Source organism: Monodelphis domestica, chromosome 5 (genome assembly GCF_027887165.1).
Source record: "Monodelphis domestica isolate mMonDom1 chromosome 5, mMonDom1.pri, whole genome shotgun sequence".
Taxonomy (NCBI): Eukaryota; Metazoa; Chordata; class Mammalia; order Didelphimorphia; family Didelphidae; genus Monodelphis; species Monodelphis domestica.
In genome coordinates this window covers 133,346,721-133,490,899 of record NC_077231.1, presented here as the reverse complement: position 1 = coordinate 133,490,899, position 144,179 = coordinate 133,346,721, and the positions used below count along the sequence as shown (strand labels likewise).

Sequence of the window (144,179 nt, the reverse complement as noted above, 5' to 3'; positions counted from 1 at the left end):
TAAATAAAGATTTTCCATTAAAAAAATAAAAAATGAAAATTCCAATTAGAATACCTAGGGAGGGGGAACTTTATTAAAAGAAAAAACCCACCAGAGTCACTAGCTGAAATGAATTAACCCTGCTAAACCCTGAATCTTCTCAAATTCAAAGTTCCCTCCTAGTTGCAGAATTGGTCCTTATATAGACCAATTCAGTGCTGAGAAGTGGGGGGGAGTGGGGAAATCGTGGCCCCTCCCTAGCATGGGATTGGTCCAATACAAGACCAATCCCACTCCAGGAAGTAGGGGGGAGGGACCCTTGGGGGGAATTCATTTCCCCTGCCACAATATTTTAAAACCCATAGAGGATCAGTGACATTGCATAGTGATGACAACATGCTTTGAGTTGGATTTAAGTGAGGCAGAGTTGAATAAAGTCATTAGCCTCATTCTTTCTTCCAGATTCACCAAAGTCCAGTGGTAAGACAAAAGTCAGAACAACTGTCGATGGCCCTAGGATATAGGGAATGACCTTTGCCCAGTAAGTTAAGAGTGAACATACTCAGGAAGAATTGAGTCATATCAATCTTGATATTCTTGTGATAAGTGAAATCAGAATAAAGAAAGAAAGTTCTGATAAATGGAATCAAAGTAAATAGAGGACTTGGTTTTTATTGTGTATCCAAAGAAAAGATTCATTTCATAGGTTATTTTAAAATCACTTTTTGCAATGCTTCTGATTAGTATGTGCAAAAAGACCATGGTGAAAATAATTGTAGCTTATGCCCCCAACATCTGTTGCCAAGGATGAAAGACAGGAAAATTCTATGAAGAATTTGATTAGACTATCCATATTAAATGAATACATCTTAATATTTGATGACTTTGATGCAAATGTAAGAATAAGCAAGAACAGCAAAAAATATTTTGGAAAATGCAGTTCAGGGTAAGACTGAAGAGTAAAAGTAGCCAAGGATTAAGAAATTACCAGGAAGCTTATTGTCTATTTATCATGAGTACTTTTTTGAAAGAATTAGAAACGCCAAACAGAGTGAACATCTAATAACATTTAAAAAGTGAATCCTATTTTATATTGGTTATATTTTACATTTTAAAAGAAAGAAAATGACTCACTCATACATGAGTCATTCCTGAAATAAATGTCTGTGGTCAGTAAAGTCCTGGGTTCAAATCTGAACTAAGACATTTCCTTGCTGTGTGACCCTGGGCAAGTCACTAAACCCTTATTGCCTAACCCTTACCACTCTTCTGCCTTGTAACCAATATACAACATTGATTCTAAAACAGAAGGTAAGGGTTTGGGAAAAAATTCAGTTTAAGTGCCACCTCCTACATTAGATCTTTCCTTATCATTTTAGCTACTAGTATGTCCCATATTCCTAAATTATTCTGCATTTACCTTGTATTTGCTTTTTCTTTTCTTTTATCTACTTAAATGTGAGTATGCTATATTGTTACCCCTAAATAGAATGTAAGCTTCTTGAGGGCAGGGCCTATGCCATTTTTTAAAACTGATCTATTTTTTATCTAAATTGTATCTAAAATTTAGAGCAATGCTTGGCTCATAGTAAGTACTTAATAATTGTTTATTAATAGATCAATAAAAGATGAAGTGAGACAAGTTTACTATCCAAAGTTATAAGTCCTCATACAACAATGGTTACCACACAATCCTCACACATCTAGAAAAGTTATTCCATGAGAGAGGAAGAAACAACAGAAATATGTATTCTTGAAAAGTCAAGTGATTTAATATGTTAGACATTTGGCTCATAACTATGTTTCCAAGTAGGTTAAATAAAATAGCTAAAAGAATCTTTCCAAAGGATTGGGAATTATTGACTTTTCGCTGGCCCAAGCAATCTTAGATAATTTCATTCAACGGCATACTTCACAACAGAACCAAACTTCTGATCTAGAAGCAACTGCTCTTTTTAAATCATTAATACCATTCTAAAATCAAGTCAATACTTGACCAAATGCCACTGTAATTTCCTCCAAATCAAGGGAACATGCTGAGTAAGGAGACAGCTAGTCACTTTCCCCTGAACTGAAGTAACTTGCTGAGTCGACACAATGACAGTTATAATCCCAGAAGTCAGAATAAAAAGAAATAGGAGTAAACAAAAGATTCTACCTACCAGCCAAGAAAGACTCACACTAAAGAATAAGTTGTCCTGAAAACTAGGTATAATCCTGTAGGTTTGGGGGGAAATGGACATGTAGTGGGGGGAAAATATTTTATATATTACTGATGAAAAAATAAAAACATTGCTAAGTAGAAGCTTTGAAGTGAAAATACAGGTGTCAGGAGAACCTAAGAAGAAGAGAAAACTGAGGCAAACAGGGTTAAGTGACTTACTCAAGGTCACATAGCTAATAAGTTTCTGAGGTTGGATTTGAACTCAGGAAAATGTCTTCCTTATTCCAGGCTCAGCACTCTATCCACTGTGCCACTTAGCTGTCCCTGAAATATATTTATTTGATCAAATGAAAGGGATAAACAATGATGAAAGGTTTATACTTCAAAAGGGAGAGAAGAAAGTATCTCTTCAAAATCCTAATATCTTCAGGAAATAAATAAGATAACAATGTCTGGAGCTGGCTTTGTTCTGCTATGACTGTCTTAAGAAAGGAAAGAAAATTTCCCATTACATTATAGTCCTCTGGAATCTTATCTTGCAAGATCAGGTCAGCCTCATCAATAGCCTCTGTCCTTGGGACTCGCTGATTGGAGCAGGGAGCAGAGTTCCTTCCAGAATCTCCATTTAAGGATGGTGCCCAAGCCAATCATCTCTTCATTCTCTACCTTTTGTTCTCCTTTCTATGCCAAATCTTGTCTTTGTCTACCTCTATTAGACTGTAAACTACTAGAGGGCAGGAACTATCTTTCCTTTATATCCCCAGTTTAGCAGTGTCTGACATATAGGAGGCAGTGGATGAATTTTTACTGACTGAAAAAAAAATGCAATTGGGAGAAAAGTGAGGAAGAAGGGGTGAAACTTGCAATTTCTTACAAATGAGAGGCATAAGAAGAATAGACAAACATGGAAGAAGTAGAAGAAGGAATGGGCATCCCATGAGTCTCACACAATAGAATTGGTCAAAGAAGTGTTGAATACATACATACAAAAAAGAGTTTGGTGTAGAAATACGTAACACTCAGCAAAGAAGCAGGTGGAGACAGCAAGAGGGAAGAAGCATATTTTAGACAAGCTTAAGCAGGGAAGGAATAGTCACAAACAAAACACACTTCAGTTTCAGAAGGTCCATTGTAAGTGGGGGACTGAAAGAAAAGAAACCAAAATTCAGAACTAGTCATGAGGATTCTAGGCAAGAAAAGAGGAAGGACTATGGCATAGAAGAAATTTGCTTCAAATTAAAAATCACTAACCCTTTGCTGAAGCATTATCACTTCTAGGTCTGTATCCAAAGAGGTCAATGAAAAAGGAAAAGGTCTTATATGTGGACAAATATTTTTAACAGCCCTTTTTTGTGAGGGCAAAGAATTGGAACATGAAGGGACACCCATCAACTGGGGAATGGTTGAACAAGTTGTGGTTTATGATGATGATAGAATGATATTGTGCTATAAAATGGGGAGCAGAATGGTTTCAGAAATATTTGAGAAGACTTATATGATCACCCAAAGTGAAGTGAGAAGAACCAGGAGAACATTCTGCACAGTGATAGTAATGTTATATAGCTTATCAGCTATGGATGGGCTTCACTATTTCCAGCAATACAATGATTTAAGGGAATTCCAAAAGACTTATGATAAAAAATGTTATTCACCTCCAGATAAATAATTGATGGAGTCTAAATATAGATCAAACTATACTTTGTGCCCTTCTTTATTTTTCTTGTTTGGGATTTTTGCGTGTTTGGTTGGTTTGGGTCTGTGTTCTCTTTCAAAACTTGGCTAATATGGAAATATGCTTTGCACAACTGCATATATATAATATATAAAAGTTTTGTCTTCTCAAGGAGGAAGGGAGAGAAGGAATTTAGAACTTAAAAATTATAAAAATAAAGCTTTAAATTGTTTTGCATATAATTGAGAAAAATAATATTAAAATATTTTTAAAATAAAGATCATTAATAAATAGATCAAATCCCTACACCTTCACCACATTGTTTTTTGTATAAAACTGAATAGTCCATCTCTCACTATCTGGGAGTCTACATTTGTTAAAATTTTATTGTTCTTCCAATTGGAATTTTCCAATACCCTTAAGAGGATTTAGGGATATCTAAGCTCTCTACAAATGGTTCAAGCTCCTTCCAATGCTATTTCTTCAATTTTAGGGAGCAATTCCCCTGCACTCCAGTTCCATTTAGTCACCTAATAGTCATATTAGCTTTTACAAAGAAATTTTTACTTCAAAGGTATAATAACAATTACACAGACATACTCTCCCCAACAAGTGGGCTTAATCCTTGCCCTCCACCCTGATGTTTGCACCACCTCAGTATCTGGGGAGGGATTAGGCTTATAGATAAACTCAATTACTCTAAAGTCTAGTCCCAAATTCAAAGTCCAAAATACTTTTTGGGCTCCAGTCCCAGGTAGCCTGCCTTCTACAGACTCTTGGTCCAAAAGGGCCATGTCTCAAGCTCTGGGTCAGGTGAAGATCACCATTGAAACTAAAACTAAGAATTAAAAAACAAAACAGAACTAAAACAACACACCCAGGGCTATTTTTCAGAGCTAAAGTAAAAGAGGGAGAAAAGCAAAGGATTCCTTTATTTTTGTATTAATTTTAATATTAATATTTAATATTGATATTAATATTTAATTTAAATGTTCAAAAAAATTCCTCTCTCACCAGTTCAATTCATGGCACCTAGGCTATGGGTGAACTATGATCTTCACCCCCAGCAGCAGTAAAGGAATCAAAGGAAAGAGAAACTGTCTCAGTATGGCAATTTTTTAAAATACCCTGTTCTGGTTACACATGCATGGTAGAAAAGGAAGGAAACCAAAATGTTAGGCTATCCACTGCCCAAACAAAACTTCTTATATTTTTAAATAATGTATTGGAGGACAAAAAGAACAACAAATATCAGGGGATATGATGGGGGAAATATATAAATAATGATTATAACCATAAATGTGAACAGGAAGAACTCAAACATAAAATTGAAGAGGATAGAAGAATTCAATTTTATGTTATTTACAACAAACACACGCAATAGATTCATAGAAAGCTAAAATGTGGGACTAGAGATTTTATTATGCCTCAGATGAACTCAAAAAAGAAAGAGTAGTAACCATGACCTCAGATAAGGTAACAATAAAAAATAGATGTGGCTAAATAAGATGAACAGAGAAATTACAGCATTTCTCTGTGTATATATACAGTAAAATACAGTATACTCAGTCACAAAAGACAATGAATAATATAAATTCTTAATATATATGTACCAAATGTTATAATTTTTAAATACTTACAACTTGAAAAGTTGACCAAATTACCGAGATAAATGGTAAAACAATAATAACTGATGTCTTAATGTACCACTTTCAGACATAGACAAATGCAATAAAATGAGTAGCAAGAAATAAAGTAAGAAATGAACACAATTTTTAAAAAGCTAAATATACTAAATCTCTGACAATTTCTGCATAGGAATGCATGGGAATATGCATGTCTCAGTTAGGCATGACACCTTTACAAAAATTAGCCAGGAGCTAGTGTGAAAAAAATATTCATAGTAAAAAAATTTTTTTTCTTCAAATTAAAAGCAGAACATTACAACAATAAAATGAAAATCAGCATCCATAAGGACTTTTGAAGAAGGGATCCAAACATGGAGTTTAAATAATTTAATACTAAATGATTGATGGATCTAAGGACAAGTTAAAGGAATAAAAACATAAATTCACCAAAGAAAATAATGGTAATGATATGATATATGAAAGCTTTTAAGATGCCTCCAAAGGAATATTTTACAGAAATTTTATGACTCTGAAGACATTGTTCAACAAAAGAGATAAAAATCATCAATCAATCAAGGACATGCAACAAAAAAATAAAAATAAAAATACTCTCCCTAAATTCTGAAAACAAAATAGAGAGCAACCACCCCTTATATTTATAACTAGAATCTATTTTAAAAGGTAAAATAAAATAAGTTAGTTGTAATCTGATCTTACTAAAAGACAAAATGGATAACTAAGATATTAAAGAATGTATCATTAGTGAATAGTCAAAATATTGGCAATTTTGAGAGGAAGAAATCAGAGCTATCATTATCCACATTTTAAAATGTTCAATAAGAGAATAATAATTAGAGAAATATAAATTAATGTAACTTTGTGTTACTACTTTGTACCTATAGGATTGTGAAAGTTGGGGGTAACTAGGTTGCTTAGTGGATTGATAGTCAGGCCTAGAGACGGGAGGTCCTGGGTTCAAATCTGGCCTCAGACACTTCCCAGTTGTGTGACCCTGGGCAAGTCACTTAACCCCCATTGCCTAGCCCTTACCACTCTTCTACCTTGGAACCAATAAACAGTATTGATTCCAAGATGGAAGGTTTATAAAAAAAAAGATTGTGAAAGTTGACCAAAAAAGGGAAATTTTTAAATGCTGGAAAGACTATAGAAAAAGGGGAAAAAAAGGTACTTCAATGCATTGCCAGAAAATATGTGAAACAATCCAATTTGGGAAAACATTGAAGTATTCCCAAAAAGCTGTTAAATGGGAAAATCACTGTGCCAAAAGACATGACAAAAAGGTTGCATTCAGAGAAACTTGGGAAGACTTGTATGAAGTAATAAAAATTGAGGCAAGCAGAACAAAGAGAATAATACATATGTATATAATGTCATTAAGGAAAATAATTGTGAAAGATTCAAGAATTATAATTAGTATAATGACTCATGTCCCCCACCTCCTTATGTAGAGGTAACTAGACTAGAGGTAAGGATAAGACATATTTCCACACAGCCAATATGGCAATTTGTCTTGTTTGAATATGCTCAATTTTTTATATGTGAGGAGGGTATTTTTTTAATGGTAGAGAATTTAGAAAAAAGTAGAGAGGGGTTAGTGATAGTGATATTGCTCCCACCACCACCACCACCCCAAAAAAGAAAAGAAAAAATAGAATATCATTGAATTATTTTTAGTGCTAAAAAACAGAAGGAAGTTGTGAAGGAAGATACAGACAAGTGGAGCATATTTGAACTAATTTGTTGAATTTTTTTTATTCATTTAAAAATATAATATACCTCATCTAGATTCATGGTTTCACATATAATATTTTTCTATTCTTTTTTATGGAAATGTTTGTTGTCAAATTATGAATCACAATAAAGAATAAAAATTTAAAAATAAAACAAATTATAAACATCATCACTAAGTCCTCCTTTTGTTCAATTTTTGGAGTTACACTTTGAAGCTCATGGCCCAAAGTAGCTCTAAACTCAAATTCTTCTCTTAGAGCTATTACAATAATCAGTACTCTTTATGGTTCATTTTTGCTTTACTATGAATCTTTCAGGAAACTCAGACTATGGCTCATTTCTGGAGCTTATAGATGGAAAGTACCAAATGAGCTAGTTATGGAGCATAAAATAAACTTATTACACATGGCAAAACAAAATACAGTAGGCACTTGTACTAAGCCCACAGTCAAAACTTTCCTCATGATAGGCAGGTTCCCCTTTTCCCCAAGAATAGTTGCTCCTTACTTATCTCCTGCTTCTTTAGAGTAAACCCCCAGTGCACTGCCCCAAGTGGGGAAAAAAAACCAGAACTGCCAGAAGGTGGTCAAGAACTCTCTCCCCCTGATAAGCCTACATCCTCCTGCAATTTATACATTCGCTCCAGATTTAAACCCCTGCTCTAAGATTGAAATCTTCCCATATCCCTGCCCCAAAAGGAAAAGAATTCAGAATCCCCAGAGATTTGATTCCCCTCCCCTATAGTCATAGAATTTAGCAGACTCATAATACCAGTAAAGATCAGGGTCTGCTTGTTCCTCCCTATCATGATTTTGTACCTAATTGTTCTTCACTTTTCTCTTGGATTGAATCTAGAATTCCTTGATTTAATCTAGGATCTCCTCTTCTTGTAGGAATTTGTCACTGTGATGTTGTCACCTTATCTTGCTTGGCATCTAATGTCTTCTTTTTTTCTTTAAAAATTTTTTTATAATCAATAATATGCATATTTTATAATCAATAGTATATATTGGTTCCAAGGCAGAAGAGTAGTAAGGGCTAGGCAATACAGGTTAAATGACTTTCCTAGGGTCACACAGATGGGAAGTGTCTGAGGCCAAATTTGAACCTAGGACTTTCCATCTCTAGACCTGGTTCTCAATCCACTGAACTACCCAGCTGCTCCCCATCTGATGCCTTTTTATCTCTGTCACTGCTATCAGCTTCCTGTCCCTCAAGAAATTCATAATAATATAGCCTCTTGCCTAATCAATGCTGCCAGCCCTTTTGTTAGGACCAGAGTCTCATTCACTATGTTGATTAAACCTCCAATGTGGTTATGAAGAATTCCTGACTTACCCAACCAAACTGCAAGCCCCCAACATTCATGCCTGACTAGGTAAAAGTGATTCACTTCTATTCACATCTTCCCTACCCCAGGGCTCAGTCAGTGTGTCCATGTTATCAACATGCCAGGGCAAGCAAATCCTCTTGCATCAATGAAATATCATAGTACTATAGGAAATTATGATAGGAATGGTTTGAAAAAACCCAAGAAGACTGCATGAACTGAGGCAGAGTGAAACGAGTAGAACAAACAATTATTTACTCAGTAAACAACATTGTAAAGACAAGCAATTTTGAAAGACAAGCACTTTGATCAATGTGATTCCTGTTACTCACCTCTTGCCCAATGTCTGGATTTGTTTCGCTTGTTTATGCATATTTGTTACAAGTTTTATTATTAACAATGTTGACAGTTTGGATGAGAGAAATAAATGTGTACTAATTTTTTAAAGGGAAGGAAATCCTCATATCTCAAAGAAGCTTCAGGAACTATGCTGGATAGTAAAAGGGCAAAGTTGGTAGTGATTACAATTGAGAATTAATGATTTAGGTTCAAATCAACATTGCATTTATTTTTCATTGTATCTCTCTTGGAATGCTAGCAAATTATAAATATCTTTGCATCAAACATCTCATAAAAACCTGGCAACCAAAGTATATGACAAAGTGGCTAAGTAATATGAAAGAATAGTATTCAAAAGAAATAGAAACTTCCAAAAATCTAAAGAAAAAAGTTCCAGAAATATTAAAAAGATAAAATTAAATTAAAACAACTTAGAGTTTGACCTCTATCAAGTTAGAAAAATAATAAAAGTATGAGGAGTTGTAATATACTATTGGTAGGGATATGATTTAGTCTAACCATTATAGAAAATAATTTATAATTTTTCAGAAGTTACTCACATTTATATCCTGTGACCTAAAAATCTTGCTATTGGATAACTACTCAAGGATGTAAGGGGCAAAAGGGAAGTCCCTATGTTATATATGACAAAATATTCATAGCACTCTTCTTTATATTAAAAAAACTTTTTAAAGCAAGAACTCATTGATTGTGGAATTCTAGCTTCCATTTAAACATCTGAAAAGTAAATGTTGTGAGTCAACAAAGATTTTTTCATACAAAATGTAAGAATTCCATCATTCTCCAAGCAGAGTCAAAATGATATAATAAATTGGGAGGAAAACTTTTTAAAAAGAGGTGAGAAAAAGCAAAGTGAAAAGTATATTAACATGGTGATTTAATATTAATAATAATAAATTAGGAAATTATAATAGCAATGCGATTGAACTTAGCTGATCAATAACCAATAATCATTTCTCCTTGGCAAATGGCAAATGGGGGAGAATTTTTAGGTGGAACTTCATTTAAAAATCAAATATGTAAACATCAGATTTCTTTTCAAAGAAAAATGAGAAAGAGAAATTAGGAAAAGCAGAATCTGTGACCACACAAACCAGTAGGACTATTCCACAGGGTGGATTTAGGAGGAAAGAAGGGGTGGAGTTTATATAGTATGGGCCAGTCACTGTGCTAAATATTTTATATAGATCTCATTTAATCCCCACAGCCTTAGGAGGCAGGTGTTATTATTCTCTTCTTTATCCAGTTGAGGAAACTGAGACAGAGATTAAGTGATTTACCCAAAGCCATGTAGCCAGTAAGTGAGGCTACTTTTTAACTCAAGTCTTCCTGACTTGAAGCCCAGTTCTCTATCCACCAGGCTACCTCTCTGCCTTAAATGATCAAAGAAGTGTTAGATTTTGATTTACTGAATTCTCTTGTCCTCAAGATAACTGCTAACTACTCTATGAGAGTCACTATGAACAACACCAAGGCAACCTAATCACCTGAAAACATTCATGAACACCTAAAGATGCCTTACTTCTTCTCAGGAAATATCTTAAGCAACTAAGACAATCTAATTCATTAAATGGATTTTTCTCTTCTGTATTTGTGTCTAAAAGATGAAACAAGCAGAATAAAAATCTGAGATCAAAGGCCATATCCAAGAATAGAACCATATTAACTTCACTACCAATTTAGCTAGACAGAGTCAGCTACAGATCTAGTCCTAGAAAAAAGTTTTCAATATATTATCTAGAGTCACACACTAAGTAAGTAACGAGTGCCTTAATCATTTGGCAATACTTTTTGATGGCACTGTAAGCCTGGCTCAGGGTCTGACTATTTGTGGCCATTAATAATCCTTCAGTAATTTCTTTGAGAAGAGGGATATTGATCCTGGCACCCCAAGAAAACTTTAACTTGTGAATTTGTCACTTACTCAGCTCAGATTCTTCCAGAATGTGTCATTTTCCACAAGCAAAAGAAACCAAATGTCTAGGATGTATCAGAAACAGGAGAGTCTCTTTCCCTAAAGGATTTGAGGAAAATGGTAGGCAACAATCTTTCTGAGTGGTGTTGAATATAAATGGGAGAGAGTAGATTATTTCTCAAGGTTTCTAATAGTTTTATCCAATTCAATTCAGCAACATTGTTAATGCATCTACCTGAGGCACCATGTTAGGTAGTAAGGACATAAATCTTTAAAAGACATTTTCTGATCTCAGAGAGCTTACAAGCTAATAAGGGAGATGAGACAGGAACTATGTGAGGAGTACAATAATTTGTTTGCTGGGGGGAAGTAAGACAACTATTCAACAAAGGCTCCATTCAATTCCTTTCTTTGGATGTTCTTCTGAGGTGGTGTCCCTCTTGGACCACAATTTTTCACTGTCAGTCGAGAAACAAAATTTTAAAAATTCTTCTATAATTCTTGTATCACATAGAACAAGCTGTATTTTCCCCACAAAATCCTCTGCAATACATAGGGTGATCTCCTTGGAGGTCAGGACAAAAAAAAACATTTCCTCCAGTTCACTGCAATCCATAGGGTACTCCCAATTTTTTACAAAAGGTTCTCTGACAATGCATGAGGCATTACAAGTGCAGTTCTGAACTTGCCCAATGATAGGACTAGACGCCAGCTCAAAAAGAAAGAAAATAAAATCATAATGAGCCCAAACACATATGGAACTCCCAAAAGTAATTCAATTTTTGAAATTGATTGGAACCATCCCCTCAGATCCCAAATGAACCCCAATTTGTAACAATGGTTAGTTAGGAGTTGTTTGGTTTTACAAGCGAGCTAAGTACTCCATCTTGGATGGCCCCACATTCACATTCAAGGAGCCACTGTTTGCCATTTTCTGAGGGGAAGGGAAGAGCTCCTTCCATTTTTTTTTCTTTTAGTCATACTGTGAAGGAATCTAATCTTCTCCTACGATAATTTCTCACTTATAAAAATATGTCATTTCTCCCATTCTTCAAGGATTAAGGGATGTTGCCTCTTTTTTTTTTTTCAGAAGTCCCATGGCTCCAAGGGACTTGTGTAGATAGGCTTTAAGGACTTTATCTCTGCTGGAAAATACTTATCTCTAAGGGACTGCTACTAGTAGATAAAATTTTTTTCAGCTTTTTTGTTGTGTTGCTAGCATATGGTTATACAGAGTATGTTTTAATATTCATATACTAAGATGGATTTGTGATCTCATTAATTTGTATGTTGCCTCCAAAAATGCAGATCATAATCTATCCATGCTTTCCCAACCAATACTACTAATCTGTGGAATGCCAAAAGTCCACCATAGCAGGTATGAGCACCCTGCTTTCACCTACCATCAACCATTCCAGTGACCTCTGTGTGATATTGATTTTCAGCTGTTCAAATCAGGTTGAATTCTCTGTTTTGCAGCCATACAACTCTACTAGAATTTGGGTATTAAAAAGGTAAATGAACTTTTGTTTCAAGGAGTAGCTTAAGATTATTAAATTAGATTTACAGTTGCCTGGAAACCATCCAGACTGACTTCCTCATATTGAATTCTTGGCCTAAATCACTGTCTATTATTCTTTCAGGCCCATCAATATACTGATTGATAAGTTGATTAGGATGTCCATCCAAATGCATGTCATGATTTGAATAATAAGTATCCTTCAGCTACTTGGCCTTTCCTGTATGGGGAAGTCAAGCTCATCCACAAACAAGAAACTCTAGTGGACTTCATCATTCATAAGAAATCCCTCTTCAACTTGGACTCTGCATTGTATCTCTTCCATTCAATGGCAAGAACCTTTGGTGACCATACAGATATCTCACCGTTTATCTCTTATTTTGATAGTCAAAGAGTCAAAAAGTCAAATAGTCAAAGAAATGTATAGTCAAAGGACCATGGAAGAAAGTTATGTCTCTTGTCATAGTTTCCAATAAATCTCAAATAAATTTGACCTATATCTTATTGGAAGGTGGTTGTTTTTTTTTTTTTAAAGAGAGCTTTTAACATAATATTTTACTCTGCCAAATCAAATGCTTTAGCTAGTATTAGAACACTGATAAGCACAGTAGAATCTTGAATTCTCTATGTCGTTCAGTTAATTGTATGCGTGATGATAAAGATAAAGAGTATCACCTACAACAGCTACATGTTCTCTATTAATGCCTACATTATGGATGTTCTCAATGGGTAAGTAGGGGAGTCATAAAGATTTCCAATAGAGAGGCAGAGCCAAGATGGTAAAGAAAGTACACAGACCCACCTGAACTCTAAGTATGATATATTGCCTCAAAATGAACCCATAACCCACAAAAAAGATGGAGTGAAATAATTTTTCATATCAAAACAACTTAGAAGGCTGGTATGAAAGATCTATTGCAGCAAAGTAGATATGGAGCACAAAGCAGCACACCAAAGCAGACCCCACTGGGGCAACAGGCTTCAGGGGCAACTGAATAAGCAGCAAAGGCTTCTGGAGCTCTCAGCCACAAACAGTAACTGGGGATTGGTCAACTGTTCATAAGGTTACAGGGGTCCCTTTGCTGGCTCTGGGTGCAAGACTTTTGTCGCATTGCCTGTACACAGATCCAAGTCACAGTTCTGGGTAATAGTCTTATGGTGAGGAAGAGCACTTGTACACATTGACACTTACAGTCACAAGGAAATAGGGGAACCTGATCACAGTTCCAAGGAGTAAAAGAGTGCTTTGGGTCATTGAAAAAATGGAGCACAGACTGGGATAATATTAAATATACCTTTCCCTACATCATCCCATCTTGGAATAACTGAAAGCAGAGAGATCCTCAGAGCTAGCTCTGAAGTCAGCTGTGTGCAAAACATGAAGTTTGGAAAATTGCTCCCTTTTCCATAGTTATAGAAACCAACTTTAATAGTTTTTGAGAGAAAAAAGCTAGAAAATGAGCAAACAAAGTAACAAATGAAAAAGAAACAACATAGAAAGTTATTTTGGTGACAGAGAAGACCAAAACACAAACTCAGAAGAAGACAACAAAATCAATACTGCTACATTCTACACCTCTAAGAAAAATATGGATTGCTCTCAAGTCCAAAAACAATTAATAGAAGAACTCAAAAAGGATTTTTAAAATCAAGAAGAAAGATAGAAAGGAGAACTACAAAAAGAAATGAGTGAAACTGTGATACTAATTTAAAAATCAAGAAGAACGAATCAAAAATTTGGTAAAGGAAGCACAATAAATACTGAAGAAATTAATACCTTAAAGAATAGATTACGTCAGTTGGCAAAAGAGGCAAAAAAAAATCCAAAGAAGGGAACAACTTTTTAAAAAGCAGACTTGGGCAACTGGGAAAAAATATACAAAAATGCAATGAAGAAAAACATCTTAAAAGGTAGAATTGGCTATATGGAAAATGAGGTACAATTGCAATAAAACACTAGCACCAGAAGTATTTGGAGCATTGGCAAAGTTGGCCAGAAGTCCTCCCAGAAAAGGCCATTTATTTATCTCATATATTCCAGATGAAAATATGTATTGCCAGAAGCCTCAAGCTAGTTTACATGATCTAATCTGATTTGGGAGAAAACAAACAGAAGAGCAGGCAATGTTTTGAGGAGCATGGGCAACAAGAAATGAAGAGTCGGAGGACAAGGTAGCTGGGCTGGTCCTGCCAGCAGTCAGGCCACTGGGCAACAAGTGTTTAGGGCCAAAGGCCATCTCCAACAAGACCTCAGACAGACATGGATGAAAATGGAGTCACCTCTTCTGGAAAAACAGTTTGTATATGAAGAAGCAAAAGAAGAGGTCATATGTCAGTTCCCAGATCTACAAATTATTGACAAATAAGGTGTCAATGAAATCAGCTTATGACCCACAGGCATCTCTCAGATACATTAGTTTCCGGATTTCATTGAATCAAAAGAAGCAGATGAGATATCTATCATGCCAAGATATTCCTTGGAAGCAGAGGTCTGGTATCCAAGAGGATATAAGTTTTCTGAAGCCAAGATTATCAGCATGGAGAACTCCCTTACACGTATTCCAGAATTACAATGGAGTCAAATCCTCAATTATATCCTGTACTGGGCATGCTGAAGAAGTGTACTGAAGAGAATACTGATCATACCTTCAACTCATTACTCTGCAATCTTTACTGAAACACAAAGGACAGAGTTGACTAACACAGCAATGATGAACTATCGCTGGGAAGATGCCACATCATCATTTCCCCTCAGGTTGGAGGCCACCTACATCTTTGAAATGAGGAAGAAGCCTTCCCCATAAGAGAAAGGGTACCAAATACATATATATGGAAAAAGTAAAGATACCCTTGGATCATGAGACCTTGTTGATGATGGAGGAAGAGACTATAAGCTGACTGGCAGCACTAGGTGCCAAAGGTACCATTGTGAACCTGACATTTAGGACTGTTTTTCCTGAGTCTATTTGGATGGATTCAAGAATGACTTAAGAACCTTATAAGAGAATGATTCTATACTTTGACATTAAGCATTCCAAGGTGGATGTTGGCACAGGCATTCAGGTGTCTCTAATGATCCATGAAAGATGAGAGTCTAATTGGAGCCTTGGCAGAGAATCCTGTTAAATAGTAGCATTTTTGGAATATGTTTATTGTGAGACTATTGTTCCCTAAACAGATCACAGAATTGTGCATTTTCTTCATGCAAATTAAAATCTAATGTGATGGTTCCTAAAAAAAAGCACTCCTTAAAAATGACAATTGGGCAAATGGAAGCTAATGACTCCATGAGACATCAAGAAATGTAAGGGATAAATTTTATTGTTGGTCGGCAGGGATTTAAATTCTAAATCCCAATGAAATACTCAAGTCAGAATGGAATTTTATGGTGGTTTATTTACAATAGAAAGAAGAAATTAAGAGGAAAGAGAGAGGAAAAAGGGAAGAATAGCTGCCCCAGCCTGGTCTGGGTCTTCCCAGTGGCTTGTGACTCCAGAAAGCCAAGGGAATGGGAGTCCCAAGAGATGGGCCTTTCCAGAGACTGTTGCCTCTAGAAAAAACATGGAAAGGAGAGTCAGCCTTATCACTTACCATGTGATTGTCTAAGGGAAGCAGTCTCAGGTTTCACACTCAAGCACCTCCACAGTCAAATTCCACTGCCAGGTCCCTCTCACAGGAAGTGATGCAAAATATAAAGGTAGTTCTCTATGTCACTTCCTGTGTTTTACATATACCAATGGTGACTTAAACTTGGTTTTGGATGGACCAGGGGGTCAGTCAGTTGTTTCTGACTTGTCACTTGCTAGCACACATGGGTCATAGACCTTCCTTCCCCACACTTAATCTTTAAGTGGGGGTATATACATTCCTGGTTGCTAAAATGCTAAAGACTAAGCAGAGTGGAGTAAATCTAAAATTCACAGAAACAAACAAAGTAAAACAATGAAAAAATAGGAAAAAATGTGAAATTTCCCATGGGAAAAATAACTGACCTGAAAAATAGATTCAGGAGAGATGACCCTAAGAATCACCGGACTTCCTAAAAGCCATGATAAAAAAAAAAAAGAGTTTAGCCATCACCCTTCAAGAAATTATCAAGGAAAATTGCTCTGATACTCTAGAAGTAGAAGGTCAAATAGAAATGGAAAGAATCTACCAATCAAATACTGAAAGATACCAAAAGGATAATTCACCAGAATAATAAGGCCAAATTCCATAACTCTCAGGTCAAGGAGAAATTATTGAAATCAGCCAAAAAGCTAAAAAGAAGCAATTCAAATATTATGGGGCCACAGTCAGAATAACACAAGAAAAACATAAAGAAGTAAGCAGGAAAGAAAAATCAAAAGATACTCAATAAGGTTAAACTGTGTACATCCCTACATGGGGAGATGATTCTTGTAATGCCAAAGAACTTTATCATTATAAGGGCAGTTAGAAAGAGTATACATAGACAGAAGGCAAGAATGTGTAAATTGAATGTGATAAGATGATATAAAAAAACAAAATAAAATGAAAACATGAGAAAGAGTAATGCATTGGGAGGAGGGGGCAGGCAAAAATAGGACAGGGTAAATTATTACATATAAAAATGGCATGAAAGAGCATTTACAGTGGAGGGGAAGATGGAGGAGGTGGGGAAGAAAGCATGTGAACCTTACTCTCATCAGAATTGGCTCAATGAGGGAAAAACATGCACAACAAATTGGGTATAGAAAGTTATCTCACCCTATAGGAAAACTGGAAGGGAAGGGATAAGAGAAGGGGGTGGAACTGATAGAAAAGAGAGAAAACTGGGTGAGGTGGAGGCCATAAACTGAGCAAGGATAAATAGGATGGAGAGTAATACATGAAAGCCATAATGGTGTATTTTTATTTACAAATCTCTAATAATGAACTCATTTCCCAAATACATAGATAAATGAGCCAAATATATAAGAATACAAGCCTTTCCCCAATTAATAAATGGTCAAGGGATATAAACAGGCAGTTCTCAAAATAGTTTAGGCTTTCTATAGTCATTCAATAAATGCCTTAAATCTCTATTAATTAGAGAAATGCAAATTAAAACAACTCTGCAGTACCACTCTGTTATAAGTAAGAGAGCAGATGAGGTGGGTCTGCAGGGAGATACAGGGAAAAGATTCTAGAATGGGGGCGAGGGGAAGGGTGAGATAGTTAACTGAGGTTTGGGCTGGGAATGTTCTCTGGTTTGACCTAGAGGGACTGACTACTTTCCCTTGGTGGCTGTTTCTACCTTGTCTTTCCCATCCTACCTGCTTACCTCCTGGCTTGTTGTCATCTACTGAGCTTCTTGGTATGATCTTGAACCATCTGGGCCATCTGTCTGTAAGATTAGGTTTGGGGTCCTTCTGGATCCAGGACCTCTCCCTGGGCCCTGTCCTGCCAAACTGCCAAAACTCACTACCTCTATTACCATCAAAAAGGGGGGTTGTGGTTAGTGTAGGTTTATCTGTATTAGGGATTGGAATTTTTAGACAGATAGGTAAGGATCAGAGGAACTCAAATCTGTGAAGACTCTCAGTGATGAAACATTTAGATGGGGGGGGGGCGCGAGGTTTAGGTAGTTTTTATTAGCTTAGGGTTATCCAAATCCCCTTTTCACCTTTCCTTGTCATAATAAATCCAACATCCATCCCTGTTATATGGTGGTGTGTGTTTGTTATCTCAGGACAGATTCTGCCTGGGTCTGTTAGCCTGTCAATCCATAGTCAACCTACTGGCACTGGTTCTGTTGGCCTTCCCAAATCAGTTACATCTTCTGATACTGGCCCTATCTGAACCATCTAATCCCATCCCCTAAGCAACCCTTCCATTACAACTCCACACCTATCAGATTGGAGATTATGACAGAAAAGGAAAATGAGCCTGATAAAACTTGGAGGGGGTATGAGAAAACTGGAACACGTGTGCATTGTTGGGAGAGCTGTGAACTGATTCAATCATTCAAGAGAGCAGTTTGGACTTATACCTAAAGGGCTATAAAATAGTATATACCCTTTGACCCAGCAATACCATTTCTAGGTTTATATCTCAAAGACATAAAAAAGGGGGAAGCACCTATACATGTACATAAATATTTAAAGCAGCTCTTTTTAGGGGGCCAAATATTTGAAATATGAGGGGATACCCATCAATTGACAAATGACTAAGTTAAAGAGATGATTGTAATAGAATGCTCTTGTACTGTAAGAAATGACAAGAAAAAGCTCAGAAAAAAACTGGAAAGATACAAACTGACACAGAATGAAATAAGCAGAACCAGAATAACATTGTACAGTAACAGAAATACTTTATAATGAACAACTATGAATATTGGCTACCCTCATAAATATAATGACCTAAAACTATCCCAAAGGACTCATAATAAAAAAAATGCCATCTACTTCTAAAGAAAAAGAACTGAATCTGAATCCATCACAAAGCAAACTTTTTCACTTTCTTAATTTTTTCTTAACTTTTTGTTTGAATTTTCTTCCACAAAAGAATTAATATTGAAAAAAGATTTTACATGATTGCACTTGTAATATCTATATGAGATTGCTTACCACCTCAGCTGAGTTGGGAAAGAAAGAATTTGAGACTCAAAATACTTTTTTAAATGTTGGAAATTGTTTAATATGTAATTGGGGGAAAATAAGATCAAATTTAAAAAATAAATTCCGCAAAAAATATTTCAAATAGATGGTGTAAGGGGGGAAAGGGGTTATTTTTTAAAGAGTTGAACTGGATTATCTAAGACTGTGGTCACCAGGAATTTAATTTATTACAAAGAGATTTATTTACAATTTTTTTTTTACAAAATGTAGAAAGAGTGAAGTAAGAAAATCAGAGAAAGGATAGGATAAGATATCTAGCTTAAGCACTAAGTAATTTACTCCTCGCCCCTGGTTCAACCCAGGCAGGGAGAGTTAATCCTTAGGTCTTGGCAAAGCCGAGGACCTGGGGAAATCTCTCTCAAGAGGTAAGTCTCTCCTGAGGACAATTTTCTCAGAAAATCCAGCATTTAAGAGTCAGCTTTTCACTCACCATGTGTCAGTCCAAAGGAAAAGATTTTAGAACAAACAGCCTCACCAGGAAAAGGGTCTTGGGTCCAGCCTCCATTCCAAAGAATGCAGAATTGTCTCTAGTCTCCACTTCCAAAGAATGAAGAACTTCCTCTCACAGGAAGTGACAGCTCCTTTTAAAGATGCTTCTTTTGCATCACTTCGTATGTCTTCCCCTAATTTTACATCTACCAATCACAGTTGAAGATTTGCTTTAAGACTGCCCAGGGGCAGTTAGTTTAATTCTGATTTTTCACCCACTATTGAACATGTGGGTCACAGACCTCCCACTTAATGATTAAGTGAGATGTTTACACTTTTGGTGATTAAATCTAAAAACAGGCAGGGGTTATAATCAGGGGAGAGTTAATTTTAATCTTCACAATGAGAATAAATGAGGAGGTGATTTCTATATTCTCTAATGTTCCCATTCAATTGTTTCAAGTCTTTCTAACATAACTTCTCCAACAGTTTGCCCAATTGTCTTATATCTTTCTTTGGGTAGAAAATGTTTTTATAAAATTAATTTTTTTTAGTTATGACATAGGAGTACCTCTGGAATCTCCAAGCCATGAGAGCCAAGCTCTTGTTGGTCCTGTCCAACCAAAAAGTTTTCAACTGTAGACCTCAAAATGAAGATTATATATAATCTACATAATATCCTATCTAAGTTTGGAGAAGATTATCATCAAGGGGTGCCATGATGTATGTCTTTGGCTGTAGCAACTCATGATGACTGCTGTGGCATAGAGGGTGATAAGATTGGAAACAGTGGATGGATTATCAATAATAATGAAATTAGAAATCTTTGAAGAAATTATTTCTTGACTATTTAGAGCAAACCAAAGTATGTGAATTAAACCACAAAAAAATTCTGAGTCCAATTGTTTCCCACTTACACCATTCCTTTCTGCAAAAAAAATGGGCAGCTAAATGATGCCACAGATAGAGAGGACCAGAATGGGTTAGGGGCATAGAATCAAGAAGACCTCAGTTTGGATCTGAGACTGGAAGTGTAGACTTTAGCAAGCCACTTAACCTCTGTCCAGGTTCCACAAATGTAAAATAGGTACCAGAATTGTTGTGAAAATAAATGCTGATAATTGTAAATCACTAAGCACAGTGTCTGGCATTTAGTAGGTGCTTTGTGAATTTTAGCTATGATTATTATTATTATGAGACTCAAATGAGATAATATTTGCAAAGCACTTAACACAGTGTCTAGCACATAGAGGTGCTTAATAAAAGCTTGTTCCTGGTGTGTGTGTAGGTATGTGTATAAATTGTGGACATTGTGCTTATTTATGTGCACAATCATGGAATTCCATATACTTAACATGTATGCCATATATAATATAGTTACTAACTGTATATTCTATTGCTACATATGCTAGACCATCTGGATACAACACAATATCACAAAATTATGAATATAATTTATAGAGTATACAGTTATATATTGAATGTTAGATATAACTATTTTCTGAATATATATGTATCTGCCCAATTGATTTCATATTTCCTTTACTTAACAAATTACTTTCATTAACAAATCCAAAAATAAATCAAAGTTCACATCTCAATTTGGATTTTTAAAAATAAAAAGTAATATGAGAAAGTGACTACAATTTGTTTCTTCACTAAATTTTTCATGCCACGAAGCATTTAACACTAGTGCAGCTGTCAATACCCACTCATCTGCTATCGGGCAGCTTTTTCCTTTCATTCACTGTGACATTTTTGAAGTGGTGAAAAAAAAATACAGTTTAGAACAGCATATTTATCATTTCTTTTCCCTATTGCTGACCTTTTAAGCACTTAAAAAAACACTTTGAAATTACTTTATGCATACCAAACCCTTTAATTATTGCATGCAGATATTACACAATACTACTCTACTTTAGGGAATCACAAGCAAATTTAAGAGAAATTAAACTGTTCAGATAGGTTACCATTCACTTAAACAGCCAGATAATTATACATAAGATCATCCATTTAACAATAGCTACTAGCTATGGCAACCGTGTAGTGTGATTGTAGTTTATAATAATAGTCAGAGACAAAAAGTATTGCTTTAAAAAAACGGGGAAAGTTAGTAATGACATGGCTACAACTGCATTTTAGAGGAGCTGAATTCCAGTCATCATCCATGTCGAGCATTTATTTCTTCTTTCTTTTCAGCAAATCAAAGAGTTGTTATAGTTTAAAGATTCACTTACTTTAGGGTAACAGATGTTACTGGATTTTCCTGCAACATTAGGTAACAATGAAATGTATAACACTAGCCAACTGCTTCTTGGGGTACAATATCCCATGCTAACAGTATATACCAGTTTTCTATTTAAAGTCAATGTCCTTTCTAAATGTAGAAATAGCCGTGCTGCTACATCTGTTATAGAAAGGCTGGTAATTCTGGTTTTTCAGTCACTTTTTTCTTTGTCCTTGTCTCTTTAGATTCATTAAGATTCTTGGTTTTTCCTTACCCTTTTCATTCTGTAACATAATTCTTGATGTCTAAAAGATTATGATCAGGTTACCTGGGGTCCAGAGTTGATCTGGAATTATGTAGATGTAAGTTCCATCTTGGAGGCTTCTCAATAATCATTTATTTTGATTAATGATTAATGAATTCTTTTTATTTGTTTCATCCTCACCTAAGGTCTCCCCTGAGATAATAAGCATCATTTCTACCACTTTAGACCCAGAGTCTCTGATTTCCTTGCAAGCAACCCAGGTTACCAAATCATGAAATACAGAACTAGTCTCTTGTGCACAGCAAAGAACAGTGAAAGAATTCAGACCAAAGTCCATAGTCGAGAAAACTTCCTAAAGGGTCTGTAAAAGTCCTAACTATTATAGTGACAAAAAATGTATAACACCACCTGGGAGTTGCGTTCCCCTTCTCCCATCCATCCCTTCCTCGAGGTGTGAAAAGAATTTGAAAATACCAGAATGAACATACCTTTTTCATAGCTGCATGTTCCACTTGAGTGAACAAATACAGAGTAGAGCTCATTACTCTGACTCTTCACTGACTTCATTGCATTGGCTTAGTCTGGTAAATCCCCACTTCAGTCTAGAGACTCCTTTCAACTGCTCCAATGCGGTCCTTCTGTTTGGTGAACCACTAAGTACTTCCTAGGTGTCTCCACCACCCACGACCATGTCTACCTCCATCATTTCCAATCCAATTTTACAGTTCTTATAATGAGATGATTTGACAGGGACATTCTTTTTTATAATAGTAGCCTTTGTACTTTTTTTCCCCATTGTTACATGATTCATGTTTTCTCCCTTCCCTCATTCCTCCCCTCTCCAGGAGTTGACAAGTAATTCCATGGGGTTATACATACATGTATACATATATATGTTATCGCTCAAACCCATTTCCCTATTATTCATTTTTGTAAAAGAGCAATCCTTTAAAACCAAAAACCCCAAATCACATACCTGTATAAACAAGTGATAAATCACATTTTCTTCTGGATTTTTACTCCCACAGTTCTCTAGATGTGATAGCATTTTTTCTCAGAAGTCCCTAGGGATTGTCCTGACAGGAACATTCTTGCTGTTCCTCATACAAGACACTCTATTGCCAGTTATCCTGTCTGTGTATTGGTTTAGAATTCACTTCATTTCAGCCTTTAAGAATCTCATTTCCTTCAAAATTCGATCCAAGTGCCACCTTTTTCATAAGGCTTTTTCCTGACATGCCATGTCCTTCCTAAAAATTATGTTGGATATTTTTACACATGTTATAAATATCACATATATACTATATATATATTTGTGTGTATACATACACACACACACAAACATATTTTCTCCTTAAACAGAATAAGCTTCTTGAGGAAATGTTTCATTTTGGGTTTTGTATACCCAGTCTACCATAGTCCCTTTAGTATAGTCATAGTTGGTGCTTGATAAATCTTTGATGATTAGTTCATTGTTTGATTCACCAAGATTATGAAAAGGAAGGCTGGTAAAAGTTTCTAAGATCAATCTGCAACCATTTCTAGAAAGTAGCTTCATACAGGAAGGCTAGAAAGAAACACCAATAAGCTGGTCAGCTTTGGAAATTGCATGTTAAATTGATTATATATTTACAAAGAAAAGCAGGTTGCATACAATACACTTTGATGTGCAGTCCTCTTTCTCCAATATACTATGCATATATCCTTAGAGAAAAGCCTTGATAACCTTAAAAGCAACTTAAAACTACCAAGCCCCTGAGTTAACTTTTTCCAGACCAAAAGCAATTTCTAATTCTGTCAGTTTCAGGCCACCAGAGGTGTCAGTAAATCAGTGAAATCCATCAAATCATCACATTTTCCTTTGAACAGCAAGCATGCCAACTGAACCTGAGGGTCAGTGGTGAGACTCCAATTCAATTCAATTCAATTCAGAAAACATTTATTGAGCATCTGATATATGCAGAGCACCATGCTAGGAAGTGGGAAAGATACAAAATTAGAGAAGACAGTTCCTGCCGTCACAGAAAGTAGACTTTAATAGGGGATATGGCACGTACACAGGAACAATTTTAAGGATATGGTAGTCTGAGAACTTTTGGTTTCTCATATTTAGAGTCTCTCTGCCCAGCAGTCTGTCTGTTCTCTAGCAGCATTCACTCTCCCTGCTTGCTGCCTGTGTCTTGCCCTTGGTTCTGGAGCATGTCCTTCTTATATCTGTATTTTCCATGTCTGCAAGCTTCCAGGCCAAAAAAAAAAAGCTTCCCATTTTCCAGCTGATTTGTGTCTTCATGTCTCTGACCTCTGGGGTGGAATATCTTTGAGGACTATTTGAATAAAGTCATTTTTCCATTCTTATGAAGTAGATGAGCTTCACCCCACAAGCTTTTATTCTAGACCTGCAGTGCCCTGCAGTTGAGTGAGTTGCCCTGAAGCATGAACCCCAGGGTCTCAAATCGTGGCCTCCCTCTTCCTGCTATGGTCTGAAGACCATCATTCCCATATGAAGATAGCCTGGAGATGTCCTTCATCAGAAGCCCTCCTTCACCCTTTCAGAGTCCTTTCTTGGAAAGCTTAGTCCTAGCTCCAATGGGAGTGGCTGGAAGAACTGGTCTGAGAGGTGTGATTTAGAATGAAAAAGGACATTACATATAATCTTGTATGTGCAACGCTTTCATTTTGTAGGGAGAAAAAATGTCTGAGGTCATATACTTATTAGGTGGCAAAACTAGGACTAGATCCTAGGTCTCTGACCATAAATCCAGGGCTTTGAAGTTTTGTCCCCAAAATATGGGAGTTGATGGCGATAGGTAGGTCCTGATCTCAAAGTAAAGGAGGCTGACCTAGTAGCTTTCCTTTCATGTGTCTGAGTCCTCTTCCTGTAGTGTCTCCATTAAAACTCTTGTATCCCACTCTTTTGGCTCTCCCCTTAAACACACCAGCTAAAGGGGCCCATCAGTCTCAGCAATGACTAGCACATCTAATTCTTCTGTGAAATAAATCCTTTCAGTCCCAGTGGTGAGCCCTGATAAAGGAAAAAGAAAAGAAGAGGCAAGAAGGGAAGTCAAAGAAGTAAGACCAATAATATTTCTCATTTTCGACAGACGCTTGACAGCAAAGAATAGACATTTCAACTCTCACAGAATCATAGGTTTTTACAATTACCATTTCATGAAGAGAAAATGTAAGGTATTGCTGAGATCAATGAACTTATCCAGCAGCATGGCCCTAGCCTAAAATCTAGGTACAAAGCCCACATCTCAGAGCATCTTCTTTTTCACCTGAAATAGCCAAGAGATTTCTTTCTAATATGGAAATGTAGGTCATCTAAGAGCCTGAGGGGACAGCTAGATGGTGCAATGGATAGAGTACCAGGTCTGGAGTCAGGAAGATTCCTCTTCCTGAGTTCAAATCTGGCCTCAGACACTTACTAGCTGTGTGACCCTGGGAAAGTCACTTAACCCTGTTTGCCTCCATTCCTTATCTGTAAAATGAGCTGGAGAAAGAAATGGCAAAACACTCGGGTATCTTTACCAAGAAAACCCCAAGTGAAGTCACAAAGAATCAAACATGCCTAAAAAAATGACTGGGAAAGTACCTGAGACTCTCTGTGGCTGACTGCATCTAAAGACACTAAGTGATATGAAGTGGGACAAGGAGGAATGACTGAATTCAATCAAACTATTTCCTATAGTTGAATTAAATGTGGGGCTTTTAAGACAATTTACATGTGTGTAAATGTAAAAATTTTTGGTGAGGTTGTCTTTTCAGTGAGGCTATATGAAATCATTCAGGACATTCTGCGACATTAGACTTCTGTTTCAGTGCTATAAGATTTCCTTTTTGGCTGTGTCAAATTTTATCTGTATTAGATCACATCAATTTTGAAGCTGATTCTCTAGCCTATCCCCCACAGCATCTGTTCCAAACCTCCTCTTTCCTCAAGCTCTCTAACCATTGCCCACTGACTTTAAGCAAATGGCCTTACCTTCTATTTTACTGAAAAAACAGAGACAATCTGTCATGAACAACGATATCTCCCTCCCTTGAAACCTTAACAGAACTGTATGATAACCCATACTCTCTTTCACTGTGCCCTGCTCTGATAAAGAGCTAGCCTTCCTCATTGCCAAGATTATGCCCTCTACCTGAGCCCTTCTTGATCTTGTCCCCTTTTATTTGTTCCAGAGATAGATGATTGCATCCCTGCCTCTCACCCTGAGTTGTTCCCTTTCTACTGGCTCTTTTCAGACTGGCTACAAACATACCCAGATTAATTTGATGCATAGAATCTGTTACTTAACTCTAACATTGACTTGGGAAGTCATCCTGTAGGTTTCCTTTCTTACTGTCAAGCTCCAAGATGTAGTCTCATCTCCTCACTGCTCCTACTTCCTCACCATCCATTCCTCAAAGCCTTCCAATTTGGCTCCAGAAATAGGACACTATAATGAAACTGGAGGTTACCAACTCCAAGTCTCCAAGGTTACCAATTATTTCTTAACTACTCAATACAATGGCAATAAAAAATGACTTTACTCCTCTGCTGCTTTTGATGGCTCTCTCTTCCTTTGACTTAACTTACACTGCTCTCTCTTGCTTTTTGTTTTACTAGACTAGACGTTTTTCATTTTATTTGCTGATTTGTCCATCCCCTACTTCTTGAGTGTGGGTCTTCCTGAAGATTCTGTCCTCAATTAATGCCTTTTCTCATCTCTTTCTTGGCGATCCCATCAACTTCTACCTATTCAACTGGCATCTCTGATATAGTTGGTTTTGTGAATATAATACTGGACTTGGAGTTGGGAAGATTGAGTTTTAATCCTGACTCATATATTTCCTAGCTGTGTGACCTTGCCTGGACAAGACATTAGCCCTCTCTCAGTCTGCTTACTCCTTTGTAAAATGGGGATAATAATGGTATCCAACTTACAAGGTTGATGTGAGAAGCAAATAACATATAAGGTACTTTGCAAACTTTTAAGTGCTACATAAGTGCTAGATATTGCTCTGATCTCTATCCAGCTGATGTACAAATCTATATATCCATCCCTAAAAATCTCTTCAAAATACAATCCCACATTACCAACTGTCAATTAGACACCTCTACCTAAAAGTCCTAATAACATCTCAACTCAAAATGCCCAAGAGAGAACTTGTTTGTCTCTTGACCTAAACAAATACAAACTAGAAACTTCCCTAATTCTTTGAGGAAGTCATTATCCTCCCAATCACCCAGGTTTGTTTGTTTGTTTTTCTTCCTATATTCCTACTTGCCATTCAATTAGTTGCATTCAATTGTCATTTCTATCTCTACAACATTTCTTGTGTCCATATCCTTCTCTCCACTTACACAACCACAACTCTAGTTCAGTCCCATATCACCTTTCACTTGGATTGTTTTTACAGTCTTTTAATTGACCTCTCTTATTCTGATCTTTCACTCTTATAATCCATCCTCCACACAACTACTAAAAAAAATCCTAAAACATCATTGTGATCTCTCCTGCCAAAAAGTTTTAAGTGAGTTGCTATTGCTTCTTGAATAAGATACAGACTCTTCATCCTGGTGTAAAACTTTCCCTTCAACTTGTCTCTAATCTTTCTCTCTAATCTAATCTTTTCAGTTTTATGTCACTTTGTGATCTATGTGACCTAACCACCTCTGGGCATTTGGATAAATCATTCCCAAGTATATAATGGCATCCCTTCCTGTTACCTCCTCAGTTTTTTCAAGGACCAGCTCATAGGAACACCTCCTATTTGAAGTCTTCACTTAATCCCCCAAGAGGTTAGTGCCTTCCCCCCTTAAATTATCATTTATTATACTTTTCTGATTACATGTTAAGTCCTGTAGCAAGAGTTTGAGTGACAGTCTAGAATTCCCCAAGAACTGGTTGGGTCAAAGTTCTAAGCTGTTGAAGGAGAAGGTTTCCAACAGTCAGTCTGGAGCTGGATGTGAAGACTAATGCTGTGGTTCTGAGACTCCCCTGGAAAAAACCATCTATCAAGCAGCCTGCCTGTGAGGATCAACTAGAAGAGGTGGAGAGGAAATCTCCAGTCATCCTGGTAGACAGATTGACTGGGGAAGAGAATCTCTACCTTGTCTGGATCATCTAAGGACGACATAGCTGCTCCCTGACCCACCTAAGGACTCTAGGCGAGAATCTGGGCTCCCTGTTAGGACTTAACTTTAGTAACCCTAAATAATCTTTAGTTTAGTTTAGCTTAGAAAAGGATTAATATTAGAAATTAACTGTAGTGGGTTGGGGTAATTAGTCAGATGCAAACCCTTCCCCTTATCCTTCCTTATCTTTCCCTTATCTATTAATAAACTCAGTTATTTATATGTGATTTTCCTTTGTATAAATCCTTTCCACTTTCCTAAATTATTATAACAGTCCTCATGGTAGAATTGAGCTCTTTGATGTCAGGGATGCTTTCGTTCTCAACTTATGTCCCTGGGGCTTAACACAACTTTGTATACTTGTGTAATTTATTACCTAAAAACTACATTCCCCAACAAAACTACTATCCCCAGAAAAACTAGGATTCCCAGCGCCCTATATAGACAGGAGATAAATTCAGTGGAGTTCTACCTCTTGGCTCTTTTTCCTTCCTGTCACAGCTTTGGTAGAGCAGGCATTTTGAGCAGGTAGAAAAACTTAGTCATGTGGTTCTATTTTGTCAGAAAATAAAATTTATAAAAACAATACTTGACGTATTGAACATTAATTTAAATCCTACATGCTATAGGCACTTAATATTTGTTGGGCATGCTTACTTTCTTTCATTGAGGTTGATATGATATGATGGGTCTAGTAATATCTTTTTTATATCAATTTTAATGTCAAAAACAATTATAAAAGGATAAACACAAAAGATATATTATTCATACACAGAAAGATTACTTCATCAAAATGCAAACTCTATGATATATATACAAAAATATGTATATAATGTATTCATAATATCATATAAACATTAATTTATAAATATTAACAGATATATATGTGTTTATATTATCTCCACATTAATGTGTATAATTCAACAAGGTGATATAGTAGATAGAATGAAGAACTTGGTGTCAAAAGTCCTGAGTCAGTCAGTCAATAAACATTTATTAAGTGTCTACTATGGGCCAACCACTGTGCTAAGTACCAGGAATATACAAAAGAAAAAACAGTCTATTCTCTCAAAGAACTTACAGTCTACTGGGGGGAAATAATGTACAAAAGAGCTCCACCTCAGAAACTGTTGAATCAGGAAACCCCCTGGGCAGTGCTAGACAATGTTGGAAACTGCGATTGGCCCCTGTGAAGAGGAGCAGAGACAAGGAGTCACCATAAAAGCAAGCCCTGAATTCAGTCTGGGAGATAGTCCTTGAGAAGATAGTCTGAAGAGATTGTGTTCTGGAGATAGACTTCTAGCTAGGGAGGGTCTTCCAGAGAACTTGTTGGAGACTTCAGCTTGGATCTTGGACTTGGAACTCAGCTTCAACTTAGACTTTGACTCCTGGACTACTTCCTTGGGTGAGTGAGTGTTTCCTTTCCTAGTTTCCTAAGAGACTAGCTTCCATCTTAGAGGAGGCCAAGTGGTTACTCACCACCAGTCTTCCTGATTGATATAGGATAGATAACTGCTCTATCACCTTCACATTTCTCTTCTTTATTGTTTCCTCTCTATTTATACATACTTGTAAATTTCTGACTTGAGATATAATAAATATTGGCGACCACATAATTTCATAAAATTATTGTCCAGCCATTAATTTTGACTCTTACAACCCTCAAATCACAGGGGCAGAGGACACTAATAAGGTGAGTATCAAGGCTAATTCGGCCTTGCAGGATAATGATATTTCCAAATGATTATTTGAAATCCTGACTTTAGACACTTAATATCTGTGTGAGTCTGGGCAAATCACTTAATATGTCTATGTCTCCATTTCCTCATCTTAAAAAGGAGATAATAATAACACCTACTTCCTAGGATTATTGTTGTGAGGATCAAATATGTTAATACATGGAAAGCTTTTTGGAAATCTTAAAGTTATGGGCATGCTAAGTCTTGTTTCTATTGTGGTTGTTATACTATTTCTCCTCTAGGACTTGCACATATTTCTACGTTGAGGGAGAAAATAGGGGATTTTTTTCCCCTTCCATACTACTTCCTACCAGGTAGCTTCCATAATTATCAATATTGCTGTAGAATAGACCTAGATTTATTTAACTCAGCCTACATGGCTCTGACTATAAGTATGAAGCACAGACATGGGTATGCATAGCCTAAGTCCAGTTAGGACCTTCCCCATTAAGGTTCTTCCTCAGATGCCATGCAAATGTTTGTGGCTACTTCTTCTGTGGTAGTTAGTCGCACAATTGCATGATTTTTCCCATGCCCAGACCAAGCCCCAGCTGGGATTCCTTTGGTATCCTGTTTACAGTCCCACTCCACTTGCCCATCAATGCCTCTGTGTAGTCTCTGGCCAGCTTCTCTTGATCTCTGCTGGTTCTACAAAGGAGTGCAGAATCCTGTAATTTTCTTGCCATTTTTTCTTTTGAGTGTCTGGCAAATCCCCCTAAAGTTTTCCTGTCCTATTTTTGTGCCTAAAGTTTTCCTGTCCTATTTTCCCTGTATCCTTGAAATAATGTGCTTATAAACAGTATATTTTTAAAACAATGACAAAATTATTACAATTATCAAGAAGTCTTTTTTCTTAAAATTTTCAATTACTTCAGCCTTGAAGCAAGTTTGCCTCTGTTACCATAGTACTACCCTACCTTTTAATAAATAGATATATAGACATATATCTATAAATAGATATAACTATATATATATATATATATATATATATATCATTTGACAGGCAATATGAAATAGGGTATAGAATATTGGACATAGAATCAGAAAGATGTGGGTTCAAATCCCACTTTTGACATTTATCTGCTATGTGACTTGAAACTGGGGCAGCAAATTGCCAAACACTGCATGCACCCATGTTGGTGGAAACTTCCTACAAGTTCAAAAATAACAGGTCCTTGATATACTAACATAAAAAATGTTAAAGTTTTCAATATAACACATTTTATTTCCATATAGTATCTTAACATATAATACCCCATTTGTTTAAAAAAAAAAAAGGTACAGATATACTAGAATGCTGCATTAGAGTCAGAAAGTATTGAGTTCAAGTCCTACCTCTGGTTTGGAATATACTGTATTACACTGGGTAAATCATTTAACCTTTCTCTGCCCCTCAAGCAAATCTCTGCTAAATTACAGTTTGATCTACATGGATTGGAAGAGTTTCTGCCTTTGAATTTCCCTAAACCAATGAAATCAAGAGGTTAGGCTAGAAAAAAAAAAGTTACATTCAATCTTCAGGAAGGTGAAGCAGATACAACTATTTCACCCATTTTACAAATGAAAAAACTTGCCTCTGTACTAAGAGAGGATTTTGAATCTGTCTAGTCTGACTTCAACCCAGCATTGAATTCCTTGTATTAGGCTTGGCCATTCTGATACAAAGAGATTTCAAAAATGCAAATGGCACTGAAATTTCATTGCAGGTACTTCTTTGCACCCTGGATCTGAGTCAGCTCTTGCCTAGGTTTTCCTCACCTTAACTCAATCAATTTAAATCCTTTGCAATCAGAACAGTGAATGGAAGCAAGAATCATTCTGAATCCCTGATTAGAGGAAACAAAAAAGTTTGAACAACTCGAGCTACTGAAAGCAAAAAGAGTATTTAAATGGTGTTACCAGTGGACATGCCCCTCCTGGACCCCCTGCTTTGTTGTAGTAGAAGAACTTACGTATCTCAATGAAACTATGAGCTCTGCTCTGCAGGGCTACCCAACATGGACATGGTGGTCATAGTGGAGAACTCTGGCCAAAATAAATAACTAAGATGATCCAATGAATAAAGAAATGGCAAACCTTTACAGTATCTGCCAAGAAAACTTCATGGAAAAAATAGTCCAGGAGGATGTGAATAGTCTGACAAGACTGAATAATTAACAAAGCAGTCAATATTGGGCTATTCTGGCCAAGCCTTTTGGAACATTGCCAGAGAGAACAATTACACTCTTGGAGACCACTTTGGGGGAATGTCCCTTACTACAACTGAAGCATTAGCAAAGTAATTTGATGTAATCCTATCTTTCCTTTTAATGGTAAACTAGTGCATGTAAATATCTAGTGATGGGTCATTTCCACAAGCATATATGTTGATAACTGTGCTCTATGGTGTTTCAGCAATATCCTATTGAAAGTGGTTTGTCTGAGGAGCCAAAGATATATTGAGAATGGCATTGCTAATAGCATATCCCTACATGACATTTGTCTGGCTGATAGCTCAAGAGTTTTGGGGTTCCCTTAACCAAGTGGGTCCCCATCTCAGTGAGCATCTTTTTTTAAAATTAAGTTTATTTATTTAATTAATTGATCTATAATATTTTTTCTTGGTTACATGATTTATGTTCTTTCCCTCCCCTCCTCCCACCCCCCACCATAGCCAACAAGCAATTCCACTGAGTTTTACATGTGTCCTTGATCAAGAACTATTTCCATATTATTAATATTTGCACTAGGGTGATCATTTAGAGTCTACATCCCCAATCATATCCCCATTAATTCATGTAATCAAGCAGTTGTTTTTCTTCTGGGTTTCCACTCCCACAGTTCTTTCTCTGGATGTCTATAGAACTCTTTCTGATAAGTCCCTCAGAATTGACCTGGATTGTTGCATTGCTGCTAGTACAGAAGTCCATTACATTTGATTGTACCACAGTGTATCAATCTCTATGTACAATGTTCTCCTGGTTCTGCTCCTTTTGCTCTGCATCACTTCCTGGAGGTTGTTCCAGTCTCCACGGAATTCCTCCACTTTATTATTCCTTTTAGCACAATAGTATTCCATCACCAACGTATACCACAATTTGTTCAGCCATTCCCCAATTGAAGGGCATCCCCTCATTTTCCAATTTTTTGCCACCACAAAGAGCGCAGCTATGATTATTCTTATACAAGTCTTTTTCCTTATTATCTCTTTGGGGTACAAACCCAGCAGTGCTATGGCTGGATCAAAGGGCAGACAGTCTTTTATTGCCCTTTGGGCATAGTTCCAAATTGCCCTCCAGAATGGTTGGATCAATTCACAACTCCACCAGCAATGAATTAGTGTCCCAACTTTGCCACAACCCCTCCAGCATTCATTACTTTCCTTTGCTGTCATGTTAGCCAATCTGCTAGGTGTGAGGTGATACCTCAGAGTTGCTTTGATTTACATTTCTCTGATTATAAGAGATGTAGAGCACTTTTTCATGTGCTTATTAATAGTTTTGATTTCTTTAACTGAAAATTGCCTATTCATGTCCCTTGTCCATTTATCAATTGGAGAATGGCATCAGTGAACATCTTAAAGGAAATAAAGATTGGAAATAATAGAATGAACTTCACCAGAGGAATGCAACAAGGAAAGTAAGAAAAATGAAAACACGACAATTACGTTGGCCTTTCAAGAATGTCCAGAGAATGGGGGCAGCCAGGTAACTCAGTGGAATGAGGGGTCCTGGGTCCAAATCTGACCTCAGACACTTTCTAGCTGTGTGACCCTGGGAAAATCATTTAACCCCCATTGCCTAGCATTCACCACTCTTCTGCCTTGAAACCAACACATGGTATTGATTCTAAAATGGAATGTAAGGGTTTTTTAATTTTTTTAAAAAGAATATTTAGAGAATGAAAGACACAAAATACTCCTGAATTTACAAACAAAAAACAAGTCGAACTAGAGGGTCTAAAAGATGGTGTTCCTGGCAGGTCAATGCAACCAAAAAGCTGATCTCTAAAGGCCACACAAGAAAATATATTGTTTTAGCCACATCTATACAAATGTCTATGTATGTGGGGATAGGTGGGTAGGTGTATAGGAACAGAAAGAGCATATCCAAAAGCTTGAAAAATATTCATTGTCTAGAGTTTTCTGTGGCTAGTTTTAGACCATATGTCTTTAAAACATAGATGATTAATTATGTTTAAGTAAAGTGGAGGCATTACCTTAACATTTCTGATCTCAACTAGCTACTTAAAACTGAGTAAGTGGATAAATGCATTTCTCATTCAGCCTACAGGTATTTAGAGCAGCCAAAATATCTTCCCAAATGTGAAGTTGTCAAGAAAATATATTAATACTTCTAAATCAAGAACTAAAATAAAATCACTCAGAAATAAAGTTTAACATTCCATATTTTTGGCACTTAAAATACTCTTCTATTTGTGCTATCCTAACACAAGCATATGACTTGCAAAATGAAGTAGCCATAAATCAAACTACCCTAACACCCTCCTCATAGGCACTTGTCAAGAGAAATGAATACACTTGCACTAATACAGAAGTACATTTTATTTCATTTGGTACAAGTTTTAAATTTGCAGAATTCAAAGACATGACAAAAGAAGACATAAAACACATATCTCTTGACCAATCTTATTAATATGGCTCATTCCTTCACTCTGATAAGTTTTCTGGTCTGCATTTGTATTCTTGGACATGCTCATCCTTTTTCATCATTGGCAAACTTATTCTTTCCAAAGGGAAGGATTGTTAAGAAGCAAACAGATTATAACAATTCAATGCAATTCACCAAATATTTAATGAGTATGTTCCCTGCACTTATTATTGTACTAGGCACTTTGGGATCTGCATGGTCTCCTGTCCTCATGGAGCTTATAGTCTAGAAAGGAGATAATGTATATGCAAAAAAAAAATAATGCTTAATTACTCTATAAGAGAGGTATAAATGAAAAGGAAAACATTTTTATTGACTAAGAAGATGAAGGAAGACTTCACAGGAAAAGTGTTAGTTGAGTAGGGCTTGGAAGAACGTGAGGGAATGCAACAGGTTAAGATGGAGAGGATAGAAAGGGCATTGCAAGCATAGGAAACAGAAGAAGTAAAGGTTCAGAGTCAGGAAAGTTCAGTGACTATGGCAGGATGAATAGTAGTTCTGACAAGCTCGTGGAGAGTTATAGGTAGAGAGCATGAAATAAAACTAGAAAGAGAGGGGTATACTAAATGGTGGAAAGTGCCATAAAAATGTGTTTGAACTCCACTGGCAGACAACACAGAACCACTGATGGGTTTTTAACAGGAAAGAGACTTAATGATGTCGATGACTAAGGAAGATAGATTTGGCAGTGTGTGAAGGATGGATTAGATTGAAGTGGGAAGAGGGTAAAGTAGGAATCTCTGTTAGGAAAGTATTGCAATAAGCCAGAGGGTGGTCATGAAACCTTGTCCTATTGAATGATGTTGTACAAGATGTGGTAACCAACTGGATACAAGAAGTGATGGGAAAGGAAGAATACAAATAAATGTTGGCTGCCTTTGTGAGTAGTCAGTTTTGCTTCCTAAAAATGTCCAGTCAAAGATCTGGTGAACAATTTGCATGAATATAATGGGAGGGACTCCTTTGGGGTTGTTAGTAAAATTATATTGTCACTGACATCTCTTCCGAGTCTAAAATGTGATTCTGTGATATCCTCAAGGTTTTAAACATAGGAGACTGGGTAGACAGAAACAGTGATATAGCTAGGTGATATAGTGGATTAAGCACTGGGCCTGGAGTCAAAAAGACCTGAATTTAAATCTACCTTTAGATATTTGTTAGTCATGTGACCCTAAGCACACATAACTTCTTTTTGTCTCAGTTTCTTCATCTGCAAAATGTAGATAATAATTGACCTCTCAGGGTTGTTATAAAATGTTATAAAATTTGTAATGTATAATTGAAAATCTGTTACCCTAAAAAAACAACTACATTTCCCAGAAGCCCATTGACTTCCTGTCATTATCTACTTCCTATAGAAAGGGGATATTAGGCAGGGACATGGAAGATCCCATCTCTTTTCTTCTGGTCCCAAGCATGGTGGTAGTAAGGTGGGTGTTTGAACTGGCTGGTCAGCCATGGGCACATGGTCCTTATTTTGCATCTTCTTTATTCTTTGATTTCTAATGATCATTAATAAATCTCTTAAAATAGAATATTTTTATTATTGAGATTTAATTTTAACTTTTACATTGAAGACCTTAGCAAACTTTAAGGCACTATATAAATGCTATCATAGAAGTTATAACTGAAGCCACAGGAATAATATGATAAACTGTATGATTTCCCCCTTAATATTTCATTTGTTTTTACATGTGTTTTTGGAATGGGTGAAGGATTGGCAAGAAGGGAAAGTCAAACCCAAGTAAGGACCAGTAGCTATAGAGAACTAAATAGAAATGACTATGTCAACAAAAAGACAAAAGGGCATTAAGGCTATGGAGTAAGAGTACACTATACTTCTCATTCTAATTCCAATTAAAGTATTACCCAGAAGACAAAGGAAGGGAAGCATTCCTTTCCCAAAGGAAGTACTTAGGACCAGATTCATCCATCAGTCACAGAGGACACTGTGGCATATATATATATATATTTTTTTTTTCCCAAAAAGGGAGAAAATAATGTTGGTTAATTTACAAGACTCTTTTCCAAACTTTCCGTAACTCTTTAACATTCTTACCAAAGATCTCACTAATTTTCTATTGTCATTTGACTCTAGTATTAAAAATGAAAAGGAGAATGCACAAGAAAGAAAATTATTAAAAGCTATTTTGCCCAATCATATATCAATAAAACTAACAATTAAAATAAAATGGAAGAATACTACAAAGCTGTAAAGTGTATAGATTAACTAAAAAAATAGAGACTCTAATTCAATCTCAGAAAAAAAAAATCAAACATAACATCAATTCCTAAAGAAGGAAGTGGGAAGAGATAAAAACTGCTTTAAAAAATGGAAAATAATCTGGCTAAAAATAGATATAGACCAAAAACTCATGCTATATACCAAGAAAAGTTCCAAATGGATACATGACTTAGAAATAGTAAAAAGGTGACATCATAAATAAAGAAGAAGAGCAAGGAAGAAATGTCTATTATAGTCAAAGATCAGGGAAGAATGCATAGCCAAAGAAAGGATCAAGAGAATCAAAGAAGATAAAGTGAACAGTTTTGAATATATAAGTTTGAAATTTTTCTGCAAAAACAAAATTAATGCAATCACAACTAAGAAGGAAACCGCAGGAAAAAAAAAACCTTACAGGAAATTTTTCTGATAAAGGTCTATTATCCAGAATATTTAAGTAATTTAAACAAATATATTAAGACCAAAAGCCATTCTCTAATAGATAAATCATAAATGGATATAAATAAATACTTCTCAAAAGAAGAAAAGCAAGCTGTTGGCCATTTGGGGAAAAAATGACCCAAATGACTAATTATAAGATAAATACCCATTAAAATAACTCTGAATTTGAAAAGAGACAATATAAGAATTTTAAGACTCCATGAAAGTTATGATCAAAAAAGGAGTTTAAGCGCTCTTCTTCAAAAAATTATTGAAGAAAATTGCCCTAAAGTTTCAGAAACTAGAAGATAAAATAAAACTTGAAAGAATTTATTGATCACCATTGATAACATTTCCCAGTATGAAAACTCACAGCAACATCATAAATAAGTTTTATAACTCCTATATTAAAGAGAAAACACTACAAGCAAGAAAAAATAATAATTTAAATGCTGTGGAGATAAAATAATGATAACAAGATTTAGCAGCTTCTACATTAAAACAACAAAGGGCATGGAAAAGAGCAAAGGATCTCAGTTTACAACCAATAACCTACCAGCAAAGCTGAGTATACCAGAAAATAAATAGCCATTTAAAGAATTAAAACTTTCAAATATTCTTTAAGAAAAGCCCAGAAGCGAATGGAAAATTTGATATATAAGAACGTAAAGAAACATAAGAATATAACATGAAAGACAAATTATAAGAGATTTAATAGGGTCAAATGCTTACTTCTGTTATGGGAAAATGATATGTATAAACCTTAAGAATGATATCTTTGAGTGTTTGAAGGAGCATTTATAGATAGAAGTTTAAAAGTAAATTGAATATAATAAAATGAGTTTTTAAAAAATAAAATAAAATTGGATAGGGAGAAATAAATTGGAATAATATGGCACATATAAAAGAGCATGAAAGAAAGAAATGTTATAGTGAAGGGAAGGAGGGGAAGATGGGATGATAATATTAGCATCTTATTCTCATCTAATCTAAGTAAAAGAGGGAATAATTTGTACATTTAGAAGGGCAAAATTTTCTTAACTTATAAGGAGATAAAGGACAAAGATTTAAAAAAGGGAATCTTAGAAGGACATACAGATTAAGAAAAAACGGAGGCAACAGGATAAGACAAGGGAAAGAAATTATAGAAGTTATCTAGATTAACAAATAAGAGGGTAGGAGAGGGATAAGGGAAGGACTCATAGAAGAATAAATAGATTAAAAAGCAGGAAGGTAAAGGGAGGAGAAAAGGGAGGAAACCTTAGAAGGGTGGTAGAGGAAAATTCAGGTGGAACTGAAGAAAAGGTGGAGATTAGGGAGATAGTGATTAAAAGAAAATTATATTTCTGAGGATGTATGGGATAAAAAGAGAGACAAAGAAGGAAAAAGTGAAAAATGGAATGGAGGGAAATTCACTAATAATTATAACTTTAAATATGAGTGGGATGAATTTACCCATATAACTGAAACAGTAGAATGGATTAAAAACTAAAACCCAATAATATGTTGTTTACAAGAAACACATTAAAAAATAAGGGACACATAAATTAAAAACAGAGGGGTAGAGTAGAATATATTGTGCTTCAGCTGATAAAAAAAAAGCAATGGTAGAAATAATTATCTCAGATAATATTAAAGCTGAAATATATCTGATTAAAAGAGATAAGCAGGAACACTACATTAAGTAAAAAAGGTACCATAGATAATGAAGCATTGGCAATATTAAAAATATATGCACCAAATGTTATAGCATCCAAATTTTTCAAGGAAAAGCTAAAGAAGTTACAGGTGGAAGTAGATAATAAAACTGTAATAGTGAGAGATTTAAACCTCCTCTCAGAAGTGGATAAATATATAAAAAAAATAAGAAAGAGAATAAAGGTAAATAAAGATAAATAAAGACTTAGATAAACTAGATATAATAATTATATTCAGAGACTGATACACAATGCAGTGATCCAGAACAACTCAGAGAGATTTACAAGAAAGAACACTATCCATATTCAGAAGAAAAACTATGGGAGTAGAAACACAGAAGAAAAACAACTACTTGATTACATGGGTCAATGAGGATATGATTGGGGATGTAGACTCTAAATGATCACCCTACTACAAACATCAACAACATGGAAATAGGTTTTGATCAAGGACACATGTGAAACCCAGTGAAATTGCACATCAGCTACAGGAAGGGGTGGTGGGAGGAGAGGGAAAGAATATGATTCTTGTAACCAAGGGAAAATTGACTAAATTAACTAATTAAATAACATTTTCAAAAAGAAAAGAAAAGAAAAACCCAAAAAAAGTAGGCAACTAACATTTGGGGCATTGGGATGAGAGGAAAGCAGATCAAGCAAGAAATTATATAAAGGAGGGAAGAGCAAGCCAAGAGCAAGCCACACACCCCTACCCAACATCTGCAGTCTGAGGTTTGGGAAACCTATTCCCAAGTCAATATCCAGACCCTGAGACTCTGCATGAGCAAATAGAGGTAAAAGCCAACCCATATCCCTTAAAATTTTGAACTTATGGAGAAGTTCAGAACCCCGTCCCCACAGGAATGCTAGTCTGGGCTTGGGACAAGGACTTAATCCATACCTTGGGGTGGATGATAGTACTAAGTAGTATGTACTAGGTACTAATGTGTTTGCCTAAAGCTCAGGGCAGAGCTCCAAGACAGGACAATCAAGAGTGAGCCTGATTGGATGAAGAACACAGTGAGGCCAAAAACTTGAGTCTAAGCCTGCTGCTAGAATTTGATCAGCCCCTGACCTGATCAAGTTCAGAGTGAGATCAAAAGCTTACACACAAGCACGAGGCAAGTCCTTAAGCCATCAGCATCTCAAGGGTCAATTGAATCAGTATGGGAAGGGGGCTCTCAGAGCTCTCAGGCCTCAGACCATCACATCATTTCCCCAAGCCTACCTATAATTATATAGGAAAAATGAGCAAACAACAAAAAAAGCACCTAAATTTGAAGAATTTTTATGGAAACAAAGAACAAGGTACAAGCACAGAAGGGGACAGGGAAAGCAAAGGAAACACATGTAAAATAAAAAACAATATATGGATTGGACACAGATTCTGGAAAAGCTCAAAAAAAGGCTTCAAAAACCAATTGAAATAGGCAGAGGGAAAGTGGGGAAGAGAAATGAAAGGGATGCAAGAAGAAAGGATAGGGAAGCAAGGAGAAATGAAAGGGATGCAAGAAGAAATGTGCCAATTGAAAAAGGAGAACCAAAAACTGACAGAGGAATATCAGGCCTTAAAAATCAGAATTGACCATCTAGAAACCAATGATTTCATGAAAAAAATAAAAAAACAATAAAGCAGAATCAAAGGAATGGGGGAAAAAAACAGGAAAACAGGAAATATCTTATTGAAAAAATAACTGACCTAGAAAATAGATCTAGGAAAATGTGAGAATTATTTGACTACCTAAAAGCCATAATCAAGAAAAAAAAACCTTGAACATCGTTCAAGATGTTCAACAAGAATAAATTATCAAAGAAAACTGCCCTGACATTCTTGGACAAGAAAATAAAATTGAAATTGAAAGAATTCATAGTTCACCTCCAGAAATAAATCCTCAAATGACAACTTCCAATAATGTAATAGCTAAACTCAATAGCCACCAAGCCAAGGAGAAAATATTTCAAACAGTCAGAAAGAAACCATTCAAATACCATGGAGCTATGATCAGAATCACACAGGATCTAGTGGCTTCTATATTAAAGGATCAAAAGGCATGGTATATGATATTCAGGAAGGCAAAAGATTTGGGTTTACAACTCCAAGTCACCTACCCAGCAAAACTGAGTATATACTTTTAGGGGAAAAAATGGACATTCAATAAGATAGATTTCCAAGCATTCCTAAGGAATAAGCCAAACTAAAACAATAAATTCGAAGTCCAAAAATGAGACACAAGACAAGCCCCAAAAGGTAAATAAGTAAGAGAAAATTTAAGAGATTCATTGAGGTCAAAATATTTATATATCTACATAGAAAGTGGATTTCTATAATTCTCAAAAATTGCTCTTGGTACTAGAGAAGATAGAAAGGAATTTACTCAGAAAGAGGATGAAGTAAACTGATTATGATGACATGATGTATATGTAAATGTGATTATATGGAATAACATATGTATGATATGATGTGTATGCATATGAATATTGTGTAAAAAAATCAATCAAGGACTGAAAGTGTTGCACTGAGAGAAAAGGAAAGGGAGAGAAGGAATCGAGTAAATTATATAAAATAAAGAGGCATGAAAAATCATTATAGAGAGAGGAGGATAAGGGTGGTGAAGGGAAATCTTTAAACTTTACTCTCATCATAAATGGCTCAGAGAGGGTAAAACAAGTTTACTCATTGGGATCTAGAATTGTATCCTACCCCACAGAGAAGTAGAAGGGGACTAAGACAAGAGAAGAGGGAGGTAACTGGAGAGAGGAAGAAGTGGGGGGAGGTAATAAAAAAGCAAAACACTAGTGAGGAGATACAGAGAGAAAGGGAATAGAGCAGGATTTAAAGGGGATAATATGATGGAGGGCAATAGAAGTTAGTAATCATAATGCTGAATGTGAATGGGATGAACTCACCCATTAAACAGAAGCAGATCACAGAATGGATTAAAAACCAGAATCCTACTATATGTTGCTTACAAGAAACACATTTGAGGCAGGGTAACACACAGAGATTCAAGGTAAGAGGCTGGAGCATAATTTATTATGTATTATCTAAAGTAAAAAAAAAGCAGGGGTAGCAATCATGATACCAGACAAAGTAGAAATTGATCAGATTAAAAGAGATAAGGAAGAAAATTACATTCTGTTAAAGGGTATTATAAACAATAAAGTCATATTACTAAACATCTATGCACAAAACAGCATGGCATCTAGATTTCAAAAGGAGAAATTAAAGGAGCTTAAAGAGGAAATAGATAGTAAGATCATACTAGTGGGGACAACCTTCTCCTTTCAGAACTAGATAAATTGAATAAAAAAAAATAAGAAAGAAGTAAGGGAACTGAATTAAATGTTAGAAAAATTAGAGTTAATAGATATCTATAAAAAATTGAAGTGGGATAAAAAGGAATATACCTTCTCAGCAGTACATGGTACATATGCAATTGATAGATCATGTATTAGGGCATAGAAACATTGCAAACAAATGCAGAAAAGCAAAAGTAATAAATGCAACTTTTTCAGATCATGATGTGATAAAAATTATACTTAATAAGGGTCCACATAAAAGCAAATTTAAAATTATTTGGAAACTAAATGATCTAATTCTTCAAAACTGGAAAATAAATCATAGAAACAATTACAGACTTCATTAAAGAGAATCACGGAGGAAACAACATATCAAAATCTATGGGATACAGCCAAAGCAGTAGTCAGGGGAAAATTTCTATCTCTGAGTGCCTATAGCAACAAAATAGAGAGGAAGCAAATCAATGAATTAGGCCTGAAATTTAAAAAAAATAGAAAAAAGAACAAATTTACAATCCCCATATAAAAACTAAATTAGAAATCCTAGAAATGAAAGGAGAAATTAATAAAATTGAAAGTAAAAGAACTATTGAACTAATAAATAAGACCAGGAGCTGGTACTTTGAAAAAAAAAAACAGATAAAGTACTGGTAAATCTAATTTAAAAAAAGAAAGAAGAGAATCAAATTAATAGTATCAAAAATGTAAAGGGAAATCTCACTTCTAATGAATAATTAAGACAATTATTAAGATCTCCTATGACCAATTATATGGCAACAAATATGATCATCTAGGTGAAATGGATCAATATCTACAAAAATATAAAATGGCTAGATTAACAAAAGAGGATATAATACTTAAATAATCCCTTCTCAAAAAAGAAATTGAACAAATCATCAAGACTCTCCCCAAGAAAAAATCCCCAAGGCCTGATTGATTCACAAATGAATCCTATCAAACAACTAATCCCAATATTAAACAAACTATTTGACAAAATAAGCAAGAGAGTCTTACCAAATTCTTTTTATGACACAAATATGTGTTTTAAAAAAATAAAAAGAAAGATGGGAAGTGATGTACCCTCAAAGGGAGACTGGGACTTTTCAGTATAGAGAGAGGGAAGAGAGAGGAGAGTCCCCCTTCCACAAAGCAGTGTTCAGGGGAGACAGCAGATGTAATGGGTTAGCTCAGAGGGAGGAGAGGGGGGTTGAAGATTTTCCCCCTTCTGCCTTCCCTCCTTAGCTAAACCTGCTCTCCCCAATTTGCTCTTGTCCCTCTTGTCCCCCCTCCACTACTCGAGACCAAAACGGTCTCCCCTTGATCCATTCACTCACACTCATCTTGGGGAACAGATAACTTTAATGTCAACTCAATCAGGTAATACAAAAGGAAATAATGGGCAGAGAGGAATGAGAAAGGTAAAGTGGGGAAAGGGGGTCCCTGTCTCTATCTAAACCCTTTTCCTCCCTCCTTGAGTCTGGGGGAATCCAGGCCTTGGCAGCCTGAGCCCCCGAGAAAAAGTCAGGTTCACTCACCCCTGGGCAACAGGAGCTGAGGTAAAGTCTGCTCAGGTTTCTCTTCAGAAGGTCCATTCAATTTGGGAAGTGTTGGGGGGAAAGATTTCCAGTCACCAGCAGGAAAAATGGGTAACCCTCAGGAAAAAGTCTTTATCCACCTTCTCTCTTTGATGTCTCAAGACAGAGAGATCCTCACTGCTCTCCTCACCAGAGTCTTCTCTCCTCCATATCCCATTCCTGGGGCCCCTCCCCCATTGAGGTGATCAATTTTATATACTCTTCAGTCTGGCACTTTTTCTCTATTGCCAGCCTCTATCACAAATCCTCCATTTCCTGTTGTTCGCATGGTGCCACCCTGGCCCATGCCAGTTACTTATCTTCTATGTTGATTCTAATCTACCTATGCTACTTATTGTTCACATCTAACCTCCCCCCTCCCAAAATAACAAATCTTATCCTAATCTGTCTATTTGCTAAATCTAAGTTCCTATTTTATGCTAGGGTTGTGGGAAGAGGGTTAGGATTATATACCAACAAAAATTTTTACAATATAACAATTTCTTAATACAAAAGATATTCCTATTGCAATAAATATAAAATTTGAAACTTAAGTAAAATTGAACTATCCTATGCCTTACATAATGCTAATTCCAATGTAACAATTCATAACATTTATAGGTATATATATATTAACTTGTATCTAATGAAATCTGATTTATTCTGTCCCTATGTTACCTCTCTAGTTACAATATTCCCTTTTCCACCATAAACTACTCTGTCCCTGTCTATTAACGGTTAGTATTTTAACTCTCCTTTCCATCTATATTACTGGATTAGATCATTATTATGCTTTATATATATGTTTATACATGTCTTATATTTACACATTTACATATTTCATATGTTATATATATATATATATACCTTCTGGTACTAGAGATCTATTTACAAATATACAATTCATGGGTTGCCCTTATTTACGGCACAGTCCCTAATGTCAATGTGAAATTTGTTTGTATTCTAAATATATTGTGGTGGATACATATTTATTCCAATGTATATGTGGATGTACTTCCCTATATGCGAAGTTAATGTGATCGGCGATTAATCTCACGTGACCCATTTTCCCGAAGTTCATTTTCCATAATGTCTTTGATTCAAAATTCTTTCCATTTGTCCATGTGTCTTCCATCCTTTGGTGTTACTTGAAGTTTGTCACAGGTCCAGGTTGCCTTATCCTTTAAAGGAAACATACTTGCCTGTCATCTCACCTTGGAAGATGATTTCAGGTATTCAGAACAGCAGGATCATGTGTGTGTGTAACATTAATGTGTGTGTGCATGTAAGAGTGAATATTTTGATGCATGTGAGTGAAACTTTATATAGGATGTTTGTGCTATCTACATGAGTGCAAGTGAGATTTTTTTATGTAATGAATGTAGGTATCTTTCTTAATGTGTGATAATAAGGCAATTATTCTATTCCTATGTGGTTTATTGTAGAGGTTAATGATATTTTAGTCTAGGCTTGAGACTGAAATTTGTATATAGGTGTATTAGTTCTAAGGGATTCTAAATCCATCCAAATAAACTCCCAGATTCCGCAAGAAACCGCTTCTCCTGTGTTTCACAGGCTACACTAATCCTCCCTGATCTAACTAACCCAAATTTATACTATCTGTCTTGGACATTATTCTATTTTGGTTTCACTGTCTCTGTTCAGTGTCTCTATTTATGGTACCGGTTCCCAAACCAGGAAGACCAAAAACAGAGAAATCTTACTAGAAAAATAGGAACCTCATCAGTAGATAGAAACATAGAGGAATAATCATACTCATAATCATAGAACTAGAGACCTAACTCCTTAATAAACATAGATGAAAAAATCATAAATAAAATACTAGCAAAGAGACTACAGCAAGTCATCATAAGGACTATCCACTATGACCAGTAGGAATTATACCAGGAATGCAAGGTTGGTTTAATATTAGGAAAACCATTCACATAATTGACTATACCAATAACCAAACTAACAGAAGCCACATAATTATCTCAATAGATGAAGAAAAAGCCTTGAACAAAACACAATACCCATTCCTATTTAAAAACACTAGAAAATATAGGAATAGAAAGGCCTTTCCTCAAAAAAAATCAAGTGTTTATTTTAAACCATTAGCAGATATCATCTGCAATGGAGACAAGCTAGAAGCATTCCAAATAAGTTTAGGACTGAAGCAAAGATGCCCATTATCACCACTATTATTTAATATTGTACTAGAAATGCTAGAGGAAGCAATAGAGAAGAAAAAGAAATTGAAGGGATTAAAGTAGGCAGTGAGTAAACTAAACTGTCATTCTTTGTGGATGATGTGATGGTATACTTAGAGAACCCAAGAAAATTAACTTAGAAATGTTGCAGGATACAAAATAAATCCACAGAAATCATCAGCATTTCTATTTATTTCCCACAAAAATCAGCAGCAAGAATAAGAGAAACTCCATTCAAAATCACTCTAGGGGACTTCCGGGTAATCATGGCTGCAATCTAGATGCCACACGCTTCCTCTCCCTGGCACCGAACAAAATAGACTACATCAAAGGAGCATAAAAATCACCTTTGGAGGAACAGAAGGACTCCCCAGGACTCCCCAATACCCCACAGAGGCGAAGGTACGTGGGGTTTGAACATTTCCACACTATAATAAGAAGGAGGAAAAGCTTTCACAGAAACGTGAACTGAACCGCCCTCCCCCCCCCCAACCTCCCCCACCAAACCAGAGTGAGCTACCGGAGCTCTCACTGGGACAGCGAGTGGGGAACATCTCTGTCTGGGTGGGCACTCCAGGGTCCTTGGGATCTGGGAACTGTCAGGAAAAGACGTCTCAGGGCAGTTTCATGGGAGAATCCTGTACTGAGTACAGGGGGCCCAAGGAGCTGTACTCGGGGCGATTGCGCTAAGCATCTGGGCGGAGCTAAACACCAGAGGCAGACCTGCAGCCCTGATTATCTGAGAGGAGCTGAACACCTGGGCAGTTTGGCTGTGATCAGGGGCCCAGCGCTCTAAGAAACCTCAGAGGCTGGGAAAGAACTAGTCTGAGACAACCTAAATTCACAGAAAACCCGCCCATATTACCCAGACCCCAGACCAAAAAGGAAAGGGTAATAAAACCACCAAAGGGATGGCTCACACAGCCCAAAATCAAGCCTCCAGGAAGAAAGGGGAAAAGGTGACTATTGAAAACTTTTATGGTGGGAGTACCCAAGGAAAAGAAGAGAATGAGGATGAAATCCAAAAAAAATCAGAACATGCCTCCCAAAATGGAAACTCTGGAACAACAAGCTCTGGAAGATCTCAAACTGGAGCTTACCCAAAAGATGAAAACCTGGAAAGAAAAAATGGGAGAAAGAGATCAGCAGTCTGACAGATAAGACTGCTCAATTGGAAAAAGAGCTCGAAGCATCCAATAGAAGGGCAGACAAAGCTGAAAGCAAAACCAGTCCCTAACGACCAGAATTAAGTAACTCGAAGAAAGTGAGATCATAAAACATCAAGAATCAATAAAGCAAAGCCAAAAAATTAATGAATTAGAAGAAAACATAAAATATCTCACTGAAAAGGTCACAGACTTGGAAAACAGAGGAAGAAGACACAACCTCCGAATTATCGGTCTCCCAGAAAAACCAGAGATAAACAATAAACTTAATGTTATTCTACAGAAGATTATAAAAGAAAATTGCCCACACATTCTGGAGCAAGGGGGCAAAATAGAAATAGAAAGGGTTCATAGAACACCCTCTATACTAAATCCCCAAAAGACAACCCCTAGGAATGTAATTGCCAAATTCAAGAAAAAGAGAAAATCCTACAAGAAGCCAAGAAGAGGAGCTTCAGATATAGGGGGGCTCCCACAAGGATCACACATGACTTAGCGGCTAACACACTAAGAGACCGCAAAGCATGGAACACGATATTTAGAAAGGCAAGAGAGCTGAGTCTTGAACCAAGAATCAACTACCCAGCAAAACTGACTATATACTTCCAGGGGAAAGTATGGGCATTCAACAAAATAGAATATTTCCAAGCATTTGCTAAGAAAAGACCAGAACTTAGTGGAAATTTTGATATCCAAGCACAGAAAGCAAGAGAAACATGAAAAGGTAAATATGAAAGAAAGGGAAAAGGAGATGAATCTTATCTTTTTCTTTAAGTCAAGCTCTCTTCTATAAGGATTACATTTACATCAAATTATACATATTAATATGTGGGGGAAATGTTTTGTGTAACTCTCAAAAATTGTATGCATCATAAGAGTAGTTAGAAGAAACATGCATAGGGAAAGATTGGGGCATTAAGAAGATTTGAGGAAAGTGGGGGCAAAGAAAGGAAAAGGGAGGGGGGAACCATCAATAATGCTAAGATTTATTTCAAGAAATAGGGGGGGACGTAATAGAATAATCTTTCCCATATAAAGATACACATGGGAAGGGGAGGGGAAGAACTCTCATATTAGAAGGAGAGGAAGAGAACGTGAATTGGAATTACTTAAACCTTACTCTCAGTGAAATCACATCTGAGACGGAAGAACATCTAGATCCAGTGGGATCCTGAATTCTATCTTATCCAACAGGTCAAGAAAGGAAAATTAAGGAGGGGAGGGGGAAGGGAGTATAAAAAGGGAGGGAAGGAGAGGGGGGAGGGGAAGGGAGCATAAAAAGGGAGGGGCTAGAAAGGGAAGCATATCAAGGGAGGGGACTAGGGGGACTGACCTAAAGTAAATCACTGGTTCAAAAGGAGATAGCTAAAGAAGAAAGGTCAGAACTAGGGGAAGACATCAAAATGCCAGCGAATCCACAAATGACAATCATAACTTTGAACATGAATGGGATGAACTCACCCATAAAACATAGACAAATAGCAGATTGGATTAGAACCCAAAACCCTACCATTTGTTGTCTTCAAGAAACACATATGAGGCGGGTTGACACTCACAAGGTTAGAATTAAAGGTTGGAGTAAAACCTTTTGGGCCTCAACTGATAGAAAGAAGGCAGGAGTTGCAATCATGATATCTGACAAAGCCAAAGCAAAAATAGACCTGATCAAAAGGGATAGGGAAGGTAAATACATTCTGTTAAAAGGGAGGATAGACAATGAGGAAATATCACTAATCAACATGTATGCACTAAATGGTATAGCATCCAAATTTTTAATAGAGAAACTAGGAGAATTGAAGGAGGAAATAGACCATATTACCATAACCATATTAGTGGGAGACTTGAACCAACCACTATCAAATTTAGATAAATCAAACCAAAAAATAAACAAGAAAGAGGTAAAAGAGGTGAATGAAATCTTAGAAAAATTAGAGTTAATAGACATATGGAGAAAAATAAATAGGGACAAAAAGGAATACACCTTCTTTTCAGCACCACATGGCACATTCACAAAAATAGATTATACACTAGGTCACAGAAACATGGCACTCAAATGCAGAAAAGCAGAAATAATAAATGCAGCCTTTTCAGATCACAAGGCAATAAAAATATTGATCAGTAAGGGTACATGGAGAGCCAAATCAAAAATTAATTTGAAATTAAATAATATGATACTCCAAAATCGGTTAGTTAGAGAAGAAATCATAGAAACAATAATTTCGTTGAGGAAAATGGCAACAGTGAGACATCCTTTCAAACCTTATGGGATGCAGCCAAAGCAGTACTTAGAGGAAAATCCATATCCCCAAGTGCATATATTAACAAATTAGGGAGGACAGAGATCAAAGAATTGGAAATGCAAATCAAAAAACTTGAGAATGAACAAATTAAAAACCCCCAGAAGAAAACCAAACTAGAGATCCTAAAAATTAAGGGAGAAATTAATAAAATCGAAAGTGACAGAACTATTGAGCTAATAAACAAGACTAGAAGCTGGTACTTTGAAAAAACAGACAAAATAGACAAAGTACTGGTCAATCTAATTTAAAAAAGGAAAGAAGGCAAATTAACAGCATCAAGGATGAAAAGGGGGATCTCACCTCCAATGAAGAGGAAATTAAAGCAATCATTAAAAACTACTTTGCCCAAATATATGACAATAAATATACCAACCTAGGTGATATTGATAAATATTTACAAAAATATAAATTGCCTAGACTAACAGAAGAAGAAATAGATTTCTTAAATAATCCCATATCAGAAAAGGAAATCCAACAGGCCATCAAAGAACTTCCTAAGAAAAAATCCCAAGGGCCTGATGGATTCACCAGTGAATTCTATCAAATATTCAAAGAACAGCTAACTCCAATACTATACAAACTATTTGACATAATAAGCAAAGAGGGAGTTCTACCAAACTCCTTTTATGACACAAACATGGTACTAATTCCAAAGCCAGGCAGGCCAAAAACAGAGAAAGAAAATTATAGACCAATCTCCCTAATGAATATAGATGCAAAAATCCTAAATAGGATACTAGCAAAAGGACTCCAGCAAGTGATCAGAAGAATCATTCACCATGATCAAGTAGGATTCATAACAGGGATGCAGGGCTGCTTCAATATTAGGAAAACCATCCACATAATTGACCACATCAACAAGCAAACCAACAAAAATCACATGATTATTTCAATAGGTGCAGAAAAAGCCTTTGATAAAATACAACACCCATTCCTATTAAAAACACTGGAAAGCATAGGAATACAAGGGCCTTTCCTAAAATAATAAACAGTATATATCTAAAACCATCAACTAATATCATCTGCAATGGGGATAAACTAAATCATTCCCATTAAGATCAGGAGTGAAACAAGGATGCCCATTATCACCTCTATTATTTGACATTGTATTAGAAACACTAGCAGTAGCAATTAGAAAAGAAAAAGAAATTGAAGGCATTAAAATAGGCAAAGAGGAGACCAAATTATCACTCTTTGCACATGACATGATGGTCTACTTAAAGAATCCTAGAGATTCAACCAAAAAGCTAATCAAAATAATCAACAACTTTAGCAAAGTTGCAGGATACAAAATAAACCCACATAAGTCATCAGCATTTCTATATAATTCCAACACAGCTCATCAGCAAGAACTAGAAAGAGAAATCCCATTCAAAATTACCTTAGACAAAATAAAATACCTAGGAATCTATCTCCCGAGACAAACACAGGAACTATATGAACACAACTACAAAACCCTTTCCACACAACTAAAACTAGACTTGAACAATTGGAAAAACATTAACTGCTCATGGGTAGGATGAGCCAATATAATAAAAATGACCATCCTACCCAAACTTATCTATCTATTTAGTGCCATACCTATTGAACTACCAAAAAACTATTTTACTGAATTAGAGAAAGCCATAACAAAGTTCATTTGGAAGAACAAAGGATCAAGCATATCCAGGGAAATAATGAAAAAAAAATACAAAGGAAGGGGGCCTTGCAGTCCCAGATCTCAGACTATATTATAAAGCAGCATTCACCAAAACAATCTGGTACTGGCTAAGAGACAGAAAGGAGGATCAGTGGAATAGACTGGGGGCAAGCAACCTCAGCGAGACAGTCTATGACAAACCCAAAGATCCCAGCTTTTGGGACAAAAATCCACTATTTCATAAAAACTTCTGGGAAAATTAGAGGACAGAGTGGGAAAGATTAGGTTTAGATCAATACCTCACACCGTACACCAAGATAAATTCAAAATGGGTGAGTGACTTGAACATAAAGAAGGAAACTATAAGAAAATTAGGCGAACACAGAATAGCATACATTTCAGACCTTTGGGATGGGAAAGACTTCAAAACCAAGCAAGACTTAGAAAGAGTTACAAAATACAAAATAAATAATCTGGAATACATCAAATTAAAAAGATTTTGTACAAACAAAACCAATGTAACTAAAATCAGAAGGATAGCAACAAATGGGGAAACAATCTTCATAAAAACCTCTGACAAAGGTTTAATTACTCAAATTTACAAAGAACTAAATCAATTGTACAAAAAATCAAGCCATTCTCCAATTGATAAATGGGCAAGGGACATGAACAGGCAGTTCTCAGCCAAAGAAATCAAAACTATTAATAAGCACATGAAAAAGTGCTCTACATCTCTTATAATCAGAGAGATGCAAATCAAAACAATTCTGAGGTATCACCTCACACCTAGCAGATTGGCTAACATGACAGCTATGGAAAGTAATGAATGCTAGAGTGGATGTGGCAAAGTGGGGACACTAATTCATTGCTGGTGGATTTGTGAATTGATCCAGCCATTCTGGAGGTCAATTTGGAACTATGCCCAAAGGGCGCTATAAGACTGTCTGCCCTTTGATCCAGTCATAGCACTGCTGGGTTTGTACCCCAAAGAGATAATAAGGAAAAAGACTTGTACAAGAATATTCATAGCTGCACTCTTTGTGGTGGCCAAAAATTGGAAAACGAGGGGATGCCCATCAATTGGGGTATGGCTGGACAAATTGTGGTATATGTTGGTGATGGAATACTATTGTGCTCAAAGGAATAATAAAGTGGAGGAATTCCATGGAGACTGGAACAACCTCCAGGAAGTGATGCAGAGCAAAAGGAGCAGAACCAGGAAAACATTGTACACAGAGACTGATACACTGTGGTACAATCAAAGGTAATGGACTTCTCCATTAGTGGCAATGCAATGTCCCTGAACAATCTGCAGGGATCTAAAAAATACTATCCACAAGCAGAGGATAAACTGTGGGAGTAAAAACACCGATGAAAAGCAACTGCTTGACTACAGGGGTTGAGGGGATATGACTGAGGAGAGACTCTAAATGAACACTCTAATGCAAATACCAACAACAGGGAAATGGGTTCAAATCAAGAGCACATGTGGTAACCAGTGGAATCGTGGGTCGGCTATGGGAGAGAGAAAGGTGGTGGGAGGGGGGGCGGGGAGGAAAAGAAAATGATCTTTGTTTCCAGTGAATAATGTTTGGAAATGACCAAATAAAATAATGTTTAAAATAAAAAAATAAAATAAAATAAATAAAAGAAGGTTTTCCTGAAAAAAAAAATCACTCTAGGTAATATAAAATATTTGGGAATCTATCTGCCAAGACAAATTCAGGAATTATATGAACATAACTACAAAACATTTTTCACACAAATAAAAAACTAGATCTAAACAATTGGAAAAGCATTAATTGTTCATAGGTAGGACAAGCTAATATTATAAAAATGACACTCCTACCTAAGTTAATTTACTTATTGTGCTATGCCTATCAAACTACCAAAAAACTTTTTACAAAAGATCAAGAATATCAAGGGAACTAATGAAAAAAAATGTGAAGGATAGAAGCCTAGCAGTACCAGATCTTAAACTATACTATAAAGAGGTGATCATCAAAACAATATGATACTAGCTAAGAAATAGAAGGGTGGATCAGTGGAATAGATTTGGGGTGAATGACCTCAGCAAGACAGTGTACATACAATAAACCCAAAGATCCCAGCCTTTCAGACAGAGATTAGGTTTAGATCAGCATCTTACACTCTATACTGAGATAAATTCAGAATGGATAAATGATTTAAATATAAAAAGGGAAATTATATGTAAATTTGGTAAACATAGAAAGTATACCGGTCAGATCTATGGGACAGGAAAGAATTTAAGATCAAAGCAAGAGATAGAGAACATTACAAAATGTAAAATGAATAATTTTGATTACATTCAATTAAAAAAGTTTTGTATAAAACAAAACCAATACAACTAAAATTAGAAGGGAAGTGTAATAAGGGAAGAAGAGAAATGGGTTGCAATAAGTGAGAGACTCTGCAAGAAGAGAGAAGGCCACATGTCAGGAAGGAAGTGACAAGAGGTTCTGAAACTCAGAGGAAGGATAAAGAGGGAACACCAAGGGTTACTCAGGGGCTCTTGGACTTCCTATCTCTTGAGCTGAGGAGTTTTTGAATTCCTGTCCCCTGGAACTGAATAGACTTACCTCTGTTGTCCTGACTGAAGACCCCTGTTCCTTAATACTTCCTCTGTAATACCTTGTTTTTCCAGAATAAATCCTTGTTCCTATTTTTCAACAACTTGTCTGGGAGATTGAATAGCGCACTGCCTCCCAGTGAGGCAAGCTCACAGGCCTATTTCACTGAGAGGTACTAAGGACTTCAATAACCTTAGTATCTCATTAACATCATCAAAACCATTCCTTTTAGCATCATTATTTCAGAAGTAATAAATTGGGGGAAAATCTTTATAATGAAAACCTCTAACAAAGGTCTAATTTCTCAAATTTATCAGGAGCTAAGTCAGTTGTACAAAAAAAAAATTGAGCTATTCCCCAATTGACAAATGGTCAAGGGGCATGAATAGACAGTTTTCAGATAATAAAGAAATAAAAACTATCAATAAGCACATGAAAAAGTGTTTTAAATCTCTCATAATTAGAAAAATGCAAATCAAAACAATACTCAGGTACCACCTCACACCTAGCATATTGGCCAATATAGGCCAATAAAGAAAAATAATAAATGTTGGAGGGGTTGTGGCAGAAATGCATTGCTGATGTAGTTGTGAATTGATCCAAACATTCTGGAAAACAATTTGGAACTATACCCAAAGGGCTTTTAAGAATGCATACCCTTTGAACCAGCAATACCACTATTAAGTTTGTACCCTAAAGAGATAATAAAGAAAGATGTTTGTATAAAAACATTTATAGCTGTGCTCTTTGTGATGGCAAAAAATTGGAAAATGAGGGGATGGAAAATTGGGGAATGGCTGAACAAATTGTGGTATATGATCGTTATGGAATACTATTGTGCTGTAAGGAATGATGAATTGGAAGATTTCTATATGAACTGGAAGAACCTCCAGGAATTGATGCAGAGTGAAATGAGCAGAACCAAGAGAACATTATACACAGAAAATGAAACATTGTGGAACAACCCAAGGTAATGGACTTTGCTAAAACAAGATAATCCCAAGGGATTTATGAGAAAGAACTGTGGAAGTAGAAACACAGAAGAAAAAGAAGTGACATATCATTTGTTTATATGGATATATGACTGGGCGTTTGTTTTAAAATATTGCTCTATTGCAAAAATGAATAATATGGAAATAGATATAAGTGATAACACTTGTATAAGCCAGTGGAAGTATTTATTGGATCCAGGATGGGGGAGGGTAAAGGAGAGGAAAAGAAAATGAAATATGTAAACATGGAAAAGTATTTTTAAAATTTTTTTAAAATTTTTTAAGAAAAAAATAAATCAAGTTTAGGGTTTTCTTTGTGAGTACAAACCTAGTCTGGGTAGTCTAGATTCTTCCCAGAATTTAGGGGATCTGTGATGTTAGTTGTATCTTATCAAGATGAGGGCAGGGAAAGCACTGAAACAAATATTCTTGCTTGGGTTTCTTCTAGAGACACAATACAGAATATTTATACAGGAAAAATCATACATTTTTGAGCTAATGATAGCATTAGATGTTATATACCCTAAAACCAAAGGCAATAGTTTTCACATGTGTGAAAAAATATTTATGGCTACACTTTTTTTGTAATAATGAGACAAGAGAAAAACAAACTTAAGGCCCTCTGGTAGAGAAATCGATAAACAAAATGTTTGATAATATAATGAAAAAGTATTGTGTCATAAAGAATGACCAAGGTAAAATAAATTTGAGATAACTTGGAAAGATTTTTATGAACCAATATAGGGAAAAGAAAGCAAAACCAGAAAAATGTTTGATGCAATGACCACAACAATGTAGTGGTAGTCTCTCAGTGACCGAGAATGACAATACAACAATGTAAAGGAAAATAATATCATTAGGCATAAAAACTCTGATCAGTGCTGAGACTGATGGCTGAGTGCTTAGACTCAGTCTCCCATAAGAGAGGTGGTGGACCAAAGGTGTGGAATGAGGGATATGTTAAAAGACATTGGTAATATTTTTCTTTGATTTGCTGAATTATACTTCTTCCTTACAAAGGGAGAGTTTTGATGAAGTAATAGAAATGTAAAAAAAAAGTATCAACAAGGAAATTTTTATACTAAAAATAAAAGTAGTTAGAGTTTCTTGAACAATCAGCATGACCACGTGAGGGAGAAAAGAAATTGTGGATGAGAATTCCATTTGTTTGCCCCAAGAGCAACTGCTAGTTTTGTTCAAATACAGTTCACACTGTTCTGTTGGTCTTGTCCTCTTTCCAGTCCACTCCACAGCTTCAATGAAAGGCTTTGCAAAGGGATTTCACTTCCTCACCTTGAAGCACTCTGTGCTCTGCTCCTTGCCTCACAGTAACAAAAGCAAAGATGATCTTGGGGCAGCTTATTTGTCATCCATTTCTGTAGTAACCTAGATAATCTGAGAAGTCTCTCCAAGGACAAAGAAAATGGAAACTTGAGGGAAAATATATTCAGGCACACATCTGGCTCACTGAAGTGTAACCATGAATCAGAATTGCCATGGAGATGGAGATGGAGATGCTTCTTATCTTTTAAAACTCCAAAGGTCAGAGTCACCACTCCCTTCAACAGATTCCACTAATAAAGGAATCATCAATATTCCCTAGGCAATAAGGCAATAAGGCAAAGAGAAACCTCCCACTCTTTTGTGGCTAAGCTTTTGGGAGAAGGCTCCTCTCAATTATGTAGTATCTAGAATATCCCCTCTCTCCAAGGAACTTCCTTCACATATCACAAATCTCCTGAAAGCTATTCCTCCCTATTGTCCTTAGAAGGTAGCCACTATCTTAGAAAAGCTGATGAGCTATATACAGGAACCAGCCCTCCCATTACCCATCCATTAGTCTGTGCCCTTTTGAGCTTGCCCATGGAGACTCTGAGAAGTGACTGGTTGCTGTTACTATTAACAGCATAAATGATTATTGTGCATTGATCAACTGTGAATGACTTAGCTATTCTCAGTCATACAAGGATCCAAAACAACTCTGAAGGACTTATGATAAAAAATGTTATCCACCTCCAGAGAAAGAACTGATGGCATCTGAAATGGCATATAAATGCAGACTGCAGCATATTTTCTTGTTCTTTATTTTCTTTTGCAACATAGCTAATAGGGAATGTTTTGCATGACTACACATGTATAATCTATATCAATTTTTTTTGCCATCTTGAGGGAGAGAGGAGAAAGGGAGAGGATTTGGAACTTACAATTGAAAAACAAATGTTAAAACATTTTGTTTAGATGTATTTGAAAAAATAAAATAAAAACATTTTAAAACAATGTAATTATGTCAATTAACAAGTATTTATTAAGCTTTTGCCAGATCAGAGAGACTGTGACCAAGTGTGGTGGTTATTGGACCTGGCTTAGTGAAATTCCCCTAACTGACCTTTTGAGATAATAATAAGAAGAAAGAAAGCAAGAAAGAAAGGAAGGAGGGAGGGAGGGAGGAAGGGAGAAGGAAGGAAGGAAGGAAGGAAGGAAGGAAGGAAGGAAGGAAGGAAGGAAGGAAGGAAGGAAGGAAGGAAGGAAGGAAGGAAGGAAGGAAGGAAGGAAGGAAGGAAGGAAGGAAGGAAGGAAGGAAGGAAGGAAGGAAGGAAGGAAGGAAGGAAGGAAGAAAGGAAGGAAGAGAAACACTAACTTGTTGTTCCCAGCATAAAACACTCTAACTCCCTACTCTTCATTTTTCACTAGTTATCCCCCATTTCTATTCTATTTCTAACTATTCTAACTATTTCACTAGTTATTCCCCATATCATATTCTCCTGCCTTATCTCTGCCTCTTTATTTGTTTCAAGTCTTGGCTAAAATGCTACTTTCTGTGATCCCTGTCACTCAATCTTGGTGCCTTCCTCCTAAAATTATTCTCCAATGTATCCTTTATGTCTCTTGTGCTCATACAGTTGTTCACGTGTTGTCTACTTTATTAGGTTATGAGTTCCTTGGGAACAGGAACTGTTTTTTACTTTCTTTTCCATTGTTCCTAGTACATTATAAGTGCTTAATAACTGCTTCTTAATTTGACTTGACTTTTTGATGTCTGACGGGGAAAGGATCATGAATGAATAACGGGAGTAGAAGGAAGCATTTGAACTTAATTTTAAAAGATGGTAAAATTTCAACAGGCCAAATACTTTTTATAAGCACAGAGGCTGAAGAAAAGAAGGAAGGATATGGAAATAGGGCAAGGAGAAAACATTGTGATGTAAGAGCAGCCACAGCAACCAAGAGCTAGTAACTAGGGAGGCTGAGAAGATATTCCAGGAATGAGGAATGGAAGTTAAAAGATAAAAGAGTATAGATGGCTTGTGCAGTTGTTTCAGTCAACTCTGCAGGATTTCATTTTGAGTTTTCTTGGCAAAGGTACTGGATGGTTTGCCATTTCCTTCTCCAGCTCATTGTATAGATAAGGAAACTGAGGCAAATGAGTTTAAGTGACTTGCTCAAGGTTATACAGTTAGTAAGTATATGAGGCCATCCAGTGCAGCTGAGGAAGTCTCCAGGTGTAACGACTTTTCGTGCCACTGGACCCAGCCTTCCAACGCCAAGAGAGTGGGACTGTCTCTGTGCATCGACTTTTCCACTTAAATCTCCTTCATGCACAAGTGTCTTTGTGCACACTCATCTATCATAGATGAAAACGCACAAAGACAATCGTCATACTCGGTTACTGAGAGACTACTACTAAATATATGAGGTCAGATTTGAACTCAGGAAGATGAATCTTTCTGACTTCCGGGCCAGCTCTCTATTCATTGGGACACCTCTTCTTACCACTACCGTTTTAGAAATGGAAAAACTGAAATTCATGGATGTTAAATGATAGAACTGAAACTCAAACCCAGTTTAGTTTTCAGACCCACGTCCAGGGTTCTTTTCACAATGTCACCTATAGAAGACAGTGAGAGGTCCAATTTGTCTGGAGCATAGAGAATGGTGAAAGGCAATAACATGTTTGCCTGGAAAGACAAGATGGCGATAGGTTTGGCCATAGATGTTTTTAAACTACAAAATGTAATGATTCTATGGATTTATAGTATATATTTCTCTACAAAGCATAGTGATGATTTTCAGTCCTTCCTAATAAATATGAAACCGATGAAGGTACTAGAAGGAGACAACTTCTCATGGAATCAGAGAATGTTAGACCTAGAAGGATCATGTAGTTCATCCTCCTCCTCTTATAGATAAAGAAACTGAGTGCCCAAGACGCAAAGTGACTTCCTGAAGTCACCAGAATCCAGCTCCTGTGGCTCAAGGCCGGTGGTCTTTCCACTTCCGCTCCTTAGCTGAAGAGTATGAATCTTATCCTGGTTCATTTTCACAAGGTTCCTTTCATTGCCTATCCCTCGTGTGACTTCTGATTCTACTATAATAATAGCATGCATTTAGAAAGTGCTTTAAGGTTTACAAAACACTTTTTTTCACAATCCCATAAGGTAGGTAGTGCAAATGTGACACTTTGGCTCAGCAATTGCCTCCCTTATCCATACAGGGAACCAGCTGTCACTGTGTTAATTATCCAGGCAAGGGAGTTTAAATTAGCTCCAAGTGCAATATCTGAGCTAGCGACCAGGTGGTGCTCAAATGCTCAAGTCTCTAAGTCTACAGGGCCGATGTCCTAGCAAGTTGCTTTCTAGCAGGGCTGGGAGCCTAAGCAAATTGCTGTGGCTACCCCTGTTCCAACATGGCAGCACGAGTCTCTCTTTTGGCTCTGAAATGACATTTATTTTTGCCCCTTGCTGCCTAGGTACCAATTTAGACTAGAAGATAAAATGAATTGTTGATCACATGTTTTCAAATGAAAGGTATTATCTCTATGTTCATCAGAGCTTTTACCCTTTAGGGGGTCCTTAACATTTTTTTGTGTCATAGACCCCCTTGGGAAATCTGGTAAAATTCATGGACCTCTTCTCAGAACAATGTTTTTAAATATATAAAATAAAATACATAGAATTACATATTAAAATAACCATATAATTTTTCCCAGTCAAGTTTATGGACTCGCTGGAATCTCCTTGGAAATCCCAGGACCTAAAGCCAAGAACCCCTCTTTTAAGGGATATTCCACTCTCTCAAGTCACTTCCCATTTCATATGTTCAAAAACTTAGCATGCTGTGATGTGGTTTTTAGTAATATGGAATTTAATTCAAAAGAAATATATAAAATCTCACTTGTATGCCTCCCTGATCTCTGATATGAATAAGAAAGACCTCTGGCACACACCTTTAGGTTCATCAAAAAAGAACAGGAGATTAAAAAAAAAAAAAGAACAGGAGGAAGAGTGTTCACTATACTCTCTAACTTCCACTCACCCCTATCTCAGGCTCACAGATTAAAAAGAAAAAGTGGGAAATTCAGCACTTCTGCAATTCAGCAGTCTCATAAACCAAAAGGAATTTTAGTGGCTAAGACGTCAGTTTATACTGGGTAATGCTAATTACAGCTCCAATTATCCTCTACACCCCACTCCTTCGACCCAACTGCCCCAAAGCTTCCCATTTCTGATGGATGCTCCTACTTCCTCTGCCACTGTGTCAGACCCTGCCATCATCACTTCACATGAAAGCAAAGAGCAGAGGAAAAGAGATGACACATATTTTGATCCTGTCTCCCAGTTCTGCTCCATTCACAAAAGAGATCATTAAGATCACCAAAGAAGAAAAGTGATCTTTTTCCATTTACCATATCATCAAAAATCACTTTGCCAGTCTCTTATGAAGGGAGAAAAATTAGTATTATCTCTGATTTTCTCTGTATTTATTTTACAATGTAATTTATTTTTATAATTGTTAGTATCTGTCTGCCTCAACTTACCTACTTCCAAAATGTAGTCTGTCCTAGTATGAATGAGTTTAAGGGTGTGGTTGAAAGGGAATGTTGTTATCACTCATGCAGCTAATCCCTGGAATTTCTGCTTGCTGCCTGTAAGCCTTGGATCTGAAGGTAAAACTGTGTGGTTCTGATCTCCTAGACAACATCAGAGATGGATGAATCCCATAAAACAATAAATATTCCTTAATTGTCAGAGAAGGGCATCATCATCTACAGATGACTGTCAGCTGCAACCAATTGTAATGTTCCCCAGCCTCCCAGACCCTCTCCTTTCCTGCCTTTAGGTAAAAAAAGTTTCTCCCTTCTCATGGGATCCACTGACCTTAATGAGGTGATCAGCCTCACCTACTTTGTTAACAGTTATACACAGCACTATTAATAAACTGACCTTGCTTGGAGAATGTTACTCAGTTTATCTTTTCTGCAATTTACTTACAACACAATCTACATTGTTTCCTTGAGTCCAGAGGAATGAGACTGACTGGAGACAGGACCTGATGACAAAGATATGATAGTGTTGCTAAATTCTTGTTTGTTTGTTTGTTTTCATCAGAAAAGACACAACAAAGCTGGCTAATAAAGAATTCATTGATACTAAGCTTGACATTATCAATTAATTGTGTCATTTGAAATTAATGGATATTAATGGACAAGTACAAAGATCTGACATTTCAGAAAGACTGGGAAGAGCCCTCTGTCACTAAGGAAACCAATTTTGGGCTCACTGAGACCAGGTCAGTTTTGAGAGAGGTTGTCTTCTAAAGAGAAAGATCAGTATTTTTCTCCTTGACTTTGTCTCATTATACCCTTCCACCAGAATAGAATTCTAGGGACAATCTCTTAAACAAAGTTTAGATTTTATTCATGTTTAAAGTTTGCCCAACAAGGATTTTAAAAATTCTTTCTGGAAAGGCACTCAATGCATAAAATCATTCAGATGTAAAAATGCTAACAAAAACCCTCAAGAAGAAAGGTCTCAGAAGGTCTCAGAAGACAAATATACAAATATTTAAAGCATAAACAGGTTTTTCACACTTACTTTGGATCTGCCATCTGTGCAACTCACTAAAGGTTCCTATCTTCTGGCCAGTACAACACGTATGCCTTATTTGCTTGTGGTCATCATCTCCTTGGAGAAATTGTAACTGTCAGAGGCACTTCCCACAGGGCAATTGGAATTGATTGTGGAGAAAGGAATTCCTGAACTCTTGAGGTTGAAAAATAAGTGGCTCATAATTGCTCCTGATTCATCTGAGCTCAAGAAACAGAAGTAATAAAAAAGTCACTAGGGCCTTTGGATCCAACCTATCTTGCCCAAACAACACCTGCTCTCACTGCCATGGGCAAAGAGCCTCAATGACTGCCAGAATATCCCCTTCCTTTCTTTTCCACTCTCTCAAGAGGAAATTCTCAGGAGAGAATCAGAGGCTCCCCAAATGCTCAGCAGATGAGAAAAGTAGGAAGGCAATCATTCCTCTTAGTCTAAGTGGATCTCTCTTTCTGATCTACTGGCCAGACTCTGACATAGCTGATACTCATTCCCATCATGAGGGACAAAGGGACCAACAAGGGATTTCTGTCTCATTCAAAAGTAAAGGTCCTGCAGGGCCAGGGCAGAGAATATATATCACTGGTAAAGTGGCCATGGGACCTCAGTTGAAAGCATAAACAGGCATTTTATTTTTACCATTGATATAAGCAACTCACTTTCTGGTATGACACACATACCGTATTCATATGCTCCATGGAGTACGCATTAGCCAGAACAGATGGAGGTAGAAATGGTCTTTTAATGTCTCCCATTACACTAAGTACTAGGCAAACACCTAGTTACCTTATGTAAGTCCAGATCAATTGGCCCAGATGAACTATTTTATCAGGTACCAAAAGAACTGGCAGATGTGATTCCTCAGCTACTGTCAATGATCTGTGACAGATTGGAGATTGGAATGAAGTAAAAAAAGGGAAAAGAATGTAATCTACAAGCTAGAAGCCAGTGAACTTGACTTCAAATTCTTAAGAATTTCTAAAATATGGCATTAAATAGAAAGTTATTGAATATCTAGAAGAGGAGATGATGACCACAAAGATGCCCAACATCAAGGACAGGGCATACCAGACTTATTTCCTTTTTTGGAAAAAAATTGCTAGACTGACAAATCATGGAGCTGTTATAGATCTAGTTTACTTGGATTTGAGCAAAACATTTGGTAAAATCTTTCATGCTCAAAGATGAGAAGAGAACATAGATCTGGGGAAGGGGAGCTTTGAGCTACCTTGAACCAGTTCATGACAGCCAATTGTTAAGATTTTTTAGTGTGAGCAGTTATGCCTTGGAAATTGGTAAACACTACACATCAGGGCTTGGGTTATTGTTTTGTTGATTGTCTAGACTTAAAATAATGGTGGAAATGTCAATAATTCAAATTAAACATAAAAATATATTGGATGCCCATTTTTAGTCAGTTGTTAAACATTTATGAACACAATCCTAGTTAGAACAATTAATTGATAAGCATTTATTAAATGCCTGATATTTATATACGATAGCATAACTAGGTTCCTTCAGAACTAGTGAAATGACTGGACACAGAGAGGATATTAAATGGTTTGTCGCGAACTAGGCAAGGAGTCAGTCTCTAATAGAATGCCCTAGAGATCGGTTTCTGGCTCTAGGCTGTTTAAATTTTTTATCAAAGACTTACATAAAGGCATTGATGATGTGGTGATAGAAAAAAAGTTAGTTGTTCTTTTTTTCACATGAATATTGCTATTTTAGAATAAGCTTCTATTTCAAACATACCTAATAAATCAAATCTCATGTAAGGACAACCAAGAGACCAAAACCATACTTTCTTGGATCCCCAAAGTCAATCCCAAGCTATCGTCCCCAGATCAGAAAGTTTGAACACAGCATATGACTAGTTCACACGCCTAGGGATTGACCAGTTGTGGACCCATAACAATGTGTTTGCTGTATTCTATCTGTGGGAAATAATTCTTATTTAGAAATCAACATCTCATAGGGAAAACTCTATGTTAATATAAGGAGGAAGGAAAGAACCTTGAGTTACTTCATATGAGATTGGGTTAAAGGAAATAACAACTCTAGGAAAGAATGTCCTAAATCACTAATAATATGTGCAAAAATCAAAACAACTGAGGTTTCAACTCACCCAACTGGCAAATTGGCAAAGAAGACAAAAGATGGGGATAGATAGTGTTGGGTTGTGGAAAGGCAGGCGTACTCTTGCCATGTTAGTGAAGCTGTAAATGAGTACAATTCTTCTATAAAGTAATTTCAAATGATGCAGATAAAGTAGCTAAAATATCCATTCTCTTTGACTCAAAGAGGTGACTGACAAAAAGAAAGGTTCCATATACAACCTATTTATACCAGCACTTTCTTGTGGAAGCAAAAATAATTGACACTCTGTGGTATATGAATGTAATGGAATATTACCGAGCTATAAGAAATTACCAATGTAATGCATATGGAGCATGAAAAGACCTAAGTGAACTACTGCAAAATAAAGTAAGCTGTAACAGGAAAACAATATTCAAATGAATTCAACAATGAAAGTGGGAAGAACAAAAGTTGAAAATGGATGTGAAATTATAAAGAACAACCTTCCCCCCCCTCCAAAAGATATATGAAGACACCTCATCCAGAGGAGGGGCTCAACATGCAGGGGACATTTCATATAATAAGGTTTTGGTTTTGGTCTTTTTCTTTTCCATTGTGCTGTGCTAATAAGTTTAGCTGATTTTTTTCTTTTTATTCACCTTTCTCGGTTTGAAAAATTCTTTGTTTTAAGGGATGGCTTTCTGGGAAGGGGAGGGATAAAAATCTAGGTGATATAAAAACTAGTTATCAATAGAACGATTCCACTTTTTAAAATGACTACTTGTTGGGTATATTGTAGCAGGTATTGTTTTCAGACATGAATTTGAATAGTCACTGAGGTTTCTTTCAGCTTTGAAATTCTGTGAACAAACATTGAAATGGCTAAAATGTGCAAAGTACTGTGCTGAAGATACAAAGACAAAAATGATACAGTCCCTGCCCACAAGAAAGTTATCTTCCCACAACTTATGTAACACAAATAAGTAGAGACCAGATAATTTACAGAATAAGATCTTGGCACTAACAATTGAGAGGATCTGTAAAGACTTGATACAAAGGCATCTGAACTGAACCTTCAAGGCAAAGTTTCCAAAGATTAGGAGAGTGAATTCAAGGCATGGGGGAACACTGTGTAAAGATGGTGAGAAAGAAATCGGAATTCTGAGTTTGGGAACAGCTAGGCGGCTTGTTTGAATGGAATGCAGATTACAAGAATTTGAAATGTCTCAGAAGGTAGGTAGGAAACTGATTTTGAAGGATTTTTAATGCCAATCCAGGGAGTGTGATTTTAACTTTGATGTAATTATGAACCACTGAAGTTTGTAGGGAAGAATCAGAGAAGTGCCATATTCCAACCTCCACCTTAGATATATAAATTTAGCAGCTCCTACCTGGACTCTAATCTCTGCAAGAAAAAAGAGAGGAGTGACAAAAGAAGAGGAAAGAGATGGGAAGGAAACGGAGGCAAGAGGGGGAGAGAAGGAAAGAATAGGGAAAAGAGAGAAGTGGACACCTTCCACATGTGCCCATATTGACTGACTCTCAGATTCCTATGAGAAAAGAAGTGCCATTCCATCATACCAGTCTCCCATTCCTGAGGTGACAGCAGTTTCCATTCTGGTCTGCTGTCTTAAGGGAATGAAATCACCTTCACTCTTTCTGTTCCAAAATTTTGTCCCCTCACCTGAACTGAACAAGACTCTGAAAGACTTTATCTTGTCATGCTACTATTGACCTCATGGAAAGAACTACCTACCTAATAATACTCTTATCTGATCATACCCTCCCCAACTCAGGGATTTTGAACCTCTAAAGATCATCCAAACCCCCTTACTTATCCCCACTATGCAATTCTTCATTCCCATTTCTTTAGTTCTGTTATTTCTCTTTTGCTCAGTTTGGCAATAAAAATCCCCACTCCCTCCCATCCAGGAACTGCTTTGGCTAAATCCCTTAAATTTTGGAATGTCTGTCATTACCTTTGTTAACTATCTGTTATTTGTTCTCTGACCCCTCACGGTAGGTTTGCTGGCCTCCAATGAATTTCAATCCTTTCTTCAATAGTCCCTTAGTGAATAATTTATTATAGTTATCACTAAAGGAAATTATTACTGTTAAATTTATGAATTTTTCAAATCCTTATACATTGTCCATTTTTGAAATATCCTTTCCTGAATCTACCTTTTCTCTTATTCTCCCTCTACCTCCTTCATTTCCTCGAGTCAAATATTTAAAATCAAAATCTGTATGTGGGGATGTAGAATATTCTACCCTGTTTAGACTGGCTCAAATGAAAGTTCAAGTGATGCCAAATCCTTCTATCCCTATTTGTAGTCTTCTATTTGCAGTCCAATACTATGAAAAAGTTCCACTTTTCCTTTCTTCCCCAGTAAATTCCTTTTATCCTTCCTTTCCAACCCCCCCAAAACAAAAAACTCCTTTCAAGTCTCCTGTCTTACTAAAAACCCCTCTACTGAATCCTAATGATCTGCTTCTGAGATGACAACTGATCAGAAAATACTTTTATCTTTGCATAATCATTTGATTGCTTGCTTATACTTAATTTCTTGATTCATTTATATTTCACATTTTCTACACGATTGTTTTTTTTTTATCAAGAATGCTTGGAATCCGTTCTTTTCTCCTATAGGATTGTATTGTTTGGCTGAACAAATTCTTTTTTCTAATCATTTTATTACATAGCATTTGAAATACATTCTAAGTTTTCATCTCTTTTATAGTGATTACTGCCAAATCATAGTGACTGTGGCTCCTCAATACTTGAACTTTCTGGCTTCCTGAAGTATTATTTTGATCTTATTCCTGAGTATTTTCATTTGGGGGGTTTCTTTCAGGAAATGACTGACGGAGTCTTTTCTTATTTCCTTTTGAGTTTTAATATATCTGGGCAGTGTTTTTTCCCCTCTTTTGTTTAAAAAAACTCAATTTTTCCTTCAAGATCTACATTCTCCTGCCCACCTTCCCCCCAATTCAAAAACAAAACCCATTGGAAACATGTATTCAAGTAAAACAAATTCCTGGGTGGGTCACGTCCAAAAAAAAAGTCTTCCTGCAGTCCATTACCTCTTTATCATGATAAATGTTTCATTCTAAGTCCTCTAAAATTGTAGTGGACCATTGTGCTGACCAGAATTTTTTTTTTTTAATAAAAACCCTTACCTTCCATCCTGGAGTCAATACTGTGTATTGGCTCCAAAGCAGAAGAGTGGTAAGGGCTAGGCAATGGGGGTCAAGTGACTTGCCCAGGGTCACACAGCTGGGAAGTGTCTGAGGCCAGATTTGAACCTAGGACCTCCCATCTCTAGGACTGGCTCTCAATCCACTGAGCTACCCAGCTGCCCCCATCTGACCAGAATTTTTAAGTCTTTCAAAGTTGTCTTTGCAATATTGTATGACTTTTCTTGGCTGTGTTTACTTCATTTTTTAGTTCATGTCTTCCCAGGTTTCTTTGAAAATCCCCCACTTCGTTTCTTATAGCACAATAGTTTTCCCATTATATTTATATACAACTTGTTCAGTCATTTCACAACTGACACCCCTCATTTTCCAGTTCTTTGGCACCACAAAAGAGCTATTAGAAATATTTCTGTAAATATGATCCTTTTCCTTTTGTTCTGCCTTATATAGTTCTATTAGCAGTATTGCTGAGATGTAGAATATAGTGGCTTTTAGGGATATGGTTCCCAAATTTCTTTCTTGAATGGCTGGACAAGTTCATCATTCCAACAGTGATCAACATACCTGTTTTCCCCACAGCCCCTCCAGCATTTGTCATTTCCACCCCACCCCCAATCTTGCCAATTTAATGGATATGAAAGGAAACCTCCAATGTCTAGATTTACCTTTCTCCCAATAATTGAGTTGCAGGGACACTGATGTCACAAAGTTAATGCCCATGTTACTTGCTTAGGAACCAATTTTGCAACCTTGAGCTGGAAAATTATCCACTTGTATTAGTTTCCGAGAGTTCTGTCATTCTAACCAACTTTTGTTGAGAGTTAAAAGGAAAAAGGAGCTGTACTATTTCCTCCTTTAATGTACTTCCTGGTCCTCATTTACAAGTGTTATTTTGGTTGACTCAACTGTTAGGTAATGACTTTCCCAGAGACATAAATCTAATGTCTGATACAGAATGTGAATTCAAGTCTTCCTGACTCCAAGTCCAGCATTCTACTAATTATGCTATGAAAAAGAAATTAAGATTATTAGGGAAAGATTTATAAAAGGAGATGGTAACTGGGAGGAATGCATTGCAGACATAAGAATCAGAAAAGACAAAGGTGAAAAGTGATGTACAGGGGACAGTTAATATGTCAGTTTGAATGGACTGGCAAGTATGTGTAAGGCTTGGAGACATTCTGAAAACAAAGGGTGCCAAGCTGGGCATTTTGTAGAGAGCCACTGAAAATGTATTAGTTGGTCATGTGGTCAAGTTGGGATGTGGTCAGGATTACCAATGACAATATAGAAATATTTAGAAAATATAACTTTAAAAACCCTTATAAGAATAATTACAAACAAACAACATATTTACAAATGAAGGAAAAGGGACATTTTTTTGTTGTTCCAAAAGCTTCCATGTTCAGGGTAGATTTGGAATTCCCATTTATTAAACCTTCATTTATTTCTTCCCATTAACCTAGTCTTTATTAACCTAGTCTTTATTAACCTACTTTTAAAGTAGCAATTGTTATATATACCTACCCTGGGTGTTACATGTGCATTACCTTCCATTTAGATTATAAACTCCTTATAGGTATGAAATTCATCTTACTCAGCTTTGTATCCCCCTCATAGTTCCTAACTGTCATAATATAATTTTAAACTATGTCAACAAGATTTGAAAACTATCAAAATGAAAGTTTATTTATGATTTCTATTTCAACATTCTCTCTCCACACAAGTTGTTTTCATGTCTTTTTTTCCCCTATATCTGCTAAGCAGAGAATTACAAACTGAATGAGAATGATTATTCCAAAAGACTTTTCAAAAGTTACATTTGAATAAATATACTTCTTAATCTGGATTAATTTAGTGATTTTATATATCAAGAATAAAAAAGTCTGAAGTATCAACAAAATCTAGTTAGAACCTAGCTTTATTGTTACAACCAGTTTTAATTATTTACAGAATATAAATCTCTTCAAAAAGATACATTCCTTCATTTAATCAATGGTAAAAGGACTTACACAACAAAAACAAAGTTTAAACATCACTTACTTTTTAAAAAGAAATACAATCAACTCCAGTAATAGCTTAGGAACATATAGCCAAAACATATGAGGTTAACATCTTAGTTGTCTTCACTAGCAACCCCCTGTATCCACAGAATACACTGACAAATTAACAGTAGTAAAAGGAGGAAATTTAAAATTTAAACTTAAAATGAAATAAAACAGGAAGTATCTTCAATTCCAAACAGATTAACAGATTCTCAGACACACAGCACATTTCTGAAGCATATCAAAACATCTACACTTCAAGTTGAGAGGTATCAATACATTTTCAGTGCTGAGACTATGTGTAGCACTTACAGTATATACAAAAGCAGCATCACACTACTACATTTCACATTTGATAAACACAAATTTAAGCCTTATGCCACAATTCCCAAATCTAACAAACACAGCTAATACAATGACTTTGAATCACTCAAATTGTTTGTTTCCATCTGTCACTTACGCTCCTGAAGTAATAACTTATCTTCCACTTAATGTATATTTTAAATTTAAACAATACTTAAGACATTGTGGAAAGTGACTTTGATGTACAAAGGCTTTTGAAATTCAGCAAACAAAAAGAGAATTTTATTTGGGTTTTGTTAGTCTTCCTAGAATTCATAATACAAAAACTCTAAAACAACTCATTTAGAAAAACTGCTTTAGTTGATCAGAGAATATAATTTCCTGTGTGGCACCACATTAACCACATGTATAGCAGTACACAGCAGGCAGGTGCAAGTAATTTAAGCACTTTTGTTTTTCCATTCCAGGGGTCTTTTCCAGGTCACAGAGGTGAGTTCATGACATATACAATGAGGTTCCAATATCATGGAAAATCCCCTCTCCCAGTCCCCCCCAACCTCCCAATTTTCTAAAATAGTTTTTGCCTTATAAATTCACAACCATTGGCCAGTAAAGAGTTCAGTGTCAAAAGAAGAAAAATAATTAGAGCTTGGGATATCTCCTACTTCCCAATGTTGAAATTACTCAATGTTGTAAAATGGGAACTATCGCCACCACAGTGAAATTTTTAACAATGAAAATAGTGCAAGTTCATGGATATTTTTTTAATAAGTTTTTGGTTAAATAAAAATTTTAGAATTAGAAATAAAAGGTTCATATGTAGAAAGAACATGTGTTTTTTTCATAATCTACTCTACAGCCTATCATATATTTCTAATATGAGGAAAAGGTGAAAGTAGAACAGCATAGAAATTAACAAATGTTAAGTTTATACAAGTTCATTTTCTGCAATGCCATCATTTTTCTTTTAAAGAATTCTAAAGAGTCAAGTAATAGTTACCTTTAAAAAGATCAATGAAAATTTTCTTGACTAGTAGAAACATCAGGGTTGTTTTGTCCTCTATATGTTTAATACATCTTTATTGGTTTTGCTTTCAAGTATTAAGTAGAAAAAATATTATTAAAAGTTTTACCATATCAAGTGTCAATTAAACATGATGGAATAAAATACTTTCATAACAACTCTACTACCCTGACTCTATTTGCAAACCAATGGTGATGGAAATCAAATAACTTTCTTTGACAGCAACAAATTTGAGCCTTTGGGAATATTGGAAAAATCTTGTATTTCTGAAAGTAGATATTGTTGTTGGCTACACACATAAGTTACATGATATATGCAACACACATATATATGCATTTATATATATATGTATATTCTAATTTTGTGGGAAGTAGTTTTTAAAACAACTAATCATATATACCATAAAATGGTTGACCAAACCCTACTCTAATTTCTTAATAGCATGTCAATTGCTTTACAATGTGGCATAGGCTTCCATATAGTCAAATGACATTACAATAGTTTATATAATTATAAGATAAAATGGAAAACAAATGAGAAATACAGTACATAATTCCCACAAATCAACTTTCAAAAGAAAGTGCGACTACTTTAATAACTGTTTGCTTATAACTACTTTTGGTTCCTTGAAGAACAATTATTTCCTTTTAGTTTAAAGCAATCCAAGTTAATGCCACTATCACCCTTCTGACATTTTTTTTTAAAGTACTGAAATCAGTCAAGTTTTCCCACCAAATGTAAGTTTGGGAAATATTTAATAACTTAACTATCAGATTTAAATGCTGATCAAAGGCAGTTCTGAAATAGAAATTAAAACTATTAAATGTATTTTGTACAAGCCAGCAATCTACAAGAAGTTACACAAGTACTATGAATAAATGAAAGGGAGAAGATAAAACCATGTAAAATTTTAAATGGAATGGTTTCTAACAGTGTTTTTACCTGACACCCTAGAAAGAATAATTTGCCTTTAAATCAGGAAATACTTTAAGTGATTTATTTAGAAAACTGGAACAATATTTTATTCTCTTCTATTATCCCAGAACTGTACTTATGAAGTTAAGATAGATGGTCTATATTTGTGGGGATGTAATTTTCTTTAATGAGATCAGAATTCAGTTTCCTCTTGGTATAAAAGAACTAATCCCCCTAAAACAGAGAAGCTTTCAATCATTTGTTTAGTATTTTTAACTTAGAATACTGTATAATTAAAACTAAAAAAAATGGACCTCTATTTGCCTGAATAATTAACTGTCTCCAGGAATCTTTATAAGGGCTAACTCAAAAAGTTAATACAAAGTATAAATTAAGTACCAAGGTATTAAATAAATAAGTACTGCCTTCAATGTAACAGCATATTATATTTTTTCATATGTTCCATATCTCTTATCCTCCCATTGTATAGACAGGGCTATAAGAAATGCCAGATTAACAAACAGCAGCAAAAAGGATGTGAAGAAATAAAGAGCTTGATCATTTACAGAGAAATTTCTACAAAAGTAAAGACCCAAGGCAATGCACAAGCTCATAAATGGAAGATACAATTCACACTAATTTACACATTTATTTACACTGCTTTATATACATGGTCAGACCTGGTTAATTCATTTTATTTTCCAATTAAACTTAAGCAAGGACACTAAAAGTATGTGACACTGACACACCTTTTAGATTTCCAGAGATAGGCAGTAAAGAATAAGAAAAAAATTAAACATGATTAACCAGGTCTGATTTTACAAGTGTTGACAGAAGAAAATAATTTACTCAATGCTGCTTTTGAAAGCGCCCAGGCCACTATGGTCAACTGACTAACATTGTGCATATAAGAATGTCACTTATATAACCATCTTCATATTTCAACACCAGGTTTACTAAAAGTTATTATATATGACATTCAAGCCCCTTAACTTAGCATAGAAAAAGGCAACAGAACGGCTTCTTAGCAAGACACAAAGAAAATATTTTATAAGTGTTTCTAGAGCTCTAAGATTTCCTTCCACTTAGAATTCCTTCAAATGGTTATTGTGAAGGAAGAGAAATTTAATTTTTCTAAAAGAGTAAGCCCTGTCTGCACTATGATCCCATAAACCTGTGGAGTAAAACAATCGGAAATAATTCTCCCAATTCCTCCTCCTTCTTATAGATAATAAAGCAAGATTACTCACCCACTCTGAGTCCATTATCCAAATCTATAATGAGGTGTGAGTTAGGCATACCTTTGTGGCAGAAGTGATTGTCCCCCCAACTCATTATTCCAATATTAATCCCTAAGAAATGACTACAACAGAGAAGTAGCTGGCAGCTGAGGCTCTACCTGTTCACCAGCAGCAGCTAAGTGAGAAAAGTCAAACCTACAATTACCAGCTTGAGAAGACAATTTGAGAAAAAGAGAAAGGGTTGGGTTTTTCCCCCATTCTCAAAGATCTAAAGGATACAAACTCCTACTCTTTAGATAGCCAGAAAACAAAAATCAAATCACAGCACTGGTCAAATATTCTTTATATAGATGAAAAACCCATTCAAAAAACATTTCACAAGCTTAAATCTCTCTATCAGTATAGAAAAAAAGCATTTTCCTATTTTCGTAGGTATTATTTAATCGAATCAAATGAACAAAATCTATTGATTCTAATATTTCACAGTTTTAAAATAAAACCAAACTGACAAAATGCAATAAGATTGAAGGGGATATAGAAAAGGGAATCTTTGTCTAATACTGTTATGAAAACAAATTCTTAAGAAGAGATTTACTTAATGAATTTTAAAACTTGAAATGACCTTTAAGGTGTTCTACAAATGGCTTTCAAGAATCTTGAAAAATGCTTGTCTGAAAATTAACATTCTTAGAAGAGGTGCCCCACCTCCCCCACAGGGACGGTACAGGTGTATGTGTGTTTTGTTGCGATATTTGCTTATAGGTTAAGCTTGTGCTTGCACATTTTTAATTTGCAGACATATTATGTCAACTTTATATATGGGCACTCAGGTAACCAATGTGCAAAGCCTGTCAGGATAACTTTAAAAAGTTGACTATTAAACTACACACAGAAATTTCAAGGCTTTCAAACTAACTCCTGGAAGTCTCTTTTTCCCTTCCCTAGGATTGCCTGCACCCCCCTGCAATTTTTCTAAAATAAAAGCTCTAAAAAACCAATACATATTTTCCTATTTCCTTAATTCACATTTTAGAATTCAAAGATTTCTCGGTATAACAATGATCAAATCCTCAAACTTATCTCTAAAATATTTAATTCTTCACAGCTTTCATATATCACTTTGAGCTTTATAGACATTCATCAAATAATAGCTATTTGTTATAAGTCTGTATTATTTTCTGATTTTTTTCCCCTAGTGCTATTGAATCAAAGTGCTAAAGACATGAAACCAAGTTAGGAGGATTGAGGCTAAGTTATTTAAATGTTTCCTTTTCTTTTCTTCCTGGGGTGAGGAGGGAAAGGTCAGGGAAAAGGGGATGAGGAATTATTTGTTGACTCCCCTACTTGCAAATGGAGGATTAGAATTTTTTTAAAGATCATAATACTATTCAGTACGTAGAATTATACATAACTTAGAAATTTTATGTAATATTTTTTAAAATTTGGAATAGTTAAAAATATTCACATTTTAGATAAGAAAACATTTCTCTTAAAGATTTTGCTAAGATTCAGTCAAGTAGATCTATTCCAGGATTAAAAGGGTAAATGAAATTTCTAATCCCACACTGTTTTTGCAAATGGAGAATTAAAAAAAAAATTATTCCCAGGAGTGAATTCATTCCAGTATTCCACTCAGAAAATGTACCATATGAAAAGTAAAAGGTTTACCTCCTAGTCCAAAAGTAAAGTTCTAAAATTTATTATACCTGTTCCTGGCATTTCAAGAATAAATGACTCATCTTCACGTACAGTACAAGATTAAAGTATTTATAATGAACACCCCAAAAACATTTACCTAAATTAATCTAACATGAAAAAAATTAAAGTTTAAAAAAGACAAACAATTTTGTTGCCTATATCCAATTCTTATACAGAAACTGATGAAAGCAGCAATGGAATCACATTAAATCTATAATAAATAATTCACATATAACATAGATTAAATGATAAAAGAAAGGGTTAAATTGTCATCTCTACAGACCTTTGCAGATTTAACAAATTTCTAATCCATCTCATACTGACAGTAGATACATTTCTGAATTAGGTTTAATATTTAAAGATAAGTTGGCTGTTTAGAGGCATCATTTATAAAGCAAGATAACCAAATGAAATGATAGAATTTTAACAAATATTAGCTGTTCAATATCTGTTTTCAAAAACGGATCACAAGGATTGCTTAACCACTTGAAGTTATTTAAATAGCCTTCTTTACTCAGGTAATTTTAATGCAGTGACTTCTGGCTTCATTTTGAAATACTGCTTAAAACGAACAATTGCATACCTAGTAAGAAAAGAGAATTATAGCAAAATTAATTACAGCTGAAAACATGTAAAATCTTTTATTTCAAGAATCTGAAATCTACGCAGGTTTTGTTTTTTAAAATTTAAGACAATAAAAGATGTTTAAGTTTGCTGTGCCATCTACTGGATTAAAAAAAAAATACACCTCATGCTTAGGAAAGAAAGTTTCTTTCAAAATCCACAAACTGCTTCATCTTTACAATTTCAAGAAAGGGAATACCTATGCTTCACATCAGTTCTAAGTGTTAAACCATGGCATTTCTAAACAGAAAGTGTGCTTAAGTAAACAAAAACTTACCCAAGGAAATCAAAATCAATGGTGGAATATTTGGCTTGAATTAAAGCCCACAATCCCCAAAAGAAATGAGAAGCCTAAGGAAAAGAATAACATCATGAAATTCAACATAACACTTATGAAACAAGCTAAAAATGCTAACTTTTACATTGTGGCCATGTAGTCTATCTTTTTACAAATTGCTTATTTTTAAGCACCTATATTGTTATTTGTATAGCCATATCTCACTTTTTTTTTTTCATCTTGGCTCTGGGGAATGGCAGATCAAAAGCCCCTAAAAGATTAGGGGCTATTTCTTTTTCAGAATAGACAATTAAGGAACCATCTTTATGGTGGCAGGGATGAGGAACAAATAAGTGGCTCGGTATATAACTTGGAAAAGTTCTGGACTTGGGTATCAGGAGACGAGTTTGAATGCCAGCTCTACCACTGCTACCTGTGCAATCTTATAGAAGTCACTTCTCTCTGAGGCTCACTTTTCTCCTGGAAGGGGAGCAATATTGAATTACTTAACCTCTGAAATTCCAACCAGCCCCAAATTTATGATTCTAAATCTTGCTTGTTCAGAGGGCAAAACTAGGAGAAATGAATGAGTAAAAACAGCAGTGGGGGAAATTCCAGCTCCACATAAGGTGACATTCTTAACAATCAGTTAACCTAAAATGAAATGCTCAGAAAGGAGAGTAACTGGAAATCATCACTGAAGTCAAGAGGACTACCTGGTCTAGAATGCAGATTTACTGGTTGCTCTATGATGCCCTTCCCTTTTCAATTGCTCAGGATTCTGTGAAAACTCTCAATGTAAACAAGGATCTCTCTCCTTTCCTTATTCTGAACTTACAACCCTATCTACATTATACTCACTTAGAAAAACAGGAGCTACATGCAGTCAAAAGACTTGGGAACTAGGTATAGCTCTGTTACCAGCAAGTGAATGAATCATGGATACCAAGTCCATTTCTTTCACATTATTCAGTCTCCTCATTGGTAAAACAAAAGTAATACCTACCCTACCCAACTAATGTGAGGAAGACATTCTAGAATAGTAGCTGTTATGTGTGTTCATGCACAGGCCCTTCCTTGACAGATTTTCTATTATATCCCCCAAAATCTTCTGAAATTTCTTTCATCAAGCCACCTGCACCACTGATCCTCCTCCTCAGCCAAGAACCACGAATCCTTACCTTCACTGAAAAAATAGTGAGGCTTCATAGCTCAAGATCTTTCTTGTCAATGCCACACATAAAAAATCTTAGTACTCTTCTCCATTCTCTCCTCCTTTGTCCTTCACTTTGCCCATGCCTATTCCTCTACTATGTATACAAGCATGTCTAGTTTTCTCCCATCCTTCAAAAACTTTTATTTGATCTTAATATTTTCTCTATAATATCTTTTTCTCCCTTTTGCAGTCAAACTCCAAGGAAAAATTCTCATTGCCTCTACTTATTCACTTCCCAATGTCTTGAAATGCTTCCAACACTACCTCCAAACCTAAATTGCTTTCTCCAAGGTCATCAATCATTTCTTTATTGATATAATAAGTTTCCTCAGTTCTCATCCTCCATCAACTCTCTCTGCACCAACTGACACTACTGATCTCTTCCCCCCCCCCCCCCAAATTCTGAGGGCTTTGTTTTGTCATGCTTTTCTCTCCTCTTCCTTATACAACTGATTGTTTTCCTTCTCACTTTTTGGCAGAATTATCATCCTTGTGTGTAATTTCAGAGCTCAACTCTGAATCTTCTCCTGTCTTTCTACACTCTAAGAGACATCATCAGTTATGGGTTCAATTTCCAAAAAAGATCAAGGATGTAGTAGAGGTTTCTGTTTGTTTGCTTTGGTAATGGTAGTGATAAGTACTTGGATAGGAAGGGGTAACAGGGAGGGCATGAGGTAGAAGAGGAGACTTTCTTTGGCAACTGCAAAATATAAGGATTAAAGAAGTGAGAAGCTGGAAGAAAATGTTAGAGATTGCTATGGGAGTAGCAATGCTTGTTGAATTTCAATTAGAATGTTGATGTTTTAGGTAGAAACTAATTTATGGGTGATAAGTTTCTCAATTAGATTTTATAAAAATTAAGATGTCATATTTGATTTTAAAACAGACTGGTGTACAAAACTATTTTGTAGTATAGTAGCTATATGTAACAAAGATAATTTGATTTGTTCCCTACAATTTTTAGTTCCATTTTTTTCTGACAAATAATTTTCATTACTAGCTTTGTAACTGTGAATTTCAGTTTCATCTCTAAAATAGGGATAATAGTATTTCTATAATCTACTTCACCAAATGGGGATAAAATTATTTCTATAATCTGTTTTACAAAATCTATTACAAGACACAAAAAGAAGCTATCCGGTGACAATTAGTTATTTTGTAATGTATTAAAGTGTTATAGATCTAAGATAGTTTGAATATTGTGAACTATAATAATGATAAAGAGGAGGCAGTGAGATATGGTACCAAAAAAAAGCATAGCACAAGGCATTAGGCAATCTGGGTTCTTGTCCTGGCTTTGCTACTGATTTCTTCTCTAAATAGACTTCTCAGAATTTTAATTTCCTTGTGAATAAATGAAGCTCATAGTAGATGATCTCTAATATTTATTCTATCTCTAACATTCTAGTGATTCTAAAGGCAAACCTATTGTAACCAATTCCTCATTTGTAAAATGAGAGGTCAAGATAGACTAAATGATCTCTTTCAACTCAAAATCTATAATCATATGAACCAACAGAAAGTCCAAATATAATGTAAAAAGTATTGCTTTAAGTGGACTATGTAGAAATCTCAGGCTTCTTAAATTATATTAAAATTTTCATTTTTAAAAAAATTAGTAACAAGATTTTAAACAGGAAATGGGGAAAATTATGAAATTGTTTCCCTTCATCAGTAGCTTGTATACTGAATGAGTTCCTTAAATGGCTAACTGATTTACAGCAAGATAAAATATTTATAATTCTATTACTTGTATGATGAGAAGAATCTTTAGCAATTATTTATTTTTAAACTTACCAATGCAAACTGGTTAACCTGAATAAATAGTATTTCTACTTCCTTTTCTGTAACATCTGTTCCAAATCCTTTATATTCCTTATAGGCTTCAAGATAAGACCTCAGCCACTGACCTTGTAGTTCTCTATTTGGATAGAGACTATAGTCTACATCACTTACACCTAAAATGGGAAAAGGAAAAATAAGATATAAGTCAAAAGAAAATTTTATTCTACCCATCTTAACAGTTCATTCCCATTTCTCAGAAAACAAACAAAAAATTTAAAAGCTACCAAATCAAGTTTCATTTAGTGAATGATAAAATTCCTAGAAAAATTATTCAAGTATTCTCATTGAAACTATAACAATTCACACTATTCTTGAATCGCCCTTACAATTCCCTATTTAAATTCTACATATCATTCAAAATGGTGCTGCTCACCATCTATGTCATTTATTTAAAGACTGACGTTAATCCATTTGTAAATGCTCTCTCTCCCTCTCCCTCTCCCTCTCCCTCTCCCTCTCTCTCTCTCTCTCTCTCTCTCTCTCTCCCTCTCTCTCCCTCTCTCTCTCAATTTTGTAAAAGACTGAATTTTTCTCTCTGGATTATTTCCAAATGAGTCACAGTTTAACAACAACAACAAAAACCCTGTAAGTCTCAAGCACATCATAAGAGTTAAAATTTAATACTAATATACTAGTAATGTTAATTATTTTCAAAGCCAAGACTTGTTTGGGAGAATCTGTTGACAGAAGATTCTAACCTTCTAAATTTAAAGTCATACTTGTTTCAAGATGTTTAAAGTCCTAAAAATTTTAGTTAGGGAAAGAAGTGATGGCAATTTTTCTTCTTGCACCCAAATCTGAGATAACTAAAATGATCTTATAGCACATACTTTAAAGAGATGCTTCAACATTTGTCCTTTTTGAGAAAGTTTACTAATATAAAAGTTATTCTCATCAATTTAAAAACTTTTACTTAAGTTCTAAAGCCTAGAATCTTAGTGGAAATGAACTATACCAGCATTGGCAAATCTTTTAGAGGCTGCATGTCCAAACTGCACCTTCAAGCCACTTGTGAGCCCCCCACATAATCCCATACAACAGAGGGAGGAAGTGCTTGCTGCTAGGCAGAGGGGAAGGGCATGTTAAAGACTGTCTGTAGTTGCTATGGAGAGGGGGAATGGCACAGCCCCCTCTAGCACACCAGGGCACACATGCCACATCTTTTTCTAATACTTTCCCATAACAAGTATGAAATAAACTTTGGTTAAAATATGAAATTCTAGTTATTTTCTTCAGCTGTTTTACAATAAGGGATTATAATTCTTTGTAATAGCAAATTTAGTAAGTCCTTTAGAAAAAGGGGGCTGACATACTTTCAACCATTATTATTATAATTACGCCCAAACATACACACACAAGGCTGAAGGAAACTCAAGAGAAAAAATTGTTACTCTAAGTTTAATCTTTAGTTCTGTGTTTAATTTTTAATTAAATATTAAATAATTCTTGTTTTCTGAGGTCAGTAAACTATTCCATCAGTCTGTTAGATATTAGTTCTGTTCTGGAAAAATTTGACTCCAGTTTTATAAGTTAAATTTATATTTTTTACCTGCAAATTCATTGAAATGATTTCCAATATCATATGCCAGGTAGTTGTAGCCAGAATACTCATAATCTATGAATTGAACATCACCTATGTGAGACACAAAAACAAAGACATAAGCTGTCATATATAAAAGGTGCAAACCCCTATGCTACTTGTACCTAAGTATCCTCCAATATTTCTGTCTCATTGTTTGTGCTCAGTTACATGCAGCTCTGAGACAATACCAGGGTAAGGCTGTGAATTTTATGGCACTGAGCTTTTATTAATCTTTTCTAATCAACAGCATATTTGTTAATATCAGCATTCATGATGTCAGAAAACATTAAAATATTAATAGAATTAAATTAAATAGTTCTCTAGGCTTAAACAAAAATAGGAATTATTTTTCACCACATGAGGGCATCAGTTACTTCAAAGAGCAGCTCTATCTAGGAATGGTATCCTTTAAAACTACCAATGACCTATAATTTTAAAAAGAAAGTAATTTATTCAAACAACTAAAAATAATTTAATGAACAAATTTAGTATTAAAAAGTACTATAAATCATTTCTGAAGGTAAATAATTTTCTAATTATTCTAAAACTCTTCTGGCTCTGATTACATCCATACATCAAGGACTTCTGATTTTAATGGTGCAGGAACTCCCTATCATGTAAACCTTGCTATGGATCACAGCCAATATATATCTTTTGGTCGAAGAAGTCCCATGGGGTTCAAAGGTTATGTGGGCTTACCCATGGTTACACAGCTCTAAATTTAAGAGGTGGGATGATTTAATTCCCAAATCTTCTTGCCCCCATACTACTTTTCTATTAGCTTCAATTGTAGATTCACATGTAAAATAATTTTTAAACTATTATTCGTCTCACCAAAGACTTAAGGAATTTATCTAATATATCTAAAGAATCAACAGATCAAAGATTTAGATCTGTAAGGGACCCTAAAGAGCATCTAGTGCAACTCCCTCATTCATTTTACATATAAAGAAACTGAGGGCCAAAGAGGTTAAGTGACTTGGCCCAAGACACAGAGGTGGTACAAAGCAGAGCAGGGACTGGAACTCAGTTCCTATGACTCCAAATTCAGTGCTCTTTCCACTGTACCACAATAACTTCCTCAAATACATTAAGTCAAAGCTTTAGCTTAAATATAAGTAGGCTGATATGTTAAGAGATTTGATTTTGAGAAATTTGTTTTATTAAAGATTTTGATGAGAGGTAGCTGCTAAGAATCCCTTTATAGTCTTCTACAATAACATAAGTGACTTTGGTACCATTCAGTTCTAATAAATCTATATGATGTTTGTTGGAGTGCTTTTATACTTGTACAGTTCTAAGAGTCTATGTATATATGTTAACCAGTGCAGAATTCCCTAAACTTTAAATTTGTGGCACAAGAGTTTTACAAAAGTTAGCTATTTTACAAAAGTTAGCTACAAATATGTAGTACTGCATATTTCATTAATGCTTCTCCATTTAAGAACCCACAAAGGTACTAAGCTCCCAGTTTAAAATTTCATTTTTTACTACTGAAAGATATCTTTTTAGGGAGCCCACAAAGGGCTACTTAATAAGGCCAGGTCAAAAAATTGGCCAACAGTTTGACAATTTAATCAAAACAGTCAAGCTACACTGACACAAACCATTCGCTGGCATTTTCCAAATATAATAGCAAATCTTGAACTGTACTGTCTTGTTAGAGATTTGTGTTTAATGCTGTGAAGCCTCTCTTATCAAAGCCAACCAGAGAAGCAGAAATGGTATGACGAAAAGTTTCAAGGCAGATGGCAGTCCTTTAAACAAAAGCAGAAAAAAATTTAATTCAAATGCATTTAATACAGAAATTGTGACCTTATTTAAGCAACAGTTAAGTCTAAATCCAAATGCTAACTCAGAATAATTTACACTATGAAAATTCATTATCACAATCCATATTAAATGTATACTTTTTTCTAGACTCTTAGTATAAAATTCAAAATGTTGTGTGATTTTGCTATAAAACAGACTAATTTGTCCACTATCCATTATCTTCTTTTACTCAATAGGCTAAATAAATATGCCAGAAAAGTTTGTTAACAAGTCTACTGTTCAAGCAATTTTCCTGATGAACAACAGAATGGATGGTCAAAAAAGATTTAACAATCTCCCTTCCTAAAAATATGAGATCAAAACACAGTACAGTGAAAAGAGCATGGGACTTGAAGTTAGAAGACCTGTATTTAAGCCCTGCCTGTGACACCTAAGAGATACTTGTGATTTTGGACAAATTACTTAATTTCTTTGATCCTTAATTTCCTCATCTATAAGACACAGATAATATTAAATAGTACTAGTACTTTATGGTTTGCATGTCATTTGATCCTAACAACAACCTTGTGAGATAGGCATGGCACAAAGTATCATTCCATTTACAAATGAGGAAACTGAAATTCGGGAAAGATTAAGTAACATGCCCAAGGTCAGAGAGTTAATAAATGGCAGAACAGATTAAAATCTAGGTCTTTTCAGACTCCAAATCTGGTGCTTCTCATACCACAGTACAATTACATAAATATGAACTTTTATTGGCCTACTTCACAGAGCTGATGTGAGGATAATACTTTGCAAAACATAAAGTAGAAAAATCAATGTGAATTATTTTCTTTTTTATTAAACCTGTTTGTAGCAAAGGGATTAATCAAAATCAAAGAACCTTTTAACTCTAGCATTCCATGATACAGATAAGTAAAGACTTAAGTTTATCACACAATTGAATCAACAGGTAAAAGAAATGTATTTTTTACGCAGCTGTTGATTGTTTTAGCTTTCAAAGCACAGACCCTTCTAGAGCTCATTTAATTGTTGCATGCCAATAAAAATACACAGCCCAGTCCTGATGTTTAACTTTGCCACAAGTGAATTAACTAACAAAAACAATTTCATACGTGTACTCAAAATTTGGCATGTAAAGTTAAAATGGCAGGTAAAAAAAAAAAACAACCCCTGCTTCCACAGTGGATACAACTTAATAAAAACAGATAATTTAAATTAAAGTTAAAATCTATTTTGATATGAAAATTTTAGCATTGACTTCTTGTAGTGGCATTAATTCATTACAATTAGCCTTTATTTTAAATGCTATGTTTTTGTTTATAATTAATGCAATAAAAAATAAGAAAATGAAGCTAACAAGATACAGATGAGGCTGTTACCAGGCTCCGTGCATGTGAACAAGTGATGCGATAAACCTCCAGTCAGTGCGTTTAAGAAGCACGGTGTGCGCCGCCACATGGCAGCAACAATGGCATACCTAATCTGTAGCAGATGAAGAAAATTTGGCAAACTCACATTTTACAAGACACAAAGCTTAAAAGGAAAAAAAATTAAAGAAAAAAGTCCGCATTAACTAATCTTCTTTTTCAAACTGTCACAACCTCAAGTGGAACTCAACTTTAAATTTAATCATTGGAAACAGATTAAGATTGAAGATGTCTACTTCCCTTGTTTCATGTGCCAGAAAATCAGAGTACTGTACTGGAAAATGTATTCCCAATTTAACAAGTTGTTCTAAATTACTACTTCTTTAAAAATCCAACATCCTTTTATATTTCTGTATTTTCAGGACCTATCCTTTTGGAATTTATATATTATTTTGTTAGTGAGCTAATAATTATTAATTTATATAAAATAGCCAATATTTTGGGATTTCCCCCCACAATGGTCTTAACAACTCCTAATTCTTAATAATAATTTTTAATCATACTATATATTCTACGTGCTTTGTACATACTACTATCAGGAAAACTTGACTAATTGAATTTAGCTGCTCTAAGAATACTGTTTTATTTTAAAACAGAAAAATTTTAGACCTAAATGAGATCTGATTTTGGCCATTAACTATATATAGTCCTTTATTTATTACCTAAGGGTATGTAATTTTTATGATTTCAATTTTCCTCCCTGACAAAAGAAAAAAAAAAACCAAGAGGACCAAGATAAATGGGAAGCATATGAATACTTTAGCACAGAACTGACAATCTTTCGAAGGTTATGATACTCAGTAGAACTGTAGGCTCAAACTAAAAAGATACAAGTCAATGGAGTAGCTATGTAAAAACATTATTTCTGACTTGAAAGGGAATTCAGTAACCACCTAGTCTAATCCATAACTAAAAAAAAGAAGCCCATCTATAGCACACCTGAAAAGTGATCACATAGCTTTTTCAGAAGTCCTGAATTTAGGTTTAAAAATAAAATTGCACAAGTAGGGGAAAAGAAGATATAAAGCAGTCAATATTAAATTAATATAAGTTCAATGTCAACAAATAACCTAATATAATCTTAGGCTGAGTGTTCCACATCAGAGATGGTTTGACTGCCTGGTCCACAAGACATATAGGGTAATATGTCTACAGACAAAACGTTTTAGGGAATACTGAGAAGCAATTACAGACACTGGTAAGCAAAAATATTTATAGCAGGAACTAAGGATTTATGTGGAGTCCTGGGAGCATATGAAAAAGCTGTATTCAAATAGGCAAATGAGTTGTCCTTTAATAGTATTGGGCTATAAGGAAAAACTAGATGAACATTTTAGAAAAGCAGATTTTACCTCAAAGTAAGTAAATACTTCAAACCAGTTTATAATGCAAAAAATGGAATGGATTATTTATGAAATAATTTTTCTACCACTAGAGGTCATCTTGAAAAAAAGAGTAGGCAGGAATTTATTGGGAGTGTTGTAGACATGATTCAAGATAGGAACAGAAATTGAACTAGATACCTTCTAAGCTTTCTCCCAATTCTAAAATTCTATAACTGACAGTTCATCAATCTTAAGACGGGAAAGATGCTAAGTTAAGTTGCTCAGGGATATAGAGAAAAGAAGGGAGGAAAGGTATAGAGATTAGTGAGAAAAACACAGAAATCATAGTATCTTGTTAGCTAATTACTTCTATTTCCTTATATATCAAGCACACAGACACAATATCCTATAATATATGTTGGTTTGGGAACAATTCTGAACAGAAAATGTGCAAAAGGCATATGCTCCCTAGCTACTGATTCATCAATTAAAAATGAAGTACTTTAAAAAATTGGTAATTATACATTTAAAACTATAGAGTATTATAATTTAGAAATGATCAATTACAATGAATCTGATTTCTATCAATGAAACAGAAATAAACAGGACATCTTGGGGAGAAACAATTTAGAACTCTAGGATTCATTTCAAACCAGGATTCATTTTTAATTACAAGATTGATATTATATCTTTCTCTTTTTTTATGCTGAATGACTATTCTGGAATCTTACTGGGATTCTTATCTTTAGAACAATTGTGAAATGTGTTACCAAAAATAAAGAATAACCTTAATAAAATAGCATCACTACAAAAGATGGCTCATTACATTTTTTTAAAAGTTAGTAACTGAAGACAGGAATAAAAATTTCAATAGAAACAGAGAATAAGAATTAGATTTTTAACCATTAAAAGTGAATCATTTAACAAGTCAACTCCGTTTTCTAAATACATTATTAAAACCCAAAAACTTGTTAATAGCTTTCTTTCCCTAGCATTTTTTATTTGTTTGTTTTCAACTCTACTTCAATAGCACAGGGTCTTGTACATAAAAATTTACTGGTTTAAAATGAAATTGAGGATTTGATCTTTTTAATTAGACACATTGGGAAATTTTCTAAAAAGTAAAGGTTTCTGGATTTTCCCATCTCTAGGCTACTTTTAAATGTGATCTAAATCCCTTAAGTATCTCTTCAAAAATATTCATTAAAATGGCCTGTTTACTCATATAGACCTTTATTTTACATATATATATGTATCACAATACTTTCAAGTGGGTGTTGGAGTTATCCCCATGTTATAGAGTAGAAAACTGAGGATCAGAGGGGTCAAATATCTTGAACCAGAATCACACAGATGAGTGGGCAAGGCAAGATCTTGAATCTATGCTTGGCTGACTTCAAGTCAAGTTTGCTATCAATATACCATGCTGACTGTCTTAGAAGCTAACCAAGATACTTCCCCATTTTTAAGAAGCTTCAGTGGCTCCCTAATATATGCCTCCAAAATAAAATACAAACTCATATTTCAAGTACCTCCCAATCTAGTTCTTACCCATCCTTAAAAAAAATTTCATGGCACTTCTCTAACACAAAATCTATATTCAGAACAAACTGGCCCTGCTGTTCCCTGTACATGATCTTCTGCTGTCTGCCTCAATACCTTTGCACAGGTTGTTGCCCTCCCTTCCACAGAACATTCTCCTTCCTCACTTCTTGGAATCCCTAAATCCATTCAAGGCTCAGATAAGTATTTCCTCCTATGCAAGGTCTTTTTTTGTTTCCCCAAGTAGAATGTTAAGATTCTTGAAGTCAGGAAACATTTTCTTTTACATTTTTTGCAATCCCAGCATTTACCATAGTGTACAGTAGAAGTACTAAATAAATGTTTCCTGAATTAAATGGTAGGCCATCCACTGGTTTTATAGAAAAGAGTTCATAATATACTTAAACCAATATGCCATTTTTCATTAATTTTGCATTTGTGTCATTCTTTAATCTATTATATTAATAAATGGATAATTTTAAAGATGGGGTTCAGTATCAAATTCTAACTATCACTTGACAAGTATGCCTCTCTTACCTTTCCAAGGAAGGGAGTATCATTTACTAATTATTTGCTCAAGTCTTTAGGCAAGTCAACCAAATTGTAAATCTTGAAATCCACCTTGAAATCACTTACAAGAGTATTAAAAATACCTTCTCCAAGGAAGGAGAAAAAAAATATTTTTAAATCATATCCAATGATAATTTTCCATTACTCATTATTTTAATTTTTCCTAAAGTACCTGACAGTGTTGACTGAAACTGTCTCTCTCCCCTCGGTGTCCAATGTGCTATATCAATGATAATAAACCTTTTAGAGACTGAGTGCCCAACCTGCAACCCTCACATTGTATGTGAGCCTCTCTCTCCCTCATCTTTTCCCAAACAGGGGAGGAAGGAAGCACTCCCATTGGACTGCTAGGTAGAGAAGTAGGTGGGACACATGGAGACGGGGAGAGGAGCAGCTAGTTCCAGCATGCATACCATAGGTTCACCAAGCACAGCTCTATACTCTCCACATTTTCCTCCTAACTTTCTTTGTCCTTCTGACACATTTATATATATATAGGGTTTCAATCTTCCCCACATAGAATCACTCTCAATGTCAGCCTAAGAATCTGTTTTTGGCTTTCCTCAAGCTATAAATTTTTGTTTCAATGTCATCCATTTAAATGGTTTTAATTATTCTTTCAATAGAGGTGTCTCTAAAAATTCTAAACAGAACTTCTACCTTGTATTTACTTTAACTACTTGCTTACTGTCACCCAGACTAGAAACTTTAAAGTCACTCTGTGATTACTTCTCCCTAGCACCCAACACAAAAATCCAAATAGTTATCAACCTCTACAAAAGCTTGAAGAGGCAGTGTAGAACTTCAAAAAGACTTGGATTTAAAATTGGAGGACTTGGCCTTGAATCCCAGTTCGGCCATTTACTGCTTATAGGACCATGGACAAATCACTTGGCTTCTGTGGGTTTGTTTTTCTCATCTATAAAATGAAAGGGTAGGATTCAAGGACTTATAAAAGATCTTCTACAATTCTAAAGCTATGATCTTAAAATAATCCTCCAAGATCACCTTTTCTAATTCTTTCCCTTCCTACCTACAGGTGCATCCCACAGTCTCAAAACTTCATCACAATTTTGTAACTTCTTCTATAAGAAGATGATGCCTTTTCTAACATAATATTTAGTTTTGTTAGACGAACGATTTCACTTTTGTCTTTGTAATCCCAAGCATTGAGCACACACTAGGGACTTAACACTTACTGACTGGTCCTCCTTTCCATCACACCATTTTAACCACCCTAATTTAAGGTCTATCTTCATGTCTAAAAGAGGTAAAGGCAGTGTGATATGGCAAAAAGAACACAAGACTCAATGTCAGAAGACTTGGAGGTCTGCCTCAGATGCTTCCTTCCCTTCCCAAGTTCCCTACCTCTAATCCTCAGTTTCCCTAAGTGGAACCTAGTAATAATAATATAGATGATCTATGCTAGTCACAAAGCATATGAGGAATATGCTTTCGAAACCTTAAAAGCGTCATAAAAGTAGAAACCATGACGGTACTTACTCTGAGAGCAATGCCCCTAATTTAGCCCATTACTTGAAGTCAGAGCCAAGACTATCTGATGGCAATTATTTACCAATGCCAGGTTATCCCCCCCCCTTTTTTTAAACCCATACCTCCCATCTTAGAATCAATATTGTGTATTGGTTCCGAGACAGAAGAGTGGTAAGGGCTAGGCAATAGAGGTTAAGTGACTTGCCCAGGGTCACAAGCTAAGAAGATTTCTGAGGCCAGATTTGAACCTAGGACCTCCTGTCTCCAGGTCTGGCTCTCAATTCACTGAGACACCCTTCTTTTTAAAGGCTTTCAGTACTCAGTCTTTATCTCTACCCCACCTCATTTTCTTAAATTAAGAAAATTCAATATGAGTGTTCATGTTCTCTCAAACATCACAATCTTATAGTTTCTTCACCTCATCAATACCCATGACAACATACTTCTACATTTCACTTTAGCCAGATATCAGGGCAGTCACATCCCTGATCTCACCACCACCTCCCTTTCTACCTTTCCACTTCTAAAACCATCAATTCTGGGACAGCTAGGTGGCACAGTTGATAGAAAACAAGGCCTGTAGAGGGGAGCTCTTGGGTTCAGAATCTGGTCTCAGATACTTTCTAACTGTATGGCCCTGGGTAATTCACTTAACCCCAATTACCTAGCCTTTACTGCTCTTTTTTGCCCTGGAACTGATATTTTGTGTTCATTGGAAGGCAGAAGATAAGGATCTAAAAAATTTTTTTGAACCCATAAATTCTGTAATTCTTCTATTAGATCATAACTTCATTCCTTCTTATTCTGTACCTTGCCATTCCCTAAGCTCATTTTTAATAGTCATTGTGACTTCCATCCCCTCTACCCTTCACATCTTTTTCAAGTCACACTTCCCAATTCTGACCCTCTAAGTTCACATCAATAATGTTCTCTATACTTAAAACCTTTAACTTCTCAACCTATTGCTACTCAAGCAAACTATCCACTTCTAATGCTCCTCCTCACATGCTGCTAAACAACTAGAAGAAATCATGCCACCAAGCTAATTAGGTTCACAAAATTTATTTTTGAATCTCATCTGGGCCTTCATTATAGCAAAGCAATCCTTTTACTCCTCTCTAATTAATTCTCTATCCCACTCATTGCACTGGCTGTTTGAAACCTTCTCCAAATCTCTCACACAATTCTATCCCCCAACTTCTAGCATGAGGATCTGAATCGATCTTTTACTGAGTAGAGAGCAATTAATGTAAACTTCCTCTTCTTCATTCGTTGTCTCTGAGCTTCTAGTTGTCATTTTAAGCCCTTCCTAATCTTGTTCCAACCTATCTTTGTCAACTTATTTTTCATTTCCCCCCTCATATAATCTTCATTCCAGTCATATTAATCTAGTGGCAATACCCTATCTATATCCAATATTCTATCTCTTATCTCAGATGCCTTTGCATAGGAAATCCATTTTGTCTGGAATAATTATCCAATTCACCAATTTCAATTAAGGTTCAGATCAATATCCACTTTCTAAAACCTTTTCTGACCTTTCTTCTCCTGCTCATCCCTCTGTCCCCAATGTTGGCACTTCCCCATGTACCTGAACTAAAATTATTTTATAACTGTTTTGTATATTTATTTACTTATTTATGTACATATTTTTTCTTCCTAGTAAACTTTGAGGTTCAGGACTACTCTAATTTTTGCCTTTTTAATCCCTAGCTTATATGTTACCTGGAATCAGAGGTACTTAATGATTGCTTGCTAAATCATACTAGCCTCATAGCTACTACTTTCTTAATTTTAATCTATAAATTTATCACATAACAAATACTCAAGAATGTTTTAAGGTACTCACTTATTCCTAGTACCTAGTATTCCATAAACACTGTGACACTGTGTTAAGGAAAAAGCAGGCATACCTTTAGATGCAACACATAAAGACATCCACAAAACAGAAAAGAAGAGACAGAAGGAAAACTTTTGTAGAGCAGAGAGGCGTCAGAGAAATAAAAAACATTTAAATATAGTTCTGTTCCTAGTTGTATTCTGGAAACTTTATTTCTATGTAATAAAATAAGTAAGCAAAAATATGAATTTAGAGTCTTTGCTTGTGGAAGAGAATAATGGTCTCATGTCATTGATCTTGAATTCCTTCCTAAAAGAAAAAATTTAAGTATAACTTTGGGGTTGTTCATAAAGGAAACTGTGTTTAAATGAATGTTTTAGTATTATTTGGTAAATAAACAGGGTATAAGGTGATATTTAAAAAGAAGGGAAAGTGACATTTTAGTACACTAAAAAAGTATTCTGATTTTTTTAGTTTATAGTTATACTTGATTTTTCAAGTTTTGTGGAAAGGATATGCAGCACAAGAAACTTGGAAAATAAAAATAATGAAAGGTCAAAATAACCTCTATTTAGAAACCAATACTCACTTTTTTCGTTAACTTGTAGTTAAAAATAAAGCTGAGTTTCCACTTCAAATGTAAGATGAAGTCCCCTTAATGTAAATTCTACTATGTAAAGTATGGGTTAACAGGTCTTGCACTAAATTTAAAGATAAGACACTGCTTTCATTGCATACCAATGTTTTCATTTGCAAACAGCATTGAGATCTGGTCATTAGCATAAAAGGTAATATATGTGTATAATAGCTGTTATACTCCATAAATAGGTAATACAAATTTAAAGAACACTGTCAGGTTTTCATACTTATGTATATATATTTTTGTTAAGAACATTCCCTCCAAGTAAAACTGAAATTTTGTTTTCCAATAAAGACATAAAGCTTCTTTATTATAAAGGCTACCAGCATATTTTTAATGCTAAATATGTACCTCCCTCCCCTCAGAATAAAAACTCTCATTTATGTTTAAAAGGAAACAAGAGCCAAACATCTATTTTGAAAACTATAATTATATATTAATTAACCTTGACAGTGTTCCTTTGATTTACTTGTAAGTCATCTTACTGAACATTTTTTAAACTTTTGAATTAGTTACATTCCCAACCTAAAATGACAGGTAAGAGATGGAAAGAAATATTTTTTTAAATTGGTGGCTTTTTGATATGTGATTAATAATACCTTACCAGGAGGACTCCATAGGTTGGCTAATTTCCACAATTTTTTTTGGTCTAAAATATTATTGCCAACTAAAAAGCAAAGCAGCTATCTTCAAAAATATTCTTTTTAATTATGAAATGCAGCCAACTGCATAATTATCCAATATAATAAAAATATAAACACAAAAGTTTCTTTTTTCCAAAGCATTTTAAATATATTTATGCCTGTCACCCTTAATCATCAAACCCCAAACCACTTCGTCCAAACAATATAATGCAACTAAGTCTTAGAAGTTATATATTCAAACTTCCAAACTAGTTTTTAAAACACAAATATTCTAGGGGTTGGTTTCCTTGACAAAGTATAAACAACAACCAAAATATCCTACCTCCAAATAGTAATATTATCTACCTCACAAATACCTCAAAGAAAAAAAAGCTATCAAACATCTTTAACTAGATTATGCCTATATACTTCAGAAGATGGGAATAAAATGACCAACTGCAAGAAGCATTATTAAAATACTTCACTACTGAAAACTCTTCAGTGGTATCAAATTAACTGAAAAATCAAAATAATAAATGGAGATATATTTACTATTAATAAGTCTGCTCTCCTCATTATTGAAAATAAAACTTTATAAATTTTTATATTACATTTTTTTAAGTCTCTTTACAATCAGGGACACTTCTAAAACCATGCATCCAACAAGTCTTATAACTAAATTTACAGTATTAAAAAATTTATGTACAAGTTTACAGTTTAAAAATCTGACAGTTTCTAGAATGCAAAATACTAATTTAGTTTAATCCTGATTAATCTATTATATACAAATATATATAAATATTCTGATTAATCTCAGATTTTTCAATCATCAATTACATAAGACCTCATGTATTTTATTTATATTCATGAATTTCAATTAAAATTATGTACATTGTTCGTAGAAAGCCAAAGAATCAAACTCTAATGTACTTAATTTTACTTACTGCTAGGTCAGATACCTACCTTGTTTCTCATTGTAGATTATATTCTTACACAACAGGTCATTGTGACAAAGCACAACTGGTGAGCCCAGGTTTGAAAGTATCTCCTTCATCCAGGTCATCTCCTCCTGAAGAACATGAGGACTTGGCACGTCTTTTAGGAACCTTCAGGTTTAAAAGATAATTTAAAAATGATTTCTACCTTATCCTTTTTCAAAATTAACATTTTTTAAGTAATCATGAAATTGTTGAATTAGAATTTTTTGTTTAAGCATACATGCAAGTCTACTGGATAACAGCTTAGCTACACTCCTAAAACATATACAAAGAACAAGGAAAAACAGCAGAATTCAGTATGAAATTAAACTAAATGGAATAGAGTTTTTAGGTGACACAGATATCTATGAAATGAGTTGTAAAGCCTACAACTTTTACTATATTTTGTCAGATAACAGAAAACTGAGGAAGGATATGGATAAAAGGTTAAAAACAGCTTAAAGTTTATGCAGTGATTTGAAAGTTGTAAAATGTTTTATATACGATATATTTAAGCTTATTAACAATAAAGTCTAGGTATTATTATCCCCATTTTATAGCTTGTCTCTGAAGTTACTAATCTTACAGATGAAGGAAATTTAGACTCAAGCAGGTTATGTGACTTGCTTATAGATAGGAAGTACTGGAAAAAGGGACTTAAACCCTCTCCTCATTACAAGCCTCTATCATTCTTCAGTTGCCTCTGTAAATCAATCTATAATTATATTAAAAATTCCAAATCCTGCAACTCTAGCATACACACACACACACACACACACACAACATTGTTTTCTGCAAACAATGTGTCTACTCAATTATATTTACTTTCAAAAGAAAATCTATTTCTTGCTTGTGTCTGTTATTACTGAACATAAATGTTACATAAGCGACATAAATCCCCAAATGTATTTGTAGATTTAAATTCAATGTAGAATTTTCTGATTTTTATGTTACTATTACTCAGCGGCTTTGTTATAAAATATTTTTATTTTATAATCTATTTTCTAAAACTTAGTCAACAAAAATAGTAAACAAAAATGTGCTTTTGAGAAGAATATTTCAATTCTAAAAAAGCCTACTGAAAACTAAAGACTATAAAACTAACCAAGGTAGTTGGGTACCATCCCAGAAATTAAATCAATGTGGAAAATTCTGTAAGCTTAAAAAGTACTAATGTAAACTACTGTTTTTAAAAATTATTATATGGTTATGACACCTTTACTTCCAGTATGCTGTAATATTTCTCTAGTAATAGCATTTAAAGCAAAAGCAAATGATAATGCAACACATGTTGGAGGAAGATCTTAATGACGAATACATGTGAATTTCAGATTTCTCCATTAATAGGAATCTCTCAAACACATTCATCACTACCTGCCTAGCAGGTTGGTTTTTTGGTTTTTTTTTAATCATTTCAGTCTCTTCAAGACCATCCAGCGGTCAGGAATTAGACCTAATTTTTCTTAAGAACAAAAACAAAACTCTACAAAGATTTCCTTGGTAGAAACCAAAGGCTTAATTTTGAAACTTTGTTTGCTATAAATGAAAAGTCAGAACAAAAATAAAAGAATTTCCAAAATTTTATGTGCATCAGTTTTTACCTTTCATTAATATCTTCATCAGCAAATTCTGTGGGAATAAGAGAGAAATATTTCCCCATCTTTAGCCACAGATTAGATTTGGGGATCCAGCCATTATGTGCATGTATAGCATGAATTTTAGCAAGGTGACGGGCAATTAACCTGTTTAAAAACAAAATAAAATTCTACATAAATAAAAAAGCATAATAAACCTGAATTCTTTATAAAAGGTACCAAAACACTCCTTTTTGTGCTTTTTCAATATTAGTATTAATTATTTACACACATTCTATATAGGATAAAGCCCTATAAATACCTATAGTAGTTATGATATAGTGATATTTAAGTTATAAATAAGTGAAGGATCTCACAAGTTAAAATTTTAAAAAATTTAAAGCATTCAGAAAAGTAGGAATTTTTATTCATGAAAATCTGTAGAGTAACATCAAAAGTGCCTTAAGACAAATCCCAGAGACAGGTATACAGACCCATAGACTAGTTTTGACTCTACCAGTCCTGGGCTGGTGGAGAAATGGCTCTTTTTAGATGTCTCTAAGGCAGATGCTGTAAGGAAGGCAGTATTGTATTAGTGAAAAGGAACATTGGAGTGGGAATAAGGAGACAAGTTTGAATTTGTTCTGCCATTACCTTGGTATAATCTTAAGCAAGTCACCTATGGACCTTAATTTTCTCAGATAGCTCAAAGATACAAATATTTAAAAGATCCTTCTGAGCTGAGTCACTGTGACTAAAAGGCAAAGGTCAAACAAATTTTTAAACTTCACTTATAACTTTAAGTGAATCTTGTGTTTTGAACACCAGATTTCCAGGAACACACACACAAAATGTTTAATTTGGAATGTTACATACTACCACAAACTAGAGGAAGATCAAAGAGAAAAGGTGTTTTTTCATCCTGAAGTGATCATGATTAATACAAGCAAATAAGCCATCATAAATATTTACATCCCATGAAAAGAGCCTCCAAACTGAGTCAACATTAACCTTGATATTTAAAGAAGTCTATGTGAAAAAGATCCAAAGTGAGGGAAGGAAGGTGAAAAACATTAAAATATATGATTTAAGATTAAGAAATGAAAGGTAAAAAAAAAAGCCCTCTAAGAAGTATCACTACTATGTATTGTGAATACCTACTCAAAAAGAGTGCTAGAATACACTGGATATGACAATGTCATAAAAATAGCTTAAAAAGAATAATTGGACTCATAAGTACAAAAACACTGAGAGCAGTTCTATTTGTGGTAGTAGAGAATTGAAAATTGAGGAGATGCTCCTCAATTAAGGAACGCCTAAGCAAGTTGTGGCATATACTGCTACTTGAATGTGACAGGTGGTTTGTATAGGCAAGACTTATGTAAACTGATGCAAAGTAAAGAACCACCAGAAGATCAGTGTGCACAGTAGCAGCAATGCTATAATATTGATCAACTATGAAAGATTTGACCTTTCTGATCAATATAATGATTCAAGTCAGTTCCCAAACACTCATGATGAAAAATGTTATCTCCTCAGGAGAGAGATGAAGAACTGAATGCTAAGTATAATTTTCTCACTTTTTTAAAAATGTGGCTAATGGTGAAGTGGTTTACATGATTTAACATGTATAATTAATATCATATTGCTTGCCTTTCTAAGTGGATTGAGGAAGAATAGGAGGAAGGGAATTTGGAACTCAAAACTTAAAAAGAATGTTAAAAACAATAAAATAGGTGGAAATCACAAAAGAAAAAGAATAGTTATTAGTCATTTTGAAATCAGATCAACTTGGTAAAGCAAAGATAAAAAACCTCTAAGACTAGATTCAAGAACAACTAATTGACCCCTCTATCTTTAAGCAGCAAAATTAACAAGAAAAAAACACCTATGATCTGCTCTGAAAAATTTCAAATGGTTATCTAGAGACAATGAAATTTTGCAACAAGCACAATTCTGTTAAAGTACATCACCTGTGTGTCCTTAATTGCTGCTTGTCAAAAAAAATATTTTTAAAACCCTAAATTGAGGCTCTACTAATTTTTAACTTGAAATAACTTGGATAAAGGTAGGCTGAAGTATATATTTTTTCATTACATATGAAAAATGGACGTGTCAAGAAACTAAATGATAAGTCTGCAAGAGTGTTTAGCCTAAATAAAAGAATAAAAATGCTTTTCCCTCTCTCACCCCAAACAACATGCCATGCCTTGGCCCATCTCTCTTCATTAAAATAAAACCAGCAAGACGTGTCAAACTTTTAAGTCATTAAAGTACATATAGGAGCATACATGAAAGAATTAATAAATGAAAGAATAAGCATTTATTACATATTTACTATGCATTAAACACTAGTGATATAAATGGAAGACAATCTCAGTTTTCAAGGAATCACACCTTAAGTGGAAAAGACAATACATGTAGGAGAGTTAAACAAGGCAGGTAAAAAGACCTAGAAGCCCTAACGGTTCAGTTAATGGGGTATCTGACCCACAAGAGCAGCCCACAATCATTGGAAAGGGGGAAGTAGGTATACAGGTCAGAATGAAGAGAGGATTAAAAAATGGGGGATTCACTGTCCAGCCAAGAGGGCAAAAGGATAAGGATCACTGGAAGGAAGCCTGAGGGTATATGTCAGTTTGGGCTGGAAACTAAAGTATGAACTAAATAAAACTATTATTTGGGATGAGAATTAAAAAATTCCTTCCCTCTCAGTTTCCTCCTCCAGAAAAAAAAAAAGGTACAGAATTAAATGCAAAATCCCTTTCAGATCTAAATCCTATGATCCAATAATTCTGTAGTTCAGGTTTTTTGCTAATGCAAGTTAGCCTTCTCCCTAATTAGCCTTAACAGTGAAGTATACTAACCAGAAGTAGCTAGACAAAAATGCTGCTTATAAATAAATGCTTAGCTAAAGCAAAAAAGTGAAAAAAATTGAGTACCTCTGAAATTAGTCTCAAATATGTGATTTTTTAAATTTAAACCCTTACCTTCCATCTTAGAATCAATACTGCGAATTGGTTCCAAGGCAGAAGAGCAGTAAGGGCTAGGCAATGACAGTTAAGTGACTTGCCCATTGTCACACAGGAAATGTCTACAGTCAAATTTGAACCTAGGACCTCCCATTTCTAGGCCTGGTTCTCAATTCACTGAGTCACCAAACTGCCTCCATCTTATTTAATTTTTCATTAAACTTCAACCTGAATTTCTAGTGACATCCATGCTTTAAAAGAAAGCACTGGTGGGTTGCCTGGGGAAAATTTAACCTTCTTCAAACTTTTAAAAGATTAAAAGACCAGGGTTTTTAAAAAATTATGATGTGACCTTATGACACTAATTTGTTCTAAGAACTTTCATTTTATTTTCAAAATTAATAAGCATTAGCTCAAGTACAATCAAATAAATCTGAAATGAAAAACAGATGATTTAAATTTTCTGACTTTAAAAGTATATTTTTAAATATGGTCACAAATAACATATGTAGCTATGGATGAATAGGCTAATAAAAATTCAGTTCCATGCTACTTTCACTGGACCTTTACCAAATACGACTCTGGCACTGCATACTGGACTGCATTCTTCCCACCTACTCTGCCAGATCAGGTGGGCCCTCCTTATAGTTCCTCCACACTGTTCTGGGCTGGAGCATTATTTTCCATTTTCTAGTGGGTTCCTCTGCTTTAAAATTCATTTTGAGGCATTTGGGAAGAGGGGGATGTATTTGGTAAGCTTGGAGTGCTCTTTATTTTGTCATCTGAGTTCCCAAAAGCAAAAATCGGCATTGCAGGTTAGCCTATTTGAAATTGTCGTTTCCTGGCATATCACGGCTTAAGTCAAACATTTTTGTAGAAAAATTTTAAATAGCTCAAAAGATAATACTTATATGATAAAGATGGTGAGAACAAGTTTATCTTAACCAAATCTTATCTACATTAAACTACTGTACAAAGTGATTCAATTTAAAGAAACAGAATAGTCTTCTAGCAACTTCCTTCCCTACTCTGTAGAATATTTCCATATATCAGAACACAAAAAGAATTTTGTACATAAACCTATGAATCTCCATTTCATACACTTGCTTTTTAAACAAACAAAATAAACTTCACAAATTATTTTCAAAATTATCTGACCTTCGGGGTTTCCTTCAGTTCTCTCCTGCACATTTAAAAAAGTGTTTCAACTGCCTCTGGGGGGGAGGGGGAAGTAGGAGGGGTTGGTTACTATTGTTTTTTGTTGGGGGATGGGGTTGAGGGTTCAAGAACAGGTTTGTAACATATTAGACAGGCAAACTTCACTAAATTGCTCACTGGTTCTAGCATTATCCCAGTTACACATGTCCCTCCTCTACCACATACTACCAATCCATATCAATATCATTCTTAAAATGTTGAGCACAGACCTGAAGACTATATATGTATTTTTTCTAGAACACAGTACTATAAAACAATTATCTCCCTAGTCTTGAATAATTATTATGCCCACTTTAATGGAATCTACAATTAATTGATTAGTTCTGCCTTTCATATGAGATTGACTTTTGTGGCACTTGCAGACCATGAAAGCCTCATCATTTTTTTCTTCACATCAAAGGTTATAAAGCCACATCTTCCTTTCCATTTGTGTGGTTCTTTTTTTTTTAAATAACAATATTATCTTAACTAATTTATACCAAACTTCCAAAAGAGTATTTTTATAGAGCTAGAAAAAAATAAAATTGTTAAGGAGGAATAAAAAGTCAACAATATCAAGGACAATCATTTTTTTAAAAGTGGATAGGGAAGAGGGGAAAGAGCCTATCAATATCTGATCCCAAGCAACACTACAAAGTAATAATCATTTAAATGATTTGGGACTAGTTAAAAATAGAGAGATCAGTCCAAAGAAGGGATCAGGCACACACCATAGAGAAGCAAATAAACACAATGGCATAGTGTTTCATAAACTTAAAGATTCTAATTATGGGGCTAAGAAAACCCCTATTTGAGAAAAACTGGTAATAAAATTGTACAGGATTCCAGAAGAGAAAACAGTTTAGCCCATCATTTCATACCATATACTAAGAAATTTGACCTAGAAATAAAAGGTCACATCATGAATTATAAAAACAAATTAATTTTCAAATCTGTGTATAAGAAAGAATTCATGACCAAATGAAAGAATCACAAATGATAAAAGGATATTTTTAATTCTACAAAATTTAAAATGTTATATAAACACATTCAATGCAATTAAGAAGAAAAACAAGTAAATAAGTAAAAAAAAAATCTTTATAGCATGTTTCTCTGATCAAGATCTCATTTCTGAGATATATACAAAACCAATTCAAATTTTTAAGAATAAGAATCCTCCATGAACTGATGCAGAGTGAAATGAGCAGATCCAAGAGAACATTGTACACAGTAAATGAAACATTATGGGATGCCCAAATGTAATATACTATAGACTTTGCTACTAATAGCAATGGTCCAGGACAATACTGAGGGAGTTATAAGAATGCTATCCACATCAAAAGAACTGTGGGAGTAGAAATATAGGGGGGAAAACATATGATTTATTACTTGTTTTATGAGTATAGGACTTGGGGTTTTAATTTTTAAAAATTATTTCAAAAATGAATATGGAAATAGGTATTGGGTGATGAAACATGTATAAACCAGTGGAATTGCTTGTTAGCTCCGGGAAGAAGAAGGAAAGAGGGAAGGAAGAGAACATGGATCCTGTAATCTTGGAAAAATACTTGAAAGTAAATAACTTAAATGCTAAATCAATAAAATTATGCTGAGAAAAAAATAAGTATCATTCTTCATTTGATAAACAATCAAAGCATATGAACAAGTAGTTCTCAAGGGAAGAAATCCAAACTGGTTATAAGCTATGTGGGGGGAAAAAGTTCCAAATCACTAATCAGAGAAGTGTAAATTAACGACTTTGGAGTTCTACCTGAAATTCATCAGATTGGCAAAGACGACAAACAGGGAAAAAGACAAATGCTGGACAGGCATGAGAAAAGTGGGACATTGAATTCACTGTTGGTGGAAGCTTGAATTAATCCAACTATTCTGATAATTGGAAGGAAAAAAACCAAGAGCATAAAAAAATGTCATACCAGCTAGCCCAAAACTATACAAACTAGACAAAACTATAGGCACATGGATTTAAGAAAAAAGATCATGACAAAAAAGGATAGGAAAAGGTCAATACAGCTTTGTTCTGCTTCAGAGATTTGAATTTTAATATGTGACTATGGATGAGATTAGTTAGTTGTGTAGAGGAAATTTTTCCAATAATTTATCGTATGATATCAATTATTTGTAGAAAACCATCTAAAAAAACCAAAACCATTTTAATTTCTATGTATCAAGAACTGTGAGGTACTTCAAAACCAAACACAAAAATGAAAAAGCCCTTGCCTTCAAGAAGCTTACATTTTACTTGTCTATGGATAAATAAATAATGGGGACAGGGAATTAACAAGTGTGAGAAGCAGAAAAGACCTTTAGTAAGAAACATCTGAAATGATCTTTGGTTGGAGCTAGGGATTCAAAGGAGCAGAATGAAAGGGGGAGTTTATTCAAAGGTACAGAAAGTAGAGATGAAAAGTTGTACACAAAGAACAGAAAGTAGGGCAGTTTGATTAGAATATATACAGCAATAGAGAGACACTGAAGCAAGGGATTGACACAGACTTTTTAGGAATATCAATATCAATTCTGCAGCTAAGCGGAGAACAGATTGCAGAAGACTGGAGGCAAGAAGACCAATTAAAAAGTCAGTACAATGGTCTAGGCAATAAATAATGAACCACATTAGAGTGATAGTCATCTGAAAAAAAGGAATGCATATGAGAGATGTTGTCTTAGTAGAATCAACAAAACTTGGAAACTGACTGGCTATGTGGAGAGTTATAAAATAATTACTTCGAGGTTACAAATCTGAGTTTACTGAGAGGATGAGACTAAGGGGACATTTAGATGAAGATGTCCAACAGGCAACTGGTAGTACAGGACTGAAGTTCAGAAGATGAGGATTGTCCATGTAGAGAGCTGTCCAGGAGTCATCTTCAGAAATAACTGAACCCCTAGAAAAACCCAGATGCATTAATCAAGAAAGAAAGGAGACAGGTAAGACCAACGAAGAGGGTATTACAGTACTTTAATGGAAAGGGGAAGAAATATAGATGATAATATAGCAAAAAAGATGGAGAAATGTTTGTTCTTGTTCAGTCACTTTATTTGTGTCCCACTCTGTGAGAAACTCTTTTGGTAAAAATACTGGAGTTGTTTTGCCATTGCCTTCTTGATATCATTTTTACAAATGAGGAAACTGAGACAAACAGGGCTAAGTGACTTGTACAGGGTCACATAGCTAGTAAGTGTCTGAGACTATGTATTCAAACTCAGTAAGATGAGTCTTCCTGAATAGAAACACAGAAGAAATTGTGCATTGGCTATAGGAAGGGTGGGGGGAGGTGAGGGAGGGAAATAATATGACTCTTGTAACCAAGGAATAATGTTTTAAATTGACTAAATAAATTAATTCAAATTAAAAAAAAAAAAGATGAGTCTTCCTGACTCCAAGTCTGGCATATCCACTATGCCACCCAGGGTAAAATGAAAATCAAGGTAAGAGCAGATCCATGAAAACCCAGAAGGTAGTAAACAGTGTCAAATACTGTAGAGATCAAGAACAAAAATAAAAGGCCCATAGGATTTGGCACTTACCATTTATTGCTGGTAACCTTAGAGATAAGTTAGAGCCAGATTGTAAGGGAAGAAAAATCACTGGAAAATTAGGAAGAGGAGGGAATAAATGTAGAATTTTCCCCTAACAATTTAGCAGTGAAAGGAAGAATACAGAATGATCATTTTAGGAGATAATATGATCAGGGAAAGGTTTTTTAAGGTGAGAATTCAGTGGACAAGAGGGGGCTACAAGCCCTCATGGACACAAAGCAGAGCTAGGTCTTCCTTGGAGTGCCTTGAAGCTGTCATGAATGTTATACTGTTCCCTTTCAATGGCTCAGAGATGCTATTCAATATGCTAACCCCTCAGATGTCCTCCCATATGAACACTTATTGAAGTACAAAAGGGTCAGCATGCCTGACTCATTCATGAGTATTATTCCACTGCATATTCCCCTGGTGCCCTAGGCTCACCATAAGTAGCAAAGGGCTGCCCCTTCATTTGTTGTCCATGAACCATCACACATAAGGCATCTGAAATCTGTCCAAGCTCATTTTTTTTGTTTCTTCCAAAACACTATCCATCCCATCTTCTGCCATCTTATTCTCTTTTTGCATTCAATCTTTCCCAAAATCAGTGAGTCTTATTTTCTCATTGTGTGGCCAAAATATTTAAGCTTCAGTATTTATCCTTTCAAGAGTAGTTGGAATTAACTGACCACTCTATCTACTTGGCCCAGATATGAAACTTTTAGGTCTTCATAGTTAAAACAAATCAGATTAAATAAAATAGAATAAGAAGTGGATTCTAGGATTTGGGGGAATGTCTGAACATAACAATATCTTCCATACCAGTCAAAAGTACTAGTTCTAAATCGATAACAGGACAGAATTCCACAAGTAACCTTCATCAGGATTATTTCAATTGGTAAAACAATAAATTTGGAACAAAAAAAGATTTTTTTTTCTTTAGAATATTTACTAACTTTGTTGGCCTTTTGTTTAACAACTATACAATGCAATGATGTGTCTTCTATAAACTGTCTTTAAAAAAAAAATAAAAGATTCCTGGGTTTGAGATAGCTTGGATTCTATCATTCTCTTTATATGGTTTGGATTTGCTTTCATCTCCCCTCGCAATGGTTACATTAAAAACCCCAACTGAGACATTGCCAAAATAAGTTTCATTATTTCTAGACATGCTGCTCCAATAAACCCAAGGGGATTAGAGGAGGGAGTGGTACCATGAGCATATACTTCTTGGATTTAGCAGTTGCTTTTGTTTGCAAAAGTGAATTAACTTGCATTTCTCCTTAATGAAATTCACCTACCTAACTCAAATTCTATTCATTCAGAATTCATGTGGGCAAAGTTTAATTCTGCATTATGAAATATGATTTCAGAGGGTTTTAATCTATTTGAGAATCCAATTTCCAGAAAAACAGTAGGAATCATTTTGTGAAATATTACCATCATGGACTCATTCATTCATTAACATAGGTACATCATGATTACTACTTGCACAGATTCATAATCAGAACCAGAAGAGAGAAATATCTAAATCATATGCTTTTATTTTACAGAGGCAAAAGATGGGTGGGGCTTGATAAGATTCACATGACTTCTCCAAGTTCACAAAGTAGAGCAAAATAAGGATTAGAACCTAAGTCACTTAGCTCCTAAAATCCATTGCTCATTCTAACCATATTCAGTCTACTTTGTTTTAACTGTGAACACCTAAGTTTCAAAGTTTCAAAGGCTGGCCAAGTAGCTAGAATAATCCAATAGACAGTGTGCTACATTCACATTCTCATCCAATATCAATGGATATGATGGAAAAGCCCCTCAAGAACATAAGGTGTACATCCTGTCACAGCATTCATGAGAGGAAAGTGCAAGAATAGCAGAGAATTAGCTCAAAGTATAGTATATGTTAAAGCTGCTTAGCCGAAATTTCTTTTAAATGCATAATTCATTTTCTTTAATTCTTGACATGCTGAACCTAAAATAATTAATAGAAACAAATGTTTTTTTAAAAATCAAATTCATAAATACAAGACGGGGAAAGCATAGTTGACATTTTACCTGACAAAAGAATTAGAAACTAGGGGCTGTTAACAAACAGCAAGTTCAATGAGCCAGCAAAATGTTATAGCAAACAAAAAAAGTTAATATGTCTTCATAGGAATAATTTGTAGGCCTAGGAAGACTGTGCTCTGGTATGAAGAGACCATTTTCAAAGTACTGTGTTCAGTTCTGGGTTCCAGTTTAGGAAAGATGTTAAACTTGGAAACATCGAAGAGTATAAACAATAGTGAAGGTCTCGAGTTCCCGTCATATGAGGATCAGCTAGATAAAAGATTTTTACCATAGGAAAAAAAGACTCAAGAGGGACATAAAAGTTTTAAGTATATAAAGAACTGTCCTATAAGAGGAAATAGATTTGTTATGATTGGCCCCTAAGGACAGAAATAGGAATAATGATAATAAGTTGTAAGGAGACAAATTTAGATTTGAGGTCAGGAACTTTGTAGTATTTAGAACTGCCCAAAGGTAGAACAGGTTGCCTCAGGAAGTTGTAGTTTTTATTCTCATTGGAGGTTTTCAAGTCAAGTCAGGAGGACAGCTTGTCAGGTATGTTATGGTGGGAATTCATTTGAGAACTCAGGTCCCTTCTAGTTCTTAAATTCTTTGATTCCAGAATAAAACAAGTATGTATAGTTGCCTTTCTAACAAAATTTTAATTATTTTCCAATTAACTGTATGATAAATTTTTTCTCTATAGAATATTTAAAAAATGACAAAATTTTCTTAAGAAAAAGAAATGCAAGATATTGAATTTTATTAGCTTTGGATTTCTATTAATATTTTTTATCTCTATGTCACCTAGCATTTATATGGAATAGTACTTTACATCCTTAAGCCACTGATAGTTTATTTGTGGAATGGATGATTTACTTTTCTCATTAATAGATATGATATAATAATTAATAAACATGATAATTTAAAAATGCTATTTAGAAGGCTCACTTAAAGCAAAAAATTCTCAAATTTGAGAATTCAAAGTCATGATAGTACTTCTTAGCTAAATGCCACGGTCATATATCTAAAAATAACTGAACCCCAACTGAGATACTGCAGAAATTGAAACTTCTATTATTTTTAGATGTTGCTTCCAATCAGTTAGGGGAAAAATGGTATGAAGAGCATGTGTTTCTAAGATTAAGCAGTTATTTTTATTTGCTTATGTATGATAACTTTTTATTTTAAGTTTTAACAACCAGAAGTATGTGGGAAGGGTAGAGGCTTTCACAAAAGTAAAAAAATTATAAAGTTTTCTTATTTCTTACACCTGAATAATGAGTAACTGAATTATAGTAAATGGAAGAGTATTAGGCCATAGGAAATAAAAAAGTATAGGAAATACCAGAAACTATGAGAAAACATATCAAAAGCAGAACAAAAATCCCAAGGACAGAAGCCACTTAAATAGAACACTTCTTCCAAAAATCTATTATTTTCTTTGATTTTAATGTTAGTGATGCCTTATTATTAACTTATGCCAATAATTTCCCAATATGTCCTTCTCTCTTTTATCCCTTCCAACTGAAAACTTTACTTGTAATTTAAAAAAAATATGCAAAACTGAGCAATTTTGACTCCATGTCCCCCCCACCTAAGAAGAGGTAAATGTTACATCATTTATTCTCTGGAATCCAGATCAGTAACTGCAATTAATCTAAGTACAGCTACCTTTTAGTCTTTCATTTGTTTATATTGTTAAAGTCCTTGTATACAATCACTAGTTCAGCTAAATAATAAAGATTGGCTTTCTGTGGTTTGCAAGGCAGAGGAAAAAAGCAGATTCATATCAACTGAAAAATTGCTAAACAAAATGTAGTTTACATATTTGTGTCATAAGAAATGATGAATGTAAAGAATCAGAGAAATAAGGGAAGACATGCATGGAATCATGTAAAGTGAAGTAAACAGAAGAAAATACATACAGTTAATGTAACAGTATAAATGGAAAGAATAAAAAGAAACTACACACTATGTATGAAACTATAATGAGTATGCTTGGCCCAGAAGAAAAGATAAGAAAATGTACCTTCTTTGCAAAGGTGGGGTTTAGTAACCTATAAGTATTAATACCGAATATACTGTCAAACTCAAAGTTTCTAAACTACTTTTCTTCTTTCTTTCATTATTTATTAAAAGGGTTCACTAGGGAGTAGGGAATAATGTATAGTAAAAATATGCCAATAAAAATTTATTTAAGATTCTATTTAATCAAGAAATGCTAAGAAAAGCATGAAATTAAATTAGCCGAACATTTTTCAAAAGAATCATTTACAAAGCATGCTTTAAATATCCTTCCCAAAAATTTCATGACAAACTTCTGAAACCAAAATACATCCTTAGTTATTTAATTCTTTTAACAAAAAAGCATACCTGAATATAGCTGGATTACAGACATGCTTTGGATCCAGTGCTTCTCCCTGTATGAATTCGTAGCATAGCCCATTATTGAATGTACAGTAGAGTTGTGGTGCACAGCCATGAGCCTGTAACACTCGAAAACTCTTCACTTCCTCATCTCGGTCAACTAACAATTCTGTTTTATTACCATAAATTCTCACCAGGACCACGTCCTCCATTGTGTTGCCCACGTAACAGCCAATAAGCTTATTTGTGATCCCATCTGTAAAAAGCTGCAATATAAGACAAAATTATTATGTTTTAGCATACAGACAATCATGGGTAGAGTTTGAAAACCAAAAAATGTAAAGGAAAGAAAACGAATATAAAGGGGGAAATTAATTTTTCTAAATTTTCTAAATCTAATAGAGGAAAAATGTTTGGAAGAATATAGATTTAGAGCCAGAGAGGGTCCTGTCATCTGGTTCGACCTCATTCTGACACAGGCTCCAGATTTTCTGATCCCTAATTCAGTTCTTTTCTGCTACACCATGCTCTTAAATTATTAGAGGCTATACTTACCTAAAAGAAATGTTTTAAGGTGGAAGCTCAGTGGATTGAGAGCCAGGCCTAGATACAGGAGATCTGGCCTCAGGCACTTACTTCCTAGCTATGTGACCCTGGGCAAGTCACTTAACCCCAATTGCCTAGCCCTTACCACTCTTCTGTCTTGGAACCAATACACAGTATTGATCCTAAGAGAAAAGAGAAGGAGGAAGGAGGTAGGAAGGAGAGAGGAAGGGAGTGAGGGGGAGGGAATGGGGGGAAGAAGGGGAGGGGGAAGAGAGAGAGAGAGAGAGATTGAGAGAGTTATTTTCTATCTTATAGTTTTCTTCCTTTTTTGTAGTCAAATACAGCTTTCACATGAAGCTTTTCCTAATTCTCCCATCAGTTTTTAACAAGATCAGATACAATGCATTCCTGTCAGTAAAAAACACTTAAATCCAGGTGCAAATGCTGATAGTATTCTTTCATCAGATGTAAATTGTGTTTTTGCACAGTAAATATTAGAACTTTAGTTTTAAGCAGTTAGAAATATAATTCAAAGAAATTCTACCAATCAAAACACACTTAGGGTTAATTTTGCATGAATATTATTATAGTCTGTTAAACTTTAATCCTCAGAATCCTTGAGTTAATGAATTTAATTATTCAGGACCTTAATCCTCTAATAACTTGTTTAAACATTAACAACTTAAAAAATACAAGGTCAATAATTTGGCTGGTTTTAAATATTTTTATGTTAGGAGGCAAAGAAAATACAAATAAAGAACCAAAAGATTCCAAGCTAAGGAGATTAACATAAAAATCCCCTCCTCTCAAAAATGTGTTATGTGCTTGATCTGTATGGATAGAATTTTGCTCCCCAGGACTCTCTTTCCCAGTATCCCATTTGCATCCTCAGGGTGAGTGCAAACACTGTGTGCGTCAGTAGGATATAGTTCTGGTTGACCCCACCTCTCTTTCTCTCTTCCCCTGATCACAGCTATGGAAGCTGGCTTTAAACCAGGCAGGAGAATTTAATGTGGTCTTATTTTTGTTAGATAATTAGGTGTTTATACTTATATTTCCTTCTACTTCAAGTGATTATTAATAAACTTTATAAAATTAAGGTACCTGTGCATTGTCAAGGACTGTGCAAGGAACATAATGACGTATTCCTTGTCCTTAAAGAGCTTATATTCTAATAGGAGAGGCAACACTAATAGGGAAAAGCAAAGAATATATCTTGATTTGGGAAGTCATGGAAAGAGCGCATGCTGGGAGCCCCCTGTAGTTGACTAACATACATTAACTTAATTAAGGTTCTAGAATTGAAAAGGGAGGTAGCCAGAGTATAAAACTGTGACCACCTAGATTAGTGATGGTGAACCTATGGCATGGGTGCTAAAGAGGGCATGCACACCATCATCCCCCACAAGAGTTTATTACTAGAAAGATAGAGACTCAGCAGAGCTGCTCCCCTCCCCCTCTCCACCATGCCTGATGACATTTTTTTCACATCACCCATCCCTCTGCCCAGCAGCCCAAAGGGAGTGCTTTTCTGTGTGGAGTAAGGGGGTGGCCACATGTGGTACTTGTTTGGAGGGGGGAGCCAGCACATAGTGGGGGTGGAGGGGGCACAGCACATAGTCTCTTAAAAAGTTTGTCATCACTGACTCAGATCAACTATTTCATTATAACTGTTTTGTTTTGTTTTTTATATTCCCTTGTATTTTCTATTAAGACATTTAAAGACATATCTTGAGAGGGGTTTTATAGACTTCACATCAAACTGTCAAAGGGTACATGATAATACTTTCACTCATTAAGCCCAAATATCAAAACAGGTCTGAAATTCATTTTAAAAGCAACAGAAAAACATGAAAAAAATTAAAATATGTCCACCTATGGTCCATGATTTTCCTTTAAACTCAAACTAGTAGTCACCATTTTGTAAATTCATGCCCTTGGGTAATGAGTTCTACTCATTGATAGATCCTCTCAGTTATAAGATGGGCAAAACCACTATTACCCATAAACTTGGAATTTTATCTTCTCATTAGTTATTTTCATGCTGAAAAAAAAATATTTTATGTAGAAAAATATGCTACTTTAGTGAAAATTCCCACTGTAATTGACAGAAAATAATTCTGGCAGTGGTTTCTAAGAATTTGGGCATGAGGATCACAATAATTTAGCTCCTTGTTATTTAATATAATGCAAGATTATTTGAAACATAATTATAAGTCTATAACATTCCTGTTGGTCTCTAATTCCTAAATATGGGAACCAATAAATTTGCATATAACCATTCATTCACTCAATTCAATATTTGAGTATCTCGGGCAAAATAAGTGGTGCATCTACACCCCAAATCTAGGAAGCAAAGGGAAAACCATGACCCAACAAAATTATATCATTTTCCTTAAAAAATCAGTAATAGTGAAGGCAGGACTTAAATTGAGCTTTCAAGTATAAGAATTTGGATAGGTTGAGATAAAGGAAAGGACAATTCTGAAGTAGGAAAAGCATAGAAACTTGTGGAAATTATAACTATGTTCCAAGGTAGCAAGGAAATATTGAAAAAAGCAAAAGTTCATGATGGAGAACAATGGAAGTAATTTGGAGACTTTAATTCCATGATGAAGAGTGTTAATGAAGGATATGAACTTAATTGCATGAGCAATTCATTCATTCCATAAATAAACTCCTAAGATGCATGTAACACACAATGCTAGGTTGTTAGCAGTCTAAAAGAATAACACAAATGTTCTTGTCCTTATAGAACATGCAGATATAAGGGAGATAAGATATATAAGTGGCTATGAGAAAAGCAAAGTTTAAGAATCGGAGCCAAGTGAATGAAAATTGACAAAATTTACAATAATTTTCTAGGTAGGATAAAGGATAATGAAGATGATTACTAAAAGTAGTTCTGGAATACTAGGAGTAAAGAAAGATACTGCAGAAAGGGCATTCCAGGTATGGGAAAGCATTAAGCAAAAAAAGAAAAAGGTGGTAAAGAGGATAACATGTTTGGTAGGATAAGTAAATAATTTAATTTGGCTGAAACAGGGTACACAAAAAGGAATGAGAAGAGAGAAAGCTGGAAAGAAAATATGAGGCAAATTTTTAGACAGCCTTTAACACCAAGTACAGAAATGTAGACATTATTCAGTTAGTACTGGAATGGCACTAAAGATATCTATACATAAAGAAATATGTACATGTATATGTATGTATGTGAATAGATGTAGAAAAGAATGAAATGGTCAGAGCTATGCTTTTGAAAAAATTAATTTAGCAGGGGAAGTAAGCTGACCCAAGGGAAATATGAGACTGGTATGAAGGAGACAAATTAAAAAGCTATGGTAATAGTTAAAAAGGATACCCAAATTAGGCAGTGAAAATGAAGACAACTGATATAAGACATACTGCTAAGGTAAAAAGATAGGCTCTGGTAAGCATATTAAGAGTTGGTAACTAGGACAGTGATGCCATCAGCAGATAAAAAAAAAACAGGAAGAACAGGTTCTATAATTAAGGAAAAGGAATTTACTTTGGAACATTTGTAATGTTTCAAGAGGACCACTGAGATGCAAAACATTTTGGAGAAAGCTGGAAATCAAAAAGCATAGGAGACAAAGATTGGAGATACAAATTGGATGCCAATCTAACTTTTCTGACTTGCCTCAATAATTATTTACCACCTTCTGAAAAGTAAAAGTGATGAAGGGAATGGCTATACCTGAATATGACCAACAAGAAAAAAGGAACCTCCAAATCAGTGAGAAGAAAGAATGACTCTTATTTTGCTTGTTTTCTCTACATATATAACTTCTGTAGGGAAAATAGAATGATAAAAGTGATTTGACTTTGGAATTATAAAGAATTATAGAGACTGGCTTATAGGGGAAGGGAGGTTGGCAAGCTTATTAGAAATTGATGGAGAAAAATAAATAAAACTAAAGTTCAAACAGACTGAGAAAAAGAAAAACCAGATATAGAAGACCTGAGAAGGAAACCATGAAGAATCAATACCGATTTGCCCTACTATGTGGTAGGCTGCAAGGGTACAAATATCAAATGAAAATAGTGCCTGCCCTTGAGGAGCTGATATATGTTCAGGGATTAGCAAAAACACAAAATTAAGGCAATATAGTAGGGAAAAGGAGAAAAATTCTAACAAGTGAAAAAATCAGGAAAAGTCTCTTAAAGAAGTAACACCTGAACTGAGATTTAAAGGCGGTTACTAGAGGTTCCAAAAGATAGAAATAGGGGGAACAACCTATGTATATGGGAGGCAGGGAAGGGGGAGAGAGACACCGACACATTAAATGCTAAACAAAGGATAGTCAATGAAGTTTCTTGAACACAATGACAAGTATTTTAGTTCTATCAATTATGAAGTACTATAGAAGACAGACTAGAAAAGAGAATAAATTCAAAGAGTCTAATTAGGAAGCTATAGCAACAGTCCAGTCTAGAGGAAAGGTAACAAGGATCTACATTATGGCAACTGTGGTAAGAGGAATGCAAGAAATGCTTACAAAGTGAAATACACAATACTTGGCATCTGGTAATATCGACAAGGTAAGTAGTAAAAGGAAAGGAGTTAAACCACATAAACTATTTGTGACAGCAGTTCTCCATGTTTTCTGTTATCAGTAACAATATGGATTGAAGAAGATCTCAATATGACAAAACTGATAATTTTTCAGTAACCCAAACAGAATGAGACTGGGCTTATTCAAGCTACCTATATATGGCATGTAATATAGGATCCTTTCCCTCCTAGAAGAAAAGGTAAAGGGATTCTAAGTATAAATCTCCATTATCAAGGATAACAAAATATTCCTTTGTTTGAAAAATGGAAGAGATTCAATGTAAAAAAGAAAAAAATACAATTCTGAAGATGTATTAGAGAATAAGTTATTTATGTAGATTTAAAGGTTTGCCAAGATCTTACATGTTATCTCATTTAATCTTGAAAAACGTTAAGCAGATGCTATTATTATCATCTCCATTTTGCAGATGAGTAAACTGAGGCACAGGAACATTAAGTGCTAGTAATTGGGGCAGAATTTGAACCTCAGATCATCCTGACTCCAAGTTCATTATTCTATTCACTGTTGCCACTTAATTTCTAACTAATGGTTTGTGTACAAAGGCTGGAATACAGAAGAATGCCACACAGAAAACAAATGAAAGAAAAAATATTACTAACTACACAAACCAAGAAACAAACATGAGGTTATTTCCAAAGGAGCTAAAAATTCCAAGAAAAAAACTACCTACCCCTCCAAAGAATTATCTCCTGGTACTTTCAAGTGAGAAAAAATTTTAGTCAAGGGAAGAAGAAAGAAAAGCAACTGTAGTTGGATAAATACAGAATAAACAGAAAGAGGAGGAAAGCACTAGAATTAAGAGGTTTGGGGAAGACTTTTAAGTCTTTTTTAAGACTTTTAAGTAAAAGATAGGGTTTTAGTTGGGACTTAAGGGGAGTTAGGAAAGTTAGTAGACAATATGGAGGAGGGAAGAGCATGTCAAGCATGGAAGACAGCCATAGAAAATGCCTTGACATGAGAGATGGGAGCATCTTGTTTGTGGAACAACCAGGAGGTCAATATTCCTGGATCAAAGTACCTGGCTAGTAAGTAAAATATAATATGAATGGAAAGACACCTTCACAAAAACTGACTACACATTACAGCCTGAAAACTTCACAACCAAATTCATATGGGCAGAAATATTAAATCCACCCTTTTCAGATTATAATGGAATAAATTCAATAAAGGGTCTTGGAAGCATATATTAAAATTTTAAGTAGAAATTAATCTCATGCTAAAGAATAAATGGGTCAAAGAACAAATCATAGAAAAGTCAATTTCATTTAAGAGATTGACAACATTCCAAATTTTTTAAGATGTAATTAAAGCACTATTTAGGGGAAATTTTATATCTCTAAACATGTACATCAATAAAAGAAAGATCAACAAACTAGGCATGAAGCTTAAAAAAAGAACAAGTTAAAATTACCAAATTAAATTCCAAAATGGAAATCTTGTAAATCAAAGGAGAGATTAATAAAATTGAATATAAAAAAATTGAAAGAATAAAACTAAAAGGGGAAGCTAGATGACTCAGTGGATTGAGAACCAGCCCTAGAGATGGGAGGTTCTAGGTTCAAATCTAGCCTCAGACACTTCCCAGCTGTGTGACCCTGGGCAAGTCACTTGACCAGTCCTTACCACTCTTCTGCCTTGGAACCAATTGGTTCCAAGAAGGAAGCTAAGGGTTTAAAAAAAAAAGAATAAAACTAAAGAGTTGGGTTGTTGTTGATTTGGGGTTTTTTTTGGAGAGGGAAGGTAGATAAAACATTGGTTCATTTGATTTTTAAAAAGGAAGACAAATTAACCAGTATCAAAAATGGAAAGGGTGAACATTATCATTTAAGAAGTTGAAATTAAAGCAATTATTAGGAGTTATTTTGCCCAATGATATACAGTAAAACTGACAATTTAAGTGAAATGGATGAATATTTACAAAAATATAAATTACTCAGATTAACAGAAATACGTAATCCTCAAATCTTAGAAAAATAAACTGAATAAGCCATCAATGAACTCTGTAAGAAATCACCAGGACCAGATGGAATTTTTCACAAGTGAACTCTGCCAAACATTAAAGGAACAATCTATTGAAAAAACTGGTGAAGGAGTTACCAAATTCCTTTTATGACACAAATATGGTTTTAATACCTAAACCAGAAAGAACAAAAACAGAGAAAAAAAAACACAATTTTTTAATGAAATACTGATGCTAAGTAAACAAATAAATAAACACTAGCAAGAATATCATAGAAATATATCACAAATATCCTATACTATGACCAAATGGGATTTATGCAGGGCTGTTTCCATATTAGGAAAATTAGGTGGCTCAGTGGATAGAATGCCAGGCCTAGAGTAAGTTAGACTTGCTGAGTTCAGATCGGATCTCAGATACTAACTAGCTGTGTGGCCCTGGGCAAGTCACTTAAGCCCTGTTTGCTTCAGTTTCTTTATATGTAAAATGAGATGGAGAAGGAAGGGGCAAACCACTCCAGTAACTTTGCCAAGAAAATCCCAAATGGGGTCAACAAAGAGTCAAGACATGTCTGAAATGACTGACCACAACAAAATCAGCAAAATTGACTATATAACAAAAGTCATACAATTCTATCAATAGAAACAACAGTCTTTTGACAAAATAGAATAATCATTTCTATTAAAAAAATACCAGAAAGCACTTTTCTTAAAAATGATTAGTAGTATCTAAAAAAACAAAAACAACTTTCCCAATAAGATCAGTGATTTGGAAGAAAGTACTTTCCTTTTCACCACCATTATTCAATATTGTATAAGAAATGCTAGCTACAGCAATAAGAAAAAAAATAGCGGAATAAAAATAGGCAATCAAGAAAACTATCACTCTCTGTAGATGGTATTCTCAGAGAATTCTAGAGAATCAACTAAAAAAATCATTGAAATAATTAATAATTTTAGCAAAGTTGCAGAATATATAATAAACCCACATAAATCATCAGCATATCTATATGCTTCTCATAAAACCTATTAAGAAGACTAATAACAAATAAGCCTAAAACTAAAAACAAATAAGACAATATAAAATACTTAGGAGTCTACCTGCCAGGACAAACCTAAAGACAATATAAACAAACAGGCAGTTTTCAGAAGAAAGCAAATCAATAAAAAAATAAAAAAGGCTTTAATAACTATTAGAGAAATGCAAATTAAAGCAACTCTGAGATACCACCACCTAATTACCTAATCAAGATTGACTAACATGAGAGAAAAGGAAATGACAAATGCTGATTGGGACAAGGAAAAATTGATACACTAATGCGCTGCGAGTTGTGAACTGGCCAAACCATTCTGATGAAAAGTACTGAAGTCAGCAGTCAAGAAATCAATAACAAGAAGATACTGTAGGTAGAAAGAAACTAAACACCAAACACATCATCAAAATAAAAATCAAAAGTGAATGTAACAAAATTACAAAGATCAAGGACTGGACTGCAAAGATATGAGATATCCCCACACATACCCCATCTGTTTCTGATGGTAGGAAAATCACCGGTATTACACATTGCAAATATTTTCTGTCTTTTTCAGTGTTTTGATCAATATTGACTTGTTTCCTTCTCTTAAAAGGTCTATTTGTAAGCTGGGAAGAAACACTTGGGATAACTATGATGATCAAAGAAACAGAAGTCATCAACTAAATTTATTTTTTACAACTCATTTTAAAAAGCACACAAAAATGGAGAAAAAACCTACTTGTACAAAAATATTTATAGCTGTTCTTTTGGTAGTGGCAAAGAAGTGAAAATTGAAGGGATATTCATTGGGGAATGGCTGAATAAATTGTGTTATATGATGGTGATGGAATACTATTATGCTGAGGAATGAACAGAATGATTTCAGAATGAGCTGGAAAAATCTACATGAACTGATGCAGAGTTAAATAAGCAGAACCAGGAAAAAATCATATATAGTAACAGCAAAATATTGTAGAACTGTGATAGACTTAGCTACTCTCAGCATAAAATGATCCAAGGCAAGTTTGAGGGACTTGGGACAAAGAATGTTGCTAACCACCTCCAGAAAAAGAACTCTCAGAATGCAGATGAAAGCATATGACTTTTCAATTGTTTGAGTTTATGTTTTGTTTTTTTAATATTACTTACAAAAATGAATGTAAAAAATAATTTAAAAAATATTTTAAAAAAAGGAAATACACAAAAAGGTCCTCCACTCAATGAAGAGGTAAAAGTTGAATAGCAGTATGTTTAGTGTAGATTATAGAAGGGATTTCCTGTTCATGTCTTTAGAGACTGTTTTCTAATAATAATTAGCTTAATCAAAACATGTCTTCATCTCTTCTTTTTCTTCTGGTCCAGAAAAAAATAATGGCTTTTGTCTCATTGAAGAATTTCACACATAAGATGAAAGCTTGTTGGTGATGATACCAATATAAAATTTTATTCAAGTATGGCTTGGCCTAGAGGACTTGAGATTTTTTCCTGTTAATAGATTCTGTAACAATTTGCATAAGATTCAGCAAGAATGAAAGAATAACTTAATGGACAGTCTGATGGAAATGCCATTCTTCCTTGGTATCTGTGCATGTCCCTACCATGTTAGACAGATTCTCTGTGGAGAATTTATGAGAGGATATGCACAAGAAGCAAGGATGCATTTATTTTTTTTTAAAGGAAGAAGGGTAATCTGCTAGTAATTTAATTAGACTTGTTTTGTGTTTACTTCTAGGGTTGTGATCACACCATCACAAATGCTCAGTTTCAAGTAAAATTTTAGTTCAAGGAATTTCTTTTTCTAGGCTTCAGTCATATTTTGTATTTGTTCTGCTAAAAGTTTACATGTTATTATGAGACCTTGGGCTATCAATGTTATGTATTGCACAAGAATAGCATAATAGATCAGTTATGTGGGAATACAATGAAGAATCACACATTTGCCATAAAAAAATAAACTTGCTCTTTGATCATTTTAGCATCTTAAACCTAAAAGGGATCTTGGAGATTATCCAGCTCCCACAATTCACTTTACAGATAAGGAAATGGGTCAACTTATCACAAATCACACAGCTAACATTAGTAGCTGAAGCACAGCTATAACCTAAGCCTCCTAGCTCTTTAGTTGAAGATTCTTTCCATTACACATCCCATTACCTCCCCACTCATTAAAACATCTATCATTTTTTAAATCCTCACACCACGGTTCACAAAAATTAAAGGCTCATACTGGCATTTCAGTTAACAATTCTCTACAGGCAAGTAGTATCTCCATAGTTACCAATCAATTCAGTAATGCAGCAGGAAACTAAACCAATGAATAAAAGACTTCTTATACCCCGTTCCTATCAAGTGACTATAGCTCCTCTCTCCAACTTCAAAAATTTTCTCTAGTAGTTACTTGAGATAATCTTTGTTTAGTAATTAATCAATTAATAAAAATGACACATAGATCTAATATTTAGATTTCCATCTTTCTAACATCTCTCTGCCAATACTGCCACCACTCTTGTGCAGGTCCCCTTCACCTAACTCTTGGATTATTGCAATAGCTGACTAGTGGTTCTGCCTGCCTAAAGTCTTTCCCCACTACAAGCCATCCTCCACTAAGATACTAAAATGATATTCCTAAAGTACAAGTTTAATCATGTCACCACCTTCCTAAAATTGCCTCCAGGATCAGATACAAAAAAAAAAAAAACTCTTTGGCATTCAAAGTCCTTCCCTTACTCACCAACAGATATTCTTTGGCTCGGACACTGCATCCTAGTTGTTCTACAAATAAGATGTTATCATCTCTCAGAAATTTTCTCTGGCTGTCCCTCCATGCCTGAAATTCTAGTATCTTCCTTCTGTTAATTATTTCCACAGCTTGCTTTGTATGTTTATTTTCATGCTGTTTCTCCTCTCCCACCTTAGATGGTAAACTCCTTTAGAACAAAGGCTGTTCTTTTGCCTTTTTGCATCCCTAGCACTTAGCACAGTGCCTGGCACACAGAAGGTACTGAATAAATGCTTACTGGGTAATTATTTGTGGTATTTATATGTTTATGTAGGGATAAGACATATAAAATCTGTATATATTTACTTCAAAGACATCTTTCTGAATTTGACTGAGACATTTTCCACATTCAACAGCCCACTTCAGTGATTATCTTAAAAATATATGTATATTACTTTTGAGCAAATTATATAGATTTCTTATGATTTCCAATATGCTCCTAAATACTAATACTTCCCAAACCTTTTTATGTAAGAAACAGACAAAAACAAAAAAAGAGGAAAGGGAAAGAAAAGCCTTTCTCTGTCATTCAATATTAAAGGATCTTTATAAATGAAATTCAGTTCTACAGACCCAAAAGTATCAAAATACAGAGGTATGCGCCCAGGTCATATGTGTCTGTGTGTGTGTGTGTGTGTGTGTGTGTGTGTGTGTGTGTGTGTATATATGAATGTATATAAAGGATATGACCAATGGCTCTTTAAATCTCAATCTTCTCCCAAATTACTATTCTACTTATAAAAACTTATTTTGCATATAAATTTTCAGGAACTTCCATTACTATAAAATGATTTTATCTTTTGAATAACATCGTATTTATATAGCACTTTAAAGTTTACAAAGTTCTTGCTTCCTAACAACCTATCAAGTTTAAGTCACAAAGCTGCTAAATGTCAAAACAAAAACTTGAACCCAGATGTAGTTTTCCATTCCCCCCCCCAAAAAAAAAGTGAAAAAAGGATACTAACATACAACACAAAAGACTATCTAATGCATTAGGAATGTATAACTAAGGGATATTGGTTCTCCATTAAGGTCTAATAAAATGAGTTACATCAAGAGATGCAACTGGGTTTTAAAAAAAAAAAGTCTTTAATACTATATTGGGGAAAATATAGATCCAGGAACATGGCAACAAAGCCAATTTATTTTTATAAGATTAGGTTGTTTAAATTCTTTGCTTTTTGTTCTGTTAATCTGAGCATCTTATATTTTTATAAAGTCATCCATTTCAGTTGGTTTATTGGCATACAGTTGGATAAAATAGCTTCTAATATTTTCTTTTACTTCTTATTTGTTGCAAATGTGCCATTTTCGTTTTTGATACTAATAATCTGCTTTTCCTCTTAAAAAAAAAAAAGATTTATGAATGACCCATTTTTTTAAAACCAGTTTCTAGTCTTATTGATTCTTGCTTTTTTGTTTTCAATTTTGTTGTTCTAATTTATCAGATATTCTATTTTAGGTTTTGAGTTAAATATTATTTTGAGTGTTTTCTAAACTCACTGGTCTGTTTACTTAGACTAAATCTTACCTAACCCATAATTGGTATGGGGTGGGGAGGGGACCAGTAATGCTAGCTCCATTGCAACAATGTTCAAAACTCACCCAATAGGCAACATAATATGCCATTTAGGGGACATTAAGCCATCTAGGGAAATCAAGTTTGAGTCAAGAAGACCTACCATAAATTCAAGTCCCACAGACTGCACAAATTAGTAGCAGTGTTAATACTGACAAGTCACTTAATTTCTTATTACCTCAAACAAATAAGGCTACAAATTACAGAGAAATTAAAATCAGCAGGAAAGATGAGACAAAAAAAAAGGCAGACTGATAGTCATGGGACTCCATTAAACTAGATAGGTCCACTTTTCATTTTGAGAGATTAGCTAAAAGCCAGAGGTAGTGTTGGGGTTTAGTTTTGATGTCAAAATAACTATGATAAAATTCCATAGTAATCAGGAAAACACAGTAGTCTTTTTACTTAGTAAAATGATTATCTTCCAAAGTATTTCATGTTGTGTTTATAAAATCTAATGTGTTTCCAAAACAATGACATATGAAAGTTTGTCTAGCGGTGTGGTAAAAGTCTGTTCATAGTAAATTTATCATGTCTTGAATGTTATCTTTTTACATGGACAAAAGGCTCAATATGATAAATATAATTGCACTTGCTGGTGTTTATCCACTAGTCTTTGAAGACTTAAATCTTAATACTTATAGTAGCATATTGTCACTCTGCTGGGAGCTTGCACAATGATGAATTGATGAAAGGTCAGCAACAGTATCCCACATGACATTCTGAGAAACCTTAGTACTGCAACAAGGAGAATTCCAAACCATAAAATACAAGTTGGCTGATAGTGAGAGGAACAATTTATTTTGTGTTCGATATATAACAATTCTGCACAAATGACCTATAAACGAGAAAGAAGTTACCAGAATAGGAATTAAATCATAAAAATTGTATTTACATTATTCATTCAGAAATCAAAGTGGTCCCCCCCCAAAATGAGAGGAATTAAATGACAAAACAATTTCCAAAAGTTTTGGAATTTCAATACATTAACCTTTGATTTAGTAATACACCTGGTTTTCTTAGCATGTTTTGTTTTGTGTCTGACGTATTTTTTAATTAAATGAAATTAAAATTAATTGTTTTGAGAATTCCCCGATTCCCAATGAGATCACTAAAGAAACCCCAGAGTACCACAAAAGGAAAGAAGGTAATAAGTAAGCATTTATTTAAGCCTTGATATGTTTTGGGTATGTGTTGTGCTTTAGAAGAAAGTCAAAGTAGTTAAAACCAGATCTATACAACTATGATGGACAAATAATGAATGGTTAGTCACTGGCAAAAAAGTAATGTTTCTTTGATCCAGGTTTTGCTTACTCTTGAGGAAGTTTCAGAATTCCTCTCAAATTTAAATTAAAAACCCTTCTTATATGAAAGGACTGCAAGCACCTGCCTTCCTTTTGCTACATGTTTTCTGAATTCTAATGACACTTTTATAATCACTTATACATTCAATGAATTCCAAAATGCATTAGTTATTGTTGAATACACCTTTAGGAACTTCTCTACTAGACTATAAACTCCTTGAAGGCAAGAAATTGATGGAACATTATACCTAAAATAATGAGGCCTATACCTACATAATAAGGACCAGAAAGATGAAGTTTGAAATACCTTAATTGGAACTACATCATTATTTTCAAGTATAGTACTTGAAAGGCTTTCATGTTAAATCAATCTATATATAAAGTTTATATATCAGCTTATTTAAAACAAATATCAGAATAATGCTATCCTGAATTGGTAAAATTAAGAAGGACAGCAGTGGATTTCCTCCCCTCCCCCCAACTTGAGATATTCTAAAAGTTGTTGAGGATATTTAGAAGAGATTCTTGGTTTAAGATGTAATTAGGCCTAGATGGTCCATGTTCTTTTTAATTCCAGATTTTTCTCCAATTCTGCATAACCAAGACCAAGCAACAAGAAATAAGTCTCAAAAAATGCTGGATGCTCTTGTTTGTTTCTTTATCTGTGCTTACTTTATTCCATAGTCATGCTCATCTATGATACACAGCGTCTATGATGTTCATATATTGGAGCAAATCCCAGTCCAGAATTTTCAATCCCTGAAGTCAGTAATTAAAGGTTAAGGTGCTTTCATTTATTATCCACACCAAAATTTACTGAATGTTTACAGTAATACACTGGAAAGACAACAATTTCGATTAGATTAGATTATCTGTATGATACTAAAATTATGTTAACCATGTATAAACCCTGCCCCCATACTCATTTGCAATTTTAAAAATAATTTCCTTAACTACGAAGAAATAATGTGATCATTTAACAAAAATTCCAGGGACTCAGGAGAGTCGTGTTGGGCACTTATTGTGCAGTAAACTTCAGTCTGCCACACTTCATTAGACTTAAAAATTTTGTCTGGTATTTTGTTGCAAGAAATGGAAGGGTTCAGCAGCTAAAGACTTTCAGCTCTCCTCAATATGAGCCTGTTACTATTGTAGGACTTAACTGTACAAATACCAAATGTTCTTATAATTTAAAAAGTAATATTTGTTTTTGTTTATCATAGTCTCATAAACCTGGACCTTAAAAATGAATCGTCGATTAAAGAAATACCAAGTTGGAGAAATGATTCTGAAATTTAGTGTTCATTTATATAGCCTCGAGGTTTACAAAATGGAGTTTTAAAAAGTCAATATGTATTCAATCATCCTTAACAAGCTATTATTCATATTACCAACAAATTTGGAAAATTTATACCAAACCAAAATGATAGAAAATCTTTAGTGCTATGCATAAGGACCCAACCTAACTAGTTATTACCATAAAGTGAAGCAGGTACACACCCCCTTCCAACGGGACACTTGGAACACAGGTCAAGAAAAGAATGGAATGAAGCATCAGATGCAGCAAGCAGAAGGGGTGGGGGCGACAAGGGGAAAAGGGTCGAGAGAATTAATTAAATACCATAGCACTACTCCTAGATGAGGTGTCTTCCGGGGGAAGGGAGAGTATTAAGAGCTACAAGCCAGGAGACTGAAATGGACTGAAACAATTAAGGACAGAAAACTCCTAGGTGGCTGGGGGCGGAGGGTTGAGGATTAGGGGAGAATATTATTTACTCAACAGCACTGGAGAAACGTTAAATTTGTGTTTCTCCTCTACAAGCCATTGGGGGAGGGGAGCTTCAGGCAAAGCCACTTCCTAGATGTTAAAGGGGGAGGGGGAGAATTACAACTCTGGTCGGAATAAACCTTGGGGTTTATTTCCCAAGGGACAGGAGGGCAAGGGGATTTCTGAGTATAGGTAAAGACGGTTTGGTCACCTGAAGCGAAAAGGGGCGAGAGAGAGGGGAGGGTGGGCGGAAAGGGGTTCCTGGAGGCCCAGGATGGGCGTTACCTGCAGGGTCACCTCCTGGGGGTCCCAGTGCGGCCGCAGGTGTCGGAGGAGACTCAGGGCCCCCTCCCGGCAGCGCTGCTCCTCCTGCTCCTGTACAGTGACATTCAGCTTCGGGACCTCAGGGGATCCGGGGGGGACGTGGATGTAGTTGGCCATGGCCCAGGCGGCGGCTGAGACGACCACTACGACTACGGCAACCGCGACGAGGGCAGCGGGGGCCGACAGGCTGAAGCCGGGTGGCGCTCGGGGCTGAGGAGGGCGGCGGGCGGTAGGCGCGCGAGGGGCGGGTGAGCGGTCGCAAGGTAGCGGTTGAAGCCTGCCTCGCGGCGCTGGGGAAGGGGGCAATAACGGGGGGAGGGAGGGTCTCGACTACAGCTGGAACAAGCAGGGGCGGGTAGAGCTCGCTGGGAAAATTCCACTTCGCTGCGCTCTACTGCCGGCGGCCCCGGTGCATGCCGGGACTGGCCTGACTCTTGCGTCACGGGCGGGGGTGGGGTCCGCGCCTCGCGTCACTAGTCGAGGCCGTACTCGGGCTCGCGGCTGTGATTACTGGGCACTGGGTGAGGCTCATCGTCGGGGGCGGTGGCATTCACGTGTGTCAGTGCTACCGTTACCCCCACTTTGGCTGGACGCCAGCCTCGAAGAAGCGGCTGAGGCTTGTAGGTAGGCCTGCCAAGTCTCCTTAGCTTTAGAGGCCCTTTAAGGCAGAGGCCTAGAAACTTTGCTAAGGGTTACGAAGCCTCCAATGTGCGCCTTGAGGGATCCTAGATTGTCAGAACTGAAAGCGAAAATGTGCTGATAAACGTTTAACAATCAGCTCTCCGGAAAAGAAAGGTTCATGCCACAGCCTTTTAAGAGCAAACAAGACAATAAATCGAGCCCTGATGTGTAGATGTTTTATATCTTTTGAGGTGCTTGCATTGAGAACTTTAACCACCAGCTCTCCAGAAGTTGAAATGATCCAGCTGCCGCACACCATTGGACATAGATCATTAATTATCTAGTCCAAGCCCCCTGATTTTATAGGTGAGGAAAGAGGTCCAGGAAGTGAAATCACTTGCCCTCCAAGGTTACCCTAATAGTTAATAATAAATGGAATTCATTTTCATCCATAAAATGAAGTTGTTGGACTATATGATATCTATCAAAGGTCCCTTTCCAGTTCTCACATCCTGTGATTCAAGGGTTCAAGGGTCTGCTGACTCCAAATCCAGTAATCTCACCTTTGCACCACAGTGGCTTCTTTGACTTATTTGCCTTATACTCAAAACAACTATATCAAGAAAAACTAAAGTGATTACATTTTCATCCGTGTTCCAAGAATAGTACTGCTAGGTTGTAAACCTCAGGTACCTGTAGTGAAAAGAAAAAAAAGGCCTGCACTTGGAGCCTTGGTGTCTCTCTTTGCTGTTTCCTTGAACTATCAATTAAGTATTTATTTTGTTTACTCTGTACCAAATGATTACTTATAAGCTCTTAGGATACAAACAAAAAAGTGAAACACCCTCAATAAGATTCCATTCCAGTGGGGTAGACAGCAGGGACATACTGTATAAAGTGATCTGCAGATTAAATAGCAAAAGGAAGAGGGTAGTTTTGGGATGGAGGACATAAGCAGTGGTAAACATAAGGAAAGGAGGCTTCCTTAGAAGGTGAGTTTTTAAGGAAGGCAAAGATTCCAGGAAGTGAAGATGAGAAAAGAAAGCATTCATGGCATAGGGGAAGCCAGTACAAAGGTACAGAGACTGTGTACAGTTGTATGTGAAAAAACAGCAATTAGCCCACGATGGTTAGATTGTAGTACCTGAAAGGGAGGATTGAAAAAGTAGGACAGGTCTAGGTTGTAAAGAACCTTTAAATAACCTGAGTTTACATTTGATCCTAGAAGCCACCAATGTTCATTTCAAGTCAAATCAACAAGCATTTTATTAAATGTCAGTGTTGTGCCAAGCACTGTGCTAAGTACTGGGGGTGCAAAGAGACAAAAAGGGATTCAAAGTTTATATATCCAAAGACCAAAAAAAAAAAAAGAAATAAAGAAAGAAAAAGGAATCCACAGGCTAAAGGAGAAGATAACATGCAAACATCAATGTACAAATCAGATGCATACAGAATAAATTGGAGATAATCTCAAAGGGAAAACACTAAGATAAAACTGAACTGAGAAAAAATGCTTTTTGCAGAAGGTAGAACTTTAGCTGAAACTTGAAAGAAACTAGGAAATAGAGACAGGGAGATAGCATTCCAGTCACAGGAGGCAGAAAAGGAAACCAGTGGTACTGGATCACAGAGTACTGGGAAGAGGAATAAAGTATAAAAAAGGCACCAGGAAAAAAGGACTAAGAGGCCATGTTATGAGGGACTTTAAAGCCCAAACAATTTTGTTATAACTTGATTAGATCTGTGATTTAGACGAATCACTGGCTTCTGAGTTTAAAGGGAGAAGAGACTTGAATCGGAGAAAACAAATTTCCAGGTACAAATAAGGACCTGAATTAACTAAAGTGTTGACTTTGTGGGGGAAGAGATATTTGTGATCAATTGTGGAGACAGAAACAAAATTTGAAAATCTATTTGAGACATAGAATGAGAGTATGAAGTGTAGCTAGGTGGCTCAGTATATTGAGCAGCAGGCCTGGAGTATGGAAGACAGGTTAAAATCTGGCCTCAGGCACTTCCTAGCTATGTGATCCTAGGCAAGGCAGTTAACACCATCTACCGAACTTGTGTCCTTCTGTCTTAGAGTTGTAAAGCAGGAAAAAAAATTGAAAAAAAAAAAGAAAAAAGAACCTTGTAGTACCCAAACTTGAGAGGATTGTTGTCAAGAAATTGTAAATTCCAAAGCCCCATGTAAGTATCAGCTATTATTGCCAAAATTATGTTTAGGGCAAACTTAAACAAGGTTATTTTTAATTAGCATCATAAAAATGTCTAAATTTATCCTATTAATAATTTTGATAACATAATTTGAGGGTCAGCTTCTAATAGACCATATTTTTCATTAACCAATGTAGGGCAAATAAGAAAAGAGAGAGAACAAGGCAAAGTGAGAAAAAGAAAGGTCTCTCTGATATGCTTGGCTTGGTAAATAGATTGTGGTGACTAGCCTTTGTGTAACTTGCAATTTATTGACAGGTGGTGTAGGCAGCCAGAGAGCTCAGGCCTGAGGTCAATATTGTGTTACTGAATTTTATAAGGATTCCTTTTAGTGTTGTGTTAATGAAGGCTCACTATAGCAATTGTTTCCACAAGCTACCTGGGCCGGGGGAGGGGACAGAAGTTAAACATTCAAGCATTTGTTAAGGCATACAGTACTTTAATCATTTTTATAAGAGAATATGGGTATACCTAATCCCTGCCCAGTAATGAAGTCTTGTAATTTGGAAATTATATCCCCCAGAGTTCTATACAAGTATTCAAAGCATTCAGGAGATGACGATGTCACCTAGAAAGTTTCCCAGGAGACCAAGTGTGAGAAACACAAAAATTAAAGGGAAAAAAAAAGGAATGAGAAGTGAGGAAAAGGATGAAGAGAAGAAATGAGGCCAGAGAGCCAATGGATTGCCTCTGGGTCATATTTTATTCCACCTATTTTTATAAACATAGAGACTTTTCCTCTGATTCTCCCAATACTAGACTTTTAGTGCAATGCTACTGCAGCACGCCATTAAGACTCTCTCATTCCTGCCAATTATAGACTTTTGACTTGTAGTTGTACTCTCATGGTCCCTATAGACCTCACTTTTTCCATGCCAAGAAGCAGCAGCTAAGATAACAGAGACAACTCAACAGCCAGATGGCATCTTTGGTGATTTTCTACTAGGCATTTTCCCCTAGTGTTTTTATTTTTATTATTTTTAAATTTTGTTTATTAATTTATTTTGTCCATTTCCTCCCTCTACTCCCCACACCATAGAAAGCAACATGTAGCAAAATATATGTTATATCTTTCATATTGCTATTTCTTAGTTAATTCTCTGGATGTGAGCATTGATGAGTTATTTTTCAAATATTAATTAAATCTGTAGCTATATATAATGTTCTTTTGGTTCTACTTATTTCACCCTTCAATATATTACATAGTTCTTTTCAAGTATTTAAAAAAATTAATCTGTTCATTGTTTCTTACAGCACAGTAATAGTTGATCACAATTATATAACACGATTTGTTTAGCCATTTCATTACCCAATTGATGGGCATTCCCTTAATTTCTAATTCTTTACCACCACAAAGAGAACTCTTATAAATATTTTGGAACATATAGGTTCTTTTCCTTTTTTCTTGATCTCCTTTGGAAATAGACCCAGCAATTGGAATCCTGGGTCTATGGATATACACAATTTTATAGCTCTCTGGGCATAATTCTAAATTGCTCTCCAAAATGGTTAGATCAGTTCACAGTTATCCCAACAGTGTATTAGTGTCCCCACTTTTCCCACATCCCCTCCAACAGTTTTCATTTTTGTGTTTTTCTAATAAGTATACATATACAATGATTTTTTATATAACTATATATTGCTTTGATTTCTTCTTTATCTGAAAACTTTTCTTATCTTTTGCTTATTTATCAGTTGAAGGATGGATCTTATTCCGATACATTTGAAAAGTTCTCTCTATATTTTCAATATGAGACCTCTATCCAAGAAACTAAAAAAATTTTTTTCCCAATTTTCTGCTTTCCTTCTAATCTTGGCAACATTTGCTTTATTTGTACAAAATACAAAATTTTGTACAAAAAAATTTGCACAAGATTTGTACAAAATCAATTTAATGTACTTAAATTATCTATTTTACATCTTTTGTTTACTCATAAATTCCTCTCCTGTTCTTTATCTGATAGGTAATATGCTCCCCTTTCTTCCTTATGATATTTCCTTTTATAAATGGACCATTTATCCATATTAATCTCTGTATGGTATAAGATATTGGTATATACCTGTCTTTTGTTTACTGATAGATTCCTCTATCTATAAATCTGAAAAGTAATGTTCCCTGTTCTTCCTTATGATAGATCCTTTTATATTTAGGTCATGTATCCATTTTAACCTTATCTTGGCATAATATTTTGGTGTATACCTAGTTTCTGCCAAACTACTTTCCAATTGTCCCAGTGATTTTTACCAAATAGTGAGTTCTTATCCCAATAGTATTTGTTAAATATAGGGTTATTATAATCTTTCTAAAAGGAAGTTTTAAAAATAAAATTATTAGTTATTTGTTTTTTACATTATAAAAAATTTGAGTTCCAAATTCTCTCCCTCCCTCCTTCCCTTCCCCCATCCACTGAAAAGGCAATAAATGTAATAGAAATTATTTATGCAAAATGATGCAAACATTTCCATATTAGCCATGTTGCCTTAAAAAAAGCAAGAAAAATAATATATATATATATATATATATATATATATATATATACTTTAGTCTAGATTCAGACTTTATCAGCTTTATTACTTGAGGTAAATAGCATTTTTCATCATAAGATCTTTAGAATTGCCTTATATCATTGTCTCAGAGTAGCTAAGTCTTTCACAGTTGATTATCATATAATATTATTGTTACTGTGTAAAATGGTCCTTACTTCTGCTTATTTTATTTTTCATCAGTTCAAATACATCTTTCACATACAGGTTTTTATAAAGCCATCCTGTTCATTATTTCTTTCAGCAGGCTAATACTCCATCAAATCATATACCCCAATTTGTTCAGCCATTCAGCAGCTGATGGGCATTCCCTAAATTTCCAATTCTTTGCCACCACAAAAATAGTAAATAGTTGTTCAGATATGCCCTGTTTCTTTTTCTTTGAGATACAGATACAGTAGCATTCCTGGGTTAAAGGGTATGCACAGTTTTATAGCCCTTTGAACATAGTTCCAAATTGTCCTTCAGAATTACCAGTTCACAATTCCATTATTAGTGTCCCAGTGCATTAGTGTCCCAATTTTCCAAATTCTCTCCAGCTTTTATAATTTTCCTTTTCTGTCTCATTAGCCAATCTGGTAGGTACAAACTGATACCTCAGAGTTGTTTATTTTGATTTGCAATTGCCTAATCAAGAGTGTTTTAGAGCATGTTTTCAAGTGACTATAGATAGCTTTGTCTGAAATCTGCCTGTTTATATCTCTTGGCCATTTATTAATTGGTGAATGACATTTATATACATATATATATATATTTGACTCAGTTCCCTACATATTAAAAATAGTCTTTATCAGAGAAATCTGTTATAAACAACTCCCAATTTTCTGCTTTTCTTATAATTTTGGCTGCATTTTTCCTTCAATTTTTTATTATATATTTCATCATCACCACCACCAAAAACATTTAAATGAACAAATGCAAAAATTATGTGCAAAACTACCAACTCTACATTATTTACAATTTGTTTAAAATATGTAAGTTATACATGGGTACTAATAATAACCTGCTTTTGAGTTCCCCTTGATTTGTTTTACTTTGATACTTTTTCTCCTTATTTTGTGGCTGTTATATTTTTAATGTAATTGTAGTAGGAATTATTCTTATTCTCTTTTCATCTAGATTACTGTGGTCATTTACTATTGTGTGTGGTGTACCTTATCTATTCCACTGATCCACTACTCAATTTCTTAGCCAGAGTCAGATTATTTTTAAGAATGTCACTGTGTAATAGATTGAGATCATGTACTGTTAGATAACTGCCTTCAAAAAATTTTTCTTCATTGGTTCTTGTAGCAGCCCAGCCCATGGGTATTAAGGAGAGACAAGGATTGTGAATGGGCACATGGCCATTCTGCGCATGGCAATGAACTCTGTTCCCAGCCTGGCTGGAGTTAGGGTGTGAAACCTTGCTTCCCTTTGTCTCACTCACCTGATGATAAAAACTACACCTTCACCTTTGCAATTATCCAATGGCAATACACTATGCAACTCATCAATATGTATTGAGGCATTCTGTAACTTATAAATATGTATTGAGTTCATTTGCATATCAAAGAGATTAAATTGGGAAGCTGTGGCCAGCCCCCCTCTCTTTGGACAATCTCACAGGTTTGCTCAACACTGTCTTTCCACCTTTCTCTCTCCTCTATCTCTACCTGAGGCCTGGCCTTCGGCCAGGTGTCTCTTTCTTTTCCAATGTTAATACCTAGCATTCTCTAATTCTCTCTATTCATTCTCTTAGCTGGGCTATATCATCCTCTGACCAATGCAGTGTTAAATTGGGATCTCTGGATGGAAAAAGCCTTTCAGTGACATCCATTGATGGGAGCATGGCTGTGGCTCCAAAATATTAATAATGACTGATTACTGACTCATTATTGACATCTCAAAGGTTGGCTCCTTCACGCCCTTCGCGGGATCCAAAATTTCTATCCCTTTTCTATTTTCCTACCATAAGGCTTCCCGCTGGCCGGGAGGCTTTATTCCTCTTAATATTAATCTTTTGTTCTTCCAGATGAATTTTGCCACTTTTTCTAACTTTATAAAATATTTTTGGTGCTCAATTGCCATGACACTGAATAAGTAAATTAATTTAGGTAGAGTTGTTATTTTTATTATTTTGGCTGGGCTTATCCATGAATAATTAATATTTCTCCATTTAGGCATTTTGTTAATCTTTTATTTCCACTAAAATGAGTGCTGAACTGATAACTGTAGCACAAGGCAGGATCATGTTGGATTTGTAACCTTTTATCCCTAGAGTGTAGAAGTTAGTTGTTTTGGGAAAATGGCAGAAAGAGCATATGTTATTCTATTTAATGGCTTTTTATGCTATTTACCTAGAATTTTCAAAGTAATCTTTCCTTTTGAATTATTCTTATGTGAAGTTATGATTAATATTGGTCTAGGTGGTCTAGGAGAAAATTTAGTGGGGAAAGGTAGGCTTAAGAAATTGGAGTAGATATGTACTCAAATTAGTTTTGTGTAAAAGGACATATTCAAGAACATTGGAATTCTGACTAGATATAGTCATCATTACCAATAAGCAAGCTACTTTCTTTGATTGAATAGGATGAAGTTATTACATTTCGCACCTACTACACTTCCTTAAAATTAAATTTCTTTTTACTTTACTATATATGTAATAAAGAAGCTTTTGCCACCTAAAAAATAAATGTTTGAGGTTATTTAACCTTTCCTCAATCTGAAGGAAAGTATTCTATTCTGCACATGTCATGTTAGTCCTTGATAGACAGAATATAGTAACAATTTTTCATTGAGGAATATGAGTAGATTTCTAATATTTGATATTCCTTTAATATAGGTCAGTGAATACTGTACATTTGTCAGTTGGGGTTTTTAATAATATATCACAGATATTTTGAGAATCTACATGCTGAAACAAGTAAAATCAATTCATGTTATAGGTCAAAAGTGATCACATTCCATTGCCATCTGCTTCTTCTAACCCCATTATTATCTGTCTTCTCTATTACTTTCTATTCTACTCCTACTCCTAGCCTTGGAACTAACTTTGAATACCTCTTCACTATTCAGTCCTCTGAGAGTGAAAATGAGTTTGTGATAAAGGTACAAGGAAAAAGAACAGCTTGTCTAAGAGGAGGCATAGATTCAGAATCATAAGGAATTTTGGAGGTCAGCTAATCTAATCCAATTATAAAGCAAAAATCTCTTTTGCAATACTTCCTACAAATAGCTAGCCAATCTCTACTCATAGACTTCCAGGGATTGATATCTACCTGAAATCTACCTCTGCAAATTTCACCCATTATTTCTAAGTATATCTTAGAGTCAAGTAAAATAAGCTTTACTGCTTTTCTATGACTATCTTTCAAAAACTTGAAGACAGTGATAATGTCCTAAGTTTTCTCTAAAATAACTCTAACCTCTTCAATTAAATATTTTAAGATAAGAACATTTGTTTTAAAATTAAAAATAAAAGATTTAGCCAAAACATCCCCAATTTTTCTAACCAATAATGATATGAATACTTTCTATTTATATTATTGGGTTTACTGTCTTTCTTGTTTTATTAGGAAGCTAGGTGGCATGGTGTAGTGGATAGAATACCAGGCCTGAAATCAGAAAGACTCCTATTTGTGAGTTTAAATCTGGGCTCAGACACTTACCAGCTGTGTGACCCTCAACAAATCACTTAACCCTGTTTGAAAATGTGCTGAAGATGGAAATGGAAACCATAAAACTCCAAATGGAGTCCCAGAGTCAGACACAACTGAACTGCAAAGTTCTACTTACTTTACTTTGTATTAGTTCATATATCTTCCTATGCTTTTCTGAATTCTTCATATTCGGTATTTCTTGTGGCACAGAAATTTTCCATTACATTAATATATGATAATTTGTTTAACTTCCACCAGAAAGGGGAATTGATTCTATTTCTGATTCTTTACTTTCATAAAAAGAGCTATTTTGGGGGGCAGCTGGGTGGCTCAGTGGATTGAGAGCCAGGCCTAGAGATGGGATTTCCTAGGTTCAAATCTGGCCTCAGACACTTCCCAGCTGTGTGACCCTGGGCAAGTCACTTGACCCCCATTGCCTAGCCCTTACCACTCTTCTGCCTTGGAGCCAATACACAGTATTGACTCCAAGATGGAAGGTAAGGGTTTAAAAAAAAAAAAGAGCTATTTTGGTGTATGAGACATCTCTCTCTCTCTCTCTCTCTCTCTCTCTCTCTCTCTCTCTCTCTCTCTCTCTCTCTCTCTCTCTCTCTCTCTCTCTCTCTCTCTCTCTCTGTCTCTCTCTCTCTTCCCTTTCCTCCCTCTCCCAACCCTTCAACAAATATTTATATTAAAGCAAATATACAACAGCCTATCCCAAGTCCAATAGACAGCAGATATAATGGAAACTACCCCTGAATCTGAGTTTGGTTCTACCTCTTATAACTGTGCAGCCTTGGGCAAATCACTAACTTCTTGAGCCTAGATTCTTTTTATGCTGTCATTTTGCTCCCCATTTCCATTCTTCTAGATCCTTAACAAAAATACAGGTGAGAATTCTTGTAGTTTACTACCCAGAACACTTATATTCTGGAAAGTGTTAAATATGGAAATGAAAAATTATAGGGAGCAAGTCAAGCAACCCAAAATTAGAGCCTGGAAAGAGAAAGATCATTTTTAGAAAGGAATTTAAAGAAGTGAATTGAAGCTACACATGCACTTCACTTCATTAACTTCAGGTTAAGCCAGTAGAGTCACTCACTCTTTGTTGATATTTTTATGGTTATTATTAAATGAATGTGCATGTATATGTATGAAGTTAAAGAAGTTATTAAATCATCTAAATGGTTTAAGTTAGCATATAGTGTTATTCTTTCTTTTAAATCTCCCTCCTCCACTAATGCATTGCTGGTGGAGTTGTAAATTAATCCAGCCATTCTGGAAGGCAATTTGGAATTATACCCAAAGGGCCTTAAAAGAATACATACCCTTTTATGCAATACCACTACTATGTTTATACCCCAAAGAGATAATAAGGAAAAAGACATGTACAAGAATATTCATAGCTGTGCTCTTTGTGGTGGCAAAAAAATTGGAAAATGAAGGAATGCCCTTCACAATTGGGGAATGGCTGAACAAATTGTGGTATATGTTGGTGATGGAATACTATTGTTCTGAAAGGAATAATGAATTGGGAGAACCTCAGTGAACTGATGCAGAACAAAATGAGCAGAATCAGGAGAACATTATACACAAAAAGTGAAACATTATGAAACTATGTAATGAACTTTGCTACTAGTAGCAATGCAAACAAGCTAGGACACTCCTGAAGGTCTTATGGGAAAGAATGTGATCCACATTGAGAGAAAGAACTATGGGAATAGAAATGCAAAAGCAAAACATATGATATCACTTATATATGAGTATGAGATTTGGGGTTTAGGCTTTAAAAAATCAGGCTATAAAAAAATGAATAATATGGAAACAAGTATCAAGTGATAATGTTATGGGGTTCAGATGTGTACCCCTGGGGTTTGGGAAGGATACTTTTGCAAGAATGGAAGACTCCAAAACTTAGCTTAAAAACAAAAAGAGAAATTTATTAATTTAGAAAGTAATGTTGAGAATGGCCAGGAGGATAGCAAGGTGGAACAGCAAGATGGGGAGCAGTTGCTGGGAGGACAGCATGGATGGAAAAGCTATCTCCCATGAGGATAGCATGAATGGAAAAGCTGTCCCCTAGATGACATCAGTTCTGGGGATTTTATACTGTTTATAACAGATGCTATGTCATGGTGTGGAGGTGACCTAAAGTGCTAGTCACTCCTGCATTTGGTGGGGTGAGGTGGTCATCTGACTGGGGTCTGCCTGGAGGCATAAAGATTCTTTGTCCATCTTAAATCTAGAGGACATCAAAGAGGATAAACATCTCAGGACCCTAGGGGGGTCATTGGGTAGTTCTAGGTTCAGAGTCACGAGGATGCAAGGGAGCAAGGGAGTTTCCCTGATAATAGTTCCGTACAGTGCCCATGTCAATAGCATGCTTGTAGGCTCTGGGAGGGGGGAAGAAAGAATGAGGGAAAGAAAATGAATCATGTAAAAACATGGAAAAATATTTCAAAATAAAAATTAATTTGATTAACAATAATAAATAGATTAAATCTCCCTCCACATCCAGATTCAAATTTTATAAGGGATTCAAAACAAACTACAAATCTGAAGATTTTGCTTGGGAAGCCAGATTTTTGTTCAGGATATATACTCATTATTTCCACCATTTGGGCTCTGGTTTTGATTCTCCTACTCTAATTAAGGAGACCATGAATTTCCAAGCAATTCCTATAGAAAGTGAAGCAAATGCTAATCTTGAAACTCCTCCTAGGGACTAAAGTAGTGATCTAAAAAGATCCTGAGCTTCAAAACATAACCATATCAATAGGACCTTATGAATTAGTGAAAGATGTTATCTAAATCATTGTCCTTTTGAATTGTATTGCTTATATGGCCAGAGGATCACAGATTTAGGCCTAGAAAGCCTTCTAACCCCCCCCCCCCCCCCCCCCCCCCCCCCCCCCCCCCCCCCCGCCATTTTATATAGATGAGGAAACAGGTTTAGTGATAAATGACAGATTTTTTTTTTTTAACTAAGTCATTTATCTTGGTAGCTGGTGGGAATTTGGCTTCTTGATGACTGATATTTTAAAAGTTTAGACATTTTTGTATTAATTTCACAATGCTTGCTTAGTGACCTAGGAAGGTTAAGTCCAAGCCAATCTCAGGATCAGTACATGTTTCTCTCCTTGTCAGATGGGTTTTTGCTTCATGGCTACTGAAATACTTTTTGCTCCAATTTCCCATGGTACCTCTGTAGGACAAAACCCATATAAATGAAGCAGATCCAACCCCCTAGATCGAGTTCAGTTATCACTGTTCTTCTTTCACCTGCTTTTGAGTGAATGGGTGTAATGACAATAACAATAAACATTCTATTTCACTTCTGCCACCTTTCCCCTATAAAAAAAGATTAGGAGGGAGCTTGGAAAATTAGAACACTGAATTTAGATTAGGAAATCTGAGTTCAAATCCTAGTTTGGACATTTAGTAGCCATGTACCCTTTGGCAAGTCACTTAAGGGGGAGTTTAGAAATATATTAACAGTAGAATGGATTGAATGAGGAATTCTTGGTGAAACAGTCTTTTTCTTCTAATTCACTTTGCTTGCTCCGGTTCTTACTTGCTACTTGCTCTTGTTACCATAATGTGTTTTCTTAAGTAATTTTCTTTACTAGTAAGATAATTCCCATTATAAATGACTATGTTTACTTTCTGTGGTTGTGGTTTGTATATAAAGATTATAGAAACTCAAAAGACTAACCAACTAGTTCATTATTTCTCCCTAAAGAGACTGTTTATGGAAGAGACAAAACTGGCCTCAGGGCCAAGAGCTGGCTTGATGTCCTGCCTCTTGATACATAAGAAATTTATGCCCCTAGTCAGGTCACTTAGCTTTTCAGTATTCTAGTCAACTCTCAAATTACAAATTGCAGAGAAAGTGACAATATTCTTAGAGAGAATTTAATCATCTGAAAGTCCCCTACACAAATGAAATTAAAAGTCCAGTTCTCATCCCATTTGAAATTAAAGGCCCAGTTCTTATCCCATTTGACATTAAAATGTATAGGAATCAACATAAAGGATGAACTAAGCCATCTGCATAATTAATCTGCCCTAAGAATTGGTTTGTATATGGATTGCTAATAGTGGGCAACTAGGTAACACAGTTGAGATCGAATGTTGGACCTGAAGTCAGAAGATTCATCTTTATGAGTATAAATTCGGATTCAGACACTTACTAGCTATGTGACCCTCAACAAGTCACCTAACCCTATGTGCCTCAATTTCTTCATCTATAAAATGAAATAGAGAAGGAAATGGCAAACCACTCTAGTATCTTTGCCAAGAAAACCCTAAAGGGTAGGTTAGGTTACAAAGAGTTAGACAATACTGAAATGACTCAACAACAATAAAGCCATGATGGAGAAAATAATTTTCTGTATCATGGTCCTAGAAGATCATATAAAAATCAGAAAATATAGAAATAATTTATAAATAAAATAATAATTATATTTATAAAATAAATATATAAATAATAACTTAGAAATAATAAATATATAATATACATAAATCAGAAAAGACCTTAAAAAAAGTAAGTTCTTTCAGGGCAGGAACTCATGCTTAAAAGATATAGAATTTTTCTCTGTTAATAATATATTTTTTAGAGTAGAAAAATCATAAATATAATGGGATCTTGTATTCTCTGCACCAATTAATTGTATAATTTTAAAGGTGAAGTCTGCTTTAGGAGATAGTTTCTGAAAACCTTCCTGTAATATTCTCATATATTTCATTAAGGAAACAAATTATTGTAGATGAATATTATGGAATAGTATTGTGCCTTAAATGATTAAAATGGAGGCTGTCAGAGAAAACTGGGAAGACTTGTATGAACCGATGAAGAATGAAGTGAGCAGAACCTGGCAAACATTTTATATAATAATAAAAACCACATCATAAACAAAAGAACATTAAAATACTTGAAAATTCTGATCAATATAATAACCCAACTACAGTTCTAGAGGACTGATGATGAAGTATTTTACCTTCCTTTTGACAGAGAGGTGATGTATTCAAGACTCAGAATAAGACACAGTTGGACAGTCAATGTGGAAATTGGTTTTGCTTTGACTATGAACATTTTGTTATAGGGATGATTGTTTTGTTTTGTTCCTGAATTGGAGATGAGGGAGAGGAAGGTGACTGAGGAGATAGGAATACTATGATCCCCCCCCCCAAAAAAGAAATATTGAGAATATTTTTTTAATATAGAGAATAGAAAGAAGGCCAGCGACAGTTTTGAAGGTTACAAGATGGAAATTTTGCATTTAAAAAAAGGACCTTGTTCAAATCTGGCCTCAGACACTTCCTGGCTGTGTGACCCTGGGCAAGTCACTTGACCCCCATTGCCTAGCCCTTACCACTCTTCTGCCTTGGAGCCAATACACAGTATTGACTCCAAGATGGAAGGTAAGGGTTTAAAAAAAAAAGCACCTTATTTTCCATCTTAGAATCAATGCTATGTATTGGTTCTAAGGCAGAAGAGCTGTAAGGGCTAGGTAGGCAATAGGGGTTAAATGATTTGCCCAGGCTCACCCAGCTAGGAAGTGTCTGAGGTTAGATTTGAACCCAGGACCTCCTGTCTCTAGACCTGGCTTTCTGACCACTTGGTCACCAAGCTACAAGCTTCTCCACTACTTCTTAACATTTTTTGAGAAATATTACATATTATCTGCCGTAGCTAATATTCTAAATCAGGTCCGTGCTGTTACATGTGTTTGACATGAATATCAAGTGTTTGTTGGCCTAAGCTAGGGTTTTTGACCTTGTGGCAATCCATACATTGTTAAACTTCTATAGGAAGTAGTGATAGCTCATACTGATATCTTTTTCTTTACCTATTTCCGATTTTAGGGATATCAGAGGCTATTTTAAATTGGTCAGGCTGAATTTATTTAAATGCATGTCTTATCTTCTTATTTGTATTCTTTCTTCTAATTCATTGGTCCTTATAGACCAGGGGATTCCTCTCTTTTATAAGAGGGGTTCCACTTGGATCAAGTGGACTCAGGTTTAGTTCTGGGAGTTTCTTAGCACAAAAAGAGGAGTTACATTTTTTTCTTGTACTCTTTGGTTCATTATGCTTCACCATGGCATTCTGGGGAAAATCTGTTAAGGCTTTTATATGACTAATTTGCAGGGTAAAAGAGAAATTAAAATGTATGAAGCAGTTATAAAGTATAAGACAGCTACTTTTTTTTCAAACTCTACCAAAAATTTGCTTAAAATACAAGAGATTCAGAAGCATTTCTACATTAATATAATAAATATGTACAGGCAGAGTCAAGACAATGGCATAGAGACAGCAAAAGTTCAGACTTCTGAAAACCCTTCCTTACTGATTACAAACTAAATACTCCTATGGGACTGAAAATCAAACCTAACAAGAGCCAAGGAAACCTCCTGCTGGACTCAAATTAAAAGGTACATCCCCAAAAGCCGGAATTTAAGAACACTCGGGTTTAAGAGGAAGGAAGAAGGAAGGTCCCAGGACTCCTCTCCCACCTAGAGCGCTGAGCCTCCAGTGGCAGCTGGACCGTCTGGGTGGGCAAAAGTGCTGGTCTGGAGCGACTACCTTGCAGGGAAAGCTGTGCCAGGCTCAGCACATGGAACACAGGTGGTGTTGAAGCAGTTAGAGAAGAAGCACAGAGCTCAGAGTGGGTTGCCTAGTTGCAGCAGCAGAGACAATTCATATTGCACCCCCCCCCCCAGGTTTTGGCATCAGGGCATATTAAGCTCAACCCAGCTGGACTTAATCCCATCAAAGCCTCCAAAGGGCAGGAAAGCTAAAGCTCCAACACTCCTCCCCCACAGACTGAGCTGAGAGATTTGCTGACAAAGCTCCAAGGGTGAAGGTTAACAGAAAAGCCCCAAACTACCAAAAAAAAAAATGACAGGAGCAAGAGCTCAGACAACTGCAGGGAGTAAAGAAGGGGTAAATGTGAGCAATAACAGAAAAAGAAAAAGAAATTACAATTGAAAGCTTCTATACAGGCAATGAACAAAGAGCAAATGGAACATAGAAGGATGAGGGAACACCAAGCAAAAAAAACCCCAAAACCAGGAACCTCAGTGAATTGGATACAGGCTCTGGAAGAACCCAAAATACTATTCAAAACACAATTAAGAGAGGCTGAAGACAACTGGGAAAAGAACTTAAAAAGTAAAATAAGTCATCTGGAAACAGAGACGCTTGAACAAAAACGAGAAAATAGTGTCTTAAAAGCCAAAATTAACCAGCTTGAAAATGAGGCAAAGAAAATGAAAGATGACCTCCAAAGAAAATCAGACCAGAAGGAGAAGGATGACCAAAAAGCCAGGGATTAAATCCAGTCTTTAAAATCCAGAATAAATCAACTAGAAACAAGCAACTTCACAAGGGAGAAGGACATTATAAAACAAAATCAAAAGAATGAAAACATTGAGGAAAATATGAAGCACCTCATTCACAAAACAGAAGATTTAAAAAAATCATTCCAGGAGAGACAACTTAAGAATCATTGGTCTACCAGAAGCTATGACAAAAGAAAAAGCCTGAACAACATATTACAGGAAATTATCCAAGAAAACTACCCCGATATTCTAGAACAAGAGGGAAAAGTAGAGGTTAAAAGAATCCACAGATCACCTCCTTTACTTAATCCCCAACTGACAACACTCAGGAATATTGTAGCCAAATTCAAGAATTATCAGACCAAGGAAAAAATATTACAAGCTGCCAAGAAGTCATTCATATACCACGGAAGCACAGTGAGGATAACACAGGATCTAACTACATCTACATTGTGTAAAGGATAATTTTAGCGTTTTTACCTAAACTATATTAATTATTGGTCACCATGGATATCCCAAATTAAAAAAATACCCAAGTCAGCTGTAAATTTATGGTGATTTAATTAATATAGTGTAAAGAAATTAAGAATAAGGGAGAAGGAAATGGTGTAGGATTTCTCCTGCCTGGCTTGTGGCAGGGGGAAGGTTAGAGGATTTAGGAAGGTAAGGTTTTAGAAAGTAAAAGAGGAAGGAATTAGCCTGAACTCCAAGAGGGCTCAGCCAACATGCCTGAACCTGAATTAACTCAAGGGCAAACTCACCACGAAAACCCAGACAAATAGCTGCCACCATGCCAAGATGTCGGAACACTTAGCTCGCTGCCAGCCAGAGCCGCCTCTTTGGGGAAAAGGGCCAAAGAGAGGAAGTGACTTGCCCTATATATAGACAGTTTTATGCCACTTTCCCGTGTCTCATCTGTATCAATGTTAGCTTAGCTTGACTTAGGACAGCCCAAGGTTCTGTCAGCTGTTTCTGTACATGTCTGTTGAAGGCTATCTTCTTAGATACTTAATCCTTGAGTATGGGTGCGGACATTCTTGACCTTGTTAAACTATGTAAGGTGGAGCAATGTAAAGTTCCCAAGATCTGATTCTGTTAGACCAAGTATCTCCATTGATGTAAATCAGGAAATAGCTAAATCAAATCTTCTAAAGTATGGTCTGAGTAGGGTGGAGTAGTTTAAAAATTCACAACTGAAGGACCAAAAGGCATGGAATATGATATTGCAGAAAGCAAGGGAACTAGGTCTACAACCAAGAATCAATTACCTAGCAAAACTGACTATATTCTTACAGGGGAAAGTTTGGTCATTTAACAGAATAGAAGAATTCCAAGCATTTGTAAAGAAAAGACCAGGCCTGAACAGAAAATTTCATGCCCAAGCACAGAACTCAAGAGAATCATCAAAAGGTCATTAAGAAAGAGGGGAAAAAACCCCCAAACCAAAAAAACCTACTTTTTAAAAGAGACCCAATAAGTTAAAATGATATGTAGCCCTATAAGAAAAGAGGTCATTGGTATCTCTTAAAAATTGTTATTATCACCTGGGAAGGTAGACGAATTACACTTAGAGGGAATAGTGACAAACTGTATAGGACGAAATGCCAAGACATAATATGTATATAGATATTTGTATGGATAAATACATATATATGTGTATGTGTATATATATACACACACACACAAATAGAGCTACAAAAAGAGGTGAATACTAAAAGAAATGGGAAAAGAAACAAAAGGGGGTAAATTTATAGGTCACAAAGAATCAAATGTAATGGACTCCTCCATTAGTGGCAATGCAGTGATCCTGAACAACTTGGAGGTATCTATGAGAAAGAACACTATTCACATTCAGAGGAAACACTATGGTAGTAGAAACACAGAAGAAAAATAACTGCTTGATTACATGGGTTGAGGGGATATGGTTGGGGATGTAGATTCTAAATGAACATCCCAATACAAACACCAACAACACGGAAATAGGTTCTGATCAAGGACACCTTTAATACCTAGTGGAATTGCGCATTGGCAACGGGAAGGGTGGGGGGGGGTGTTAAGGGGAGGGAGGAATAGAATATGATTTTTGTAATCAAGGAATAATGTTTGAAATTGACCAATTAAAATAAAAAATAAACAAAAATTTAAAAAATAAAGAACATCCAAAAAATGGCATTTGTTTATATCCTAATATAAAATTACTAGTTATTGGTAGGGCAACCATTTCTGAATCAGCTATTTAAGTGCCATGAGCCATTAACTTGCAAGAATCAAAATAAAAATCAATACTAATGTTTTGGGGTTCAACTTGAGCACAACCTTAAATCATTTTTTAATTAAGCATTTATTTTCACACTTTCCCATTTTTTACTCTCCCTAGTTGAACAAAAAAAGAAAAAGAAAAAAATACTCATTAACAATTATGTATCATCAAGTAAAGCAAATTCTCCAACTGGTCATATCTAAAATTTTATATCTCATTTGGCATTTTGAAAATATCATCTGTTAAGTGGTGAGAAGCATGCTTCATCTTCAGTCTTCTGGAATGGTAGTTTATCACTGCATTTATCAGAGTTCTAAAGCTTTTCATAATTGTTTTTCTTTATGAAGTTATTGTATAAAATAATCTAGTTCTGCTCAGTTTACCCCACTTCATAGTTCCCAAGTTTCTCTGAAACTGTATTTTATCATTTCTAATTGTACATTATCATTTCCTTAAAATACCATAATACATTTGCCCATCCCTCAAAATAGATGAACACTCCTTCAATTTCCATCTATTTTCTACTATAAAAAGTATTAACATAAATACTTTTTGAAGATATAAGTTCTTTTCCTCTTTCTTTGATCTCTGGAAATAGGTCAAATGGTGTTATTGCTGGGCCAAATACCATGATGTTTAGTAACATTTGGGACATGTCTCCAAATTGCTTTCCAGAATGGCTAGACCAATTCACAGCTCCACTAAAAGTTCATCAACATGCCTTTTTTTTTCTCACAATCCCTCCAGCAACTGTCATTTTTCTTGTTTGGCATCTTTGTCAATCTGATGGGTATGAAGTAAATACTCAAAGTTGCTTTAATTTACATTTCTCTAATTATTAGTGATTTGGAACAATTTTTTACGATGCTATCTTGGAATTCTTCTGAGCTTGAAAAATATCTTTTCACATTGTTTATGGCAGAATGTAGATTTTAGTACTGTTGTAGTGAAAATTTCACCTTTTAAGATTGTTATAATATTGAACAATGGCCGCCAAGGAATTTACTTATGAAATTCCTAAAATGAAACACTCCAAGTCAGAATGGAGTTTATGGAGGTTTAATCACAATGGGAGTAGGGAAAAGGAGAGGGAGAGAAGGAGAGAGGAGAAAAGGGAAAGGGGTTACTCAACCTCTGACCAAGGCAGAGGGAGTTTAGGCCCAAAGGGCCAAGGTGGAAGGAGTCAGTCCTTGACTCACATGACCGATCTGAAGGGAAGCTGTCTGCGGGCCTCCTCCCTGTCCAAGTTCCTCACAGGAACTGCCGTCTAGCTCTCTCCATAGGAAGTGAGCAAATTCCAGAGGCTGCTCTCTCCGTCCCTTCCTGTGCCTCACAAGTGCCAATGGTGGCTCAAGCTTGGCTTAGGACAGCCCAGGTGGGCAGTTAGTTATTTCTGATTTGTCATTGACTAGCACATGCCCATGTAGTAGTGTGGGTGTGCACAATTTTGGGTGCTAGACCAAGATGGAGATTTTAAAATTCACAGTACTTCCCATGAAGCTGGGGTTATGTGCTGTGGACCTTTCTGGAAAGAAATGTCTTCTGATCTCTTGTTATTGTGGTAGAGACATGAAGAGAGAAAGGTTTTGCAGGACAAGCCAAGATGCAAGAATCAAGGCTGGGGACCCGTCTATCAATCAAGAAGAAGGTTCCTGGCCAGGGAGAGAAATGGGGACTTTGGGACTCTCTCTCTCTCTCTGAGGGGTTACTGAACTGAGGAGACCTTGGCTTTGGGCTGTCTGACCAAAGGAGGAACTGATTCTGTCTCTCTCTCTTCCACATTAAAGGATATGAAAAATTAGTGCCTCCTGATCTGACACTATATATATATATCACATTAACCAGGGGTGGAGTGAAAAAGGACTCTGTCAAAGATGTTTGGTGACTGAACTAGAAGTCAACCGAACCCCTCAGTAGGCTAAGAGTCAGCTCCATCTCCCTTTCCTTTGAGTCCTACCTGGTTCTAGATGCCTCTCTCTTTTGTAATCCCATTAAAGAAGAATAGGTATTTCTCTTCCTTCCCCAGCAACAGATCCAGCACTTAAAAACACATGTTAGTATGAATATGTGCTCACCAAAGTGGTTATGAGATTAGTCTGAAAGTCTCTTTTATATTTCCTTACAAGAGCCCAAGTTACAAGTGGCAATGCTGAGAAATGAATGATTCCAACCCTGTAGCTACTCTCAGAAGTTTGAAATATCAGAATTTCCCAAATCAGGTACCAGCTGCACATGAGGAGATGATTCCCAGAAGAATTCAGAAAAGGAAAGGTTCCCTCTGAGGCTGAAAGAACCACTCCTAGCTAGCTAGAAGAGCTCAGTTTTATGAATTACAAAGACTAGACACATCCAGCCTTATTGCAATCTATCTATTTGGCAATCCTAAAAATTATCTTTACCTCATGTGTTTTCCCTTCTTACCTTCCCTGTAGGATAAGCTAGAATTCAAGACCCCAATGGATCTAGATGCTCTTCCCTCTCAGAACTGATTTCACTGAGAGTAAGGTTTAAGTATTACCTTTTAGCACTCTCTTCCTCTCCTTTTTATAAGAATGTTCTTCCCCTCCCCTTCCCATGCATTTCTTTGTGTGATAAAGATTGTCCTGCTTATTTTATTTCTTTAAATATCTCTTGATGCCATCTTCAATTCCCCCCTCCCTTTTTCTTTTTTTACATATCATCTTATAGCACTTAATACCCCAATGCCTTCCTGTGATTACTATAAGTGAATATAATTTTTGAAAATTACAAATAACATTTTCTCCCTATATAAATATATATAATTTCATCAAATTGTAGCCCTTAAAGAAGAGAATGTGAATTAAAAAAAAAACATTTTCACCCTTTCCCTCTCTTTCTTATTTACCTTTTCATGTTTCTCTTGATCTTTGTGTTTGGATATCAAACTTTCCTCTTAGTTCTGGTCTTTTCTTTACCAATACTTGGAAATCTTTTGTTTTGTTGAATGTCCATACTTTCCCCTGGAAGTATATAGTCAGTTTTGATGGATATATGATCCTTGGTTGAAGACCCAATTCTCTTGCCTTTCTGAATATCATGTTCCAAGCTTTGTGGTCCTTTAGTGTGGAAGTTGCCAGGTCTCTTGTGATCCCTGATTGGTGCTCCTTCATATCTGAATTGTCTCTTCTTGGCTTCTTGTAGAATTTTCTCCTTAGCTTGAAAGCTCTTGAATTTGGCAATTACTTTCCTGGGAGTTGTCTTTTGAGGATTTAGTGTAGAGGGTGTTCTATGAACTCTTTCAATGTCTATTTTGTCCTCCTTGTTCAAGACCATCAAGGCAGTTTTCTTGAATGATTTCTTGTAGTATGATGTCAATATATCTGTTTTATTTCTGGCTTTTCAAGACCAATGATTCTCAAATTGTCTCTCCTTGTTCTGTTTTCCTGATCTGTCATCTTCTCAGTGAGATATTTTATGTTTTATTCTATTTTGTCAGTCTTTTGATTTTGCTTTATTAATTCTTGCTGTTTTGCAAGATCATTGTCTTCCAGTTGCCTAATTCTGGTCTTTAAAGACTGGTTTTCCTTTTCAGTTTGGTCTATCCTGCTTTTCGTGACTTCCTGCTACTTCTCCAATTGGGAGAATTCTTGTCGTTTAAACTGTTCTTTTCTCTTTGAACTATTTTCCACTTTTCTTGCAAAAAGACTTCCATCTTTTTGATAAGCTCAAATTTAAATTCTTCAAGAGCTTGTGGACAATTTCCATTTTTTTGGAAGGTTTTGGTTTTATTTGAATTTCCTCCTCTATTTCCTCTGTAGCCTGAGTTTTTCCTCCATAAAAATTTCCAGAGTCAACCCCCTCTTCTTGTTTCTTTTTTTGGTGGAGGGAGGTTGTTGCTCCTGGGCACCATTTGCCATCACTGTGGAGGTTTTTCCTTCCCTTTCCAGTCAGAGATCTGAGTGAGATGGGCAGGCTCTCTGTGTATGGCGTTAAGGAGCAAGGATTTTGCCTGAGGCAAGCTCTTGAATCTCTGCAGCTTCTGCTGCTTGCTGCCCTTCTCTGTGCTATCTTCCCGCGAGCTCCCATGGTCTGTGATCTTTAGCTGGCTGGGGTTTCAGGTGTAGCTGCTCTCAGCGGTAGATCTTTGGTGGTCTTAGTTAGCTCCCAAGGATCTAGAGGTGCCTCTTACTCACTCTACAGGTGCCCCTCGCTCACTTGCTGATTCTGGCGTGCACTGGATCTGACTCTAGCTCTGTAGGTGGGGTGGTGGAGGCTAGATCAGCTCGTGTTTTGGTGGGAGCTTTTTCACCCCCTTATAGTGTGGAAATGCCCAAATCCCACATACCTTCAATGCTGCGCCCT

The 144,179-nt window shown here is 35.3% G+C and overlaps 1 protein-coding gene, 1 long non-coding RNA gene and 1 pseudogene across 2 annotated transcripts; 1 reads left to right on the top strand and 2 right to left on the bottom strand.

The window, feature by feature from the left end:
• Positions 1 to 14,589: 14,589 nt before the first annotated feature.
• LOC100618162 (alpha-ketoglutarate-dependent dioxygenase alkB homolog 3-like) lies at positions 14,590 to 15,310 on the top strand (annotated as a pseudogene).
• A 53,257-nt stretch (positions 15,311 to 68,567) lies between these two features.
• ETNK1 (ethanolamine kinase 1) lies at positions 68,568 to 121,691 on the bottom strand. The gene is made up of 8 exons (XM_016425867.2): positions 121,191 to 121,691; positions 105,360 to 105,619; positions 93,250 to 93,390; positions 91,635 to 91,777; positions 79,402 to 79,485; positions 77,805 to 77,965; positions 74,792 to 74,865; positions 68,568 to 74,473 (listed from the first exon to the last, which is right to left on the bottom strand). The coding sequence occupies exons 1-8, from the start codon at positions 121,344 to 121,346 to the stop codon at positions 74,401 to 74,403; spliced, it is 1,092 nt and encodes a 363-aa protein (XP_016281353.2). The 5' UTR covers positions 121,347 to 121,691; the 3' UTR covers positions 68,568 to 74,400.
• Positions 111,036 to 121,180, bottom strand: LOC130454566 (uncharacterized). Its single transcript, XR_008912211.1, has 2 exons — positions 119,810 to 121,180; positions 111,036 to 118,671 (listed from the first exon to the last, which is right to left on the bottom strand). It is a non-coding gene; the product is annotated as an uncharacterized LOC130454566 (long non-coding RNA).
• Positions 121,692 to 144,179: the final 22,488 nt, after the last annotated feature.

What these genes read in the sequence shown, in the direction of transcription:
- ETNK1 (XM_016425867.2), bottom strand. Translation starts at nt 121,346, where the DNA reads ATGGCCAACTACATCCACGTCCCCCCCGGATCCCCTGAGGTCCCGAAG. An exon ending in CCCAGGAGGTGACCCTGCAG is followed by an intron (nt 105,620 to 121,190) that starts GTAACGCCCATC and finishes CTTATATTGCAG; the next exon opens with CTTTTTACAGATGGGATCAC. An exon ending in AATCTACAATGAGAAACAAG is followed by an intron (nt 79,486 to 91,634) that starts GTAGGTATCTGA and finishes TGTCTCACATAG; the next exon opens with GTGATGTTCAATTCATAGAT.